The sequence below is a fragment of the Sorex araneus genome, chromosome 1, assembly GCF_027595985.1.
Source record: "Sorex araneus isolate mSorAra2 chromosome 1, mSorAra2.pri, whole genome shotgun sequence".
NCBI classification, from domain to species: Eukaryota; Metazoa; Chordata; class Mammalia; order Eulipotyphla; family Soricidae; genus Sorex; species Sorex araneus.
In genome coordinates, this window is record NC_073302.1 from 137,736,223 (window position 1) to 137,880,401 (window position 144,179).

The 144,179-nt window shown below is 41.8% G+C and overlaps 2 protein-coding genes across 4 annotated transcripts; one reads left to right on the forward strand and one right to left on the reverse strand.

The window, feature by feature from the left end:
• Positions 1-11,765: 11,765 nt before the first annotated feature.
• SETD9 (SET domain containing 9) lies at positions 11,766-22,211 on the forward strand. Of its 2 annotated transcripts, XM_004608442.2 has the most exons (6): positions 11,766-11,931; positions 13,508-13,875; positions 15,382-15,505; positions 15,729-15,844; positions 19,936-20,041; positions 21,885-22,211. In XM_004608442.2, exons 1-6 carry the CDS (start codon positions 11,834-11,836, stop codon positions 21,970-21,972), a joined length of 900 nt encoding a protein of 299 aa, XP_004608499.1. In that variant the 5' UTR covers positions 11,766-11,833; the 3' UTR covers positions 21,973-22,211. The 2 variants fall into 2 exon arrangements, with proteins under 2 accessions (XP_004608499.1, XP_054993647.1); XM_055137672.1 differs by lacking the exon at positions 19,936-20,041.
• Positions 22,212-27,073: 4,862 nt separating this feature from the next.
• On the reverse strand, positions 27,074-61,213 carry MIER3 (MIER family member 3). 2 transcript variants are annotated; one of them, XM_055120780.1, is made up of 13 exons: positions 61,166-61,213; positions 59,552-59,576; positions 55,839-55,984; positions 45,516-45,650; positions 44,111-44,231; positions 42,685-42,770; positions 42,438-42,510; positions 40,934-41,082; positions 37,036-37,117; positions 35,475-35,566; positions 31,404-31,531; positions 31,178-31,320; positions 27,074-31,071 (listed from the first exon to the last, which is right to left on the reverse strand). In XM_055120780.1, the coding sequence occupies exons 1-13, from the start codon at positions 61,172-61,174 to the stop codon at positions 30,614-30,616; spliced, it is 1,647 nt and encodes a 548-aa protein (XP_054976755.1). In that variant the 5' UTR covers positions 61,175-61,213; the 3' UTR covers positions 27,074-30,613. The 2 variants fall into 2 exon arrangements, with proteins under 2 accessions (XP_054976755.1, XP_054976747.1); XM_055120772.1 differs by having other exon boundaries at positions 35,475-35,569.
• Positions 61,214-144,179: the final 82,966 nt, after the last annotated feature.

The window sequence follows — 144,179 nt, forward strand, 5'->3', positions numbered from 1 at the left end:
AGAGATAAAAGTCAAACTCTTAAGTATGAGTGAAATAATGGTCACCAATGGATGGCAGTAGGAGAGGGCGAATATAAGTCCTGTTTGGGGCCAGTGTGACATACTAGGTAGGCCACTTGCCTTGCACTTAGCCAACCAAGGTTTGATCCTCAGCACTCCTGATGGTCCTCTGAGCCCCACCAGGAGTAATTTTTGAGTACTGAGCCAGGAGTAACCCCTGAGCATCACCAGGTGTGTCTACCCCCCAAAAAAGAAAGATTAGTACTGTTAAGAGTACAGGCCTTCAACAAGTAATAGATAAGCTATTGAAATCTAATGCATTTACGGCTCAGCTTATGATTTCTTAACTTCAGAATGGTGATTAAAAGCCTCTACGTATTCAAAGAAGCCATACTTGAAAATGTTGATGTTTTCACAGACTAGTGATAACGCTCTTTGGGGAGGATGGCTAAGTCCCATCCCAGGAGCATGAATGTAAATACTCAGTACTTGAGCATTTTGTGACCTTTTTCACCCCTGCAGACTGGGCTATAAACCAGTTTTCCTCAGGGATCAAACAGGATTGGTCATGCATAAGGCAAGTGCCTTAACCCGGCACTGTTTCCAGCCCTGCTGGGAGCACTTTCTGTTTTTCTGATGATGCTCAGACTCTGCACTCAGGCAGTGCTCAGGTCGGCCCTGCACACAAAACAACACCCTACCTGCTGTTACTATTATTGCTTTGGCCCCTGCTTTAAGCACTTCAAAGGAAGGCTTGGCCATGCTTTTATATTCAATAAGTTAGTTGTATTCAATATTTTATTTTGCTTCGTGCTAGGGATGGAACCTAGAACTTCCATATGAGAAGTGTGTATGGGGAACGGGGGCCTCCCAGACGGAGCTCAGGGGACCTGCCATACTCTGCCAGCCCAGTCATGCAGGCATGTTTTGGTGCTGGGGCCTGAGGCTGTAGTGCTGTTCCCGTCCTGCGTGACCAGGGACCACCAGGCACAGGAGAGACTAGGGGAGTTCAGAGCCCTGTATGCTGTAGGCTATAAAGTGGGCTGTGAGCACAGGGGTGCACTTCCGCTCTCAAAATTTCTTGCTGCTTCAGGTACAAGGAAACGCTGAGTACTGTGGAAACCCGGGATGGGAGGAGGGAGGGGATGGATGTGCTGCACTTGTGAGCACCATGGGTCTCTCGTCCCACCCCTGCTGCACTCTCAAATCCTTTCCCTACTGGCTTTTACTTTGTTTGACAATGAATCTGGCCAGACCCTCTCCCCACTACAAAGTAACCAGGTGTGTGTGTGTGTGTGTGTGTGTGTGTGTGTGTGTGTGCAAGTCACACCCCTGACCCTTGAACTATTTCCCCAGCCCTACATTTGTTTTGGGGGGAGAGGCACATGTTGTGTCACTATCAGAAGTTACTCTCAGCATAGTGCTCTGGGGACTATGTGGTACTCAGGATTAAACCCGTACTTCCTACTTCCGGAGCACTAGCTCTCTCCCCAACCTCTTAAATGTAATTTTGACTTAGGATATTTTTATATTCACTCTAGCTTTATTGGACTGGAGTGATATCTAGATAGCGATAGCAGGTTGGGCGTTTGCCTTGCACACAGCCGACCCAGGTTTGATTCCTCCGTCCCTTTCGGAGAGCCCGGAAACCTGCCAAGAGTATCCCACCCACACAGCAGAGCCGGGCAAGCTACCCGTGGCGTATTTGATATGCCAAAAACAGTTACAAGTCTCACAATGGAGACGTTACTGGTGCCCACTCGAGCAAATCAATGAACAGCGGGAGGACAGTGCTACAGTGCTAGCTTTATCAGGACTGATGTAATCCCCTAATTACAAGGAAGAGCTGTATTCTAATGCAATGTGGAAAATAGGCTACAATAATGATCATATTACAGTATATGCATGTATTAAAGTAATACTATATAATACTATATTTTAAATTACACAGTGTTATGTCAATTTTTTAATAAGTAAAAGCCCCATCAATTAAAATTGTCTATACAAGAAAAGGGCTACTTCTATATTCATTGCAGCACTATTTACAATAACAATATCTGGAAACAGAGAGAGAGAGAGAGAGAGAGAGAGAGAGGTGCCTGCCATAGAGACAGTCTGGGAGGCGAGAGTGGGAGGGAAACTGGGGACATTGGTGGTGGGAAACGACCTTGGGACAGTGTATGGCTGAAACAATCATAAACAGCTTTGCAACTGTGTATCTTATGATGATTCATTTTTAAAAATAAAATAAATGTTAGAATATTTTTTTAAAGAACAGGTGCTAAAAACACCCATAGTTAGCAGGTGCAATAAAAAAGAACTGGAATTGGATTCTTTCCTGGACACACTAAAGTGCTGAGCCGCAGAGCCTTTCCTCACTCTAGTGCCAGGGAAGAGGGGGGTGGGAGTGGGCACGGGGGGTCGACCCCTGTCTGGCTGTGGGTTCCCACTCTGTCCACCCGGGAAGAGGGAATGGATCTGAGTATTGATGCCCCAAGATGCTTTTTCGGAGTGGAGGGGGGTGAAGGGGGGGAGCCACACCCGGCGGTGCTCAGGACTTCCTCCTGGCCCTGTGCTTAGGGGTCACTCCTGGAGATGGAACCCAGGCCTGCTGTGTGCAAGGCAAGTTCCCTTCCCACTTGACTGTCTCACAGCCCTGGAAGGCCCCAGAGTCATTTTCTTTTTTAATTTGTTTTATTGAATCACCGTGAGATACTTAACAAAGCTTTCATGTTTGAGTTTCAGTCATACAATGGTCCAACACCCATCCCTCTACCAGTGCACATTTTCCACCACCAATGTCCCCAGTATCCCCCCCACCCCTTCCCAACCCTCCCCTCACCTCTATGGCAGACAGTTTCCCCCATACTCTCTCTCTACTTTCAGACCCCTTAAAGGGGTCTGGATGGCTGCCAAGCTGGTTCCAAAAGGTTTCCTTCCAAAGAGTCTGTCTGCAGGAAGCAGGGAGCTTGTGGTAACTTTGTAAAACTTAAAACACACAGAACAAACTGTCCCTGAGGGGTACTGAGCAGCTGGGCAGGGAACAAACTGTCCCTGGGGGCGAGGGGGGAGTGGAACAGGGCAACCTACTGCAAGACCAGCTCCGCAGCCTGAGGCAGAAAAAGGTTAGATAGAGGGCGCAGGGCTCCAGTGAACCTTTCAGACCCGCAGAAATCAGCCTGAGCTCCTGGGTCCCCTCTGCGGCAGCTCTCCATGAACCACAGACAGACGCCTTACGCGTGGGCAGCACTATCACTGTCCTGCTTCCCCGGAGCCGTCTAAGAGCCTGCTCACCAGGAAAGGCACAGAGAAAAGGAGGGGAGGGGCGGATGGAGAGAGCACAGCAAGGGAGGGCGCTTGTCTTGCACATGGCCGGCCCCAGGGCCATCCTCAGCACCCTGTATGGTCCCCCAGCGCTGCCAGGAGTGATTCCTGAGTGCAGAGCCAGGAGTAATGCCACAGCATCAACAGGTGTGCGCCCCCCCCCCCTTTCCCCCTCTCCCCCCACCTCCCAAAATGAATCTTGGAATTCAATACTCAGATCTCTCCCCTCTCCCTGGGAGGACAGAGGTGGAAGCCACAGCAGGGATCCCTCCTCTCTGCCCCCTTCCGGCAGCAGATCCCCCTCTTGGGAGACACTAGGGTGACTAACCAAAACCCAAGTAAACAGAAGATTACCCTGTTGATAATGATAATGAGGTAACAATTCACACCAGTCATGCAGCTCTCAAAAGGTCAAAAGGATAACTAGCAAGTGTCATTGGGGTGGGGTGGTGGGCACGGGGTGAGATGAGCATCATATTCACCTGGGCGCTACCAGGTGCGGCCCCCAAACAAAACCAGGATGTGGAGGAAAGGACTTGGCACTGTAGGTGGGAAGGTAAACTGACAGAGCCACTGTGGAAAATAGCATCAAATTTCTTCCAAAAGATCAAACGTAGAGAAGCTGGAGCCGTAGCACATCGGGTAGGGCGGTTGCCTTGCACGCAGCCGTACAGATTCGATTCCCAGCATCCCATACAGTCCCCCAAGCACTGCCAGGAGTGATTCCTGAGTGCAGAGCCAGGAGTAACCCCTGAGTATCACCAGGTGTGACCCAAAATGAAAAAAAAAAAAAATCAAACAGAATTACCATAGCATCTAGCCATGGACTTCAAGAGTTTTCTTTTTGTTTTGTTTTTTCAATCAAGGTAAAGCTGATTTAGGAATGCAGTTTCACACCTCTTCAAATGTAATTTTCCACATGATCATCAAAATTCAAGGTGCTATAGAGTTAGCAGAGTGGGTAAAGCACTTACCTTGCACACAGCTGACCCGGGTTCAATCCCCAGAGCCCCACATGGTCTCTGGAGCCCTACCAGGCGTGATCCCTGCACACAGACCAAGGAGAAGCCCTAGCACAGAAGAGTGTGGCGCAAAAACAAAGCAAAACTCCACAAAACTCTGAGGACGCCGTATAGGAATTAAGGTACTCCCCTTGGATGCAGCTGACATGCCCCCACACACACACCCTTCGTACATTTCCCAAGCCTCTCCAGGAGTGATTCCTGAGCACAAAGCCAGGAGTAAGTCCTGAGTTCAGTTTGGTGTGGGCACCCCCCCCAAAAAAAAAATAAGTCCCTTTCTCACAGTCCACTGAACCGCCTCTCCCTCTGCTAACCTCAGTTCTGCAGTCAGATTCCAAGGGCTTGTTTGGTTCGCCTTTGTTGCCATGCTTTTTGCTGTTCTATCCCAAAGATGAGTAAAGTCACCTGGTATTTCTTTCTCCTTAGGACTTACCTCACTTTAACAGAACCCCCTCTGGTTGCAGAACCCCCCTCACACCATCCCAAATGTCAGTCTTTCCTCTTACAGCTAAGTATAGTGCCCTGTGCAAGTATACCACATCTTTCTGTCCTCATCCACTTGCAAGAGGCTGGCTTCTTTCCTTATCCTGACTGCTGTAAATGAAGCTACGAACCATGAGTGCCTGTATCTTTTCTAATTTGTGGGGTTTTTCCCTTTTGTTTTCTTGCCCTCTTTTGGGAGATGAGGTAGAGCCGGGCCACACTGGGCAGTGCTCAGTGGCTCTTTCTGGCTTTGTGTTCAGGAGTGACCCTGAGTGATGTCGGGGATAAACGTGAGATAGGCTGCACACATGTCAGGCCAGCCTGGCTCCTGCACTATCTCTCCAGCCCCATCAATTCAGGTTTTTCTTTTACTTTTTTTCCCTTTTTTTAATTTTGGGGCCATACCCAGAGGTGCTCAGGGCTTATTCTTGGCTTTGCATTCAGGGATCATTCCTAGCATTGGTTGGGGGGGCCTCATGGGGGGCCGGGCATCCAAACAGGTTGGCTGCATGCAAGGCAAGCCCCTTCCCTACCACACTATCTCTCCGGCCTCACGTTTGGACTTTGTTTAGATACCTAGGAGGCAAGTGACTTGACTGTATGATAGCTCAAAGAATGTGAATACTCTGAGAAACCTCCATGCTGCTGGGACAAGAAAAGACTCTTGGGACAAAACACAAAACAATTTCTGAGTGTTCTAGTTTGCTCATCACAGAGTTTACCAAAAGGAAAGCAGAGACACTCCAGGGGGACAGGGGGAAGGGATTGCCTCATGAACTTAGGGGTGTTGGCTCTCATTCCTGGCTGCTGTGTAGGTGTGGGGCATTTGATTCAAAGGGGTGGTGGTAGGGGGTCTTTCTCTAGACAGCTCAACCTTCCGCAGAAAGTGAGCTCCCAGGATGTTCCCACTGTTATGGTCACCTCAGACTGTGGGGGTGGCCGGTCGGGAGCAGGGTAAGGCACAGCGCCATCTGATGATAAGGGGTGCTGGGGCTCCCGGCTCTGTGTGGATAAGGGACTTGGGGCTATCAGCTGTGAGAGGATGGAGAACCTGGGGCCTGGCGCGGGCGGTGTCTGTGTAAGTGGGTGTTTGCGGCAGATATAAGAAGGGACCCTGGGTGCTGACTGCTTACACTCTTTTAGCAGGGCAAGACCTCCCTCCCCCAAGGGACTTTCTGTCCCTGTCAAATCTATACTGTTACAAATGGTAGGATTAAAAATAAAGTTTATGAGGGGCTGGGGCAATAGCACAGCGGGTAGGGTGTTTGCCTTGCACGCGGCCAACCCGGGTTCGAATCCCAGCATCCCATATGGTCCCCTGAGTACCGCCAGGGGTAATTCCTGAGTGCAAAGCCAGGAGTAACCTCTGTGCATCGCCAGACATGACCCAAAAAGCAAAATAAATAAATAAATAAATAAAAAATAAAGTTTATGAGACTTAAGTGACAGGACAGTTGGTTAGGGCACCTGCCTTGCATGCAGGGTTTGATCCCTGGCATTCCATATGTCTGGAGTACCACTAGGAGTGAGTGGTCTCTGAGCACAGAACCAGAAGTATGTTCTGGGCAATGCTGGGTGCGGCTCAAAAACAAAAAATTATAAATATACAAATAAAATTATGACTGAATAATACTCCATTGTGTATATATATATATCACATGTTTTGATTATTTATTTTGCAGTGCTGGGGATTAAACCTAGGGCCTTGCACATACAGACAAGTGCTCTGCCATTAAGACACACCCTCGACCCCAACATAATAGTTCAAGAATCTATTAATTCTTGAACTTAAGTTCATTTCAGTAACATTTAGAAATAATGCAAAAAAAAAAGAAATAATGCTTCCCTAAAAATAAGGGTTCCATGTATTTTTTTTCCAGACAGTGCTTAATTTTCTTTATGTAAATACTGAGACATGTTTATTAAAAACAGCACCATTGAGACAATATGTGCTTTAAAAATTCTGAAAGGTTATGTACCACCCTGCACTGCAGCAATAGCACAGTGGGTAGGGAGTTTGCCTTGCACGTGGCCGACCTGGGTTCGATTCCTCCATCTCCAGCAGAGAGCCTGGCAAGCTACTGAGAGTATCCCACCACATGGCAAAGCCTGGCAAGCTACCCATGGCATATTCAATATGCCAAAAACAGTAACAACAAGTCTCACAATGGAGATGTTACTGGTGCCCGATCCAGCAAATTAATGAATGGGAGGACAGTGCTACAGTGCTATATACCACCCTATAATGTTGCAGTTGTTCAGAAGATGTTGGATCAGGGAGCTGTTTTAATGGGGGGGGGGAATTAGATAAATTAGATAAATTTGCTATGAGGTAAGTAAGATTAAAGTTTTCTTTTCCTAGTGAAAAAAAGAAAAACAGCACCTAAGAACTCAAAAAATGGGCAGATGAGCCGCTTCCTCAAAGAAGACATACACATAACTAATGGAACAAACGTTATTTATTATTCTTCTAAGGGAAATGCAAATTAAGACAGCAATGAGAGAGAATATAAAAAGAAAAATAATGATGATGAGATGTTATCTCCTATTTGTTAGACTGATCTATACCTAAAAGACCAGGAACCAAACGTGCTGGTGTGGAGGAAAATAACCTTGGTGCACTGGGCGGGAATGTGAGCTGCCTGAGCTGCTATAGAGAACCATAGTGACCAGGGGAAGAAAGTCGCACCCTGAGCACTCACTGTGCTCTGGAAGCCCAAGTTTAAAAATAAATAAATAAATATAAAGGGATGTAGTCAACAACAAAGAAGTATTTCATTTTGGTGGTACAGTTTTGAAAGTATTTTGAAAGTATTGTTGCATGGGATAAACAAAAAAAGAGATACTTAATGTTCAATCACCCTCCGCCCCCCCATTGCTGTTCTCTCTCCACACACACACACACACACACCACACACACACTGTGCTGTTGCTCATTTACTTGTGGTGCTCCCCAGAGCTCACACATGAGGCTGTGCTAGTCACACTCTCAGCTGTGGTGTTTGTGGTACTCATCAGAGGTTACTTGGAGGGGGATGTGTTACAGGGTTTGGACCATACCTGGTGGTACTTGGGCTAGTTCTGGCTCTGAGTTTAGGGGTTTACCATTTACACCATGATGTCCTTGAGACCCCTGCTTTTTTCCAGTTTTTGAAACGGGCTTCCCATATGTCAGTGGCAATTCAGTCTAACTAATCACCTACCGGTGCAGTTACCCAACATCCAGAAGAGGGCAGCACAGTAAAACTTATTATTGTTGCTATTGTGTGTGTGTGTGTGTGTGTGTGTGTGTGTGTGTTTAAGGATAATCTTAACACAGTGGTAATTTTGCCAAGTATTGGAAAACCAAACTTTACTTCACCTCTTTTCTCAGGAATGAATAACGGGCTTATATCAGTATTTCTCTTAGAAAAAAGAAAGATTCAATCAATGAAAATTTTATTTTATGCAATTTAAAAACCTCAACTGGATGTTTATTTCAACAGGACACTCTGTGCTCCCATTCCCTTCTAACTGGCAGTCAGGACCAAGCAGAGGCTGTTTGAACGTGACACCTCCTTTCCTAGTCTCCTGTTTTCAAGACCACTCTGACCTTAACTAGTTACCCACCCACCCAGCCAACCATTCACCCATCCATCATCTACCCAACCATCTATCCACCATACATACATCCACTATCCATCCACCCACCCGCCTCTTCACTCATCCACTCAGCCACCCACCCACTCATCCATCTATTACCATCAGCTAGCCAGCCTGCCAAACACTGAATTTTCTGAGTTTCCCAAGTTATTTCTACTTAATATTCTGCTAAGATCCTCCAATGGCTACCTTCTGCCTACTGTCTCAAATTTTGAAATTTCCTCAGGGTCGAAGTACTCTGTCTAAATCTTGGCTTCCCATTAAGGAATAAAAGGAATTTCTGCCCTAAACTCATTACATTCTTGCTCTCTGAACTCAATGTGTTTAATCCCACCTCTGTATCTTTCTCATGCCAGTGGTTCTTACAGCCATTCCTATACAGAATCTTCCAGTGAATACTTAAAGCTGCCAGTTTTTTAGTTGCTACATGGCTCTGGGGATTCATTAGCACTAGTTCTATTTGAGTTGTATATTCATTACAACGAATCCCCATTAGATGGCAGTAAAGAGCTCTGAGGAAGCCGTAACTTACAGACTTGTTTCCCAACCCCCCCCAAACACACACACACACACACACACACACACACACACACACACACACACACACACACACACACACACACTTATCCCCTTAACAACTGCCCCAAACATCACCTTCTTTTTGGCATTTATTTTGGGTCCTGTGGCACAAAAACTTTGAAATGCCTTGTCTAATAAAATCAATATACAATATGCGGGCTGGAGCCATAGAACAGTGCGGAGGGAGAGTTCCTTACATGCTGTAGAACGGGGTTCAATCCCCAGTCACATATGGTCCCCTGAGCCTTGCCAAGAGAGATTCCTGACCACAGAGCCAGGAGTAAGCTCTAAGCATCACTGGGTGTGGCAAAAATATGTCAGTAATAGTACCAATATGCAGAATGCTGCTGTAATTCACAGTAGCACTGTAGCACTGTCTTAGCACTGTCCTGTTGTTCATCGATTTGCTTGAGTGGGCACCAGGAACATCTCTTTGTTGTTACTGTTTTTGGCATATTGAATATGCCACAGGTAGTTTGCCAGGCTCTGCCATAAGGGCGAGATACTCTCAGTAGCTTGCCGGGCTCTCTGAGAGGGATGAAGGAATTGAACCCGGGTCGGCTGTGTGCAAGGCAAACGCCTTACCCACAGTGCTATATCGCTCCAGTCCTGGAATTAACTTTAATATCAAAAAAAAAAAAAAAAACCCTGGCACAAACTTCTCAAAATGTTGCATATGTGGTTCTAAAACTTGATTTTCACTTTCATCTTTAGATCCCATTATACTTTTTCAAATTACTGGGGCTGGAGAAATAACTCATGTGGGATTGGAGTGATAGCACAGCAGATAGAGCGTTTGCCTTGCACGTGGCCAACTCGGGTTGGCCGGGATCCCCAGCATCGGATATGGTCCCCTGACCACCGCCAGGAGTAATTCCTGAGTGCAGAGCCAGGAGTAACCCCTGTGCATCGCTGGGTGTGACAAAAAAAAAAAAAAGACTGAGTGCATACTTTGGCTGCAAGGGAGTCCAAATTAGATCCTGGCACTATACTGCAGAGAGCAAAATCCAGGCTGGGACTAGCCTCCAGGCACCACTGGGTATCACCCCAAAACAAAATAAAATTAAAAGCACTGGTGAGTTCTGAGTAAACAAAAGCTCAAGAAATTATATTAAAAACAAAAAAATAGGGGCTGAGCAATAATAAAGTGGGTAAGGGCGTTTGCCTTACATGCAGCAGACCCGGTTCAATCCCTGGCTTCCCACATGGTTTCCTGACCACCACCAGAAGTAATTCCTGAGTGCAGAGCCAGGGGTAAGCCTGAGCACTGTCAGATGGGACCCCAAACCAAAACATAATAATTGAGGGAGGCTGTGGAGCTAGTTCAAAGGCAGAGTTTGATTCTAGCTTTGATTCTGGCAATGTGTATTCCCAGAACGACCCCCTAAGCACAGCACTGAGCCAGAAATATTCCCTTGAGCAACATTGGGTGTGGCCCCAGAACAAAAAAAAAATTTTAATTATTGAGAATTTTCAAAACTTTAATTTCAGTGGATTAACCCTTGAGGACCACCAGGTGTGTCCCCCAAACTAAAAATCTCCCAAAAGAAGAAATTAAATTTTTATTAAAAAACAACAGCAACACCTGTAAGTACATACAATTTCACTGGGGATTTCTATCAAAATTCAAGAATATGGAATAACACTAATCTCATCTTTATATCTACACACATTTTGGGTACAGAATAGAACGGAAGCTTTCTCAATTTGCCACGTGAAGCCGATATAGTCTGAAATCTTAAAGCCAAACCCTGAAATACTATAACCCAGTCACAGGCCCCCAGATTTAAAAAACGCTTCAGGGGCTGGAGAGATAGCACAGCGGGTAGGGCGTTTGCCTTGCACGCGGCCAACCCGGGTTCAAATCCCAGCATCCCATATGGTCCCCTGAGCACGGCCAGGGGTAATTCCTGAGTGCAGAGCCAGGAGTAACCCCTGTGCATCGCCAGGTGTGACCCAAAAAGCAAAAATAAATAAATAAATAAATAAATAAATAAAAAATAAAATAAAAAACGCTTCAAAAATAAATAGGTCCTGCCAACAAAAGCATATAAAACCTAGTGAGCATGGCCAAAGTGAGAATCACAACTGAGTAGGGTTATCAGAAACCGCAGGGGTGTTGTAACACCGTTGAAAATCCAAAGAATGGGGTGCCGAGAGAAAGGACACTTTCCTTCTCCTCAGGGAGACGGGGCATCATCTCTCACATGCTTAATGCTAACTTGCCGCTGGCTATGAGGATGGGGACTAAAAGCGACTTGTTCTCAAAAAAGAAGACTCTGCAGTCTCAGCAAGTAGAATCCATATGTTTCTTTCGGGGGTGATGAGAGGTGACACACCTGGAGATGCCAGGCCGAGGGCAGCAGGGGCGGCTATACGGTGTGAGGGACGGAACCATCTCCCAGGTCCCACACGGACTGAGACAGACTTGGAGACTGGGAGGTGGTTCGTGGACTGTTGGCAGTTTGCCCCCACTGGAACCTGGCGTGGTCTCAGCAAGTCCGGGAAGTGTGTGCTAAAGGGGGGGAGGGACTCAGGGGCCTCCTCGACTCCACGCGCCCACTGACTCTGCTAGCCCTGGTCAAGTGGGGGAGAAAGCCTCCGCTCACCTAGCGGCCACGGAAGCCACAGAGTGCGGGGGGCGCCCGGAGGAGGGCGGAGCCGTAGGAGGGGCGGACCGGCGCGGTCTGCGCTCCTCCCCGGGCAGGGGCGGGCTCCACGCCGGGCCCCACGCCGGGCCCCGCCGCTCGTCCGCGTACCCCTGCGGACCGCGCTGGTCAGCTATGCCGGGTCGCCTGCTGCGGGACCTGCGGCAGCGGTGGCGCCGTTACAAGTACCGCTTCGTACCGTGGATTGCGCTGAACCTCAGCCACAATCCGAGGTGAGAACGCCAGTCGGCTGGTCAAGGGGCGCCTTTCCGCGGCCCAGCCGCACCGACAGCGGAACTTGGGGCCAGCAGGCCCCGGGCTGGGCGGAGCTGCAGGCGGATGACGCCTAAAAGGCCCGAGAGACCGTCTCTGGAGGGCGGGAGAGCGGTGGGAGGAGCCTGGGCGGACTAGGACCAATGGAAGCTGTACCTGGGTGGGCGGCACCCTTGGCGGGCGGAGCCAGAGACAAGCCTCCGGTGGGCGTGGCCGAGGCAAGTGGCGTTTAACACTGTGGACTGGGGGCGCCTCCATTGGGCGCGGGGGCCTGTGATGGGCGGGGCCAGAAGCCTGTTTCCCATAGTTCTCCACGCTGCGAGGTCAGCGGGGCCCCGGGGTCTTCTGGCCCGGGCGGTGCGACTTGGCGGCGTGTTTCGCTGCGTTCGTTTCCAAAACGAAAAGTCTCCCTGCGTGGCATTGCGTGGCCTTGATAGCAGGGGCCGACGTTGAAATACCCGCGACCCCCCCCATAAAAAAAAAGCCAAATGGACTTTTAAAGCAAGTCCATTTAACTATTTTTCCCCCACAGTTACTTGCTTTAATTTTTAGAAAGCAGCCCTCCTTGGCGAGGGTCGTTTTGGAGTTTGCGGACACATAAAAACAAGTGAAAAGCCACCAAAAGAACAGTGTTGGCGTTTGTGTTAATGCCTGCAGAGAGGGAGATAGTTGAGTGGTGCATGGGGATGAAGGTTCTAGCGGGCTTCGGTATGGGGTGCTAACAGGGTTTTGGAAGAAGTGAACAAGTCGTAAGCTGACTGTCGAGCTCCGTGGAAGCCCGTGAAGGAGCTTTCCCGAAATTTTGTAAGGCAGAAACAAAAGTTCAGGTGCATCGGTATTTTAGAATTGTGAGATGTGGATTTCTCATTCCCAAATAAAAACAGAATTGGAAGTTAAAATGTGCTCATCAGAGAAGTACTCTGGGGAGAGAAGACGACAAAAATATGTCATTTAATGGCACGAAACTACAGGGAGCCATTGTGATCTAGGAGTATTTGTGAGAGAACTCTCAGAATGGCTGTGAACATGGAGGGAGAAGAGCAGCATCTCTGTGTCTTTTGTTTCTTCCATTTAGCAGCTTTAGGACTTTGGGCAAATTTCCTAATTTTAAAATCCTCAGTTGTCTGCAAATAGGACCTGAGGAGTGCAACAGCAATTTATATAGGACGGGCCTTCCCTTTTGTTTAGGCTCTTGTTAACTTTTTCTTGCCAGAAACTACCCACCTAGCAGCTCTGCTAAACTTAATTTTTTTTTCTTTTTTTTTGCATTTTGGGTCACACCCGACGATGCACAGGGGTTACTCCTGGCTCTGCACTCAGGAATTACTCCTGGCAGTGCTGGGAGACCATGTGGGATGCTGGGAATCGAACCCGGGTTGGCCGCGTGCGAGGCAAACGCCCTACCCGCTGTGCTATCGCTCCAGCCCCTAAACTTAATTTTTATGTCCTTCTTAAGACCAGTAACCCAAAGGGATTAAAAAAAAAACAACTTGTGTAAGATGAAGCATAGTGAATAGAAACTTTTCCTGTTTTCAGGACCCTCCGATACGTTCCAGAGGATTCCAAAGACAAAGTTATCTCAGATGAAGATGTCCTAGGAACATTACTGACAGTTTTCCAGGCTCTGTTTATTAATGATTTCAATAAGCAATCAGATATTTTGAGTCTTCTTCCAGAATCAGTTAAATCAAAATACCAAGACTTACTGTCAGTTCAGCAGCCAAAGGTGAAACTGCTTGAATACAGACATCAACAGCCAAACACCTTTAAACCAGAAGAAATTCTTTATAAGACATTGGGTTTCAGTGTTGCACTAGCAACTAGCTCGTTGATTTCTGCTGGAAAAGGTGTCTTCGTTACTAAAGGATTGATACCAAAAGGAGCAGTTGTTTCTATGTACCCTGGTAATGGCACAGTTAGTACCTTTCCAAGAGTTTCTTTTATGCTACAATATGTAAATGCAATAAAATGTCTAGTTCTGCAATCTTTTTGTGTGTGTTTTTGTTTTTGTTTTATGGGTCACACCTAGCAATGCAGAGGGGTTACTCCTGGCTCTGAACTCAGGAATCACCTCTGGCGGTGCTCAGAGGACCATGTGGGATGCTGGGAATCGAACCCAAGTCAGCCGCGTGTAAGGCAAATGCCCTACCTGCTGTACTATTGCTTCAGCCCCTAGTTTTACAATCTTTAGAGTAAGAGGCTAAATTAGAAACTCAGATTTCTAGATTTTTTTTTTTACAAAAACTGATATGGAAATTAACTAAATTATTTTACATGTCAGTATTCTTTCATATTTAGGGAATTGGATAAATTTTGAGGAAAAAATTTCTAGTCAATCTGTAGATTTCAGAGAATATAGTATGGTCTACTTTAATAAAGATTACAAGTAAATTCTCATTTAACATAGATTCTTAGAAACTGACTTTAAACCAAGGAGTATAATGAAACCACGTCCTTGAATGAGTTATTTTATTCCATGTGGCAAGAATTTTAAAATATTAATCTTGGGGGCTGGAGTTATAGTACAATGGGTAGGGCATTTGCCTCTCATGCAGTTGACCAGGTTTCAATAACCCCAGCATCCCCTGTAGTCTCCTGAGCCTGCCAGGAGTGATTCCTGAGCACAGAGCCAGGAGTAAGCTCTGAACACTTCCAAGGTGTGACTTAAACAACCGACTCCCCCTACCAAAAGTTTTGGAGCTGTATGTGCCTTTGCCCAGGGCTTTCTCCTTGCTCTACTCTCACGAATCACTGGCAGTGCAAGGGGACCCTCTCCTGGAGTCAAACCAGGTGGTCGGACACATGCCAGGCAAACACCCTACCCTCTGTACTGTCTTCTGGTCCTAAGGATGTTTGTTTTTAATGAGTCAAAAACAAAAGAAATTTAAACAAAATGTCTATGTTTGAGGACCTTTGTACTTGAAAGCTAACTAAAGAATAAGTTAGTTTGACTTAGATCATTGATAACTGAAGGTAAATGGTATGAGTTAAAACACGAAAGATAGAATTTGAGACACCACCAGTGGTCAGGTACTATTCCTGATTCTGTGCTCTGGTGACCATGTGTTGTGTCAGGGATTGACCTGAGGTCAGCTGCTTGCCAGGCAGGTACCCTAACACACTGAACTGTATCTGTGATTATACACTCTTTAAAAATGGAAAGTAGGGGCTTGAGCGATAGCAGAGCAGGAAGGACGTTTGCCTTGCACTCGGCCGACCCGGGTTTGATTCCCAACATCTCATATGGTCCCCTGAGCAGTGCCAGGGGTAATTCCTGAGTGTATGAGCCAGGAGTAACCCCTGTGCATCGCCGGGTGTGACCCAAAAAGGAAAAAAAAAAAGTCTAGATTGGTGGTGAGATCTTAAGAAAGATTTTCCATGTTATTGTATGTTTTTGTCTTATATAATAGGTACAGTGTATCAGAAGTATGAGCCAATATTTTTCCAGTCCATTGGAAATCCATTTATTTTCAGATGCTTAGATGGTGTACTCATTGATGGAAATGACAAAGGAATATCAAAAGTTGTGTACAGGTAAGTTAGTGCCCATACTAAAACTTATAGGAGACTTAAAACAGTGACAAAGCCAAAGGCATTTGTGCTTTAAATAAAATTCTATTTAGGCAGCTGCTACATAGCAACTTGATTAGACAAAAGGTTTTTAGGAGAAATTATTCAATTTTATGGTTAATTTTGTATTTTTGAATTTTAAGCCACAGAAGAATAGTCCCTAAACACATGCTTTCAACTGTTTCAGATCTTGCAATGGGAGAGATCAACTTGGCCCTTTTAAAATGAGTGATAGTACATGGCTAACATCAGAAATTCATAATCCCTTGGCTTTAGGACAGTATGTCAACAATTGTTCAAATGGTAAGTTGACATCATGTGGCTGATACAAATAGATAGTAATGACACATGATCAAATGTCAATGACATCTCAGCTATTCAAAATTCTTAAGTAAACTACATATTCATATAAGTAAACTGTGTAAACTGCAAGTGCAAGGTAAGTGCTTTATCACTGAATCACTTTTCGAGTAATGGGTCACATGCCTGGCATCTAAGCTATTACTTTTTTTTTTTTTTTTTTTTTGCTTTTTGGGTCACACCTGGCAATGCACACGGGTTACTCCTGGCTCTGCACTCAGGAACTACCCCTGGCCGTGCTCAGGGACCATATGGGATGCTGGGATTTGAACCCGGGTCGGCCGCGTGCAAGGCAAACGCCCTACCCGCTGTGCTATCTCTCCAGCCCCTACTTTTAATTTTTTTATTATTGTTATTTTTTAATTAGTGAGTCACAGTGAGGGTACAGTTACAGATTCAAACATTTTGTGCTTGTTTTTCCCTCATGCAGTGTTCGGGAGCCCATCCCTCCACCAGTGTCCATTCTCCACCACCAATGAACCCAGTATCCCTCCCACCCCCCGGTCCTATTCCCCCAACCCCACCCCACTTCTATGGCAGGGCATTCCAATTTGTTCTCTCTCTCTCTCCTTTTGGATGTTGTGGTCTGCAATAGGGGTATTGAGTGGCCATCATGTTCGGTCACTAGTCCACTTTCAGCACGCATTTCTCTTACCACGAGGGTGTTTGTTTGTTTTTTTGGGTCACACCCTGTGATGCACAGGGGTTACTACTGGCTCATGCACTCAGGAATTAACTCCTGGCGGTGCTCAGGGGACCATATGGGATGCTGGGAATCGAACCTGGGTTGGCTGCGTGCAAGACAAATGCCCTACCCACTGTGCTATTGCTCCAGCCCCTAAACTATTACTTTTTTTTTTTAAAGTCTTTCATATTTTATTTTATTTTATTTTATTTTTTATTAGTTTATTTTTTTTTTTTTTTTTTTGCTTTTTGGGTCACACCTGGCGATGCACAGGGGTTACTCCTGGCTCTGCACTCAGGAATTACCCCTGGCCGTGCTCAGGGGACCATATGGGATGCTGGGATTTGAACCCGGGTCGGCCGCGTGTAAGGCAAACGCCCTACCCGCTGTGCTATCTCTCCAGGCCCTTATTAGTTTATTTTTAATTAGAGAGTCATCGTGAGGGTACAGTTACAGATCCATACATCTTTGTGCTTATGCTTCCCCCATACAAAGTTCAATAACCCATCCCTTCACCAGTGCCCATTCTCCACCACCCGTAAACCCAACATCCCTCCCCCCCTCCCCAGTCCCGTCTCCCCCCACCCCACCCTGCCACTATGGCAGGGAATTCCCTTTTGTTCTCTCTCTCTGATTAGGTGTTGTGGTTTGCAATAAAGGTGTTGAGTGGCCATTGTGTTCAGTCTCTAGTCTGTATTCTGCCCGCCTCACCCTTCCCCCACATGACCTCTAACCACATTTTACTTGGTGGTCCCTGAGTTACCCAGAATGAGAGACCAGCCTCCAAGCTATGGAAACAATCTCCTGGTACTTATTTCTACTATTCTTGGGCGTTAGTCTTATAGTCTATTATTCTATATTCCACAGATGAGTGCAATCTTTCTATGTCTGTCTCTCTCTTTCTGACTCATTTCACTTAGCATGATACTTTCCATGTTGATCCACTTATATGCAAACATCATGACCTCATTTTTTCTAACAGCTGCATAGTATTCCATTGTATAGATGTACCAGAGTTTCTTTAACCAGTCATCTGTTCTAGGGCATTCGGGTTTTTTCCAGATTCTGTCTATTGTAAACAGTGCTGCGGTGAACATATAAGTGCATATGTCACTTCAACTATACTTTTTGGCTTTTCTGGGATATATTCCCAGCAGTGGTATTGCTGGGTCAAATGGGAGCTCAACCTCTAGTTTTTTGAGAATCGTCCATACTGTTTTCCAAAAGGGCTGAACTAGCCGGCATTCCCACCAGCAGTGTAGAAGGGTCCCTTTCTCCCCACATCCTCTCCAACAGCGGTTGCTTTTGTTCTTTTGGATGTGTGCTAGTCTCTGTGGTGTGAGGTGGTATCTCATGGTTGTTTTGATCTGCATCTCTCTGACAACTAGTGATGTAGAGCACTTTTTCATGTGCCTTTTGGCCATTCGTATCTCTTCCTTGGTAAAGTTTCTGTTCATTTCTTCGCCCCATTTTTTGATGGGGTTGGATGTTTTCTTCTTGTAGAGTTCAACCAGTGCTTTATATACCCTTGATATCAACCCCTTATCTGATGGGTATTGTGTAAATATCCTTTCCCATTCTGTAGATAGTCTTTGTATTCTGGTCACTGTATCTTTTGCGGTGCAGAAGCTTTTTAGTTTAATGTAGTCCCATTTGTTGATCTCTGTTTTTACTAGATTGCTTAGTTCCGTGTCATCTTTGAAGATACCTTTATCTTCAATATCCTGGAGGGTTTTGCCGACCTTGTCTTCAATGTACCTTATGGTTTGTGGTCTGATGTTGAGGTCTTTAATCCATTTTGATCTGACTTTTGTGCATGGTGTCAGGTCGAGTTCTAAGCCCATTTTTTTCCTAAGCTATTACTTTTTGAGGACAGGTATCAATGTGAAATTAAAGAAACAATGCTAATAAAATAATAATAATAATGCCATTAATTGCAATTCTTTTATTTACTTTCCTAATTTTGTAATGTAGGTGATAACAGTACCCTTTTGAGCATTGTTATTTTAGTTTTTTGTAGTTATTTTGTCAGTGCCTCAATATGTCCTAAAAGATGACCAAATTGGTAACCCCTTCTTTTCTTGTTTACCTTTCCTCAAAGTACAAGTATGGTCGAGATCAGGGAATATAGGCTTTGGTGTCAGGAAGACCAGACTCTTCTGTGAATATGAATCCTTTCTCAGCCTGATCTATAAAAAGAGACTTGTAAGGGGTGGAGAGATGGTATAGCCGGTGGGGGCACTTGACTTGCGTGCAGCCAATCTGGCTTCGATCCTTGGCATCCCGAATGGTTGCCCTAATATGCCAGGAGTTATTCCAGAGTGCAGAGCCAGGAGAAACCCCTTTGCTGGGTGTGGCCAAAAAAATGGGGGAAAAAGTGAATAACAAACATCCAGCATGTCCTCCAATAAAGGCATTTTATTTATTATGACATTATTTAATTATAAATTTAATAACATTCCTTAACATTGATAAGAAAAAACAAAAGTCCGGAAGTTGAGCAAAACTATATTATTTAAGGACCTAATTTTGTTTATAGGTTATTTCACTTAAAGTTGCAGCTTTCAGGAATCAACTATATTAAGTGAAGGCCTTCACTTAACTGGGGATGAGAGAGAGAGTCCAGTGGCTAAGGCGCTTGCCTTTCATGCGGCCAATCCTTGGCACCCTCTATGGTCTCGGGGGCACCAAATATGGTCCTAACCACCAGGAGTGAACCCTGAGCAGAGGGTCAGGAGTAGCCCCTGAGCAGTGCCAGTGTGACCACCACCCCCCCACCCCCCGCAAAAAAAAAAGAAAAGAATATATATATATTTTTAAGATTTAGCATACATATAAAGGTACATTTATAAACAGTTATAAATGTACCTATGTAATTTATAACTTGGTCACTGTCATCCCGTTGCTCATCAATTTGTTCGAACGGGCACCAGTAACATCTCTCATTGAGAGAGTTATTGTTACTGTTTTTGGCATATCCAATATGCCACGGGTAGCTTGCCAGGCTCTGCCGTGTGGGCGAGATACTCTCGGTAGCTTGCTGGGCTCTCCGAGTGGGGCAGAGGAATCGAACACAGGTCGGCGGCATGAAAGGTGAACGCCTTACTGCTGTGCTATCACTCCAGCCCTATAACTTGGTATATTTGTAAATATACCAAAATATACCTATGTATATTTGTAAATATACCAAATATACCTATGTAAGTTAGAAATGCCTGGAACATAATAGTGATTTGTAATTTGAGTGTATTTCGATGTTCAAAAATGATATATTAAGAAATACAACTCAGGGATAATTTCCATGATCTTATAAAATGGCAGTTTCTGAAAATTATGTATCTGTTCCTAGACAGAGCAGCTAATGTCTGTTATCAGGAATTTGACGTGCCTGCAGTTTTTCCTCTAGAACTAAAGCAGTATCTTCCAAACATTGCCTACAGCTCTGACAAACAAAGGTTGGTCTGCTGGAACAGTTTTTCTGTTCTTCTCTTATACTAATATAACTTTAAAAGTACATTTTCTACAAAGAAGCTTTTTAAAATTTGGTAAATTTTTAAAACTTTAATAAAAAAATACAGCTTAGTTTTTTTTTATTAATCATACTTGTTTAAGTGTTAGATGGGCTTATTTGAAATTTTAAAATATTCATTAGCTTATTCTGCTTATTATTATCCCTTTTTATTTTTTGCAGTATTTTGTATCAGCCTTCAGGCTGGCTTGTTTGTTTGTTTTTTTTGTGTGTGTTTTTGCGCCATACCCAGCAGTACGCAAGAGCTACTTCTGGCTCTTTTCAGGGGACCATATGTGGTGGTGCTGGGGATCAAACCAGGATTGGCAGCCGCATGCAAGGCTCCTCAGTTCTTTTTTTCTCACATTATCCGTTTTTTTTTTTTCCCAACCTACAGAATCTTGAGCTAGATTTTCACTTTAATCATTTTAAGGGTCATGTTCTCGGTCTCACATGAAAGCATCCAGTTAAAGACTACATTGTCTTTTCTTTTTTTTTTTTCAACTTTTAAAAACATTGAGAAAAAGGAAAATATCCAGAAGATAACATGTTTAATGGAACATTTGCTCTTCACTCTATGGCAAGCCATTGATATTGTTCAATTCAAAATCTAGTTTTTATATGGGGATAGAAAGGGGGGTTGGGACAGACCGTTTATTTCGGGCTCTTTGCGCAGGGATCACTCTTGGTAATGCTTAGGTGGACCATTTGTGGTACTGGGGACTGACCAAGTGCTTTACCTGCTATCCTATTTCTGTAGCTCCAGCTCAAAATTCTGAATAGAAGTAATTCTGTAGAACTTGGTGTTTGTATTAATAATTTTGTAGAAATATATAATTTCTCTCAACTGCTTCTTGCTAACCAAACTTCATATGGGCCCAACTAAATGTCCCTTTTAATATGAATGGTATTTAAAACTTAGACTATTTTCTTTCTTTTTTTTTTTTTTTTTTTTTTTTTTGCTTTTTGGGTCACACCTGGCAATGCTCAGGGATTACTCCTGGCTTTGCACTCAGGAATCACTCCTGGCGGTACTCAGGGTACCATATGGGATGCTGGGAGTCGAACCTGGGTCGACTGTGTACAAGGCAAAAGTCCTACCCGCTGTGCTATTGCTCCAGCCCCCTTCGACTATTTTCTTTACTTAAAACTTAGTGACTTTTGGCTACATATGTGTATGTAACAATTAGGTTTTTGGCCATAACATTGAGGCTATATATCATTACTGTTCAGTAACTACTGGAAAAGTCTAGTAACACTGATTTGTGCATGCCTTAGAATTCGGGTTTATTTACTACTTCTAACTTTATAGAATAGAGAAATACAGATTGATTTTAGAGGGGAAACTATCATGAATGTAATTTAAAAAATACTTCTTGTGATACAAAGTTTGGGAGCCTAAACATATAAACAGTATTTTTAGAAGGCACATAAACTTAATAATTCATCATCTTTTTATGAAGACCTTGGGGAAATCAAGTACATAAACTAAGATTGGAGTAAGGAATCTGAATAAAATTGTGCCTATAAAACCAGAATTTGTATATTAAAAGTATGAGCCTGCTGGGGCCGGAGCGATAGCACAGCGGATAGGGCGTTTGCTTGCACGCGGCCGACCCGGGTTCGATCCCCGGCATCCCATATGGTCCCCCAAGCACTGCCAGGAGTAATTCCTGAGTGCAAAGCCAGGAGTAACCCCTGAGCATTGCTGGGTATGACCCAAAAAAGCAAAAAAGAAAAAAAAAAGTATGAGCCTGCTAATAATTCTAAACTTGTCTTTTTGTTTTCAGCCTACTTCGATGTGTTGTTCTTGTTGCACTCAGGGATATCAAACAAGGAGAAGAGCTTTTTTCAAATTACTATACAATTGTCACCTAATTTTGAATTGGAAAGTTAGTACTCAGTTCCGAAATTAATTCTGAATATTTTTTTGTTAATCATTTCTCCAATTTCCACCATAGACCAATATTTGGGAACGTAATTGAAGTGGAAATTATTTTGTTTTTATTGACATTATATTTATTTTAATTTCAGGATAAAATTTGCTTCGTTGGTTTTTACCTAAATGCACTGTACCTTGTTAAATTAAAATCTGTCAGAATATTTGTAATTTCAAATTTTCTTCCTTTTGTATATGTTAGTTTATAAAACTTAAGCTAAATAATCATTAATTCCTACAATGTTGATGTGCACACACTTAGGCAAAAACGTTTAAATAGTACAGGTGTTAAGGCACTTGCCTTGCTTCCAGCAAGGGGTTTGGCCCCGAACACTGAGCCAAGGAATCATCCTACCAGTGTGGCCCAATCCCGTAACCCTATCACAGAAAAGCAAAACTCTTTATTTTCCCCACATAAATTAAAGCTACAATTTATATTGTACTGGTACGCATGGTAGTGTATTTCTGTGTGTATGATTTTAAATACTGTCCATTGACTTAGTGTTTATGAAGTGTGAGATTGTTTATAAAGTGCTATAGTTTGAGATTGTTGTTTAAAAATTGATGGTAAAAGGAACACTATTCTGATCTCTCTCCATTACACAGATCTCAGTCCATTAGACACTGTCCATTAGAGGGACAATGATTTTTTCTGGTATTCATTTATTTATTTTTGGCCTGGGGACCATACCTGGCAATGCTCAGAGGTTGCTTCTAGCTCTGTACTCAGGAATTACTCCTGACTCTGCTTGGACCCTATGGGATGCCAGAATTGAACCTAGGTTGGCTGCATGCAAGGCAACCACACTACCCATGTACAATCTCTCCAGCCCCAATTTTCTGATAATTAAAAAAAATTAAATGGGATTCTGGGTTCCAATACTATTAACAGTAGTTTCTCATAATTTCAACACCAAACCCATCAGCAGTGTAGATGCGTCTACCCCAAGGATCCCAATGTTCCTCCCTGTTAGTACTTCCCCCAATTAAATTATGTGGATCAATTCTCCCTTTGTTGATCGGTGAAATAGTCTAGTCATCAGAGACCCCAAAGAAATCATATGGGACGGGGCATTTGCCTTGCATGTAGCTGACCTGGGTTCTATCCCTAGCACTGAATATGGTCCCTTGACCACACCACAGCTAGGGGTGCAACACCCCCCCCCCAAACTAGACATTCATGTCCCAGAAACCTTCTTTGTGCTCTAACAATGAACTTCTGTCCCTGTTTTGTTAGCAGTGGATCCCAGAACCCTGATCACTTCTTGGGAGCCCCCCTCAAAACAAAAAAGTACATATCTTCATACACAAAACTTTATGTAGACTATGGAAACTCTTACAGATGAGTTGGACTAAATTATTTAAATCAAAAAAATGCATGTTATATAGTATCCTTTTAACATTTTTACACGTGTGGACCAGGGAAAATAGGAATATTTTGAGGACTGGCTGATGGCCAATGTAGATAGTATTTTATGTAGATAGTATTTTATTCAACACACACAGTGTTATAAAATTACAGTTTTTAGCTAGTGCGATATCTGATGCTGAACATGGAGTTGTAGGATAACATAGCCTCAGGTAGTTTAGGTTTATTGGGTTACTCCCATTACAGTGCTCCTATTCCTCTTTGTTTATTTGTAGCTTCTTTCTTAGTGTTCTGTTGACTTGTAAATAATGTTTTTCTCTTCTCCTTGAGTCCTTTGCATAGTTTATTCAGAGCAAGTCCTTTTTGTATGGACACAGGAAGACTTAACAAATGTTATGCTTTTGTAATCTGGGAGTCATTTGACTCTACATGATATTTTCCTCCAGGGCATCTGTTCTGTTGACCTAAGCCTCAGCTGCCCTTACTTCCTAGCATCCCCAAAGCAGGGTCCCAACGTGGGACGAGAAGGACCCAGGGCAAGCGGTAGTTGTGTGCTACCCTGGCATCGAGATGGGCCTGGCCAAAGTGCCTAATGCTTAACTATAAGTTAAGAGCTTGATCATGGACAAATGTTGTCATGATCCAAACAGTGATAACTAGATTTGGACCCTGCTAGGGTGAGGAATGATTAATCTGGCCTGAGTGCTGTGGTCTGAGCTTGTGGCAAGATGTTGCCAGGAGAGCTGCCTTGCAAACCTCAATGTATCTCTTGCTATGTCCATGCAAAAATAACTAGTATTAAGATGTTAATGAGTGTTTGGAATTGGGAGAGGAGAAAAAATCCTTAAGAGGATTTTGCCTACTGGCAGTCAGGAAGGGCTTTGAACACCCCTAGGTTGTGTTCCCTTTAAATCTGACAGCCCTCAGGAAGGGCTTTATTATGTTGATTTTGCTACCTGGCTGGGTGTAACCAAGGGGCAAGGGTGAGAGAGGAAAAAGGGAGGAGAGAGATGGAAAGGCGCAGCAGTTGATCCAGAGAGGATGGAGCTGGGAGTGTGGGAGATGAGAAAGATGGAGAAAGATGGAAGATTGAATAAACGGTAACTAATCAGCAACCAGCTTGGTCCTCGTTCTTCCTCTGCCTATCCCTGGCCAATGGCTGTCCCGATCCAGCCCATACACAGCGGTTCCAGAGCACCAAACGTGGGCGGTGAGACACAGCCGCCCGGAGAGCCCACGAGTGCATGCGCCCCTCGGCGAGCCTTAGTTTTTTACATGGAGTAAAGTTTTGGTGAAATTTCCATGGACTGTCATGGACCTGTGGGCCACTGGTTGTAAAACAGAGTTATGTTCTGTTCTTTTTACTTCTAATAGTTTGATTTTTTTTTTCTAAAAATGAAGTTAGGAATGTCACCAGTAGCTCAAAATCATCTGTCTTAACTACATGAAGGCTTCAAAGAATCACAATTTCTGCTCCTAAACTGCTCACAAATGGAGTTCACATAGTACCAAGACTTGTTTTTAAAAAATAGTAAAATACTGAGGCTGGAGAGATGGTAAAGGGGTTAAGGCCTTGCATGCAGTTGACCTGGGTTCAATCCTTGGCACTTGTGGTCCCCTGAGCACTCTGGGTATGCCTGTACATCCTCCCACTCCCCCACCACCCCGCCCCATCCCAGTCTCCACACACCTAACTGTTGAGGACTGGAGAATTACTACAAGTGTTAAAGTATTTGGCTTACGTCAGTCTACAAAGTTTGATCCCCTGTACTACATCGTTCCCCAAGCAAAGAGCTAGGAGTAGCCAGGAGCATCACCATGTGTGCTCAAAACCTGGCCCATTCCAACACCTAACCCTCAATTCAAAATACAAGAGCTAGTTAAGAACCATCCCTTATGAGACTGTAGAGCAAAACAAGCATCAGGGAGAGCCAGGATTAGCCCTAACCCTCTCCCTGAACAAAACAAAACCCAAATACTGAACTGATCATTGAAAGTAAAATCCACCATATTAATTTGGGGGGCTGGGGGGGTCACACTCGGAAGTGCTCAGGGATAAATTACTCCTGGTGGACTTGAGGGAGCATATAGGATGCCGAGGATTGAACCTAGGTCACCCATGTGTACTGTCTCTCCAGTCCACACCATATTTTCTTCCTTTTAGATTGTTTTTGAGGGTGAGCTGGCTGTACACCCGGCTGTCCTGGTTCTGTGCTTGAGATCTTGGTGGTACGGTGCTGGGCACTGAAACAGGGTGCTTACCCAGTGCCGTCTCTTCACACACACACCCTTTTTTAATGTCCAATTTCATTTCTAACATGTTTGTGCTTTGTAAGATGACTTTGTGGCAGCATTGGATTTACCTCTGTAAAGCATAAAGGATCAGAATGAAGGTGCACACAGCCTGTGGCTCAAGTGAGTCTAGCTAAGCCTAGAAAACGGTGATACTTTTGGCCTAAGATCACAAACCCCTACAGATCCGGGACAGACAGTGGAAGGGATTAAAGCACTTTTTTTGCGGGGGGGGGGGGGGGGGGAGGGCGGTGGTGTGGCTTTTTGGATCACACCCAGCGATGCACAGGGTTACTCCTGACTATGCACTCAGGAATTACTCCTGGCAGTGCTTGGCAAGAACCTTATGGGATTCTGGGAATCGAACCCAGGTTGGCCGAGTGCAAGGCAAACACCCTACCCACTACTGCTCCAGCCCCTAAGGTACTCTTAAGTGGCTGAGAAATGGACAACAGTGCAGCCACAGGGACAAGTTTAAATTAGCATCCACATCTGCATGATGAAATGCCCAGGTTTACAGATACTATAAGGCCTTTGAGAAATCAGAGAAGCAGCATGTTCAAAAAGTATACCATTAATGGAAATTATGACCAAACCATATCCTGTCTGTTATTAGAAATTCTTCTTCTTATGGCTTTTCTCCCTGCCGCTTCCCGTAAGTATGCCATAGCTCTCATATAGTGGTACTTGCAGCTGCATTCAAAAAACATGTACTTGTCCTCTCTGAAAACGCTTGTGTGTGCTCATGTGTCCACCAGGGAGCCTGAACATTAAGGCACTCTGACAACTGAATGAACATGGTTTTACATAAAAATCCAAAGCAGCAGAGCCAAGGTATTTGCTTATATTATCTTCTTCCTTATTTAAAAATTTTGACAGGTACCTGCAATCTGACAACTACATATTATGAATGGAACTAGAAGGGCTTTGGTCACTGCAGATGAACTATGGGGAGACAGCTGCTCCGGGAAACAAAGTGGAAATAAGGTTTTTAGCTGCAACAGACACAGGCTTGGGAGATGTATCTAGAGCCTGTGAAAATCGCAAATATTAAGGCTAGTTTACCGTAAAATACAGGCAACAGTAATATTAGATCAATTTTCAAATACTGTATCTTACTTGAATAGTGTTTAACATGTACTGGACATTAAATAAATATTCCCTAATATTAATTAAACTATGATTCTTTGGGAGAGCTAGAATTTCATTATTGATGGAAATTTATTAGAAGTCATTACCTCCACGACTTACCTATCAAAAATTATTTACTACATCTAAAACCAATTCAAGAATGGTCAACTACCCATTTGTTCATGCCATATGATTCATTAAATAAAAATCTACTTTGTAGTAAATACTCACACGAACCAAGAAAAAAAAAAGATTTCCAGATTTTTATTTCTGGAACTGTACACCAGGTATTAAAGTACAACAAATACAAAATAATGCTCAAAAAAATCAGTGTTTATGTACAAATATTAAAATCAATGCAACAATAGCAACTTCCTCTTGAACATCTGATACTAAAACTTGTTCTGATTGTCACTAATTAATCTCATACTCACAGGGTACTTATTTCAAACTGGGACAACTGGAATCACTGCTCGTCTAAGAGGAATTTAAATATCTACCATATTAACAATAAAACTAATAGTTTCCTCCTTTTAGTGAAAAAATTAAAAACTTCTTACAAAACATAGTAATGTCAATATTTTTTATAAATTATTTCAATTTCCATTTGTAGACAATGTGCTTTGAAACTCTGGGCAAACAATCTCCTTGGTGGTCAGGTTTATTCATTAGTTTACATTCAAAGTTGAAATATTCACTAGACTTTGGTTAAATTAAATAGTATCACTATGCTCTATTAGCTCTAACGTTCTCAAATATTTATGACCCTCAATTTCAAAAATTAAAAAGGAAATAATTGCACAATTCTTTGACCTAATTGTATACACTTTAGTATTGTTTAAACAGTATTCTACATCCTTCAAGTAAATTCAGCAGTTGACCATGACAAGAGGAAAACTAAACATTTATAAGCTAGCATGAAAGAGATGGAAGAACAACTAACAAAATAAAGTATTGCTATAATCACAGCACCAGTTACACTTCTAAATGAATCCGCTGTCCTCTTCAAATTCCCTGTACATAAAAGATAAATCAGCCAACACTGCAACTGCTCACCATGGATTTTTGGTTTGTTCATACAAAAATAATTCAGCAAAGGAAAAAAAAAAAACACAAAGAATTTATCACAGTTTGTTATAAGAATTGTGCTTAACACTTGATAATAAAGGCATTATTTTCTCATATTCTTGCAAACCAGTTATTTTCATGCTCTCAAACGCAATTCTTCTAATAAACAGTAACAAATTCTGTTTAAGATGCCTAAATAGAAGGGAAAAAACAGTAAATCCAGCTTTAAAACAAAATTCAATAAATAGCTATCTTACATGGATAAAGTCATGGTGGTACAATTATGAATGTCACATCAAGCATGCACAAAAATGGTATTATACATGGCAAAAGCAGTCAGAAAATATTGAATTAGATCTAAAAAGGTGTGAAGAATTTACATATATATACAAAAATCTTGCAAATTATTGCCTCATTTTAACAAGGAATTAAAAGTAAACGTTACCAGCTAGTTAGCGCTCTGAGAGGCTAAAACCAGATTAGTATTAAAAAATCTATTAAACTAGCTGGAAGTAATTTTTCTCTCATATCATTTTCTGGATTTTGGTCAAATCTTTATTTAAATAACTAAAGTGTCCATTCAACTTGCTGATAATCAAAACTTCAGATAAGAAACACTGTTTCCATCTTATATCAAGATCCCAGCAATGCATAGATAAACTGAATATATTACTGCATCAGCTACTAGAGAATGGGCATGTTCATTTAAGTGCAACTGGTATTAGCATTCAGTCATCTTTGTGTATATTACTCTTACAGACCAGCCACTGTAAACCCAGAGTGAAAATTAAAAAGTTACAACAATGGAAGATTATGGCCAGTATCTTTCTAAATTATAGGTGTACTGATTTATAACAAAAGAAGTAACGTTCCAAGTTTAGCACAACACCACAGCAATCAGAAGCTGACAACTTGGATAAGAACTATTGTAAGCAACAGAATCCAGGCTACCCATTATTTACTGTGCGCATACAGGAATGCTAGACTTTTGATGTATAAATTAGAGACTGGTTTTAAGTTATTAATTTAACTACTTTTGTCCACTATGCTAAACTAAGTTTTATAGTGAATGTGCTATTGCGTAAACACTTTGAAAGCAATCTTCATTAAAATGCTGCAAAGAAAAACAAGAATACATATCATCCAAAATTAAGGATGACATTGCAGTTCACAGTTTGTATAATAAATACCCTCCCTTTCCATCACTACTAAGGTCACTACATCTTACCTACGCATCAGCACAACCTTGAAGCAACTTATACCTACAAATATCAGCAATGCAGTCAAACATCTACGCTTTCTGCAAAGCAAGACAACTAGTAGAAATTGAAAATTTTAATTAAGACGGTGCAAAAGATAAAAAAGTAAAATTCTATGTTTTAACTGAACTCTAAAAGTAAAGCTTATTATATCCTAATACTGTATTACATCTTGTTTGAATTCACCTTATAACTTAAAGATGCATGTCGATAGAGCAAAAATGGCCAAAGTTTATGACAATGGCCTCTCATTCACAATATTCTGAATAAAGACAAAACTAAGTTGAGATGTATTTGAATGTCTATCACTTTTTAAACTTAAAAGTGGTAACGTACCATTCTACTTCAGATAGGAACTCACATTTTTTCCTCGCCAACTCTTCAAGCTAAATAAAAAGTTTAAATATACTTCAAGGTTCTACTGCATTATGTGTAAAATCTAGAAGGCCCTCTGAAATATCAACACTTTGAACTGCAGTGCTACAAATAACTTAAGAGGTGTCCCAAAATGTCATCACTGAGTGGCAACCTCCTAGGCCTGGTAGATTGTGGCCTGCAAGTAAGTCAACCATCTCAGGTTTAACAAAATTATCAACAACTAGTTTGTTTTTCACAATTACAATCTTGACATGGTGGACAAAACCCCAACTGAATATTACATCTTCAGATGTCAAATTTTTTAACCAATGAATGAAGTTACACAGAAATCTTCTTTCTAGTAAAACAACCAATTCTGTGTAAGGTAGCCTTGGTCTAAAATTTTGAAGCAGGATCCAAGAAAACTCTGTTTTTGTAGTTCACACGCAGTTCCTCGTGCTGGCTTCCATCAAGATGGACTTGCTGTTTTGTAAACTGAAGTGCTCTAGTTGAATAACATGAGAGAAGATTCCATTTGAAAAAAAAACCAAAAAAATCCTTGCATGTTTGTGCAGTTTAAAGAAACCTACCCCTGCTTTTAATTAAGAAAATAAAACCCAAAAATGCTACATAGAGCAGGGATTGGGATCGGTACCTGTAAACATTGTTATTCCACTGCATCCATTACGGCAAAAGGAACTTACATGAAAAGAAGCCACTCCATTCAGTTCAGAACATCTGTGCTGGTTTTGAGCCGGTGGCCTCTGTCTACAGGTTTTAAAATGGGGAGCGGGGAACACAAAATAGAAAAAGAAGGGACCTGGGGAAGAGGTACTGGGGGGTGAGGAAGAGATAAGCAGAGCTTAAAGCTGCACCACAGAGTTCAATCCTAGTTCCCAACTCTGCTGATCATAGTTCATTTCCACATTTATGGATTGAAAAATGAAAATACTCTTGATAAATCAAGATATAGTTCTATACATACTGACATCACTGATGTCATAGTGAAAGAGGTTCAAACTTCCAGTGAAAGACTAAGCAAACCTGATACTCTCCTCAAGTTTACTGGGACCACACGCCCACTGCTGGGGCCTCTCAGGCACATCACTCGGAGTGAAGGGCAGCATGCTGATGCAGAGCGTGGGCACTGATGAAGCCGTTAGTCTCGCTGGTGGACAGGCTGCCAAAGTCGGCCACAGAGACTGCCATTTTGGCACTGGTGATGTGATGTGTGTGATTTTCAAAGTCCACACCCAAGTTATTTACAGAAACCTCATTCATAAAAGATTCAGGGACGGCAATGCCCATTTTCAATCTCTTTGCTGGTCGCTCTGATTCTTCACTGCACATGTTCATGGAGTTTAGCTCCGAGTGGTAGAATCCAGTCTCGAATAAATTAAAACAATCACTTTCCCCATTGCTAGGCAGGGTAAGTAACTCCTCCGTTACGACAGGCACATGATTGACTTGTCCACGGGGCGTGTTACCCAGTGGAGGAAAGCTATCATCCAAGCAATTCACATCAGTGGGGTTGCAGGCCGTTGCCACGCTGTTGGTCAAAGCTGAGGGAAAAGGGAAAAGGTTAGTTGAAGGAAGTGACTTACACCATAAAACGAAGAAGACACTATGTGCCTCGTGGTACATCATGCAGAACGAGACTTAATTTACCTGTCAAATCACTGGCAGTGAAAGAGTTGAGAATGTTCAGCTGTTGATCAGGAATGGGCTCAGGGCGGTTAGAAGTTAAGGCTGAAGAATTTACTGTCCCACCCAGAGCTTCTGTTTCATCGACCAAACGATCCATATAGTCCCTGAAAAACACACCGTGCTCATATGAGGACTACGTTTCACAATATAAGATCCAAGTCCCTGAAGTGAGGCCCGCACAACTTACGTCACTCCAGGATGATGGTTATATCGTTTCTTTCCAAATCTTGTCTGTTGAGCAAAGTAATCATAACGTTCAGATTTCTTCCACATATAGTAGAATGCTACACATTCAGCAACTGTCCTAGATCTCACCTAACGACAAAAACAAAACCCCCAAATTTTAAAAAACAAACCAACAATCACAACTCATTTTACAAAATTATTTTTATGATCAGGGATATCTCATACCAGGGCTCAGGAATGCAGGGGATCAAACCCAGCCATGTGCAAGGCAAATAACCCCAACCACTGTACGACTGCTCTCGCTCCTACAAAATCATTTTAAAACAACATCCTAACTTCAAGTCGCAGTCTTATTTTCTAATCTTTCCAATACAAAATCCTGAACATTTTACTAGTGAAATCTCTTTACATTTATGCTATTTAATTAAAAAAACTACCTAAAAAGCCTTACTTGGTAAGGAATTGTCAGTATCTCTAGCTTGAGGAATGGCCATGTTGTGATATAGGACTACAATATTAAATTTTTAAAATAAACCAAGCTTTCCTCTCAACAGTTTAACCTCCTAAAACCTTGCTATTTAAGCTGCTGGTTCTACCCCATACCCTGACTGCAAAACTGGGGTCAGGATTTCAGAAACTTTGACAACAGCAAAACATTTTTGAATATACAACAATCAAAATTTAATTCAAAGTCAAGTGCTTAATGAACCCACAGTGTTTCTAGGGATCCACACTCCCTTTTGCATTTCTCAGCAGAGAAGATGTTGGAAAAAGTTGAAAGCAGTCCTGTTCCAGTGAGGATGGGCTTTCTTGTCCAAATTATATCTCTTGTGCGTAAAAAAATTTCTGGTGATAGCACTTAATTAGTTATGGAATGAACGTATAAATTTGTCATTAAATAAATTTAAGTCATTCTAAATGTAATGTTTTATTTTAACTTTAAAGAGGCAGACTCTGGGGCTGGAGCGATAGTACAGCAGGTAGGGCGTTTGCCTTGCACACAGCCAACCCAGGTTCAATTCCCAGCATCCGATATGGTCCCCTGAGCACCGCCAGAAGTAATTCCTGAGTGCATGAGCCAGGAGTAACCCCTTTGCAATGCTGGATGTGGCCCAAAATAGATAAATAAATAAAGAGGCAGCCCAAATTTTAAAAAAAAACTATCTCCTAAATAGTTCATCTCATCTTTGAGATAATACTAGGCTTTCATACATACAACAAAAACATGAGGGATTGGAGAGACAGACATCTCAGTGCGCTGGGAGCTAGAGCACACGCGCTGCATGAAGAGACCCAAGTCCAACCCTGAGCCCCATATGGTCCCTAATCATCACATGGGTACAGCCCCAGAGCCACAAGCACAAGCCCACAACCAGTAGTGCATCCTCAGGCCCTTGCAGTAAACCACTGGCCCAACTGGCTGAGAATCCAGAGCTCCCAAGCAAAACGTGGGAGGGCCCAACCACCCTCCCAAATACTAACCTGTGAAATATTTGGGCATAAATCAAACAAAATACATGCAAGAGCCATGAGAAAAATTACAAAATTCTGATTAAATATATCAAATAAAAATATTTTATATTCATCAAGAGGTCCTTTTTGTTAAGATGTCAGTTCTTCCCAATATAATCTATATATCTAAATCCCATCAAAACAACAGCTATTTTGTAAATTATTAAAAATAAAGTTCATATGGAAAGGCAAAAGAATCAGAAAAGCAGCACTTGTATTCGTGGAGTGGAAAAGGGTCGTACTTGAAGATGTCCAGAATCACACCTGGCTGTTCTCGGGGGACCGTATGGGATGCCAAGTATCAAATCAGGGTTCACCACATGCAAACTAACTGTCTTACACTGTATAGTATTTTTGTTTTTGCTTTTGGACCACAACTGACATGTTTGGGATTACTCCTGTCTTTGCACTCAGGAATTACTCCTGGCAGGACTCGGGGGACCATATGGAACGCTGGGGATGGAAGCCAGGTTGACCACATACAAGGCAAAGGCCCTACTTGCTTTACTATCTATTGCTCTGGCCCCTCTTGTATACAATATTTAAGAACAAAGCTAGAGGACTTACAAAACTGCAGAATTCAAAACTTACTATATAAAGCTACAGCGATTCCAAGAGAAAAGAACAGATAAATGAAACAGAATAGAGAGCCTGGAAATAGATCCACACATAGTCTACTAATGTTTGACAAGAGAACAAAGGCAATTTAGTGAAGGAAGGATAATTTCAACAAACAGCGCTAGAATAACTGAACAGATTTGCAAAAATAAAAACCCAGAAAATCTAAACAGATTTTATCTTTCATAAAATTAACACTGTAGGATTATAAACTCAGATACAGAATGCAAAAATTTGTAATTTCACATTGATTTAATGTGCACTGAAGCTTCTTTCATGTCACTCTGAAAAGCTGTTTCTTTGGGGGACTGGGGTGTTGGAGGGTGGGTCCTGGGCCACATGTAGTGATGTTCAGGGCTTACTCCTGATTCTGTGCTCAGAGGACCATATGGAATGTGGGGATGAAGCTAACAGTATTCCACATTGCATGATGTATCGGTTGGCTTATCCATTCCAGGACTACTGGAAGGACCCTAGGCTACTTTCAAATTTTGTCTTTATGAATAAACACTGCTATATATAGACTTCCACATGCAGGTCTTTCTGTAGATGCAAGTTCTCAGCTCCTTTAGGTGATGTTGATGAGTATAATCTCTGGGTTGTATGGCAAAAGTACATTCACTTTATTTTTGGTTTAGGGTGACACCTGGTGATGCTCAGGGGTTACTGGCTCTGCACTCAGGAATTACTCCTGGTGGTGCTTGACGGCCTGTATGGGATCAGGGATAGAATGCAGGTCAGCTGCAGGTCAGGCAAGCGTCCTCCCCACTGTACTATTTCTCTAGCCCCAGTGTATTCACTTTTATAAGGATACGCAACGTCATTCAAAGTGGCTGTATTATTTTGCACTGCCACCAGCAATGATTCCCTGCTGCCATCAGAGTCCCTACTGCTTTACATCTTCAATATTTGATGGTGTTAGAATATTTTTAGTAAATTTACTTATCTTTCTTTAGTGACTGCAGTGCTTGTAGTGAGCAGTGATTTTTGAGGCCACAAACCTCTAAATAGCTCTAAATAGAATGAAATGAGTCAGGGAAAAAGTGAAAATAGAAATACTTTCTAAAAAAAATAGATTAAACTAGGGTTGAAGAGATAGTCAATAAAAGGCTGAGCGAAGCTCTGCATGCAGGAGGTTCAGCTCAATATCCTGTGCTGCGTGGTCCTCTGTAACTGCTAGGAGTGGAGGAGTGACCCACAAGCACCCAGCTGGGAGAAGCCACTGAGCAACACCTCAGAGTGTAACCACCGCCCTCCCAAATACATAATGCATTTTCTGCATAAAAATTGTATGTCAAAGGATGTGAATATAACATCAGTTAATCCATGAACAAGCTCTGCTTAATGAGCACATCCGAGTTATGTTTAGAGCAATGCTAGAAATCCTAAAGGTAGACAAGAATAAGATGTTCTTTTTAAAACCCCAAACTGACTTAAACATTAGATGCTTTTGAGCCGGAGAGGGCTCAGCGGCAGGTCCCATCCACAGCACGTTTTCCCCACACACTGCACTGCTACAGCAACTCCCAAGCATGGAGCTGGGAGTACTTCCAAGAGCAGACCCCAAACAAATGAACAGTTGCTTCCACTCACTTTATTTATTTTTTGAGGCGGACCAACCCAACGGTACTCAGGAATCACTCCTGGAGGTGATGGGGGACCATATTGGATGCCGGGGACCCAGGTCAGCCACGTGCAAGGATAGCACCCTACCCACTGTACCATTGCTCTGGCCCCATGTAATCATTTTAAATTTTTTGTTTTTGTGCCACATCTAGCAAAGTTCAGGAACTACTTGGTGTTGCTCAAGAGACCATGTGAGATGCTGGAGATTGAATCCAGGTCATGTGCAGGCAAATGTGCATCCTGCTGTACCTACCTGCTCTGGCCTCTAGTCATTTTAATTATTAAACAACTTTTCTGTACAATTTGCCTAATTTACCTTATTCTTCTGTATAAGATGAAAATCTTTTCCAAAAAGCATAAGTGCATGTTCAAAACTCCGGCATTCTTCTTCTGTCCACGCAGTCATTCCTTCTAAGGAAATTTTAAGAAAAAATTCAATGGCTTTCAAATGTAAATGAATTACAACTATGTTCAGTCTGTTTTCCCTATAAAAAGTGACACACAGTCTCTCTTTCTCACACATACACAAATTGTGTATGAAGGAAACTTTGGTAAGGATCACCAAACATATGCATATCCTGTCTTAAAAAATCTAGAATACTAAAATATAAACATTTAAAATTTTTTTCTTTGTATGGTGGATTAATAATTGAATGTTTCTCTATAATTTAGACACTGCTTTTCTGAATTTTCAAACACTGAACATATGTATTTTTTTTTCCATATGAAAATAAAGGCTATTCCCTGATGAGGAAAACAAACTAACAAAACCCAACAAAAACCCTTACGTTAAAATCCTAAGTCCTCTAACTAGAAACCATAACAACCTGTATTACTTTAGTTGGTTTGTAGACTATACGCTGGTATACTTTGGGAAAAGAAAGGGAATGAGAAAGAGTCCAGGCTGTGAGAGACTAAATCCCATACAGCTTTCTGGCAAACGTGCCTGGTTCAAAGAAGTGTAGTGTCTCATACTGATGGCCAGATGCCCAGAGCCATTCAGAGTCCACCATAAAGGTGAAAAATAGCTTGAGTAAGAAAGACACCAGGCACTTAGAATTCTGCAACCTGAAGATATTTTTTTTCAATGGGGCTGGGGATAAGGGGATCAAGCTCAGGTGCAGAACATCATGCCTAGTATTTGTGAGGCCTGAGGTCCGATTGCTGGCACCACACACAAAAAATTTTTTTCCCAAAGGAAACATTTCAATAAACTATTTCAATCTTTAAGTTTAGATGTACTGCTTTCAATATTTTATATTTCTCCCACCTACTGACAGACTATCCACCTATTGACAAGACTATAATTTCTCTCTACATAGACTCAATGAAAGCTATGCTATGGAGCATGCAATCTAGTTATATGACAAAAAACACTGAAATTAAAGTTAACCATTTTCCTAGATATGAAAAAAAAAAAACATGACTACTAAAACTATTTCCTGCAATGAATTCAATGGAATAATTATACATGTTTCCTTTTAAATAATAATAAAAAAAAACACTTTAATCTCCTTTTCACTTTCCTGGTCTTTTTTTAAAAAAAGGAAAAAAGAAAAAAAAACCAACTTTTTTTTCAATTAAATCATAAAATCATTCTTTTTAATTACTTTGGATATATTGTCATCTCTGGGGCTGCTTTGTTCTGTAACTATTTCTTCAAGAAAGTGGAGGTGACTGGGGGGTAACTAATTTGTATTTGAACAATCTCTGGTACGTCTAAAATAGAGGGTAAGAAAAGGAAAAAAAATTATTTGCTATGAAGACGAACATACATCTTACAAAAAAAAATGCTATAGGATGCTCCATTCCTTATGATATTTTGTTTATTCTAAGCCCCCAAAGACAATATCCCTCTCCGATCACGTCTTTCTTACCTTGAGATGCCTTTCCATTGCAGCAGTACCTTTCGATCGCTTCCTTTGTATTATGGTTACACTTGAGAAGTTCATACAATGCCTACAGCAAAGGGAAAAAGAAACTACTGAATAAAAATCACTGAACATTCAATTTAACAATATGTATTTATATTATATTTTAAACAATATATATATTTTTAAGATTTTAAGATCCTGAGAAATACCAGTTGAAATGCTAATCTCAGGACATCTGGAAGATATTTTTGCAAGACACTTCATCTCTATGAAGATCTGCAGATTGACTCAACTCCAACTAGCCTCTCAGTTTCTCTTTTTTTTTTTTTTGCTTTTTGGGTCACACCCAATGATACTTAGGGGTTATTCCTGGCTCTGCACTCAGGAATTACTTCTGGCAGTGCTTGGGGGGGCCATATGTAATGCCAAGGATTGAACCTGGGTCGGTCACAGACAAGGCAAACACCCTACCCGCTGTACTACCACTCCAGCCCACATCTCAGTTTCTTTATTCCCATTCTACCTCTTAGAAGTCATGTACCAAGGGGCCAGGGAGATAGTACAGCAGGTAGGGCACTTGACTCACATGTGGCTAACCTAGGTTCGATCCCTGGCATCCCATATGGTCCCCTGAGCACCACCAGAAGTAATTCCTTTGTGCAGAGCCAGGATCAGTCTCTGAACACCATCAGGTGTCCCGTCTGCAGCCCCACCCCTCAACCCCACCCCAAATTCCACAAAACAAATAATAGTAATAGTTCTAAGCAGCTAAATACTTCCTTACTAATAATTTTAGTCCCTGCTTTGATACAGCCTTCTCAAAGATAACCTATATCAAACCAGGGCCTGAAATTATTCTTTTGGAGGGTGGTAAGGTATTTGGGCCATGCCCTGAAGTGCTCAGGGGCTTTGTGGTGCCTGCAATAAAACCTGAGTTTGGCTGCACACAAGCACCTTAGAACCTTGTACTCTCTCTCCAGCCCTGAAATTATTCTTTTCCCTTTTTCATCTTCTTCTGTTTTTTTGTTTGGTTTTGGTTTTTTTCTGGCTCTGGGAATTGAACTCAGGGATACAACATGCTCTCTATCACTGAGCTATATTCTGGGTCTCGTTACTCTTCATGTAAAAACCTTGGAGATGCATCATCAAAAGCAGGTCTCAAACTGATACTCCCAGTGCCTCTGAGAATTACGGCTAGTGCAGTAAGACGTACAGCAGGAACATAACTCAGCAACAACTTTAACTAGGAAACCTATTCGGAGGAAAGGTAGTCCAAAGGGCTGGAGCATACAACCTGTTTGCTCAACTCCAGAGTTTTAATCCCATGGAGTACATGCCCTCATACACCCCACTCTGGCCCCCCACCAGCCCTGCCACAGAACGTAGCCCTGGTGGCCCCCAGCACCGCTGAGGCTGGTCAGCACTTCACTGCTGAGCCCCAAACCTTTGGGCAAAAGGGACTGCTGTGTGGCCCCCAGGCCCCAGCACTGCTGGGAAGGACCCACCACCACAAAAACAATTAACTAGAAAACCTAAGAGAAAAAAATGAAAAATGATAAGCTTTAATAACATATTTTTACTGATATTTCTCTATAGTACATAACTATACACAACTATAACAGCTCCCACGTATACTACTATTACATATGCATGCACATATATAAAATATATCATTTAGGGGCTGGAGCTATAGCACAGCGGGTAGGGCATTTGCCTTGCATGCAGCTGACCCAGGTTTGATTCCCAGCATCCCATATGGTCCCCTGAGCACTGCCAGGAGTAATTTCTAGTGTACAGAGCCAGGAGTAACCCCAAAAAGCAAAAAAAACCCAAACAAACAAACAAAATATATATGTGTATATATATATATAATTTAATGAGATGTATGTAGCTCAAAGATTTTTGTGAGGGAAAAAAAAAATCTCAAAAAACTGAAGTAAATGGACAGTCATACCATGTTTTTGATGTAAAAAAGTACCGTTTTAGAAAATTTGGAAACTTTTTCCCAGCTAATTTATAGCTTAAGTGTAATATGAGTATAAAAGCCCAGTGGAATTTCTAATTGACAAAATTACTCTGAAGTCCAGCTGGTATGGTTTCTCTCAGTTACTCAGGAATTCCAGTGAGTCTACCTGTCTCTGGCTCCCATGAGTGAGGATCACCTGTGCTGAAGCTATCAAGTGTAAGAGCAGAATCACAGCAGAGGCCAAGCAGAGGTTCATTTAAAAACCCTTCCCAACATCTCACACCTCCCGCCCCACACCCTGTCAGGAGCACTATGGAGCTGCAGTGTATAGCACTAGCCAAATGCTCCCAATAAGGGCCTTATTACACATTACCTTTCATTACTTCCCAAATACAATTCAAGAATCCACAGATCTTTATCATAAAATCTAAAAATCCAACCATCAAAAAAACGAAGAAGTAATTAAGTATTCCAACTATAGGACAAAATATACAATCATCAAGAATAAGGAGCTGGGTGTGGAATATAGAATAATAGACTATAAGACGAACACCCAAGAATAGTAGAAATAAGTACCAGGAGGTTGTCACCATGGCTTGGAGGCTGTTCTCTCATTCTGGGCAACTCAGAGAAGGGAACAGCAAGTAAAATGTGGTTGTTGGTCATGTGGGGGAAAGATGATGCGGGTCAAATATAGACTAGAGACTGAACACAATGGCCACTCAACACCTTTATTGCAAACCACAACACCTATTCAGAGAGAGAGAACAAAAGGGAATACCCTGCCATAGTGGCAGTGTGGGGTGGGGGGAGACGGGACTGGGAAGGGGGGGTGGGATATTGGGTTTACTGGTGGTGGAGAATGGGCACTGGTGAAGGGATGGGTTATCAAACTTTGTAAGGGAGAAACATGAGGACAAAAATGTATAAATCTGTAACTGTACCCTCATGTTGACTCACTAATTAAAAATAAACTATAAAAAAAAAAGTATAAATATCTGTAAATTAAAAAAAAAAAAAAGAATAAGGAGCTGGGGCTGGAGCGATAGCACAGCTGATAGGGCATTTGCCTTGCACGCAGCCAACCCGGGTTCGATTCCCAGCATCCCATATGGTCTCCCAGCACTGCCAGGAGTGATTCCTGAGTGCAGAGCCAGGAGCAACCCCTGTGCATCACCAGATGTCAACCAAAAAAAAAAAAAAAAAAGAATGAGGAGCTAAAGGATTCTAGTGGCAAATAAAAATATGAGGAATGGGAGAGACAGAATAGCATGCAAGGCACTTGCTCTGCAGGCTCACCCGGGTTATATTCCTAGCCTGGAGTCCCTAAATACCACCAGGAGTGATCCCTGAGCACTGCAGGTTGTGACCCACTACGCACTCTCTTGGAGAAAGAAGACTAGAAGAGAACCAGAGAGCGGCTGTGTGTAAAGTGTATGCCCTGCGGATGTGAGATCCTGGGTTCAATCACTAGCACTGCAAAAACCAAAAAGACAAACACAAAGCAATCTAAAAGGACCATAAGAAAAGAAACAAAGCAGTATAGAATTGGCTCTGGGTCTTGTGATTTTTTTTTTTAAACCAAATTTGCCAAATTTAAAACTAACCAAAAAAGCCATCTGTTTCTGTTGCTGCTGTTTAGGTCACTGTCACTGTCATCCCATTGTTCATCGATTTGTTCTAGCGGGCACCAGTAACATCTCTCATTGTGAGACTTCTTATTGTTACTGTTTTTGGCATATCGGATAGCCACGGGTAGCTTGCCAGTCTATTCCATGCGGGTGTGATACTCTCGGTAGCTTGCCGGGCTCTCTGAGAGGGGTGAAGGATTCGAACACGGGTCGACCACATGAAAGGCGAACGCCCTACCGCTGTGCTATCGCTCCAGCCCCACTGTTTAGGTAATGTGGGGATAATGAATAAGCTGAAATGTACCTGTTCGTTGTCCCTTGTAATTGATCCTGCAGAATTCCGGTCAGGCTTTTCATTTCCAGTTCTTAGTGAGGCTTCAACAAGGTATTCTTTAACTTTGCTCTCCACAACCACACCAGGACGCCAAAGTAACTGGTCCTCATTTTCATACACTGAAAATTCCATTATCATATTGAAATTAACAAGCAAATCAAAGATATACACTGTCCTTTCTCTTCTTTAATAAAACTAGACACTAGGCAAGCAACTAACCTTAAGGACACTGGTAATCTGGTTATCTGGCAAGTTGAGATGGTCATAGTAAAAGCTTAAAGACTTGCTGTTTCGGGCCATAAGCAGCGGTGCTTAGGGATCACTCTTGGCAAGGCACAGGGGCCCGTATGTGATGCCAGGGACCAAACCCAGATTGGGTGTGTATAAGGCAAATGCCCTACCCACTGTACTATTGCTCGGGTGCCCTCAAAAGACTGATTCTTAAGGGAAGTTTCTAGAACCAGTTTCTTTACTCTTTTGGTCAAAACTGAGATAAGTAAAACAGTTTGGATTAACTTCTCCAAAAGATAGATTTATTTCTTCAAAAGGTTATTTCTTTCTTCCTGAATGTACAGAACTCAAGAGTTTGTCTTAGGGCCAGAGCGACAGTAATGTAGGTCTACCTTTGCAGCTTGTATTTGGCTGATCCAGGCTCAGTCCCTAGCAGCCCATTTGGTCCCCTAAGCCTGCAGAGATAATCCCTGAGAACACTGCTAAGTGTGGCCCCCAAAACAAAAAAGAGTCTATATCAAAGTTCAATCTAAGCACAAATACAGCTGTTCGTATGTACATGATTAAGGTCACGTGTGGTACTGGGATGGGGGTGCAAAGTTGGAGGCATCTGAATACGACCACTTTGTATTTGCTTGCCTGGGACAACTGTCTTCCAAAACTCTGAAAGCAATTTAGGAAAACAGTGTGGCTAGGAACTGCCAAGGCTAATGATGGCAAGAAAGTCTGTCTTCCCTTCCTTTCCTTTCTTTAAAAGGTTGACTAGCCTGACATAGAGAAAAAGAACTCAAGAAATACTGTGCTACTGTGCTGCTTCTGTCCCCTATTTCACAGGGATGAATCAACTCTTTAATCCATTTCTTTTAGTCGCTCCTCCTCAGAATGTCTCTTCTAAGAGTATCATATCCCACACACTATCACTCGCTAAGGTGATAAGGTTCTATCTGCTTCTGTCCCCTGGAGGATAGGGCCCAGCAGTCACGCCTTCAGAAAGAGGCTCTCCATTATTCTAACAGCCAATAAGCACATTTGCTTCTTAAGAAGCATTGTGTGGGAAACAGGTAGCTCCCAGGGTAAATTTTGATACATTTTTTTCTAAGTCAGGCCTAAATATTCTGACACTGGAACTTTCACTCCAAGCTGAACTGCCAAGACTGGTATAGAATCAGATACCAATTTAAAAGAAGATATTAAGAGGCAACTTAGCCTACCTAATATTATCAAAATCAAAACTCTTCCTTACCTTTCTCATTACTATCACACTCTCCGAGATACGCGGGAATCTCTGCCTGGTACTGTAAACCGATCATTATTTCCTACAGGAAAATTTAGAAGTTACGACTTACAAAAAATCAGTTTAAGAAGAGGTCTAATTCTATCAGAAATGTTACTCACAACAATAAAATTATCAAGTTATTTCTGAAACATTTTTAAAAGCTGCTAAAATCTAAATTATGATGCTGCTAAGTTATGATAATAATGCAGTTTACCTTCCTCAAGTCTTCAGGTGAGTTACCACTGTCTGTTTCAACATCTTCAACCTCTGATTCCTTATCCCCGTCACAGATAGTATTTGCTTTAAAAAAAAAAAATTTAAGAAATGTGTTCATTGCCTATTTTTGCAGCACCTGGAAGAATGCCTAGTATATGGTATTTTAAAACTTTTGTTGAATAAATTAGATCAGCACAAATACATTGAACCTCTTATACTACTGGGAGAACATTTATGTGAGAACTGTATGAGAATGTTTTGACAATAGTTAAAAGAAGACACTGAAACACTAATAAATAGTATTCTCATAATTATTTGATGTACATGTAGCTAATTTGGAAAGGCAAGAGGAAAATACTAGGATCACATTTAAAAGGAAAAAAAAAAGCAAAGCACTGGTGTTTGGATTACACTAGTCCAGAATGAGACACACAAGAATGAGACATTCAGTCCACCAAAATGATACTTTTGCACAGGATCCTCTATGTGTATTTAAACTTGTTCTTTTTTTTTTTCTTGGGGGGGAGGTGACACCCAACAATGTTCAGGGGTTACTCCTGGCTCTACTACACTCAGGAATCACTCCTGGCAGTACTCAGGTGACCATAAGGGATGCTGGGGATCAAACCTGGGTTGGCCATGTGTAAGACAAACGCCCTCTCTGCTGTCCTATCACTCCAGCCCCTATATTTGAACTTGTTAACTAAATAGTTCCACCATAAGAATACCTGAGAAATAAACATGACTGCATATAAGAAATTATTTCTATTCAAAGACCCTTTAAATATTATTGATATATATTATGAAATATTGTAAGTTCTAAAGAAAAAGGACTGTACAACTAAGAATTAAAAAGAGAATACTTTTGAGCAACTGACAGTTTTAATAAGCAGGGAAACAGGGACTTTTTAAAGAAAGCATCCAAGTCTATAAAACTTCACAGATGAATTAAGATAGGCTCCCAAAGCAATGAATGAGTCTTAGTAAAGGAAATAGTTTTGAAAAACTAATAAATTTTTCATTTCAAACAGCATTATTAACCTCTATTTCAAATTTTAAAGAAGGCTAAAATCTTGTTCAGATTAAAACAATATCTTATTTCAAGTGCCTAAGTAAAAGCACTCAGAATATCTTGATAGGGGGCTGGAGCAATAGCACAGCGGGTAGGGCGTTTGCCTTGCACTCAGCCGACCCGGGTTCGATTCCCAGCACCCCATATGTCCCCTGAGCACTGCCAGGGGTAATTCCTGAGTGCAGAGCCAGGAGTAAACCCTGTGCATCGCTGGGTGTGACCCAAAAAGCAAAAAAGCAAAAAAAAAAAAAAAAAAAAAGAATAGCTTGATACTAAACTACTGGATGCATTGAAAGGTTCTCAAGCTACAGCAGAGATTCTGCTTGTTGGTACTATGGAGTTGGTTTCTTACATCGTAAAGGCCGAGGGAAGAAATCGGAGGTTTCATGGGAAGTCACAGAGGGTGTCAGATCATCTGCGGAAGACTGAGTTTCCTCATCATCACCTGACAACAGGTCTTTTGCTATTTCCTCCTGTAAGAACAGGAATACAGTGTGACTATTAGAAACAACCACCTATCAGATTTTTAACATATCCTTTCATAAATTAATTGACAGTATTATGCCATCACTAGTTGAAGTGCCTTTAGTTTTAAGAGAAGTAAATTTAAAATTCTCCTAGAATTGATTTCATGTATATATTTAGTAGAATTATCTAAAGAACTATTATCAAATACTTATAATTCTACTTTATCAAGAAGCTGAGATTATCTGATGTTGCAGACTCGTTTCCACAGTGAACTTATAATAATAATCATCTAAGTGGCAGCAATGAAACTTACTTTCTACCAACATAACTGAAACAAGAAAAAGTTTACAAACACCATTCTTTTGATAACTGAAAGTCGCTGATTAATAGTTCTAACTAGTGATATGATTTTAAAACAAACTGGCTTTAAATTTCATACTAATGTATAGTCATCCTTAGGTCTCTATAAGAGGTACTCAATATTCACTCAATGACTAGAACTGTTAAGATTTACGATACTATTACCATCACATTTGACTGAAAAGTATGAACACTGTAATTTGTTTCTCTCCCTAGCTGAGATCTGCAAGGTGAGGATAGCTTCCTGCAGATGTGTTGGCAGAGCAATTTCTTTCTTTTGCAGCCACCAGGTGCTTTCACAGCCAGTGCATGTGGAGACAGATTACTAGAGACATGGCTGCTAGGGCCACTGACTCTCCCAGAGCTCAAGAAAATACAATTTCTCTTTAACTGTACTATACCTAAGCAAACTTGGAAGGATTCTGAGAGACTGATCAATCAACACATTCGAATCTTCAGTTTACAAGTAATTTGAAAATGTGTGGGAAGGGCTGGAGCGATAGCACAGCGGGTAGGGCGTTTCCCTTGCACGTGGCTGACCCGGGTTCGATTCCCAGCATCCCATATGGTACCCTGAGCACCGCCAGGGGTAATTCCTGAGTGCAGAGCCAGGATTAACCCCTGTGCATTGCCAGGTGTGACCCAAAAAGCAAAAAAAAAAAAAAAAAAAAGTGTGGGAAATACTCAAGCCAAGTCTTGAGGAGCACTAGTACCTTTTAAGTAATATGGTAATCTTAAGTAAATTTTAAGATTTACTTAAAATCTAAAAAAGTAAATCTTTTTAATCATTATATATTTAATGAGATTAAATATATAATCTCACCAAAATGATAAGCACCAAAGATGTTCACATTTCAGAACTGTGAACAACTTTAAATTGAAGACACCAACAGAAACAGTCAACAGAATCTGGAAATGTTTGTACTTACTTTGTCTAGTGTCATGTCTGGTAGTTCATCAGCAAGTTCACTTGGGGAGCTATTTGCACTAGAATTTGCAACGGCTGGAATTGTGGGTTCATAGCCATAGAATGCCAGTAAATCTTCTAAAGGCATGTTTCCTTCCTATGTAAGCCAGGGCACAAACACAGACTCAGTATATGTTGCAATACTAAAGTGCAGCTTAACTCAGATACCCATAATGCCATCAAATGACCAAAACAACCGTATCGAATCAAAACCAGATTTTAGTTTTGATTTTTTTGTACTATTATCAGAAAACAGGATCAAACATCTAGACCTACTTTTAACACGTTAATAAAAAAAATCTAACAATTGATACCTTAGTTTTAATTTTCCCGCATCATTTACTTTTTAAAAAATTGCACACTGAAAAAAAAAATTACACACTTTTCCAGGAGGGAAAAAAAAAGCTTTCATAAAAAAAGACATGCCTTTAAAACATTTTCAGTGAATCAATGACCTCATGTAATTTCCATCTTGCTCCCTTGCAGTTAACAGTTGACCACTTTGACTATCCCATTTCTGGGGCCGAGGGAGCTCCTTCCACTCCAGCTCCCTGGGATGGAGAGGTCAAAGGATGCAGAACTGCTCAGGCTGTACAATGCCAAGGACTCCAGGACCACTTCTGTGGTGCTCAGGGATTTCAGGGCCATCCCCAGCTCTTGGGGGTCATCAGTTGCTGGAGATCATGCATGTGTTGCCCGTTCCTGTGCTACTCCAGTCTCTCGGTTTATTAGGAGACATCTGACGGAAACCCTTGCTGAATACACAGTACCATAACATTGATACATTCACCTTCAAACACAACTAATCTTTCATTTCCCCAATATTTTATCTATGCCTATTGATCCCCCCATATACGTATGAGTAAATCTCCATCACTCCCCACTGTCTTAAAGGTGAGAAAGCTAAAGATTAGTTCCGGGTTTTGTGGAGTCCCACAAAAGTAAATAATTTCAATGTAATATGACCAGAGACTAGCAGGGAGGAGATACAATACAGCAGGAAGGGCATTTTTCTTGCATACTGCTGACCTGGATTCAATCCTTATCATCATTTATGGTACCACTTATGGTGCTCCCAAGTCCCATCAGGAGTGACTCCTAAGCATACAGATGCAGCCCCCAAACAAACAAACAAAAAAAAGCAAAATGCTAGCTTATTTGTGAAACTTTTTTTTTTTTTTGGCTTTTTTGGGCCACACCCAGCAATGCTCAGGGGCTACTTCTGGCTCTGCACTCAGGAATTACTTCTGGCAGTGTTCAGGGAACCATATGGAATGTCAGGGATTGAACTCTGGTCAGCCACATGCAAGGCAAACACCCTACAAGATGTACTCCAGCCCCTTATGAAACATTTTAAGGATGTATATTGTATACATCCAGTAAGTGATGCTTTTTGACTTATTTGTTTGGTTTTCCCTTTAAGAACTAGATCATGAAACAAACAGCATGAAAACGCTAAAAGAGAAAGTGTAAAACATGCCCACAAATGATCACTAACTGGGTTTAAAGGATTCAGAATTCAGCAATGAGTCTAAGAAAGCCAGCAGGCCACCGGTCAGTGCCACATGGGATCCAAGTGCTATTATGTGAGCATGAATGGGGTGTCCCCAAGACTGTTTATCACCTCTGGAGGCATGAAAATTACAATTTTCACTGTTTTCGAGAGATTCCAGCTGAATGAAACTAGAAGAGGGTTGTCAGAATGCTACTGTGTCAGTCTTCAGGAGGGGACAGAAACTTTCCTAATGACCTTCCCATCAGACCACTCATGAAAATTCTTCCAGATTGGGACTGAAATTGCTCAAAAGCTGCTTTGGAGAGTATGGAGTCAGCACAAACAGTTGGGTGGTTAGGAGGACTCGATTTTACCCACACTATGAGGAAACCTCACAAATTCTTCTTGTAAATCCAAGAACCCCTTATGGTACTCAGTAGCAGATTTAGACTCTGGTCCTGTTCTATGCAGAGTCCCTGTTGCCTGCTCCCTTTGCTTCAAGGTGGTATAGGAGAATGACCTCAGATTCAAATTCCCTCTATGAGCAGGGGAGACAGCCCATCAATACAGCACTGATCATTAAGTGCTAGGCAGTGTGCAGAGAAAGACCAGTGTTGGAAATAGAAACAAATTTACTGAAAAATCCCTACTTTCAACAAGTTCAGTCTTGGTGGAAGAAAGAGATCAATCAACAGTGTACCACCCACATGAGGCCTGTGATAGTAACTTTTGGAACTGGCACTATAAACTGTGGATTGGAGGGATGGGAAGCCTGGCACTGCAGAACTACTGGTATGGGATAGAAGGTGCCACTGGCAGGTCTGAGGATGAGCTAAAAATAGAAAGATGAAGGTGTTTGACAGATGAGGATCCATCAGCCATCCCAAGTGACTGTGTGTCAGGGTGACACTGCCGGGGATGAAGTAAGGTCTTAACCTTTCTACACTTCACAAACCAGAGGGGAAAATACTGACAACACACAAATACAGAACCACCAACGACGATGACTACAAAGGCAAACAAACAGGGTTCGAAGAGACAAAAGAAGATGGAGGGCCTTGTTTCACCGTGCATTTGAGAAGGCAGTCAGCTGTCTTCAGCAGAACCCTGGAGTTTGAGAAAAGACCAATTCTGCGAGGAGCGGAGGCAAAGACCACAATGTACGTGAGGCCTGGAGGTGATTCCCCACTAAGCCCCTGGCTAGAGTCTGGGGAATACAATCAAGAGTGGAACAAGAGGAGACTAGAAAGACATGGAGGCTGGTCACAGAAAACCTCATGGGAAAGGACCATGGACAGACACAGCAAAAGAAAGGCCCCAGGAGAATTCCAGTAAGAGAGTGATGCATTAATTTCTTCTTAAAGGCTGGACAGCTGCCGGAAGGAAAGTGGGGGAGAAATGGAGAGATGAAAGCAGGGAGCATACTTAGGGTTCTCAAGTGGGTTCTAGTAGTAAAGCAGTCATGGAGAGAAGAAGTTAAATGAGATATATTCTGAGGTAGAATCTAATGGCTCACTAGGTGTGGGAAAGAGAGGACTCATCATATTTCTAATTGAGCAACTGCCTCTATGCTATGAACATTACAGATAGAAAAGACAAAAATGAAAGGTTTTTGCAGGGAAAAAAAATGAGTTCTGCAGAGGACACATATTAAGTTTGAAGACTATAAAAGATCCAAGTGGAAAAGTAAGGTTGGCCAGGAGCCTGGATCTCAGAGGATCAGACAGGGCTAAAGATATAAATCTGGCATTCATTAGCATCTAGAATCTAAATGATATTTAAAGCCACAGGAGTTGGTTGAATGAGCTCACTCAGGGAGAGGATAGACAGAACGGGGGGAATCTATGCTTCATTAGGGGAACTTTCAGATATAATAATCCACAGGCAATGGGATACGTCCAGAGAATTTTAAACATGATTTGTATTTTGGAAATAGCTTTCCAGAGGGAATAGAATAAGAGCCAGAACTAAGGAGGAATTATCTAAGCAAAATAAGGAAAAGAATTTCCCCGCTCCCCTGTTCTCAGAGGATCCCAGACTGGGGGCTGTACTGCTCACCTCAGCCACCTAGAAGTTAAGACTCACAGCCTCATGTTAGTGTCTGGCAAACCCTTTAAGCCATCAAGCCATATTCTGGGACCCAAGAATCAGTTTCTTGACTTACTTAAGAGTATATGAAAGTAACACAGAAAACTAAATGGGTTGCCCATTTCTGGCTTGAGAAGTTTAAACAGCTATAGCACCTTTATGAGACAGAAACAAAGACAAATAAGGGCAAAAGGTAAATGGTAGATGATCAAGACTTACAAAGTTAAAACAAGAAGCTTTGAATATGATTATTGAGGGGAAAAAACAGAGAACACAAAAGCTACAACGCTGGGGAATACCATCAATTAAAATGTGGAGAGAGATAAGCTCATAAATAGAACTCAGGGAGATATCAGAGAACTGGGAGAAGCAGAGTGTGTAAGTTATGGAAGAAGAAAGTATGCAGAACTCAGGGATGGTCACCTGGATCAAACAGCAAAGATTTGGATCAAGTGAGATAAAGACAGATGGAGTCTTTGCCATCTGCCAATAGAGAATTATTGGTGACCTTACAGTCTATCAGAAGTTGAATGGGAGTGGACCCAATAAACACAAAAGGAGAATGATTAAGTGCACCACAGGGCCAGAGAGAATCTGTTGCAAATGTGGGAAATGTTAAGAGGAGGATTCCATGCCAAAATTTAAAAATTAAGTAAAGAATGAAACGAGAGCTGGGGGGGTAGGGGGAAGGCGTGTGGAATCTAGGGGTAAGCCAGGGATATGGCAGATAAGACAGACTTTTGGGACAGAAGACAGAGAAGGAATAATGAGAATAAAAGCCAATCTGCATGTGTGGGAACCTCAAAATAAGAGGTTCTGGGTGGTCATTCAAGAAAACCCTACTTACCCTCAAAAGACAAAAGCATGATCACTGGCTGAGGGGGATGATCATCTTAGTGGAAACTTTACAAGTCTATTGAGGAAATGATCCAAAAAGGGTCTGGATGCTAAAATGGAGCAATTATCTGACCCAAAACTTTATTTCTGTGTGATGCTAGGGATCAAATCCAAGATGTCACACATGCAAGGAAAGTATTCTATTGATGAGTTACATTCCTAGCCCCTGTACTAGAACACCTAAAGAAAAAACAGAAAATACTAAAGCATTTCACAAGTGGGTTTTATATCCGCGCCAATTAATTAATAAGGCACTTAGCCCTCCCCTCTGAAGCATACATTTTTCCAAAATTGTATTAGCAAATCTCAGTCTCCAAGATCTGTGGTAATTAGATATTTAGATAACACCTTATTTCAAATATAAGAGTTCTTCTCTCCTTTTTTCAAGTATTTTGTTGAAAAAGGGACACATTTGAGTCAGATTGTTCCTTTAAGTGAAAAGTTTTATAAGCTGAAAGATTTGTAGCAGAAAAACTATTAGGGGGCTAGCTGTTTATTACTACCATGAGCAAATCACCTCCACTCACTCACCTAACAAACAGAGGTAAGAGTGTGTATATATAGTACAGGTGCCAAGGCACTTGCCTTACATGCACCAGACTTTGGTTCAATCACCAGGACTACTGGCTGTGACTAACCCCACTAACACCCCATGCAATATTCATCTACAAACAGAAAAATAGCATTAATTCTCTTAACCCCACGATACATTATCTTCACATATCAGAAAACCAGGATGCAACCCATCTTCACAGAGTAATGTTCTTCGCTGTCCTCATCATCTTATTTCTAAATCTATGGGACATCTTATGACCAATCAATAAGGCTTGAGAGCACCAATGCAGGTAATTGTACTAGTAATCAAGAGAAAAAGCTGATAAAAGTAAAAAGAAGAAGAAAAAAACTAGCACAGCACTGTGGAGTGCTGTGGAGTGTTCCTGTGAAAATAAACAGTAAAATGCCTTTTGAGACAAGGAAACAACCCCAAGACTCTTCTAACACAACGAATAAGGTAGGGTGTGTTGAACAAAATGGTCTAATTGAGGGCTGGAGAGAGCAACACGCTGCAGCCTGTGCCTTCTGCGTCAGGCGGCCCGCAGTCCCCAGCTCATGGCCCTTCAAGCGCATTTGAGGAGCCTCCTACACAGCAAGCCAGGAATCATACACCGAGGTGTAGTCAGAAGAACAAGGGGGAAAAAAAGAAAGAAAAGAATTGTCCAAGTGAGTCTGATTATCTTAAAATTCAGGTAGCAGAGCTGGACAGATAGCTCAGTAGGCTGAGCACATTCTTGCATCGGGGAGGCCCGGATTCAATCCTCAGCAACATGGGGTCCTCCAAGCACCACTGGGAGGGACCCCAGAGCTAGGAGTAGCCCTTGAGCACTGCCAGGTGTACCAAAAAAAATTTCATGTAGCAATAAGGTACAGATATAACTTTTATAATGCATAGAAGGGGGGGAGAAGAAAGGAAGCAGCTACTACAACTACTACTAGGTGGCAGAAAGATAATTTCTATTTCTCATTTCACCATAAACATCAGGTAGAAATTTTATTTTAAAAAAGCAGAAATAGGGCCAGGAAAATAGGCCCAGCGGGTCAGAACAAATGTTTTACATGAAGGAGCTCCAGGGTCTATCCCTGGCATGGCACTGTCCAAAACGCTGAGTAGACCTGAGCACTGTTGGGTATGGCCCAAAAGCCAACTAAAAAAAAAAAAAAGCAGAAGCATAAAGACCTCTTAAAAAGGTATAATTCAAAAAGACTATTAAACTGAAATCTCACAGGCAACAATAACATGAGTAAGTTAAAATAAAAACATTGGGGCTGGAGTGATAGCACAGCGGGTAGCGCGTTTGCCTTGCATGCAGCCGACCCGGGTTCAAATCCCAGCATCCCATATGGTCCCCTGAGCACCGCCAGGGGTGATTCCTGAGTGCATGAGCCAGGAGTGACCCCTGTGCATTGCTAGGTGTGACCCAGAAAGCAAAAATAAATAAATAAATAAAAATAAAAAATAAAGTTTGTTTAAAAAAAATAAAATAAAATAAAATAAAATAAAAACATTACATAAAACCTACTTTAATGTTTAATAATGAAAAATAAGTGACATAATCTAGTCTCTATATTTACCCAAGTGCTGCTATAAGAAACCGATTTGTTCCCCTCTTATTCTCCACAACATATGTGCTAAAATTTGAAGTACCAAAATAGAGGGCACATTTATAAGCTATCAAGTTCATTTTAAGTATAAAAATTTATTCAAAGTCTTTCGGGGGTCAGACTTGCAGTATTTAGGGGCTATTCCCAGCGCTGTGCTGGCCCAGGCACGGAAACCAGGGAATCCTGCATGCAAAGCACATGTATAACCCTTTGAGTCATCTCCCACGCCCAACACTTCCGTGATTTCTGAAAAGAAACTTGGACATCAAGCCCCTAAGACAACTAACACGCACCAATAATAAACAATCAGTAGAATGTATTATTATTTTTTTTTTGGGTCACACCTGGCAATGCACAGGGGTTACTCCTGGCTCTGCACTCAGGAATCACCCCTGGCGGTGCTCAGGGGACCATATGGGACGCTGGGAATCGAACCCGGGTTGGCCGTGTGCAAGGCAAACGCCCTACCCGCTGTGCTATCACTCCAGCCCCGAATGTATTATTTTAAACTGTATAGAAATATTTAAATTTTTCTTCTGAAAGTTAAAGAAGTCCTTTAAGCTAGGAATCTGGCTCAAGTGGTAAAGACCCTGACAAGCACCCACAGTACCAAACAACCCTCCATCCTCAGCACTTCTGGGAGTGATCCTGGGCACCTCGGCACTGATCGAAATGCTTATACTTTAAAAAATAATCCCTATTCTGTCGGTTTCTCTATTTTATATTTCACTAAATGTCACCAGAGACTAGAGATCACATCTGCACAGTTATGCTTTGCTATAGATAAGATTCAGAATTATAAGGAACTGGACAGTCAGTACTAGAAACTCGATCTCTGCTCAATGAAGGAACGATTAGCCGTCAGTGAGGGGACTGAAGCTGCCCAGGAGAGAGAAGCTGTCCAATACAGAGAACTTTAAAGGCCAAACATCTCAGGGCCCAGTACTGAGCCCTCAGCTCCCTTAGGATAACTGGTAGCACCCTAACCCTTCTTTGTCCACTTCCCACCAGCAAAGAACTATTTAATGGTCTGGGGCTGGAACAATAGCACAACAGGTAGGGCATTTGCCTTGCACACAGCCAACCCCGGTTCGATTCCCAGCATCCCATATGGTCCCCCGAGCAACGCCAGGAGTAATTCCTGAGTGCAGAGCCAGGAGTAAACCCTGTGCGTCGCCAGGTGTGACCCAAAAAGAAAAAAAAAAAAAAACTATTTAATGGTCTACAGTTTCTCTGAATCTACAAATTTATTGACAGACATCACTACAAAACTTTTAAATACAGCATATACTAAGCAAAATGAAAACCACAGAAATGGGATCTAATAATTTCTACAAAAAGCTAATTGAGTAACGTTTAATCAATGCCGTAAGTCCTGCATTAACTGCAATGCCTAGTGTAAGTCAAAGGAGGCCAAGGAGGTCCACTGCAACTGCAGCCTCTTGATTTAACAAACAGAAGTCTATTCTTAGAAGCCTTCTACGAACTCCACAGAAGGTTAAACATCTTTGAGAACTGTATTAACCCTTTTTCTCACAACTCTCACTGCTTATCATTTTCACAGTCCATAGCATGTCATTAAAAATCTTTACTATTTGTCTAACCCTCTAACCCCACATTAAAAGTTCCTGGAGTTCGGGAACATTGCAAAATTTTTTGCAATCACAGGGCCTACCCCAGTTCATGGCTAAGTGGTAATGTTAGCTAGATTGTAGATGTTACTCTATGCAACCTACTTATAAAAGTAGAAAGAAATAGTTTGAATAAAGCCAAGAAAGAATGTAAGACATTTAGATATTTTCTCTCATTAACGGGTAACATTTTATCATCACCCTTTAAAAAGAGAATATGCTATACCTTGTTTCTTGAATACTTTCTAATTTCAATTTTATCTCTAAACCCAAATCTGCTCATTTTTTTTAGAATGTACTTTTAAAAAATGACTAACTGCAATTGTGTGTTTGATTAATTTGCAAAAGAAATGTGTTCATAAAAGTTCAGATTTACAGGAGCAAGTCAGGAACCCAGAGTGTCTTTTGTTTTCTGTATAGTAATATGAGGGAAGATTACCTTCCAAAGATGAAAAATTGCAATCTTAAAAATGAAATACTACTGAGAATTATTTTGGAAAATTCCTGTTATTCTAGGCTAACTGGAGATTTAGAATAAGGCTAATTTACAGTTAAGTATAGTCCTCTATATTGTTAAGATGACACCTATGGAGACCTTTCTGTAGTGGTGATATAAATATGTTTAAAATTCACTTCATTTGAATTTATATTGGTTTGGGGTTTATAAAGTTATGAACTATTTATTCCTGACAGATAACTGGGGGACGCAGGGGATAGGGAATGGGATATTACAAATTTACATTTTAAAAGAGTAAAATGTTTTCTCTTTCAACTTTCTTATAGCATTTACCAGGATATGTTATTTGAAGGAAGAGATTGGGCTCTGTAACTACCTCAGCGCTCAGGTAAAGTCCAATGTGACTTTCAGCAGAATAGCATAACATGATGTGAAGAGGGCTGGTACTGAATTCAGAGCTCAGTCAGGTTTTCTCTGTCTCAATATTGTGTGTGTGTGTGTGTGTGTGTGTATCTCAATGTGTGTGTGTATCTCAATATTCTTGTCTCTAAGGTGAAAAGTAAAGATACACCTCCTTCACTGTGGTGATATAAATGTAAAAATTAGGTTAATAGGAATAAAATAATTTTGGAAAAACAAATGAAAATAAGTTGGGCTAAACTGAGAGAGTTATACAGGTTATGATGTTTGCAGGAGGACCAATGTTCAGTCCTTGGCACTTCATCCCCTGAGCACCTGAGGGACTGCCCCTCAACAAGCACTGCCTGTATGGTCCACCTTTCCCCACGCAAACCTGTATATATTTTGCATATTTATTTAGCAACCCTTCAAAATAATGGGAGTAAAAATCAGTGCCATTCCATAGAAGCTTAGTTAAAATAAGGGGCAAGGAAATGGTTCAAGGGGCTGCAGTTAAATGTTCTGCATGTGGGAGCTCTGGGTTTCCCTGTCATCACATCATCCTTAAGCAGTACTGGGAGTGGCCCTGGAGCACTGCCTGTTATCACTGTATCACTGTCACTGTCATCCCATTGCTCATTGATTTGCTCGAGCGGGCACCAGTAACGTCTCCACTGTTAGACTTGTTACTGTTTTTGCCATATTGAATACGCCAAGGGTAGCTTGCCAGGCTCTGCTGTGCGGGTGGGATACTCTCGGTAGCTTGCCGGGCTCTCTGAGAGGGACGGAAGACTTGAACCCGGGTCGGCCGCGTGCAAGGCAAACGCCCTATCCGCTGTGCTATCACTCCCCAAAACTAGGGGTTAAAGGTAAAGTCAAAAATAAAGATGCTGGAGGCCAGAGAGATAGTACAATGGGTAAGGCATTGGCCTTGCATGCAGCTGACCCAGGTTCAAATTCCAGCACCACCTATGGGCTCCTAAGCCCACCAGGAGTGACCCTGAGCACAGAGCCAAAAGTAAGACCCGAGCAAGGCCAGGTATGTGCCAAAACTCAAAAAAATAAAGATGCTAATCCTAATTTCAGGTAAATTGCAAAATAAGTTACAAAAGAATGTCTTTACTGTTTGCATTAAAATATTAAAATAAAATTTTCTACCTTTTCTAAGTCTTCAATTTCCGAACTGAAGTTTTTTCCCTCATCCATCATTTCCTCTTCTTCAAGAGTTCTTTCATCATCATAGTCATGGACCAACATCTCAGCAGTGGGGTCAAAATCATGATCCTCGGAAGATAAAGACCCAACTGGAATGAAACAAATGGAATAACTTTGCATATTCACAACTGCATTAAAAAAAAAAACTGCTTGGCATGCCTATACAAACTTTATTAAATGCATTTACTATATATACTTTACAGATAATAAAGACCACAGTTCTAAAAAGATATCTAATTAGCAGGAAAAAAAATGAGAAAGTAGTTTACAAACTTTCATAAGGATACAGTACATGAGAACACAATTTCTAATAGCAGAAGGAGTGTGATTTATCTGGAGTGGCCCTAAAATATTTCTAGAGGCCAGAGAGAGTCCAGCAGTTATGCCACCTGCCCGGCATGGCTGACCCAAGTAGAAGGTCCACAACTCAAGCACTGCCCAGAGTGAGGCCCAACCACAGAGCCAGGAGCAAGTCCAGAGCACTGCCAGGTGTAGCTCCCAAAACACCCAATCCCACCAAAAGAAAAAAGTTCCAACATAATGTCATATTTACTTATCAGCTTAATACATTTGTCTAAAAATTGAGGCTGGAAGATGGCTCAAAGGGTTGAAGTACAGGCTTTGCAAGCGGGAGCCTCAGGTCCCACTACCACCTCAGAACCACCAGATTTAACCCAAAAACATAAAAAAAAAAAAAAAAACCACCACATCTGTTTAGAAACAGAAAAAATCTGAAGAATCGCAAATGGAGGCTTTTCACAAGACTGTTTCACACAAAACTAAACACTTCAGAAGAAGCAAATAGATTTTATAAATTTCTAATCATTATGTAATGCTCTAAAATAGATTTTATAAATTTCTAATCATTAATTATAGGTGTAAAACATAAGAAAAATCCGGTATAAAACAAACAAATTTCTGTGAGGCAACTACATAATAATTCCATCTTTAAAAGCACCATCTTAGTGGCTGGAGAGATAGTACAGTAGGTGGGTGGGAGGGTGCTTGCCTTGCACATGGCTGACCTGAGATTGTTATCTGGCATCCCATATGGTCCCCGGAGCACTGCCACGAATAATTCCTGAGTGCAGAGACAGGACTAACCCCTGAGCATCACTGGGTGTGCCCCCCAAATAAATAAGTAAATAAAAATAAAAGCAGTATATTACTTTCACATGTATGACTACACTAACAGTACTTCTCTGTAAGAAGGAAGCATCAAACCATAGAGCATAACAGCTTTTGGATTACTAATAAAGTTCTTAAGATTATAATGAATGGATTTACAAAATCATCTGGAAAGGCTTTGGAAGATAAAGCCCCATTTGCAGCCTGAATTAACCAAATTTTATTGCTAGTTTTTTAAATAGCAAATATGACAGCAATAGGATATTTTAAAAAAACAAGTGGGGAAATTGAATCCATAATTTCAAACAAATAAAATCAATATTTTGAAAAATAGGATTTCCCCATCTTAAAATTTAAGGCATCAATTTTTATTAGATTAGTGATTCTCTAAGTAAAGAAGGAAAGATCAGGATTTTGGGAGCAGAGAAATGGAAAAGTAGAAAGAAGCATCTGCAACATAGTTTGATTCAAATTTTTGGTCAAACTATTTGATATTTAAAATTCCAAATAGTTAAGAATAATGTAAGATTACTAACTAGGTCAAAGATTTTTCACCATGGAAAATACCTCAAACACAATTCAATTTTTCAGACTATGACTTTTAGGAAATTTAACCATTAGTTCTAAAACAAAAAAATTGTATGGAACTTAATTTCTTTAATGTTAAAAGACATTATCTATTCATCCATCCGAAAACCTGTTGAAATATTATGGTTTCAATTTAATTTTTAAAGAGAAAAATGCATGTTTATCAAATAGCTGAAAAACATACATCCACATCACAGTTTTTTGGGGGGCAGGGAAGAAATTTCTGGAAGTCTCTATAGCATGCTAAAATGCGAGGGAGGAAACAGATGCAACTTTTCTCCCTCTTTTGAGGGCAAAACTCTTGCATTCTGTCACCCTCTTACCACCTCACAGAGCAGACAGGAATCATCCCTAGCACAGAAGTTATTCAATAAGCAACAAAAATTGCGGCCCAAACCAGCTAATCCTGGCTCTATCCCAGGTATCTGAAACCTGACAGAAGTAACTTTCTGGCCTGAAGTTCAATTTTTCATTTGTAAATTATGTAGGGTTGGCTTAGATGGCCTCTAAAATTTCTCCTAGCTCTAAAATGCTCTAATAGAGCAGCTAAGTAACTAAAAACCGGTTATGAATCTGTTTAAACACCAAAACCTAGCTATCTTTCAGCTTCTCCTCCCCCCCACTTCCATGGATGACTACTTCTTAAAGGCAGACTGATGAAACATGGAAAATTTCCATTATCATCCAGATGTTTGGCATCACATACATAAATATTCTTTTCCTGGAACCAGCTAATAACAACAAAAATTGTCTCAAAAATAAGAGTTTTTAAAAACAAAATTTCAATGTAAAGAAGTTGCTTTTTTTTTGTTTTATTTTTATTTTTTGGCTTTTGGGGGTCAGACCCTGCGATGCTCAGGGGTTACTCAAGGCTCTGTGCTCAGGAATTACTCCTGGCGGTGCTCGGAGGACCATATGAGATGCCGCAGATCAAACCTGGGACGGCCACGAAAGGCAAACGTCCTACCTGATCCCACCCCATAGCTATTTTTAATACAATGAACTGTTCACCATTGGGCACCAAGTTCTAAGACCTGGGAGTCCATCCAGGCTCTGCCTGGACAGACTTCAGATGGGTGGCTCTCAATAAAGTCTCTTCAGATATAAAATAAATTGGGCTCATTCTGCGGCACCTTTTCTGGAGTCTTGGGCGGGCGAAAAGGCAGCCAAAGGAGACATGCTTCAAAAATTCTATATTGGGGATGGGAAAGATAGTACAGCGGAGAGGGGCCTTACCTTGCACCCATCCACCCAGGTTCTGTTCCCAGCATTTCATATGGTCTCTGAAGCCCCGCCAAGACTGATTTGTGCAGGGCCAGGAGTAAGCACTGAGCACAGCCGTACGTGGCCCAAAACCAAAAACAAATTTTTTTTTTTTTTTTTTGCTTTGCTGTTCTCCTGTGCCAAACTTGAAGACTGTACTTTTCTAAGATACCTTTACCTAACTTTCCATTTAAAAGTAATCTATTCGACGGCTCTAGGTTATAAAAAACTTATATGACAATCCTGAAACGGGGAATCATGATCAACAATTAGTATAAGCAATGTCAAAGTTCTGACAAAAAATCAACTTCTCAGGAAAGCAAAATTGAAACTCTCTAAATTGCTAGCGAGGGAAAAGCTGATCAGGGATTGGCTGGTTCAGGCTTGGAGGAAAAAAAAAGATATGTCCGAATTAAAGGCATTAAACAAGTCTATCATCAGCTTTTTAAAAAAATACATACATACATACATATTTTTTCAACGTGTATACAAGGGGGGGGTGTAGTAGACTACTTCTTCCTCGGAAAACTTAATTACCAAACGTACATTAAAACTCTAACACCAAGTGATGAAAAAACTCGCAGGGCTAATTTTTGTGAGAAAAACCTTTAGCAACAGATTTTTGGAAAGCCCGTTACCCTCCGGGGGCCCACTGGAGGTGAGAAAACAGGACAAACCTGGGCTCGAACTTCCAAAAGAAGCCTAAGGGGGGGGAGAGGGAGAGAGAGAGAGAAAATAACGTGGGTTAGATCGCTAGGCGGGTAGGAGGCTGCGCCGGCGGCGGGGCGCAGAAGAGGCGGAGTCCCGCGCTCCACCGCAGCTGCCAAAAGTGCAAAGACGCAGCTCGGCTCCGAACGCTCCCGGCCCCTCTCGGGCCCCTCTCGGGCCCCTCTTGGCTGTCTCGCCTTCCTCCCCGGGTCCCCAGCGTGCGAACTCGCAGAGCCCGGGACGGAGCCCCGGAGTCTATCTAACGCGCAACTCCAAACCGCCCCCTTTGGAGCGCTGCAAGTTGCACCGCGGAGCAGCCGAACCCAGACGGCGGCTCGCAGCATCGGCCGCCCGATCCCCGCCAACACGGGGGACCTCCCTCCCACCACCCCCCCCTCCAAATTCCACCCGGCTTTTCACGGTCCCCAAGCACACCTCGTCACGCAACACTCCCAGAAGGGGGCTCGGCAGTCGAGCCCTTTCTGGACCCATCGAGTCTCCGGGAGCCCCCCTTCTCCGCCGCTATCCTGAGCTCCCCCCAACCCCACCCCCCGAGCGCGGGCGGGCTCGCAGTTCGACACGGCCCGAAGCCAGAGCGCGCGTCGTCCCCCCCCACCCCACCTCCGGCCTTTCCCGCCCCCTCTCCTGGGTCCGACGACGCGGGCCATCAGTAACCCCCCCCCCCCCCAGAAGCTAGTTCTTTCCGAGGTGTTCAGTCCTTCCCCGGGGTCCTCCAGATCCCCCGGCCGGCGAGCCTGGGGGCTTCTATGGCACCCCCACCTTCCACCACCTCCCCCCGACACACACACCGCCACCTCGACCACCAGTCCCAGGGCTGGGGGGGGGGGGGGGCTCGGCCCGCGTAGCTTCGCCAGCCCGACCTCCTACCTCCACCCCAGAGGAAAGTGGGGCTACGGGGGACCCCCGCAAAGAGCGTCGACGGCCCGGGTCGGCTCTCGGACGCCTCCGGCGCTCCCGCACCTCCCGAGCTGCGGGACGGGGTGTCCCGCTCGCCTCCCGCGAAGCCCGGCGGCCGTGCATCTCGCTCGCCGCTGCGCCCGCCGCAAAGTGGAGCGCCGGGCTCGGCGGCACCGCAGCCGGGGTCCGCGGGGCCGGGCTGACGGAGTTCTCCTCCCGCAGGGCAGTGGCGCAGCCCGCTCCCCGCTTTGCAATTCGGCCGCGGAGGGAGGGGGTGGGGGGGAGCTCGGCCGGTTTCCACCCACCCCGGCCCCGGGGAGGCGGCGCAGAGAGGCTCCGGCGGCCCGCGGCGGCGGCCCGGGGCCGCGACACCGCGCCGTCCCCCGGAGCCGGGCTCCGCGGCTCCGGGCCACCGGCTCCCGGCCGGCTCGGGGCCGGAGCCGCCGCGGCCTAGTCCCGGAGGGAGACCGCTCCCGCGCCCGCTCCCGCCCCCCGGCCGGCCCCGCCGCCGCCCGTCGCCGCCCCGCGGCCCCCCGCGCCGCCACGCCGCCCGCCGCGGGGCCGCGAGAAGCGCCCCGGGTGCCCCCCAAGTCGGCTTCGGAACTGCGGGGGGCCGCTGGACGCCCGCCCCAGCCCGGCCGCTCCTGCCCGGTTTCTCCGCTCACCTCCGCCATATTGGTACCTTTAGGGCGAACGAGCAGCGCCGAGCCCAGTCCCCGGATGGGGCGCCTGAGCCAATCGCAGCCGCCGCCGCCGTCTGCCCGGCACCCGCCCGGCGGCGGAGGCGGCTCGGCCCCTTATAGGGCAGGGCGGCCCGCGACGCCCCCGGCCCCGCTCGCACGCCCACCCCGCCGGAGCCCCCGGAGCGGTGCCCCTGCGCTCGGCGCCCGCTGCCGGCGCCGCGACCCGCCGGTCGCGTTCAGGGGACGCCTCTGCCCCGGTAGACTCCCGAAGTTCCAGCGGGATCCGAGACTAGCGGAGTAGACGGATGGGAGCACGGGCGCGGGACACAGCCACGGCCCGACGGCCGAGGCCCGGGGAGGCTGAGGACCGGGCGGCCGACCCCGGGGGTCCGGAAGGGCGTGGAGGAGGCAGGCTGGAGACTCCCTGGGGACTAGTCAACAGATTGTCCTACCCCCCCTACTCCCGGCTAAAGGAAGGGGCATCGACGGAGCGGGGCGAAGACCCACGAGAAGGGACAAGTGGCCGCTGGACGGCACAGCCCCACTGAAAGCTTCCCGGCACTTTGCTGTGGAGACCAATAGAAATGAGGGCTGTAGACCACCTACGCTGGCTCTGAGAGTGGACGCTGCAGGTGTCCCGACAGGCTCTGGAAAGTTGTGACGGTACCCAAGAGAAGGCAAGCCCTAAGCAGCAAGGAAGGGATGATGATTAGCCCATTACAAAGATGCGCCTTGTAAAATGTAAAGTACACCCCCCCCAAAAAAAATTTTTTTTTCAGGTAACATAGGTTATCACTAAGCAGTCCAGCAGATGACCCAGAAGGACCTTTGGAAGGACGGAAATACAAATCAAAGACCCTGAACCGAATCTCAAAAATGCCCTACTGTCTACCCTTCCCCAAACAGTTAACGTTTGCTTAGGGTTAGTAAAAGGAAACTAGCTCCGGGGACAAGGGGGGTGGAGGCGGGGTGAGTTGGGAGCAGGAGGACAAGGTTAACTGGTTTATATATGCTCCTGTCCATGCCTTACGGCTGCTTAATCGCCACTGGAGAAAGGCAGCTAACTCTAGATAGGTCACTTAGAACAACTCAGCAAAGCACTCCAAAAAACATTCTCCAATATTCGCCAGTGACTGTTAGCCTCCACAGAGGTAAATCCTATAAGAAGTCGGCTTGCCTGGAACAGGATTGTGTTGAGACCAGAAATAATGTGTATGAAAGAGAAAACTTTTGGAAAAGTCAAGTCTGCCCCCACGGTCCATTGATAAGGTTCAAACCAAATCAAAATAGTGTGGTGGGGTCCTCTGGAGACTTGGAGAGCAACCTCAGACGACAGGCCTCTTCTCCAACTGTTAAACTGTAGATGGTAAGTGATGGAGTTGAGTATTTAATATCACAAATGAAGAGATTTTTAAGAAGCTGAAAATGTTCATATTTTTATTCCAAACATGGTTGATCTGACTTTAAACCCAGGGTGGCCTTCATCCTCCCTCTAAGGGCACAAATGTAGGATGAGGCAAGAGTCTGGATCTTGGACAGGAGGGGAGAGGGCTTGGTTGCACATTTTTGCCAAGGCATTTCAAAATGAAATTCACTCCACTGGTAAAAGTTATTTATGTATGGAAATTTTAGGGGAAGATCACTTCAACCATTTCAAAACATCATAAAGCCATGGAAAATTACACTTTCCCTGCTGTGAAAGATATCTTTCGACCTTTTGTCCAGTCAAATAACTCAAAAACAGCTGAACTTTGAAACTAGAGGCTTGTTGGCACACATCATATGCACAGTCCTCACTCAGGCGTAGGAGTTTTCATAGTAAAAAGTGAGTTTGAAAATTGAGTTCAAACGATTAACTTTGGAAACAGGGTCATGAGCATGCCCTGTGGACGGAGCCCTTAGATAGTACTGTGAGCTGTTTGACCATAGACTGGCCGTGAATCCATGACAAAAGCATCTCCATGACAATAGTCAGCCCCAGGTACCGAAGATCAGGAGCAACTGTCACTTCCTAGCAAATGCAGCTATAATTGTAGCCCTCGGTTCCATTTTGCCATTCCAGAAATGTACAGACGCCTCCACTTGCATGAAATTAACTTCAGCAGAATCTCTTTATTAAATTGTAAAGGTTTTGTATGCGTGTTTGCTTATCTGCACTCCATCACAGTAAAATGTTTATGTCATCCTTGTGTAAAGAAAGATTCATACAAATGTGATGCTTAATTAATTCACTCAGCTTAGGACACAACAGTTTTCTCTTATTATGATATACTATCCAGTCTTGCGTCCCATATTCCTTTTATGATAAAATGTGTATGTACATGAATCTTTATTCTTATTGTTGGAAAAACTTCCAGAAGTTGGTACAAATAAAAAGTTCCCTTGTTCCAGGAAGTTGAAATTAAAGATCACATTTTATTGCTATTATCCTGTTACCTACACAACAGGTGTCATTATATAAAAAGCGAGTCCCATGCTGGATGCTGGGGATGAAAGGTATCACCAGGAATGTCTCTATGCCTTAAATTTTTAGTATGGAGGGTGGGGAGATAGTGAGGGTAAGGCCTCACATGAGGCTCGCCCAGGTTTCATTTTCAGCACTGCAGGTGATCTCTTGAGCCCTTCCAGGAGTAAACCCTGAGCACTGCCAGGTATGTCCAAAAGTGAACAAAAAAAATTTTTTTAAGTAAGTTATTATTACACGGGGTGTATGGGAACTAGATCAATAAGAATGCAAAACAAATCAATCTCCTATGGGGAAGCAAAATAAAATGGGTCCTCCAACCGTTTTTTGGCGGGGGAGCACCCACCCAGTAAGGATTATGAATGTGTGATTCCCGATGGCTTGCAGTAAAATATACAAAAAAGGAAATATAAAAAAATAGGATGAAGGAAACTAATTAGACTAGGGGGTTATCACCTGAAAGGAAAAAATAGACTAACAGTATGGCAGGTAATGAGATGTAGCACACTGAGAGTTCAACTTATAGATTTGACTACAGCTTTAGAGAGCCAAAGCAAAGCATGAAATAGCAGAACAAAAGAAAATACAACTCCTTGTTATTCTCATTGCCTTTGGGGAGAAATAAGAAATTCTCCGTAGAAACATGATTTTTGGAACATCTTTTTTTTTTTTAACTTTCTTAATTTTATTTTTATAAAGTTGTTCACAATAATTTATTACATTCAATATTCTGACACCCCGGCTGGAGCGATAGCACAGCAGGTAAGGCGTTTGCCTTGCACGCAGCCAACGGAGGTTCAATTCCTCCGTCCCTCTCAGAGAGCCTGGCAAGCTACCAAGAATAGCTACCCGTGACATATTCGATATTCCAAAAACAGTAACAACAAGTCTCACAATGGAGACATTACTGGTGCCCGTTCGAACAAATCGATGATCAATGGGATTACAGTGATAGAATAATACAGTGATTCCGACTCCAATCCCACTACAATTAAAGCTTCCCACCACCGTTATTTTGAATTTTGCCACCATCACTCTTGTGGACATCTTGAAGCAATTTACCTGCAGTGGTAGTGAAATAAAAATGGAGTAGTTTCACACCTAACAGATTTCCATCACTGTCTGTTTTGGTGACCATCCATGACAGCCGATAACTCTCTAAATTTAATATTTCAAACCCAAGTATCTAATGGTAGGCAGTGCAATGAAGGGGAGAAGACAAAAGCAGAGACAAGAGTAAACCACTAGATAGTAAGTAATTCTCCAATTGGAACAGATGCTGCTTACTTGCAGCAAACTCACTTTTTGGGGTTGTATTTTGATTTTGTTTTGGAGCCACAACTGGCGATGCTCAGGGCTTATTCCTGATTCTGCACTCAAGGATCATTCCTGACAGGCTCTGAGGACCATATGGAGTGCCAGGGATCAAACATAGGGCAGGCTTGTGAAAGGAAAGTGCCTTACCCAATATATTATCACTAAAACTCACTTTTTTTTGTTTGTTTGTTTTTTGTTTTTTGCTTTTTGGGTCACACCCAGCGATGCTCAGGGGTCATTCCTGGCTCTGCACTCAGGAATGACCCCTGGCCGTGCTCAGGGGACGATATGGGATGCTGGGAATCGAACCCGGGTCGGCTGCATGCAACGCAAACGCCCTACCTGCTGTGCTATCACTCCAGCCCCAAAAACTCACTTTTGCATCAAAATGTGAACCCACAAGACTCCTAGATAGTCTGGTTTTCCAAGAACCACATGAAAGTTTTTTTTTTTTTAATTTTTATTAGTGAATCACCGTGAGGTACAGTTACAAACTTATGAACTTTCATGTTTGGATTTGGTTTACATCCCTCCACCGGTGCCCATTTTCCTCCACCAATGTTCCAAGCATCCCTCCCACCACCCCCACCCCAAACACATGAAAGTTTTTATATGGAAAAATTTTATGTAAAATCTGGTTTTCAAGCATGTTGATTAATTTTTAAAATAGTAAATACAAAAATAAAATAAAATAGTAAATACAGTGTATGGGAAATAAACCATACTGTGTACTTCCAGTTTGCAGAAATCTAGAACTGTCTTTTGATATTATTTCTAAACATGACTTTGAACTAAGATGATATTAAGTCCTCTCTCTATGAGATCAAATTATTTACAGTTTTGCAAATACTTTTCCTGTGTGACACTCTAGTATTTTTGTTGTTGTCATGAATGACTACTCTTTGAGAAGACTAATTCATTATAATAAGTTTTACCTAAATAAAAATTGTTTATTGAAGGGAAACAGTCTGCACAGTGATTGAAAAAAACAGAACATTCAGAGTTGAAGAAAGTGAATCCTCACTTTGTTATTTTTAAAATGAAGGGAACCTGGTTCTTAGACACGAGAATCTACCTAACCCTTAAATCAAGGATGCGTTTTATAAAATAGGCACAATCGGCTAGCATATCTTTGTAAAGCAACCCAAATTGATTTTCTAAGTCAGTTGCTTACATTTAAGAGATATTCTCCAAAAAATGTTGAATAACTGAATACTTTCCACATACCCATGTTGATACCTATTTTTTAAATTTTAAGCTTAATTTAATATATAATTATATATATACATATACACACATATATATATCCAAGCATATTGCAGTGGTAGGTTTTTTTTTTTTTTTGAGGGTTTTTGGTTTGGTTTGGCTTTGAGGCCACAACCAGCATTGCTAAGGGCTTACTCCTGGCTCTGCACTCAGGGATCACTCCTGGCAGACTTAAGGGACCTATGGAGTGCTGGGGATCAAACCCTGCTTAGCTGTGTGCAAAGCAAATGCCCCCTACCTCATATCATGCATGTAGTTATTTTTTTTAAAATATTGAGGTGCTGGGGCCAGAGCGATAGCACAGCGGGTAGGGTGTTTGCCTTGCACGGGGCCGACCCGAGTTCGATCCTCAGCATCCCATATGGTCCCCCAAGCACTGCCAGGAGTAATTCCTGAATGCAAATCCAGGAGTAACCCCTGAGCATTGCTGGGTGTGAGCCAAAAAAAAATTAAAAAAAAAAAAAACAGGGCTGGAGAGATAGCACAGCGGGTAGGGCGTTTGCCTTGCACGCGGCCGACCCGGGTTCAAATCCCAGCATCCCATATGGTCCCCTGAGCACAACCAGAGGTAATTCCTGAGTGCAGAGCCAGGAGTAACCCCTGTGCATCACCAGGTGTGACCCAAAAAAGCAAAAAAAAAAAATAGATATATTGAGGTGCTGAAGTAATAATACAGCAGGTAGGGCACCTGTGTTGCACACAGCCAATATGGGTTCAATTCCTGCCACCACATATGGTCCCCTGAGCATCACCAAAAGTGATCCCTGAGTGCAGAGTGGGAATAAGTACTGAGCACCACTGGTGTGACTACCAAACCAAAAACAAGCAACAAAAAGACTCTTGGGCCAAAGAGAGACAACAGTAAGGGCTAACATGCATGATCTGAATGCAGAATGCCTAGGTTCAGTTTGGTTTTCACATGTCCCCAGAGCACCAATAAGAGTGACTCCTGAGCACAGAACTGGGAGTAATTCCTTCCTGAACACTACCACACATGGCGTCCAAAGTAAAATAAAGGGATGTAGCTCAGTGTATGAGATGCTTAAGCTCTGTGTTTGATCTCAGCACTACAAACTCACTACACACTGTTGGATATCATTGGTTTGTGAAAATCTTGTGATAACAAAATCTTGTGATAACACTTTAAAATGTATAAGATGAAACCTATACACCACAGCAACTTGACTTATCCATCATTCTTAGACAAAGAAAAAGAAACATTGTAAAAAAAGTATTTATTTATTTTGGTTTTGGGGCCACACTTGGCTGTGCTCAAGACCTACTCTTGTTTATGCGCTCAGGAATTACTCCTGGCAGTGCTCAGGATGCCGGGAATTAAACCCAGGTCAGCTGTGTGCAATGCAAACACCCTAACCACTGTACTATCACTTTGGCCCCAAACACATTTTTTATTTAACAATATGAATTTTAGATTTCCTTTTCTCCTTTAAGTCATATTTTCATTCTATTTTCTCCTAAGGATTTTATTTTAGTGTGTGCTTTATGCCCAGAGTCTTTTGTCGATACCCTTTTATCTTCCTCTGCAACAAAAGTAATCTATAAATTGACACTCAAAATTAATAAATTTTATTTCCATTATCCGTCTACTTGTTATTAATTCACAATTCAAAATAACATACCTGAATTAAAATTTTTGATTGAGATTTATAGAATAAAAATGAAAATACATTGAAATTGCTTTATTTTTTTTGTTTTTGGGCCACACTCGCTTTGCTGGGGAAGGGAGGAGTATACTGGGATCAAACCTAAAGTTTCCATGTCCAAAGCATGTGCTCCAGCCCTTTGTTACATCTTCTGGGCACCTGGAATTTCAGAATTAGATGAATGGGAACTATAATATTCTCAGATTAAGATGAATGGAACCTTTAAACAAATTAGTTCCTTATATCTGTGGATGAATTTTATTTTATATTTGAGAATGAATTTAACATCTTTTCTATTTTTATTCATATAATAGATAGGACCTAGAGATAGACCTTCTAGTACATGCCTATCTAATCTTTGACAAAGAAGCTTCTCGAGTATAAAGTCGGGGGGCGGAAAGCCTCTTCAGAAAATGGTAGTAGGTCAGTCACATGTGAAAACTGATCAGTCACATGCAAAAAAAAAAATGGACTCAGACCCTTTTCTCACAACATGCACAAAAGTCAATTCAAAATGGACTAAAGGGGGGCTGGAGCAATAGTACAGTGGGTAGGGCGTTAGCCTTGCACACAGCTGACCCAGGCTCAATTCCCAGCATCCCATATGGTCCCCCAAGCACCACCAGGAGTAATTCCTGAGTGCAGAGTCAGGAGTAACCCCTGAGCAATGCCGGGTGTGACCCAAAAAGAAAAAAAAAATCATGGATTAAAGATCTCGATATCAGACCTGACTCCAAAGAGCATACTGAGGAAAATATAGGAAGAATCCTTAATGACATTGAATCTAGAGGTATCTTTAATGATTCCATGCCATTAGCCAAGCAAATAAAATCAAACTTAAGCAAAAGAGACTACATCAAATTAAGAAGCTCCTGAATCACTAAAGAAATGATGACAAGGATAAAAAGATACCACACAGACTAAGAGAAAACATTTTCCCACCATTTTCCTACCAGTTAGCTGAGAAAGGGTTTATATCTAGGATCTATAAAGTAATTGTTAATATTTTAACAAGAAAATAATCAATTCCACCAAAAGACAGGAAGAAGAAATTAATAGGCACTTTGCAAAGAAGACAGATAGCCAAAAGGTATGTGAGAAATACTCTACATGAGAGAAATGAGAATTAATACAATAATGATATATCACATCATACCAGTGAGACTGGCATACATCATAAAGATAAAAAGCAACCAGGCTTGAGGAAACTTTGGTACATCTATACAATGGAATACTATGCAGCTGTTAGAAAAAAGGAAGTCAAGAATTTTGTAGTTAAGTGGATGGGCATGAAAAGTTTCATGCTGAGTGAAATGAGTCAGAAAGAGAGAGACAGACATAGAAAGACTGCACTCATCTATGGTATATAGAATATCAGAGTGGGAGACTAATACCCAAGAACTGTAGAAATAAGTACCAGGAGGTTGACCCCATGGCTTCGCGGCTGGCCTCACGTTCCGGGGAAAGGGCAACTCAGAGAAGCGATCACCAACTACATTGTAGTCGAAGGCCATGTGGGGGAAGGGAGTTGCGGGCTGAATGAGGGCTAGAGACTGAGCACAGCGGCCACTCAACACCTTTATTGCAAACCACAACAGCTAATTTGAGAGAGAGAACAGAAGGGAATGCCCTGCCACAGTGGCAGGGTGGGGTGGGGGGGAGATGGGATTGGGGAGGGTGGGAGGGACACCGGGTTTACGGGTGGTGGAGAATAGGCACTGGTGAAGGGATGGGTTCCCGAACTTTGTATGAGGGAAGTATAAGCACAAAAGTGTATAAATCTGTAACTGTACCCTCACGGTGATTCTCTAATTAAAAATAAATAAATTATATAAATAAAAAAAATAAAAATAAAAAAAAAAGCAACCAGGCAACCAGTGTTGGCATGGATGGGGTGGGAAAGGAATCCTCATTCACTGCTGGTAGGAATATCAATTGGTCTAATCTTTATTTATTTAGTTATTTATTTTACTTTTTTTGGATCACACCCGGCGATGCACAGGGATTACTCCTGGTTCATGCACTCAGGAATTATTCCTGAAGGTGCTCAGGGGACCATATGGGATGCTGGGAATCAAACCCAGGTTGGCCGCGTGCAAGGCAAACGCCCTACCCACTGTGCTATTGCTCCAGCCCCAGGTCTAATCTTTTTTGGGAAAATAATTTAGACACCTCTCAGAAAACTCAGAATTGAGTTTTTATATGACCCAGCAATGTCACTTCTGGGCATCTTCCCCAAATTTTTAAGCAGAAAAGACATTTTTGATCTCTATGTTTATAACAGCAATATTTAAGATAGTCAAAATCTGGAAATGAACCCAAGTTCCAAGAACAGATCACTGCATAAAGAAACTATGATGCATATACACAGTGGAATATCACTCGACTATAAGACAAAAATCATGAAATTTGTCACTCTGTTGATGGGAAATGAAAGTGAAGTCATCCAGAAAGAGAGGGACAGTCATATAATGATCTTTCTCATGTATGGGATATAAAGAAGCATAATAGAACAATTCCAAAAGGCCAAGAACAAAAATCTAAGAACTGATCTATAGAACTGAGCTTACCGTGGTCGTGAGATATGTGGGCAGAAGAGGGTGTTGAGGAGGTGTGGTGGGAGTGAGGGGCAACACAGTGAGTGGGTACACTAGGACAATCAATGATGGGAGGAAGCAGACACTCTGGCTAAGGGTATGGTGTTGGAATGTTGTGTTCATGAAATCCTAGCATTTATAATTGCATTATCATTTACAATATAGTAAAGTTGTAAATGATCGTGGTTAAAATTTTTTTGAATGATAGAAATTAAAAAGCTATATTATTAAACTGCCATTCAGTTATTTGACTCTATATAATAGCTCACATTGTATCTTCTAATAAACATGATTATGCTGAGAGGTCAGGTTGAGTCATACATGGAGGTGATAGGGGCTACTCTTGGCTCTATGCTTGGGGATTGCTCCTGTTGGTGCCTGGGGACCACGTGGTGTAGGGGATCAAACTGGGGTCAGCTGCATGCAGGACAAATGCCTTAATCCTGGCCCCTAATAAACATTATTTTTATGATCTTATACTAATATTTTGATTAACTTCTTTCAGTCTTGTTTTTTAAAAAAAGAATTAAAAGCTGCCTGACCTGCAAAAGATTTGCAAGTGCTGGCCTTTATAGCCCTGAATTATAATCCATTTCAAACTTGCTGAAGGTTAAACACTTCACTAAAACTTACCAATGACTATTCATTGTATTAGGTTGTTTCTTTTCTCACTTAGAGGTACATGTTTAACCCAACCCAATATAGTCAACCCAAAAGGGAGGAAAAGTGGAAATATTCTCAATTTGAATACTTTCTTGCCAACAAAGTATTTTAAAGTAAAATAATTTATCTTATTACCCATATTAAATATACTTTTGAAAAAAACCTTAAAGCTGTGGATTTAGCCTTTACAGTTTAATTTATAGGAAATGTCTAAGACAGCCCAAACTAACAATGCTTGTCCTCTTCTTCAAACTGAATTGTCAAGTGACTCTTTCAGGAAAAGTTTGACTTCGTTTTTTATTCTAATGAACACGTGTAATCTTATAAAACACATTAAGGGCCGAAAAGATAATACAGGAGGTAATTTTGCTGCTATGCATGCAGCTGAACCTGGGTTAGTACTGCACATGGTCTTCCAGCACCACTAGGAGTAAGCACTAAGCCAGGAGTCAGTCCTGAGCACTGTTGGTGTAGCCCAGCACCCCCAAGCCCAATCTTTGAAGATAAATTACAAACCATGTACTCTAAGATAAAATACTGAAAAAGCATAATTCAAGTTTTAAAAAATTTTATTGTGCTTTTGGGTCATACTTTGCACTTTTCAGGCTCTGTAACAAACATGACTCCTGGCGGGACTTGGGGAACCATATGATTGAACTCACATAGGGTGCATGCAAGGTAAGCACACTACTTGCTGTTCTATCACTCCATCTCCACCAAAATATTTAAGACCTAATAGAATTATTAATTCATTTTCAAATAAATTATAAAAACAGGAGTAATCAAAATGTAGTTCCTTAATATTTTTATTATTCCATATAATGTGGAACTAAAGTTGATTAGCTATTTATATCACAAAGAATATGAAAAAGTCACATTATTATTTTGTTAATATGTACATGTAATATATTAAATGTGATATTTGCTATGGAATAAAAATAACTAAGTTTTATATGTACATAAAGTCAAATACTTCATTAATTTCATTCACTATTAAAAACTTTTAATAGTATTTGATGATAGAAAACTGCTCAAATAATCAGGAGTTAGCCTATCATTTTTTTCCATTTTGATTTTTTATTTAGTGGGCAAGGGAGGTAGCTCGAAGTTCCAAGTGCATGCTTTGCATGTAGGAACCCTAAATTTAATCCCTGGCATTGCTAGTTTCCACCAAGCACTATTAGAAGCATTCCCCAAGCTGGAGATTACTTCTAAATTTCTGGGTTATGACCCCAAAACAAACAAAATGATTTTTTTGCCTTGTCTCATTTTATTTTAATTGGAAGTAGAAAATATTATAAAATAAACTCAAAAAAGGATATTTATGAGGCTAGATAAATAGTGCTCATAGAAATGTTGATGCTTCTCAAAACATTTGCTTTCTCCCAAGGACTTAATGTATAGGTGTAATTATCAAGACTAAGATCACTGTCATCATCATCACTGTAATCTGTTGCTCATCGATTGCTCGAGCAGGCACCAGTATCATCTCCATTGGAGACTTGTTACTGTTTTTGGCATATCGAATATGACCCAGGTAGCTTGCCAGGCTCTACCCTGCAGGAGAGATACTCTCGGTAGCTTGCCCAGCTCTCCGAGAGAGATGGAGGAATCGAAGCCGGGTGGGCCACGTGCAAGGCAAACGCCCTACTGCACTTGATTAAATTTAAATAGTTTTTAATATTTCCTACCAGTGCTGACTTTTGACTTTGTCTTTTCTAAAACTCCCCTTGAAGAGCAATGCATTTTTAGACATTTTCAAGAGGGAAAGAAGAAAGCTATTAAATGAAAATTGCTCTCCTGTTCATATCCTACACTCCACAATATTCCATATTTGATCTCAGAAAAATTCCAATAATGACCAAAATACTTCACTCCTCACACTACATTTATTAAACTTTAATAAAATATACATGACAGGAAGATTTAATATTTATTTAATATGACACAATTTTAATTTTAGTGTGACTTTTTTTCTCTGTGAATGAGGTATTTGATGCCCCCAATCAATGTTTTATTTGACGTTCTTTTATATAGAAATTGGCTTCATAACTGAGACTCAAAGTATCTGTAGGATTGTGAGACTATGATAAACAAAAATTCATTTTCTTGCCCAGTAATGTACATCCAATAGGGGAGAAAGGGCATTAATATCAGCTGTTTCCTTTAAGAACATATTTAGGTTATAAATGAACCCGAGAAATAGAGAAATAAGTGAATGCTTTGCATGCTGGAGGGAGGTTCTGATTGAATTCTTAGGATGGTTCCCTGAGCACTGGAGAGAGTGAACCCCAAGCACCGATCCAAGAGTAGACTTCAAGCATGGGCAGGTGTGGTCCAAACCGCTAACCCCAAAAGAATGAATCCTGAGGTTAACAACTAGGATATGTTGATGAAAGTTGTCACAACTTAGTTGGCACTTCTTTAGGAGTGGGGCTAAACTCAGTAGAGGGACCAGGGATGAAATACAAAGTGGCAGAGCACAAGGCTACTGTGTGCAAGATCCTGTGCCTGATCCCTGAGAACTTCTGGATGTGACCCAAGCAACTCCTGTACACCTCGGCGAAACCATTCCCCAAAGTGTTTTCAAATGTGTAGGATCTGTGCTGTCAAGTCACAAATGTAAGTTTTCCAAGGAGGTTTGCTAAATGCAATCTAAAAGCCTATTCTATTTCATTTATTTGAATGTGGAGTTCTAAGAATATACCATGAAGCTTTCTTATATTAATTCTAATTATGTATCTAAAAGAAAAGACACATTCTCTTAAGACTGACCAAAACAGGAGGAAAATGACTGTTTAAAATGCTGACAATTGCTTCCTAACTCTATGTTGTACTGCATTCTCATGGAAGTTAGAGAGAACTTTGATAAAACTTGAGCTGAAATGGAAGAATTTTAGCAGGTCTGGCCCAGTCAGTTTGAAGAACTGGATTAGAGATGAAATGCACAGAGAAGGGCAAGCAGGCTCTTTTCTTAATGGACGATCATACCAGTATTAGCCAAGCCAGTAAAAGCAGCAGCAGACTCACTTATTGGCTGTAAAAATTATCTTGAAGAGAAAAAGCACACTTAAGGAATCCCAGAGGCCTGCTGCCCGCTGTCCTCAACGAATATACCCAGTTTAGCTTGACATGTAGACCTGGATCCTCTATCTCTGGTGAGGCACTGAGTTTATTTTGGTGTTTAAAGATGCACTTTTATTTCTTTTGGTACATCATGGTCTATAAATATAAGCCAGCTCCTTCATCTGGTACTCAGTTAAAAAGGACGCATTACTAAAGGAAACTTGGCTTATTGGACTTTTGAGAGGCTACAAGTCAACTTTCAATATGTCATTTTACAAAGTTTTTTTTTTAAGTTTTAAGCTTAAATTTTTTTCTTTTAGAATTATTATTATGAAATGTTTAGGGATTATGTAGCACTGTAGCACTGTCGTCCCATTGCTCATCGATTTGCCCAGGTGGGCACCAGTAACATCTCCATTGTGAGACTTGTTACTGTTTTTGTCATATCCAATACACCACAGGTAGCTTGCCAGGCTCTGCCGTGTGGGCAGGATACTCTCGGTAGCTTGCAGGGCTCTTCGAGAGGGACGGAGGAGTCAAACCTGGTCGGCCGTGGGCAAGGGAAACGCCCTACCCACTGTGCTATCACTACAGTCCTAGGGATTATGTATACATATTAAATACTTTAGGAGTGTTTATTATTTTATACAATTCTTTCAGAACCGTGGAGGTGGGTGTTATTATCTCTATGTTACATATGTGGGAAACTAGGGCTTAGAAATATTAGACTTAACAGGTTAGAAACAACAGAGTTAGAACTTGGTCCTATCCTAAGTTCTTTTTCCTTTCTCTTCTACTTTCCAGTAAACTTTTCTACTTAAAAAAAAAAAAAAAATTACAGAGTTGAATTTTGGCCCAAGTCTGCTGGAATTTAAAACCAGAGTAAACCAAAAACCAATAAAAAACAAAAAGAAAGCACTGAAATAAAACCTTGTGTCATTGTGTCTGAGATGGAGCAATCTCTTCTGCGGAAAAATAGGCTAAACTAATAAGGGGCCAACCTGTGAAACAGGATAAAAGTAACATAGACTGGAGAGATAGTACCACATGTGGTCCCCCAAGCACAGAGACAGAAGTAAGCTCTGAGCACTGCAGTGTGTGGCCGCAACCACCCTCGTCCCCATATCCCTCTTCCCCACCAAAGGAAAAAAAGGATATCAAATCAACTCACCATAATAGTAGCACACTTAGGAAACATAATCTGAGATAGCAACTGAGAGGGTCGAGACCATGTCCATCGCAGATCCTCCTTGACCTCACTCTGCTGGTCTAGCAGCCTGATCCGCACATTTATTTATTGCATGCTCATTCAATAAAATATTTTTGGATGAACCAGTTCCACTGAGTCATTTCCATAAAAAGATAACTCAAGACAGATGAACGGATGAATGGACAGCAAAAAACAAAAAAGGATATAACCCATAATGTTCAATGATTCTAATAGGCATTGTGCCCTTCCAAATTACTAGGGAGGATACAATAGAAACAACATTTAGTCACTAACACATTGATGCTGGCACTACAATTAATGTTAAATCACATTTGTGAGCCATGGGTAATACACATTGGTATCAACGTTAATACCTGTGCAGTGTTTCCATCCCAGGCCTTTGGTTGGATCAGTCCTATCCACGTAATACATGTTCCATAGCCCAGCTATGGAATCCAGTGTTCAGATTTTACTATGTAGACAGGCAGTCCTACTATTCCCTTATTTGTAAACACTGGAGTTCTCCCTCCATCCTCTTCTTCAGGTGCCTAACTCCCCTTCATGTCACAGCAAAAACAAATGCCCTTCAGGCTTTCTTATCTGTATGAGTCATGGGCACATACTTTCTTGATATTTACCCTCAACATTCTCTCTGGGACCCCACCTCACCTCTAGCTGCAACACAGGCCTTGGAACAAGCCGCATCAGTTCTCAGCTCTCTGGTCTGGCTTCTCCCTCTTCCTCCCTCTGCTTTCCTGCCTCACCTCCCTTTGCTAAACTCTCTCACGGCTGGAGGAAGCCAGCTGACCCAGGAACTTGGGGGATATGCAGCCTGCAGTAGTTGCTGCCCCATTAAACGAAGCAATTCAAGGAAAAGATAAGGATTGAGATTAATGGCCCAGACTAACAACTGGCCCAGAAAACAAGGTTTGTAGCTCTCTGAAACTGTTAGGAGGTGAATAACTTTACCAGTGAGAATAGTAAAGCTTGGGGGAGAAATATAGTACTTTTAACATGTGGGCATTGGAATAAAATAAACCAGAGTTCAAAGGTTATCACAAGTGTTTGGATAAATCATTTCTTTTACCTAAGTTCAGTTACCTCTTTTCAGTCAGTGTTGGAAGACTATATGAGATCCTTTATGGAAGTGCTTAGTGAAATGCATAATACTCAATAACAATCAATAAAAGACATTAAAAAATAAATAAAAGGCATTTCATCTAATAACAAGATGGAAAACAAAGAGATGACATGCTGTTTATTATGCAAAGTTCTTAGTGTATTATCTGATGTTTAATAAACAATCAAATAAAAACATCTCCCTTAATACCAAGATAGAAAACAAATAGCTAGTTAGAAGTTGTCTTAGTCTGGGTTCTTCCAAAAGCAGTAATCTACGCATAGTGTATTATATTAGAAAGATGATTCCCCCGCCAGGGAGAGGGAAACTGATTCAGAAAAGGGAGGAAGTCAATCAACACTGCAGAGAAATATTATAACTATGGGCCAGAGAGGTCCCTCTTAAGAACAGAATGCGGTGCTGAGAATTGTCCTACTGGGGAGGGAAGGAAATGGAATTTTATCTATCAGTTTCCGTCACCTGTGATGGTCACTCCTGACATTTAATTCCTGGGCACTCTGGGCCTGTATTTCAGAAGGACAGAGTCTACAGTCTCAGTCAGAGAACACCTCTAGGCAGCGAGATGCAGGAATCAGGTGATCAGAGTCTGCAGGACTCCAAGGTGTGAAGATACTGCACTGGCAGTATCTGCCACTGAGGCAGAACTAAGAGATCTGGGAATAGTAGTTGGTGGCACTCCAGCACATTGGCATGGTTAAAGGGCACAGTTGTGTTTGCATGTTTCCTTCAATTGGTACTTTTCAAACTTTTCCAACCCATATCCCTATTTAGAGAAATAAATTTTTACATTGTGACCCATTTGATTTTTATGTTTCATGAAACAATACTTATCTTTAAATAGCTTGCAGTCTGTTATTTTCTACTCCATTCGACTTTTATCTTTTTGAAAATACCAAGGTTGCCAGTTCCCAAAATTAATTAACATCACTCCCTAGACCCTTCCCTGGTTTGTTATCCCAGCTACTCCAGTATGGAGTGTTGTGATGGGAGCTGGAGGCAGGACTCAGTAAGTGAGGCCACTATGCAATGCAGCTAGAAAGCACAAAAATAAGCTGCATTTTTCTTTCCTTTCTATTCTTCTTTTTAAATTTTTTTGGGCCACACCACCTGGAGGTGCTCAGGGGTTATTCTTGGCTCTGCATTAAGGAATCACTCCTGGCAGTTAAGCTGCAATTTTTCATAGCAAGAAATTCTCAATGAAGGAAGCAGTATTGATTGGTTTTTTGGCACTGGCTCTTTCTCAAGGCAGAGGCTAGTGACAAAAAAATTCACATGGATCCACATTTGGAACAGAACTGAGCAGCAGGTGAGTTGAAGAGATGGCTTGTTTTTATTTTTTAATTTTTTAAAAAAAATTTTATTAGTGAATCACCGCGAGGTACAGTTACAGACTTACAAACTTTCATGTTTGCGTTTCAGTCGCACAATGGTTGAGTGAGTGCCCATCTCTCCACCATTTTCCACCACCAATGGTCCCAGCATCTCTCCCACCACCCTCACCCCGTCCCCCCACCCCACCCTGCCTCCTTGGCAGGGCATTCCCTTTCGCTCTCTCTCTCTCTCTCTCTCTCTCTCCTTTGGGGTATTGTGGTTTGAAGTAGAGGTATTAAGTGGCCAAGATATGGATTGATTTAAGGATAAAAAGAAATGTACCATACATGGCCATGCGCAGGGTTTTCTCCTGGCTCTGTACTCAGGGACCACTCCTGAACATGATCAGGTGACCCTGTGGGATGCAGGGAAATGAACCTGGGTTGGCAGCATGTAAGGCAAACCCCCTACCAACTGTACTATCGCTCCAACAACAATAGATATTTTATTTAACACTTCCCATTCTTGTTGTTCAAAGACCTCTAGCCTCCAATGTCTTACTCAGTTACATCTTGGAGTCTCTAAGGGGGCATATCTGAAGATATCATGAAGCCACACTACAGAGGTTCTCTCCCTGTCCTTAGTACTGAGGCTACAAGAAGGGAGAAACCACTGTGCATTGTGTCTGCTCCACTTTCTATGGAGGAGCACAGGCTCCTTGTTCCTGCTGCCACTCAGTCAATTGGGAAGTGAGATCCCAGTTTTGCTTCTGTGGACCAGGAAGAGAAGGTCAAGTGGCATAGCACTGTGGCCATGTGCTCTCCTGCCAGGTAGCAGACAGGTCTGTGGCTGAGCTACTGCTCCCTTCCAGGACAGCGGGTCACAAGCAGGGCCACCCTGGGATGATGCTTCATGTCGGGGATGCTTTGTCCTGACCAGAAACATTTGATAGGTTCTGTGCAGACATTTTAATTGTCACAACTCAGGTGGGGATAAGGTTTTGCTACTGTTATCTAGTAAGTGGAGTTTAAGGATGTTGCTGAATATGCTGTCATGTAAAGGAGAGCTAGCACAGGGCTCATGCTTGCCTTTCCTTGCAACCAAACCTGGTTCAATCCTTGGGAGCCTCCAACCACCATTGAGAGTGACCCCTGTGCACTGCTAGAGGTGACCCCCTAAAACTAACAAAACCAAATATTCTACAAATCACAATGTTTAAGGCAGTCCCCAACAACAAAGAATTAAATGGCTCCCAAAACCAGCACTGTCAACATTGACAAATGCTGTCATAGGGTTGTACACAGAAGTGAACAGGCATAGATTATTTCTTACAATATTTACTTTGGCTGGTTTAAATGAATGTTTTCACGGTGCTGGGGATCAGACCGAGGCCCTGACACATGCAAGGCAAGCCAATACTCAACCACTTACTTAGTCACATCCTTTGATCATTTGAGAATGACATAGATATCTTCACTTTCTAGCTAATATAAACTAACTAGGTTGAGAAAGTAGTTCCTAATCGTGCTTATCAAAATAAAAATATGAAAACAGTTCTTGTTTGTCTATAAACATGCTTATCAGTTTTATAACTAAAAGTAGTGATGTGGTTAATGACGACAGGAAAGAAGAAAACTGGCCTAGTTAATGGATTTAATTTATTCAGAAGTCTAAATGGTTGTTAAGTAAAGATTTCTGCCATCTATAGAATCATTTACAGCAGGGGAATATACTCACTGAGCCTGCTCTCCTATGGTCAGATTTTTAAAATGTTTGAGAACTCCAAACACAAGTCAATTTTCCAACACAGAAATTCTACATTCTAGGCTCTACAGAATAGAGAGTTAAACAGTAACACAATGAGTAACTTTTCTGATGAAAGTTTTTCACTCTGTACTGATGGCATTTCTCCCTTAACTGTGATAATCTTGAAATCTGTTTCACCCTGAACTAGGACTCTTCAGCCTAGAACACATAGAAATGGAACAAATGACAACAGTTGTTTCCAAATAAATCATAAATGAGAAGTTGTTGGTAAGAGGAACAATTAACATAGAAAGTTTAAATGATTGTTAGTATAAACAGTGATTTATTAATTATTATCTAATCTAATATGCACACTCCTCACCCTTATCTTTGCATTTGGCAGAAAATGAAAAGGTTGAAGAAAAAGAAAGGCCACCTTTAAATGGCAACTCTTCTGGCCTTGGTGGCATCCTTATCACACTCTAAGAATGAGGTTCCAGGATGGCTGCTGTTTCCAGCCCAGTTACCCCTGAATCCCCCACTTTGTCATTTCAGCAATAGGAGCAGCAGAGAAATTAAAGGGTTAGGATAGCTTGTCAGCCACATGCAACTTTCTTCTTTCTCTACTTTTATTTTGAGGATGGGATGTGGAACTCCACTATCTTTTTTCTTAGTGGGAGAAATCAAGAACTAATTCTGCCTAGGGACAGTGAATGCCTTTCATAGAAATCTTTAAGCCCAGAAATCAAGGAAGTGTAAGATAGACACCCAGTTGATGCCTTTGCGAAGCCAGGAGTCGACAGCCAGAACTAACAGACTATTATTTAAAATATAACAACAACAAAAAAAAGACTGATGACAGGTGTTAACCAAGATGGGGAAAAGCAGAACTCTCATGCCCTACTGCTGGGAAATGCAAAATGGTGTATCCGCTTTGGAAAACAAACTGGAAGTTCCTCAAACATTTAAAATTGGAGTTACCATATAATCTGGCAGTTCCAATCAGAAGGAGAAGAAGAAGGAAGTGAAAGGGAGTTTAGGGGTATAAAGGAAGCCCACAGAAATGGAAAACTTCAATTAGACACAGGAGGTATGGAAGAGAAAAACAAGCAGGTAAGTGACTTGAGGCATCTGGGGGCCAAGCGCTGGGTATTTGCTGCAAGAGTTAAGTTCTGAGAGTGGGAGCTGACTTTTAAGGGCCAATGAAGGGTAGACATCTCTACAGTGAGCTGATATTTTTATAACAGAAGCAGGCTTTTTAGTTGCTATTAAACAATTCCAAAGAGGCTGCTTCTATGTTGAGGTTTCTTTAGTGGTTACGTGGCAGGCACTGTCAAGATAGTGTTTGTCTCAATCAAGAAGATGAGTTACTTATGCTCAGTCCAGAGCACTGAATCCTCACTGAGTCTATATAAGGGCCTTGGGAGGGGGGCTATATATCATTGTATTTCTTTATTTTTATTTCATATCCTACCCAAATAATCATAATGGGTATCATGAGTACCATTTGGTCTGTGTCCACTAAGTATTACCTATCCCCTCTCCTGATGATAGACGTGCATGCTGTCTTCCTCTTCCTGCTGCCCACAATAATGTGTGGCTTCCACGAGAACTCACTGATGTTGAGTCACAGGGAATATTATCTGAGCTAAAGAAACTGATCAACTAGATAGGAAGAATCCTAAAATGGCAGATGTGTGAAGCATATTTTTAAGACAGGGAGATTGGAGAGATAGTATAATGGGTATGGTACTTGCCTTGCACATGACAGACCTATGTTTGATCTCTGGCACCCCATATGGTCCCCTGAGCCAGCCAGGAGTAATCCTAAAGCACAGAGCCAGAAGAAAGCCTCAAGCACATCCAGGTGTGGCCCAAATCTGGATATGTGTGTATGTGAGTGTGTATGTGTGTGTGTGTATACACATCTTCATGTACAACATTTACCTACTTTCTTTTCAGCTCACTATACTTTACTTTTTTTTTTTTAACTGAATCCAGATCCCGATACATTGGCAACAATTTCCAGTTTGGAGATCTTTAGGGTTTAGTCAGAATTTATATCTTCTAGGTTTTTATATTTTCTTATCTTATTATATATTATTTTATGTATGACATATTACATAAATATTACATATTACTTATTACATATTATCTTATATATTCTCATCTTATAAAACTAAGCTTCTGGAAATGGGAGCATTGCGGCTGTGCAACATCTAATAGCCTAGTTCTTCCTCTTGGAGAACCTGACAAGCTACCGAGAGTCTATTGCCCACATGGGAGAGCCTGGCAAGCTCCCCATGGCGTATTCATATCCCAAATATAGTAACAGATATATACATACCTCTTGGAGAGCCTGGCAAGCTACCTGTGGCGTATTCGATATGCCAAAAACAGTAACAATAGGTCTCATTCCCCTGATCCTGAAAGAGCCTCCAATCATTGGGAAAGACGAGTAAGGAGAGGCTGCTAAAATCTCAGGGCTGAGTGTAATTGAGACACTGGTGCCCGCTCGAGTAAATCGATGAACAATGGGATGACAATGATACAGTGATCTCATTACAATTACTATATTCACATTAAATTGAATAGAACTTTTTATCATTTCTTTACAAAATATCCCAATTCATTTTCTTAGAAGCAATTTTCCACACTATTTAATAAGTTTATATATAGTTTAGTCAAATCGCACGAGTATAACTTGCATGATAGGCACAAACAAGTTTGAGAACAAAGACCATTTCTTTTCATAAGCATCTGATTCAACACAGCAGGAGGATTCAGGCAATCCATGGTCCTTGAGTTGCCTCAGTAAATGTTTCATCTGCCCTTGAAATTGGTCCTTGTGGGTCCTGTAGGGAGTGGAGAGCCTTGGAGAATCTGGTGGGGTGTTTTAGTGGGATCTTCTTAAGCATTTCCATTGTTTGTTACGTTTTGGCTTGAAGAACTGAATACAAAGCCTGATGCTTAGTAAATGTTTAGCAAGTGTTCATCATTATTAATACTAGAGCAGTGGTCCACAGACTCCCATCACCCATTCCTTCAACATCAGGACCCTTCCTCCCAACCCCTGAAACATTTGTGCATGTTTGGAGACACTTGTGTTCGTCTAGATGAGAGTAGTACTAGCACCTAGTGGGTAGAGGCCAGCTCCCACAACAAAATGCCAACGGTGTCCGAGTAGAGACCCCACACAAAATTGTGCTTCATAAACACAATCAAGGTATTTATTCATAACTATAATCCAATATCAAATAAATCTTATGGTTCATGGCAAAAATTCAGTGAATGTGGTGAAACTATATGGAGCCTTGTATTTGCTCTGAAACATTTCCCTTGGGAAGGCTTTGCATGTGATGCCAAAATTTCCCTTTTCCTTCACATCTTGGTTTTTCTTTCTGTGACGTGGATCAACAGAAGAGCTGATGACATGACCTTAGAGTCTTACATGCCTATAACCTGCGTCACTCTGTGGGAGTCAGTCAGAGCTGGCAAGACTCACAGATGGTTGGCAAAGGAGGAGGCAGCAGGGCATGGGCACGTCTGTTCAGAGGAATTGAGCCCAAACCAGGAGGGAAAAAGAACCAGCAGCTGTGGCAGCAGTGCATTTCTATCTTGTGCATTGTGCAGGCCTTGTGCAACTGCGGACTTCTGCACACGCACTTGAGGAGGGAAACACAGCCCACCAGCTGTGGGATATTCAAGGCAGACCGTGCTCAGAAGTCCAGGACATCCAGGCCAGAGAGATAACATGTAGAGCACGTGCTTTGCATGAGGAAGGCCTGGGTTTGTTTCCTGGCACCACATGGTGTCCCGAGAACCACCAGAAGCAACCTCCAAGCATCATCTGGTTTTTGTCTCCAAAAACCAAACACACTAGGCCACCAAGCCAGAAATCTATCAAGGCTATCATCAGTGGGGTTGTTTGTGTATCTGGTCCCTGGAAGCCAGCTCAAACTTTTTTAACTCAAGGGCAATCTCTACATAGCTTGTCAGAGAAGCCTAATGAGAGAGAACATGGGAAGGGAACAGATCTAAATGAGCTCTAAATTGGAAAAATAATATAAAGAATGAAGATGACACGCTTTAACACTTCGTGCTGAAACTGAGTCACCATGTTGTATAAATCTTTTCAGTGCTGATTTATAGACCAATTTTTAAAAATGAATGAGGGGCTGGAGAGATAGCACAGCGGGTAGGGCGTTTGCCTTGCACGCGGCAGACCCGGGTTCGATTCCCAGCATCCCATATGGTCCCCTGAGCACTGCCAGGAGTAATTCCTGAGTGTAGAACCAGGAGTAACCCCTGTGCATCGCCGGATGTGACCCAAAAAGCAAAAAAAAAAAAATTAAAAATAAAGAAATAATTTAAAAAATGAATGAATGGTTGAATAAGCAAAGCAAGGGGACAAATGAAAAAGCAGGTAAATGAATGAAGAAAGGAAAATAGCAATGTACAATCATCACCAATCAGGTGTGTGTATGTGTGTATTTGTGTTAGCATATCTGAAGGTAAAAGAGATCAGATAGTTGATGTGTGTAACAGGTATGCAGAGGGCAACACTGGTTCTTTGAGAAGGATTTGTGACAAAGTCAAGAAGTGTCACAAGTCCCAAAGTATGAACTGGAGTGATAGAACAATGGGTGGGGAGCTTGCCTTGCATGTGGGCTAATTTGTGTTTGATCCCCAGCATTCCACATGGTACCCCAAGTTCCCCAGAAGTGAATCCTGAGCAGAGTCAGCAGTAAGACCTGAGCAAAAAAACAAAAACCAACATGTCTCAGATCAATGCCACAGGTGTGGCAGCTGCATCCTCACTGTTGAAAGCTGTCAGTCATCCACCCGCTTTCTCCACGCAGCCATGCAATGTTGGACAAAGAGGGGTCTAAGCTGAAGGAAATGCCATTTAATCGGTCCTTTCTCTGACAAGTCCCTCAAGTTTACTTCCTGACACTGTAAAAGAAACAATCACTTGCAGAGTATGCAACTAGCGTCTAAATGCAGATGAAGTCCTGTGTTTGTGAAAGACAAGGGACCCAGCTCCAGTTAAAACATGACCTCATGGGTGCACTGTCCAGTGATATGATGTAGATAGCTGAAAATAAGTCCAATGGAGTGACTCTGCAGAGAGGGGTGACAGGCAACTAGGTTTTGTGTCCTACTGGCCTCTTGCTATGTTTACAGATTGAGCATCAAGATCTCAGTTGATACTCAGATAGTGTGAGAATCACCTGTGAAGCTTTGTCAACCATTAACAACCCCCAAGTGTCCCAGCCTCATGCTCATATTCTCTACCTGAGACTTAAGCTAGTAGAGGGCAGGGAACTAGACCAAAAGTTGTTTGCAGCATCACTGATACCTAACAATGCCAACGGTGCAGTCTGGGCTCAATAAGTATTTTTTTTTAATAAAGAAATGAAGAAATGAATTCAAACGTGTTTTAATCCTAGCCTAGAATTTAGAGAGTGACAGTACTGTAGAGCTCAACTAATCAGATAAAATGGCAGAAATTTGATGCAGAGTGGTAAAATAACTAGTCTGATATCACATATCATACTCTATCCAAAGGGCTTAAACCAAGACCAAGTTTTGATCAAATGCCAAATGAAATACTTGGATAATATTTGTGTGTGATCCTGATAAAAACAGTAAGACACTATGTTCTTGGCCTTATATTTGCAAAAATGTGTCTGCATTTGACACATAATTGAGCACATAACCTATGTTATCAGTATCTTCAACTGTCCATTTTTTTCCAAAAGTCAGCTGTTTAAGGGCATTAATTGGGAGGTGACTCATCTCAAGTGACTGATAGTTTCACAATGATATACAAAGTTATCATCTAAAGATGAAAGATAAGAGTTTTTGCAACTGTGTGCGGCCTTCATGGTTGCCTAATGTCAGAGAGATTAAGTGTTACAGGAGAACAGGGACTCATTTCTAAAATTAAAAAATGTACACCATTGCATCTTTCATTCTGGGATAACTGATTTGTGAAATCCATCAGCTAAGATTTGGAAACCCTCAGATGCAAGCCTTAACAGTATCTGAAACATTCTATGAGTTTTTCCTAAGTAAAATCATACCTGTTTCCTCATATTTTCATCCAGTGTTAACTAATTCAAATAATTCAGCTTTAAAGAAGTTTTTCTTTTCTTCTTTTTGGCCACAACTGCAGTGCTCAGAGAGGCTATTTCTGTTTCTGTGCTTGGGGATTGTTCCTGGTAGTGCTCAAGGGACCTTGTGGTCCTGGGAAAACTCATGCCAGCTGCATGCTGTTCTTTGAGCTATTCCTCTTCGGCCCCTAAAAATTTTAAAAATAAATTGTATTTTTTAAACCAAGTGCTCACACAAAATTGAAAAGCAAAAGCCTTTTTTTTTCCAGAATAGTTTCTGCAGAAAGTTAACTGCAGCAGTAATACTAATATGTATCTCAATATTTAACTCAATATTTAGCATTCTTCTGGGTCAACATTAGCCAAAGCAAAGTGTGGCAGAATGACAAGGCCTATTAAGCTCGGAATAGACTTACATTTCATTTCTCAAGGAATTCTATTTATAATAAACTTTCTCTCAGGACAGGAGCGGGTGGTGATGTGATCCACCCAGGTTTGCTCCCCGATACCACATATAGGACCTCAAGCACCACCAGGAGTGATAACTGAGCAAAGAGCCAGAAACCCTGAGCAGAAGCCCAGAAACCAAAAAAAAAGAGACCTTTCTTAAAAATTATTTTATGATCATTGTCATTCCGTTGCTCATTGATCTGCTTTAGCACACACCAGTTGTGTGTGAGACTTTGTGAGACTTGTTGTTACTATTTTTGGCATATGGAATATGCCACAGGTAGCTTGCCAGGCTCTGCAGTGCAGGTGAGGTACTCCTGGTAGCTTGCCGGGCTCTCCGAGAGGGGCGAAGGAATCAAACTTGGGTTGGCCGTGTGCAAGGCAAACACCCTGCCCACTGTGCTATCACTCCAGCCCAAATCCCCCAACTGCAGCACTTAAATCATTAATTGGCAACTCCAGATGTATTTACGAAGATAAATGTCTCCCACACTATCTAAAAATAGAAATTTACAATCTGAAATAATTTTGATATGATTTGGGAGGTTGATTTTGTAGGTTTAAATGATTATAATTCATACAAAATTTCTTTTTTAGCATTCCAAGACCCCAAATAGGAATGGTCTGCTTTTCAAAAGCAGTCTAGAAGCCCACATTCCAAGCATGAATGTGCAGTGGTAGTGGTAGATTAAAAGAAGTCCCAAAGTGTCTAGTGTTTTTCTGACTAGTGAAATTTCTGCCTGGTGAAAGTCAGAATCAGAAACAAGAAACACTGGGTCCATAGAGATAGCACAGTAGGTGAGGCACTTGCCATACATGCAGCCGACCAGGATTGATCCCTAATATTCCGTATGGTCCCCACAGCTCAGGAGTAATTCCTGAGTGCAGAGCCAGGAGTAAGCCCCGAGCATCTCTGAGTATGGCCTAAAAACCCAAACCCACCCACCTACCCACCCATCCCCTATAAAGGTAAAAAAGCATTCAAATAAAATGTAATGAAAAAAATTTTAATGTCATAAAAAATGTTTGTTCAATCTTCCAAATAGGTCACACAAATAAGTTCAAAGATCCCTGTTTTCTATACTATCTTTCATCCATCAGGCAGTCAAATTTTTAAGTCTTCTTCATTTTTTTTTTTTTTTTTTTTTTGCTTTTTGGGTCACACCCAGCAATGCACAGGGGTTATTCCTGGCTCTGCATTCAGAAATTACCTGGCGGTGCTCGGGGGGGGCCCATGTGGAATGCTGGGAACCAAACCCAGGTCGGCCGTATGCAATGCAAAAGCCCTACCCTCAGTGCTATCGCTACAGCCCCAGTCAAATTTCTTAACCCAGAAACATGGAGCTAACTTCCTCTTAGTGTCCTAACCCACATCTCCCTAATTGGAAAAATAATCTCTTCTGGTTGGTATAGAATCATGGGATAGTCCAATTCAAATTTTACAAATGATTCAATCATCCAGAGAAACTATAAATGTAAAATCTTCCTTTAAATGGGAAGAGGGAATCAACTTTTAGAAGTTTGCTCCAAGCATTTCAAGACCAATTAAAATCAAAATACCTACATCAGGTACTGTTTTTTGTTTTTTTACAAAAGAATTTTTAATTGAAAGAAATTTAGAGAGAGATGTGAGGGGAGAAAGATACGAATACATGCTTAAGAGAGAACATGAGCATCCAGAGTGAAAAAAGTGACCAAATGAGATTTTAAAGTATCACTGTATCACTGTCATCCCGTTGTTCATCGATTTGCTCGAGTGGGCACCAGTAATGTCTCCATTGTGATACTTGTTACTGTTTTTGGCATATGGAATATGCCACAGATAACTTGCCAGGCTTTGCCATGCGGGCAGGATACTCTCCATAGCTTGCAGGGTTCTCCAAGAGGGACAGAGGAATCTAACCCGGGTCAGCTGCATCCAAGGCAAACGCCCTACCCACTGTGCTATACATTGAAAGTATAGGTAACATATTTTAAAAGCTATCTTCAGTGTATTTATGTTTTGAGTTATTCTTCAGATAAGCTTATATAATTGTTTTATATACTAAATAAATGATCAAATCTAAGAAAAAAAAAACTCAATGGGTTTATTTTTCTTTGGAGTCCAGGGGGAGCCTCCCAACTAGTGCTCAGGGACCTGGGGCCCTGACCTGACAATATCAAGTCCAGTGGCATAACCCTGAGAGTTCAACATTGCTGTTTGAGCCTGGGGCACTGAAGAGAAACATTTATTTTATGATAAGAGATTGTAATTTTAACTAGTGAAAGTCAACATTTCCTTCCAATGTCATGGCATAATGGTTAAGATTAATACATTCTTTCATGATCCCACTTGCAATATATGAAATTAAATACTACTGATTTTGGCTTAAGTCAATGAAATTAGCCTGTACTACTTATAAGAATAAGATATTAGGGCCCAGGCATGTGGCTCAGGTGACAGAGCACATCTTCACATGTGAAGCCCGGAGTTTAATCCCTGGGACCAGATGACCATAGCACCGTCAGGTGTGCTCTACCTCTAAAAGAAAAAAGAATAAAATAATTAATTCCTTTTTAGTTCACTTATATTAACAAAATTAAGTTGTGGTCACAGATTAATGTAAAGGATATTCATAGTAGGATTTGTTTTATAGGGGAAAAAATGAAAACTAACCTAATATTCATAAATAGATGATGGTACAGACATGAAAATTATTAAGTAGCAGGGCTGGAGCTACACTAGAAGTGGTCCCTGAGCACAGAGCCAGAAATAAGCCCTGGTGTGACCCAAAACAACCAAATATACAAATAAAATCTTAAGTATCTGTGACTTTCCACTTGCAATTCAAAATCTGTTTATCTTATGCCTTCATTACAGACTTTCTATGTTGGCATCTGGGAAGGAATCATAAGCTGTGGTTCACTCATATCCATGTTCTTTGGGAAACATAAAGATTCTGAATCATCAAATACAATATTGGGTGCCTTAACAGAAAAGGACAGAGAACAATTAAAGTATAATAAAAATCATCACACTTAAGGTATCAAATAAGGAACTAAATTGATCACCCTTGACCTCAGAATGTAGGTAGGGGAAGGAAAGAAGGGTGGGGATAGCAAGAAGTGTACAGAAAGTAAGAGGGGGAGTGAGGGGCAGGGGTCTAGGATCGTTGGGGTAGAGGAGTGGTATAGTCATATATCCAAACTTCAGGGTCAACAACACTGACAGCAAAAGATCCAAACCACAACAACCAAACTTCACAAGGCTTTGGGGGTTTGGGGCTAAGGTCTGGGAGGGAACCAGGGACACTGGTGGAGGGAAATTGACATTGGTGATGGAACTGGAGCTGGAACATAGTTTGCCTAAAACTCAACTATCAATAACTTTGTAAATCATGATGTCTTAATTAAAAAATTAAAAATTTAATTTAAAAATTTTTAAAGAAATCATCATGCTTATTTTACTCAAGATTCTTTTTCTAAATAGACTATTGAGATGATAGGAAAAATTTTCTACTTAACAACTGTGAAACAGAACTGTCCAGGATAGAAAAGACTTCTATGGGCAGAGTGACAAATGGTTATCACTGTCACTGTCACTGTCACTGTCATCCCGTTGCTCATCGATTTGCTCGAGCGGGCACCAGTAACATCTCCATTGTGAGGCTTGTTACTGGTTTTTTGGTTTGTTTGTTTGTTTGTTTTTCTTTTTGGGTCACACCTGGCGATGCACAGGGGTTACTCTCCTGGCTTTGCACTCAGGAATTACTCCTGTTGGTGCGTGGGGCACCACATGGGATGCTGGGAATCGAATCTGGATCGGCCACGTGCATGGCAAATGCCCTCCCGGCTCTGCTATCACTCCAGCCCCAAGACTTGTTACTGTTTTGGCATACAGAATATGCCACGGGTAGCTTGCCAGGATCTTCTGTGAGGGCGAGAAACTCTCCATAGCTTGCCAGGATCTCCGAGAGGGTCAGCAGAATCGAACCTGGGTTGGCCAAGTGCAAGGCAAACGCCCTACCCACTGTGCTACAAATGTTTATAGACAAGGTATTTGGTAGTTATAATACACAGGGAATGGTGGTCTCTCTCTCCACTAAAAGTAATTAGTTGTTGTCAATCAATCATTTATTTTGTAAAAAAAAAATCTTATTTTGAAAATTAAAAATTTTTGAAAAGGGAGTTTAATCAAAAGAACCAGAATAGTATGTGCTTATGTATGACTCATATTTTACTGCTGTCATTACATTTCGTTACTGTTTTATTCAGAATGTACTTTCAATCTTAGAATGTACTTTAGGTCTTGGGGGCCAGAGGGATAGTGTTTGCCTTGCATGCGGCCGGCCAGGGTTCGATTTCGGGCATCCCATATGGTCCCCCAAGCACCGCCAGGAATAATTCCTGAGTGCAGAGGCAGGAGTAACCCCTGAGCATTGCTGAGTGTGACCCAAAAAGAAAGAATAAAAAAAAATGTATTCTAGGTCTTAATAAAATAAAATATAAACCTCTAAAATATAATATGAGGATTGAAGGGCTGGAGCAATAGCACAGTGGGTAGGGCGTTTGCCTTGCACGTGGTGGACCTGGGTTCGATTCTTCCTCCTCTTTCGGAGAGCCCAGCAAGCTACCAAGAGTATCTCGCCCACACGGCAGAGTCTGGCAGGTTATCCGTGGCATATTCGATATGCCAAAAACAGTAACAAGTCTCACAATTGAAGAGGTTACTGGTGCCCGCTCGAGCAAATCCATGAGCAACAGGATAACAGTGACAGTGACAATGAAGATTGAAATGTAACATTTACATTAAGTATTAAATAATAGGGAATTTAAAATACAAAAGATGGCTGAGCTAATTTCATAAAAAATACATTTATATACACAGAGAAAATAATTCAGAAGAATATATATGTGTGTAAATTAAATTTTATTTCTTCTTGACAGTTTTTCTAGTAACTGGACTTTCACATAAAGAGTTGCGTAAATTTATTAGTTAAAAAATACCTTAGGGGCTGTGGTGATAGTACAGCAGATAAGGCACTTGTCTTGCACACAGCCGACCTGGATGGATCCCCCACATTCCATATGGCCTCCCGCGCACTCTCAGGTGTGACCATGAAACCAAAGAGCCTAGCAGTGCTCAACAGGCCACTCCTGGGACTGTGCTCAGGAGCTCCGACTGCTGTTGCTTGAGGACCACACGTGGTCCAGGATTTGAACGAGGGTTTCAGCCACAGCCACATGCTAAGCAAATGCCTAAACCTTTGTACTATTTCTCTGGCCCTACAACCATGTTTCTTTTTAATATAATAAAAATTTCAGAGGTCAAAAATGCAGTTTTTCAGATGTTTGTCATAAAGGTCCTCCTCCTTCCTACGTGAAAAACCAGGATAAGCCAATCTTGAATAAAATAAGAGAGATGATTTCTTTTAAAATTTTTAAATTAAATTTTTAATTTTTTAATTAAGACATAGAATTAAAGACATGAGACATAGAAACAGGTAAATTCTATGTCTCTGTGATTAAACCTCAATGAGATAAGTTTTCTCAAATGTGACGATACAAGATGAGTGAATAAAATCTAATCTAACTAGAACCAATCCAAATACATGACATAATGTCCACCTCTCACCTATTTGACCAAAGGACAGCTAAACATTAAATGGACATTTTAAGAGAACAAATTCCCAAGTATGTTCTATAGTGTGGGACTAATTTTTCTCAACCACCTGACTCATGGACACGTTGCCAGAATGGAATAGCTTCATTCTAACCATGACCTTAACCCAGAGATTAACTAGATGCAGATGACTGGAGATCTTATAATTTCCAGGCTGAACAGGATTGACGTGGGTCCAATCTTCAGAGATAGGATTGTAACAAAAAATCTGAAATTTCAGCACAACTGAACATAGATGTAATCAAATATTTTTGTAACAAAAAACCTAAAATTGTGCACAACTAAATATCGATGTAGCCAATTATTTTATTTAGGCTGATATCTAGCAACGATGAATTCTTGGAAGAAAGAGAGCATTCATAAAAAAGATAATCTTCAGAGAATGGTGGGTTTGTTTCTTCTTCTTTTTTTTTAAGAGCTAAGAGTGAGAATTCGGCAGTTGATTCATCACCATTATGGGAGAAAGATTGCCATAATTTTGAAGAGTATTCATTGAACTTGGTGGCTCTCAAGCTTCTAAATATTTCTTAGATGTTGTATCACCTAATTCCTTAACAACACCCCAAAGAAGTTTCTGTGATTATACCCTTTCAACAGATGAGGAAACAAATAGTGAGGAAATGGCCTTGACCTGCTTTAGATTTTCAGGGCATGTCAGAGACTGGGGTGAACCGAGGACTTCTGATTCCAGAAGCTGAGTATCAATGTCCTCAATCCTTAATACATTTCGTGGGATGTGAAACTTGGACTTGGGCTCATCCAAGAGGTTTACCCCAAGAAAAATAGGAATAATTTATCATGTGCTTTTTTGGCCCGCAGAAAATGTGTCCTAAACATTGATTGGTATCATCTGAGGAACTATGCTTCATCTCAGCTCCTACTAAATAAAAATCTCTAGAAATGGGCTCAAGGGTACCTATTCTTACAAAACTGTTATGGTGATTCTAATATTCAATGATATTTAAAAATCAGTACTCCAGGTTTTCTGTCCCTTGGCTCTGATGCTTGAAAATTTCTATATAAAAATGTAGCTACGTTGAAGGGCCAGAGCGATAGTACAGTGGATAGGGCATTTGCCTTGCACAATTGATTCCTGGCATCCCATATGGTTCCCCCAGCACTTCCAGGAGTAATTTCTGAGTGCAGAGCCAGGAGTAACCCCTGAGTATTAGACCAATCCCTCTCCCCCAGGAACTTTAGCTATGTTGAGCTGGAGAGATAGTAGAGGGGTTAAGGTACTTGCCTTGAGTGTGGCTGACCCTGATTCAATGCCTGGCACCCATCCCCAACATTATATTACATCGTCCCCTGAGCACCAGCAGGAGTGACCCCTGAGCACAGAGCTGGGTGTAGCCCCAGAGCAACATACACAGACACATACATACATATGCATACACACACACATACACACACACTTTATGTTGCCAGTAGGATAAGGTACACTCCTAGATAGATGCTGTGTTTAAAATTTCACTCATAGGAAAAATTAAACTCATTTGTGAATCAGTAGATTCACTCTCCATGTTATTTATTTATTATTTTGGTTTGGGGGCCACAACCAGGGATGCTCAGGGGTTACTCCTGGTTCTGCACTCAGGAATTATTACTGATAGTACTTGGAGGACCATATGGGATGCTAGAGATTGAATCCAGGTTGATTGCATGCAAGGAAAACACCCTGCTCACTGTATTATTGCTCCAGCCCCTCACTCGAATTTATATTAATTCTCTAGAAACTTGATCAGTGTGTGCATATCCTCTAGAACTGCTCATACTCTGCTCTGTTTGCCTCTGATAAACATTCCTGGTTTGCCCAAGCTATTCTGCTATTAACACTGAAAGTTCCTTACCTCAGAAGACACCTTTGGTCAAAGGACAGTTGATAAGTTAACCAACTCTTCCAGTTTGCTTGAGAAAGGGAAGATCCCAGGAATCCTGTTCTAGGAATTGAGTCTCACATAAACTGGTCCTCCAATTAATCAAAGTCAAGTCACTTACTACTTATGAGGCTCTCTGCACAGTTGCTGGCCTCGGACAAACTCTTGATTTTATCTTCTACTAAAATAAATCACTCCAAGATACAATGAAAACCAGCATTTTTAAAGAAACAGGGATTCAGTTTCTAATTTGCCTCATAAATATTAAAATAGCTGAGGATCAGAGTGATAGTTCAATTGACTGAGCATGGGCTTTCCATGCAGGAGGTCAGTATCGGTTTATCCACACCATAATCTCCCAAACACTGAGCCAGGGGCAGCCCTTAAGAATTGCTGGTGTGATTCTAGTGATCCTAAAAGATCTGTGTGTGTGTGTGTGTGTGTGTGTGTGTGCGTGTGTGTTCTGTTTATAGGCCACTATGGAGACTTATCTCAAGAAAAGCAAAACCTCATTTTGAAGTGGATTGCTTGTAATTTCCTTTTCTTCTTTCATAAGTAGAACAAAAAGCAAGCAAACCAAAGGTGCTTTCCTCCTCAAATCCTGATAGGAAGAAACCCAAGTGTCACACTAGAAATGTGATCATAGACACTCTGTGGTCCCTTGAACCTGCAGAAAAACTCTGATATCACTCAACTTTCCCAGCTATTGAAGGTTCCCAACAACCCCTCTTTAATAGAATGTCTGATTTCAAATTCAGGCTTTATTCCCCATCTTTCACACGGTTGTTTCAAGTGAGTGAGTTTGCCTAATAAATTTCCACTTTGTTTCTGGGACCTTTTCTTCATACAGAAGTTGGTGAGTGTAGGTCAGTCATTTATTACATTAACACATCTGAATATTCATAAATGGGGTCTGCTTTAGTATTCCTTAACTCTGTTCATGAATAATTCACATGTTTGACAGCAATCTATGTTATTCAATTTATTTAAAGACTACAATCAATATAACACGCTGCTCCAAAACATAGCAACCACTTCTTTAACTATAGTGTGCTTTAAAAATTTACTTCCAGTTATTTCTCCATCACATTGAACCACCAATATGGGGTAATTACTAATAATTCTATCTCCATTTTACATGTCACCACAATCAACATATTGATTGCTTTTTGATTATAATAAATGGTTGGTTAAATTGAGGGTTTGAGATTAAGAATGTTAAGCTCTGATATTTATTTAATTCAGCTACACCAATTTAGGTTCTACATGGTAATTTCATAAAAAGCTATTGAGAATCAGAGTAGTTATTTGAATCAAGTTATAAAGAGCCCAGTTTCCTCAGGAGAATCTGGCATTTGAGTAAATTACACCAAGTAGGGGTTTGGTTTTGCCTCTTGGAGCATACAAATCACTGTAGTATTACGATCATTTTGATATGCAAATAGAATGAAGGACACTTAGGAAATTTTTTAGATTAACTTCTTTTTTTTTTTTTTTGCTTTTTGGGTCACACCTGGCAATGCACAGGGGTTACTCCTGGCTCTGCACTCAGGAATCACCCCTGGCGGTGCTCAGGGGACCATATGAGATTCTGGGAATCGAACCTGGGTCGGCCACTTACAAGGCAAATACCTTACCGGCTGTGCTACCACTCCAGCCCCTAGATTAACTTCTTATTTTAAGATTTAAATAGACAAGTTTAAAGAAAATGTACTAAAAACCTATGACAAAAATTATATATAAACATGGGCTGAAAATGACAAAATGACAGGGTAAAGCAATAAGGAAGGAAGGAAGGAAGGAAGGAAGGAAGGAAGGAAGGAAGGAAGGAAGGAAGGAAGGAAGGAAGGAAGGAAGGAAGGAAGGAAGGAAGAGAAAGAAAGAAGGAAGGAAGGAAGGAAGAGAAAGAAAGAAGGAAGGAAGGAAGGAAGGAAGAAAGAAAGAAAGAAAGAAAGAAAGAAAGAAAGAAAGAAAGAAAGAAAGAAAGAAAGAAAGAAAGAAAGAAAGAAAGAAAGAAAGAAAGAAAGAAAGAAAGAAAGAAAGAAAGAAAGAAAGAAAGAAAGAAAGAAAGAAAGAAAGGAAAAGGAACAAAGAAAGAAAGGAAGGAAGAAGGAAAGAACTGGATCTGGAGCGATACTGCAGTTGGAAGGAATTTGTTTTGCATGTGACTAACCCCAGTTTGATCGTGGTTACCCCATTTGGTTTTCTGAGCCTTCAGGAGTGATCCCTGACTCCTGAGCCAGGAATAAGTTTGAGTACTTCTGGGTATGGCCCAAAAACAAACAAAAGAGATAAATAGAAAAAAGGGAGTAAGGAAGATAGCAGAAGAGTTGTTTTGATAAAAATTTGAGAGATTTTGGTTTTTAACTAGAGAACCCATTTCAAATAAATGAAAACCTACTATGTTTCAGAGTCCCTTAGATGGAGACACCAAACTAAAATGATTAGTGTTAAGAAATCTTACTAATCTCATTCAGATTGCACTTTTATCTATTTCCCCCTAATTCTTTACTAACCTTCTCTTAACACCTTCCTTGTTTATTTAGGAAAAACAAATGAAGGCTGTGTCTTCCACTTTCAACTAAGGACATGACGAAGTTATACAGCATGAACTTTCATACTTTCTTGACTCTGGGACATAAGTGTTTCATACCAATATTTCTGAAAACTGATTAATAAACTCAGATTAATGTAATCGTTCCTCCACCTACCCTCGCTGCTACTATTAATCAGTGGTCTCATAATTCTATTATAATAAAATTGTGGTGTTGTCATTGTATATGAATTCACCTAGACTAGATTTGCCATGGAAATATAATCAACCTGGGCCATGCCTGACTTTTTACATGCCTGACTGTCCCATTTACAAAGTCACTGTGAAGAATTTCAGAAATCCTATTGGTGCCTCATGGTTTGCTTCCATTTCAACATTGGACATCACCCAAGTGAAACTTCCTTATTCTTGCTCTCCTAGACTTTCTTCCTGAAATTATTTTGACCTTTTTTTTGTTCTATTTTTGCCTATTTCCAAGCATTACTGGTGCTTCAACGTCCACATGAAGTACCCTCCCAGCACTTCGGGACCTTGATTTTTCACATACTCAATTCTAAAGGACCCCCACTTTCACTTACTTAATTTGATACACCTTGAACCTTACTCTCACCTAAAATCCCATTTCTAAAATTCTTTTAACATCCTACTAACTGAATCATACTCTTCAAATTCTCACAGTTGGCTCTGGATTTTTTTGTTTCCTCACCCTCTCTGCCATTTTTTTTTTCTATTTAACTTAGACACTTTCGGGGATCAGGACAGATGTCCCAAAGTGTGCCACAGTGTCCTATGTGTTGTTTTTTAATTACAGTTGCCTGAAAAACAACCAAAGCAAGAACTTTCCTCTGATTCCCTGGTCTCAGTAACAGCCAGAAATAAATTTCACTGAGATCAACACTTTCCCTTTGTTGGGAGGGATGGAGTCGGGCTCCCACTCTATGGTGCCCCTGGCTCTGTGCTTGAGAGATTCTTGAGGGACCATATGAGGTTCTGGGAATCAAATCCGGGCCTCCTGCATGCAAAGCAGCACTCATCCCATTGACTATCACTCTGGCCCACATTCCCCCCAATAAGAGAAAAGAAGACCTCCTATCACCAGAGAGTAAACTCTACTCAGTTCACTAAATTAATCTTCAACAACTCCCCCCAATTTTGTCCGGTCAGCTCTTCACAGATTTATTGCTTCTTTGTCAAGAGACATAAAACTGACTCTCTTTGGTCCATTCTTTAAACTTTGTGATGTTGCCATGCATAAATGAATTACATTATTTTTCTCTCCTATTGATCTACTTTTAGTTATAGGACTGCTTTATCTAAGAACCTAGGAAGATAGAGAAGAAGGTTTTTCTCCCTAACTGAGATCCTAAAGGATCTGTTTGGTGTTTCTCTTCTCCACTAGAGCACTTCTGTGCTGTGAATTATCATCCAGATTGAGTCAGTTCAGGTTTTTTAAGAAATGTCCAACAGGATGCAACCAGACTATAAGAGATGTACTAAGACCAGCATCTTCAGACAACAGGGACTTGAGCGGGATGGGAAGATATTCAGATCACGGTGTCATTCTTTGGAAGAGGAGACATCTTAGGAAGAGGAGAGGGTAGAAAGAAGGACTGGGTCAAATAATCTTAAACTGCCATGTGGTTCTGTTCACAACTTGGGAAATGCTGTTGAAGTTGCCTGTTCGAAGTTCAGTAACTAGCTTAGAAATGTCACCTTGGTGTGAACTTGGCGCAGAGATCCAAAGGGGGACCAGCTGGCTCTGTCAGTCACTTAGTCTTCTCCTAACAGGTTCTCTACCCCCACCCCACCCCACTCCACCCTCATCTCCTCTCCCCAACTCCATACTGCCAATGCTTGGTTGTGGTGCTTGTCACTTGGTGGTGGTGCCCCCAAGACCCAAATCTCTGCCTCTTGCATGCAGAGCAGATGTTTTACCACTGCTCACAAGAGTGATCTGACTGCTTTTTTACAGCCATAAAAATCTAACCCTTTGCGCTCATCCTTAGGGTTTTTAAAAACCAAATGTGGGGCTGGAGCGATAGCACAGCGGGTAGGGCGTTTGCCTTGCACGCAACCGAGCTGGGTTTGAATCCCAGCATCCCATATGGTCCCCTGAGCACCGCCAGGGGTAATTCCTGAGTGCAGAGCCAGGAGTAACCCCTGTGCATCGCCGGGTGTGACCCAAAAAGCAAAATAAATAAATAAATAAATAAATAAATAAAAACCAAATGTTTCTAGACCCTGCTCCCTGCCCCCCCACCCCAAACCTTTTAGATTTAGTTGGTCTTAGACTAAGTCAAAAGCTCTTATTTGCAAAAAGCTCCCCAGGCAGTAACCATTTCTAGCCAAATTTAGGAGCAGTGCTCTTTGCCCTGTTGATTCCAATTGTTCTATTCAGTCTAGCTCTTCCTCCGGAGGTCCAGACCTATGCAATCAACTGCCTGCTGGGCTTTCCATTTGGATACTCCAAATTAACATAATCTGCCTCAGGCCCATTCTTCCTTTGCATTTCCTTTTTCTTTAAATGTCTGTTCTATACTTTTTACCTTCCGTAGTCCAAACCAGAAACTGCAGGTACTAAGAATCTGTTTACCGTTCTTCTCCTTATTCCTTTAAGCCATTAAGTCACACGGTCTTGTTGATTCTGCCTTTTCTTTTTGTGCTTTCTGAATTGTTTTCTTCCCTCTTCGTTTACATTCTCATTCTTGCCTTGCCTACATTCTTGTCTTTCCTAATTTAATATTCAGACATAGTCAAGCAATCCTCTGTGACATATGCCTGTTAATGTCCCTTCAAGACTTTGAAAGCCCTAGAATCTTTTATATTTTATACAAGATTCTGCCTAATTCTGTCTTTACTATTCTATCTCCAGATGAGCTACTCTGGGAGATCTCTAAGTCTCCATATCAGTTATAACCTCTTCCTGGAATACACTACCCCACTTCCTTTCCTTGCCAATTCCTTCTCTGTCAAGGCTCCATTTGAATTCACTTCCTTCGCAAGTGTTCCTAAGGTCAATCAATATCTCTTCTCTATTCTAGTAAGTCTAGATTAGTTGCCCTTACACACCCATAACATCCTATAACTGCATACTCCACGATGATTAATGTAATTAGTTTATTTTGTCATCATATTGGTGCTGGAGGCTACTAAGTTACACCCAGGGGGCATGTAATGAAGGCTATGTAGGGAGAAAATCAAGCCAGGCATGAATTTCAATCTTTTGAGCTATCTCCCCAGCCTGATAAATGTGATTCTTGAACCAATGGTTGTGCCTTCTTCCTGGTAGCAGATCACATAGCCTAGAGTGAAGTACAATGTAGGAACTCAATAAATATTAATATACAAACTAATAAATGAGTGAGTGATGTTTTGGCCACTGCATCAGACATTGAAGCTCTAGGCTTTGTACCATGAGGGCTATGAGCAGTGGAAGAAGCACAGTGTGCACCCAGCATGGGTCTGAACATAGTGTTAGATGAATATTAGAACTCCTCAACCCTCAGCTTTCTCATCTGTAACTGAAAAAGATCTCCAGAGTGCAATAATAACGAAATGAATCATCACTTTAAATGTGGCCCATGTCGCATGGAAGCAGCACCCTAAAATGTTAGTTCTTACCTCTCTTCACTTTTGTAATGTCTTAGTTTAACTCTTCATCTCATCAAATCCAATATGACTTCTTCATTCTTTGTCTCTGAAAGATGTTTCTTTCCTGTATGTTAGACCACTTCCCCACAACTCATCTACATAGCCACCTTACTCTTTCATTTTTTCCAAGAGCCAATTCCTGTACCTCATTTCTAAGGCAGACACCACTAATGGTTTTTGCAGAAACCGTGGCGTCAGACTCTGCAACAGATCCATAAGTTACTGCACATCCATGTGAGCAAAGGCTAAGGCTTGAATTCCCAGGTGAGAAATGATAAATATAATTGCTGAAGTGGATACCATTAATGGTTTTTGCAGAAATTGTGTTGTCAAATACTTCATCATATGGACACTTGAACTCCCAGGATAATAAATTCTGGGGTATTGGAAATTCTTAGCCAGATCTGAGGCATTAAAACACAATGTCACTGTAAGCATTTTATGGGGACAAAACCTAGATAAATCTTTCTCATGCAGATAGTCTAAAAAAAAAATTAACTTAGGATCTCTGTCCTACACTGATTAGTGAATTAACCAGTTAATTATATCTACTAGTATGTATTGAGTACTTTCTCTATTTCAGGCACTATGAGTAGTTTAGAATAAGTATAATAAGGAACGAGAAGCTTTTTGTTTGCTTGGTTGGTTTTTGGTCACACCAGGCGATGCTCAAGGTTTAGTCCTGGTTCCAGGGTTCACTTCTGGTAAAACTCTGTAGCCTATATGTGGTGCTGAGGTTTGAACCAGGGTGAACCAAATACAAGGCAAGTTCTTAGAACTTTGTATTTTCTCTGGTCCCTGAAACTAGAAGCCTTTTAACAGCCTTTAGCGCATAAGCTGTTACAGTCTGGTCTTCTGTATATCACAACTAAAATCTAGACCTTCACTAACTACTCAAGTAATCATGATTACTTAACTATCCTATGTTTTGGTATTCTTGTCTATAAATTTATGATAATGATAGTATCATGCAGATAAGGTTGTGAATAAATGTGTTACTTAACATTCGTCAGCAGTTACTTAGAATATTGTCTGCGACCATATGTACTTAAATATGTGAGCCACATTCTTGCGGAAAACAGAAAAGGGGAACTTAGTGGAGATTTGGGAACCAAGAAGAGATCGTTAGGGGAAATGATGCCTGAACTGAGACTTGGAGGACAAAAGCCGGTGAAGGAAAGGATGTTTTAAATACTAGGGGCCAAAGCCCCACAACACAGTGACTATGAGTTAAGGTGGAAACAGAATTACAATTACTGGGTTTTTAGGGCTAGGGATATGGTTCAATGGTAAGGTAGAGGTCTTGTTTGCATGAGACCTGGGTTTGACTCCTGGTACCTCCAGAAAAGAAAGAGATAGAAAAACAATTTCCGAAAGTGCGTGCGTGCGTGTGTGTGTGTGTGTGTGTGTGTGTGTGTGTGTGTGCGCGCGCTTGCGCGTTGGAAATACAAGGGCTAGATAGAGGTAATAAAATTAAGTAGATGTGTCATATGTTTTTCATTTATCACATCTAGTTATCTTCCAGTTATATTTACTTCGGTCCCCTTCGTTCTCAGGCTGACTTCTATGAACTATTTTCACATGTCCCTTGATCACTTGCTTCCAATTGTTTTTGACCAGTGAGGAGCCTAATAGGATCAGAGGGAGAGAGGAGAATGAAGAGAGGTGGGACCAGGGGAGATTGCTGATTCCATTTCCTCGAGGTCCTCAGGAATCACAATTTCTTTCAGGCAGCCCTATGTATCCAACAATCTTTACTCAAACATGAGAAAAGGGCCCCAGTCCTGGAAAACACCCAGAAGGAAGCCACCAAGTCTAATACACTTTAGATCTCAGAATATTTCTTGTACCTTGTGGATATTTGTCCCCAAACTCACAAAGGCCACCTTATGGAGCAAAGAGATGAAAGCTCTTTGTCTTTCTCTTTGTATATGCCTTGCTTCTTTTCTTTAAAATATCTTAGAACTTGCCTCAAGTGGTGGGCAGAGGGAGTTAAAATAGAGAAGGGACCACTAAGACAATAATAGTAGGAAACGACACGCTAAACGAAAATTGAGTGTTGAAAATAGCGAAAGGGATATATATGATAACCTTTCAGAACCTGTATTACAAACCATAATGCCCAAAAGGAAGGAGAGAGAGAGCTAGAGGAAAGAGAAAGAGAGAGAGAGAAAGAGAGAGAGAGAAGAAAGGCGCCTGTCACAGGGGCAGAAGGGGGGTGTGAGGAAGTAGAAGGAAAGAAACTAGGGACAGTTGGTGGTGGGAAATGCACACTGGTGAAGGGATGGGTGTTGGAACATGGTATGATTGAAACCTAATCATAAAAACTTTTTAACTGTATCTCATGGTGATTCAATTAAAAAAAATTTTTTTTAAGTCTTAGCACCAAAAGGCGTATAGATCAAGTTTTCATGGACTGTGTGCTATCTCCCCCTTGTTTATTGGGCGAAGCTAATAATTTCACCATTTGATGGAAGTGGTATAACTGTATGCGGTGACATAAACTTTTATGTTCTGAATGCCTCAGAAGTGGCTCTAGAAATGGGGTCCATCTGATGACTTGGCCCCAAGGACTTCCTAGGACAAAATCACGTTGGTTTAATATGCTCAATATCTACCTGTTACACTAATAAGATTGACAATAATGAAAAAATAATGCACTACACAGTTCCTAGCATGCAGTAAGCTGTCATCCTGCTGTTATTCTATAAGATAGAGATGATTAATGATGTGTTATTAACTCCTAGATTATTAACTCCTAGATTATTAACTCCTAGTATTAACTCTGAAGGACTCTTTCTACCACATGCCAATAAGTAAATATTAACTTGGATATTGTTTCTTCTTTCAGTCATTTTGGTCACTATTTATTTATTTATTTATTTAACGCTACATCTAGGTTTTTCTGTGGAGCTGTGACAAAAAGTGATATAAATTTTGCTTTTTTTTGGGGGGGTCACACCCAGCAATGCACAGGGGTCACTCCTGGCTCATGCACTCAGGAATCACCCCTGGCGGTGCTCAGGGGACCATATGGGATGCTGGGATTTGAACCCGGGTTGGCCGCGTGCAAGGCAAACACCCTACCCGCTGTGCTATCACTCCAGCCCCAAAAGTGATATAAATTTTTTTTTTTTGCTTTTTGGGTCACACCCGGCAATGCACAGGGGTCATTCCTGGCTCATGCACTCAGGAATTACTCCTGGCGGTGCTCAGGGGACCATATGGGATGCTGGGATTCGAACCCGGGTCGGCCGCGTGCAAGGCAAACGCCCTACCCGCTGTGCTATCACTCCAGCCCCAAAGTGATATAAATTTTGATATCACTTGCCACATTGTTGGTTGTTCTGGTTACTAACACTCCTCTGTCTGCCTTGGGAAACACACCTTCAAGACCAGCACAGCTGTCTCTGGCAATCAGCCCTTCACAGTTCTCTGTTTTTGGTTTGGGGGGCCACACCTGGTAGGCTTAGGGCCTACTTTTAGCTCCATACTTGAGGAGTTATGACTGGGGCTGCTCAGAGGAGCAGGCGGTGCAGAGAATTGAACCCTCTTTCACCTCTTGCAAGTAGCACATACGCTCAGCCATTCACCTATCTCCCCCAACCCAAAGCTCTCTACAGTATACAACTTCCTCAGGGAACCCAGCAACCACAAACTTGGCCAAGTTAAAGTACGACTGCTGACACTACCAGTTCTGGCCTCTAGGGGCACTCTGGTCTCTCTAGTCACCAGAGCTGATGTGGTGAGGTAGAATTCATAGGAACAAGAGTTTTTTACACAAAATAAGTTGAATGGGAATGAAAGACACAGCTGATGATATTCACGGGTTATTTCTGGCTCTGTGCAGGGGTGCGCAGAGGACCGCATTCCGTGCTCAGAATTCAACCAGGGCCAGCAGAAGTGGCCATGAGCAAGGTGGAATGTCTTAGACCTATACTCTTGCTCCAGCCCCCAAACAAGTTTTTGACCCCACTGTAACTGTAAAAACCATAAACTTGTATTATGTATATATAATACAAGTTTATGGTCGTATTTTATACTAATACTAGCCTTATATGAGTGTGGTTCTGGGTTCACTCTCTTAAACAACACTATAAACACACCAAATAACTCTGATGTTTGTCATTCCCAGTCCACAGTTTAAAAGATAGGGAATTGACTCATCACAATAACTGTATATATATATATATGTATATATATATGTATATATGCATATATATATTTCTCCCTCAGGGTTCTCCTTCCTCTTGGCGCTATCTCAGCTGAATAGTGTACCAAGAACTTCTGAATTTAGGACATTTTGGGGATGTGATGGTAAGATAAGGTGTTTCTCTCATTTTCCAAACCCTCCAATCCTCTAGTTAGCCTGACCCATCTGGCCCTGAGATGCCCGTACACCTGCTGTAGAGCAATGGTGTTCTCTGGGAGAGAAATATATTCTACATGATTGCCTGATTTTCCTATTCTGTCTCCTAGACAGTATAAGGGGCTTCTAAACCTGGAAATCCTAACATAGATCCTGATTTTTTTTATTCTGTTTGTTTTTAATAACCTTAAAATTAGGGTATTGTGGGGCTGGAACAATAGCACAGTGGGTAGGGCGTTTGCCTTGCATGCATCTGACCCGGGTTCGATTCCCAGCATCCCATATGGTACCCTGAGCACTGCCAGGAGTAATTCCTGAGTGCAGAGCTAGGAGTAAGCCCTGTGCACAGCCAGGTGTGACCCAAAAAGCCAAAAAAAAAAAAAAAATAGGGTATTGTTAGAACTGATTCTATCTCTAATTCAATTCTCTCTCTTTCAAATTTTGGACTGGGCATGACAAGTACAAGAGCTATTTGGTATGTTTACTGTGTGGTTTAAGAGACTGAACCCAGAGCCACACACATGCAAGGCTAATGCTCTACTGCTAAGCAGCATCCCCGGCACCTGAGAATTTATTTTAAATCACCAGATATGTTTCTTTGTCTCTATCTCTGATTCTCTGTTTCTTTCTGCCTCCACATCCAAAGCTAGATATTGCAAGTTGGAGGCCAGAGAGATGATATAGTGGGCAAAGCTTTCCAAGCACATGGCTGACCAGGGCTTGATCCTTGGCATCCCTATGATCTCCTGGGTTCTCCTGAATCCACCAGGAGTGATCCTTGAGTACAGAGCCAGGAGTATGCTCTGAATACTGTTGGATGTGGTCCAACTCCCTCCACCCAAACAGCAAAATTTTAGCAAATGATAACAACAATGTATTAAGAAAAATACACCAAGACCAAGTGGAATTTATTATAAGTATGCAAGGCAAATTCCATATTCAAGTAAATCAATATAATTCATGATATTAATATAGCACTGTAGCACTATAGCACTGTTGCACTGTTGTCCCGTTGTTCATCGATTTGCTTGAGCGGGTACCAGTAACATTTCCATTGTGAGACTTCTTGTTACTGTTTTTGGCATATCAATTATGCCACGGGTAGCTTGCCAGGCTTTGCTGTGCAGGCGGGATACTCTTGGTAGCTTGCCGGGCTCTCAAAGAGGGACAGAGGAATTGAACCTGGGTTGGCCGAGTGCAAGGCAAACGCCCTATTCGCTGTGCTATCGATCCAGCCTACTAATATGCAAAAAAAATTAAACATGTTCATATCAATTGGTACAGAAAATAAAATTAGATGAATTTCAACTCTCATTATAATAAAAACTTTCAGTATCTTAGGAATGAAGGAGAACTTTCTCACATCATATGAAGTATCTAATAAAAGCAATCCTTTATATGGGGCTGAGAAACAATACAGCAGATACTTGTCTTGCACGCAACAGACCCTGATGCCACATTTGGTCCCCCAAGTCCTGCCAAAAGTAATCCCTGAACAAAGAGTCAGAAGTAAGCCTTGAGCATTGCCGGGTGTGACTCTAAATCTAAAACAAACAAACAAATAAATAAACAAATAAATAAATAAATAAAATTAAAGAATAAAAACAACTCTTACAGCCAAATTTACTTTTGACCTCACCTGGCTATGCTCAGAGCTTACTCCTAGCTCTGTGTTCAGGGATCACTCCTAATGAGGCTTCAGGATCAAACCTGGGTCAGCTGCATACAAGGCAAGTGACTATCTCTGCTGACTATCTTTTCAGCTCTTAGTTAAAATTATTCTTGGGGCTGAAGAGATAGCACAGTGTGTAGGGCGTTTGCCTTGCACGTGGCCGACCCGGGTTCGATCCCCGGCATCCCATATGGTCCCCCAAGCACTGACAGGTGTAATTCTTGAGTGCAAAGCCAGAAGTAACCCCTGAGCATCACTGGTGTGACCCAAAAACAACAAAAAAAATTATTCTTAATGGTGAGATACTGAAAACATTCCACTAAGAATGGAAGCAAAGGAAAGATGTCTACTCTTGCCCCTGTATTTAATTATATAGAAGGTCTGACCAGTAAAGACAAAGGAATAAAAGCTATCCAAATCAGAAATAAATAAATAAAACTGCCTTTACTTGTCTATATAGAAAATCCCAAGGAGGTTTAAAAAAAGAGAATCTCAAGGAATTAAGAAAGAACTTAGAGAATTAATAATGAGCTCATCAAGGTCACAGGATTCAAGAAAAACATAAAAATCAATAGTCTTATAATAGGAATAAATGTACAGACACTGATATAAAAATACAATGCCATCTATATTGTTTAAAAAAACAATAATTGCGTATCTAAAAATCTAAAATATATAGGACTTGTATGCTTCCCAAAAAAACAAATAAAAAGGAAAATAGGCGGGGTCTGGAGGGATAACAGAAAGAGTAGAATAATTTGCTTTGCACACAGTTGACCCACTTGGCAGACCCAGGTTCTGTCCCAGTCTCCCCATATGGTCCTCCTGAACATTGCCAGGAGTGATTCCGGAGTGCAGAGCCAGGAGTAATCCCTGAGTATCTTTGGGTATGCCACATCTCCTCCAAAAAAGAAAATGGGCAAAAGATATGAAGAGCCATCTCAAAGAGGAAGATACACAGATGGCAAATAAGCACATGAAAGGATGTTTGGCATCAAAAACCATTAAAGACATGCAAATTAAAAACACAAAGAGATATCACTATGTACATATAGTATGATTAAAATCCCAAACACTGACAACACCAAATGCTATCAAGGATGCTGAGAAACATAATCACTCATATAATATTGATAGGAATGTAAATTGTAATCCACTCTGATAAACAGTTTGGCAGTTCCTTCAAAACTAAACATGTAACTCCCATAACACCCAGCAGTTGTAATCCCGGGTATTTGTCCTAGGAAAATAAAAAATTATGTTCACACAGGGTCTGGATCGATAGCACAGCGGGTAGGGTGTTTTGCCTTGCACGTGTCCAACCCAGGTTCAATTTCTCTGTCTCTCTCCGAGAGACTGGCAAGTTACCGAGAGTATCTTGCCTGCAGGGCAGAGCCTGGCAAGCTACCCGTGGCGTATTGGATATGCCAAAAACAGTAACAAGAAGTCTCACAATGGAGATGTTACTGGTGCCTGCTTGAGCAAATCAACGAGCAATGGGATGACAGTGACAGCGATACAGTGATGTTCACACAAAATGTGGACACAAATATGTATACTCATTTTAGTCATACAGTTTCAAACTAAAAATAATTCCAAACATTCAAAAATGAATAGTTAATCTGAGGTACATCCATATAATATAAATTACTCAGTAACAAAATGAAATGAACTACTGATACACACGGTCACTGTCATCCTGTTGCTCATTGATTTGTTCGAGTGAGCACCAGTAACGTCTCTCATCATGAGACTTATTGTTACTGTTTTTGGCATATCCAATACGCCACGGGTAGCTTGCCAGGCTTTGCCTGGCAGGCGCGATACTCTCGGTAGCTTGCCGGGCTCTCCTAGAGGGGCGGAGGAATCGAACACGGGTCAACTTCGTGAAAGGCGAATGCCCTACCGCTGTGCTATCGCTCCAGCCCACTGATACACACTACCTGAGTAATTTATTTGATAATTATACTGGGGGTGGAGGGGGGTGTTGATAGTTTCCAAGAGTTATAGAACATGGTTGCATTTACATAACAATTTTAAAACGACAAATTAGAGAAATAAAAAGCAGTAGCTAGGAATTAATCTGAACAGGGGTGTAAAAATTCAGTGTGTCTACAAAAAAAGAGACTTTGATTTGGTAGAAATGGGCTGTGGTGATAGTACAGCAGGTAGGGCTCTTGCCTTGTGCACAGCCAACCTGGGTTCTGTCCTGTATGGTCCCTTGAGCCCTCCAGGAGTGATCCCTGAGCTCAGAGCCAAGAGTAGTCCTGAGCACCATTGGGTATTGTTGTGACCCCAAGACAAAACAAAAAAGAAATGCTATATACTGTAACTTTATTATATCAATATCATTATCTCGGCTGTGATGTTATACTATAGTCTTGTAAGGTATTTTCATTTGGGGTAAGGGGCTAAAAAAAAAGGATTCTTTCTAAATTGTATTTTATACCTGCATATACATCTTTTATCACATCACTGTAAAAGGCTCGATTTAATAATGAAAAATACTGAATTTTAAACAGTTGTTTAACATTAATATCCTTTACAATATTCATTATTTGTTATTTGGGGATTTTATATAGTGCCCTTATTATTTTTTCATTTGTTTTTTGGGTCACAATGGTAGCACTCAGAGGCTTTTCCCAACTCTGCCTGAGGGCTACTCTAAGTGGTGTTCAAGGTTCCATATGGTGCTGATGATGGAATCTCCTGCATGAAAAGCTCAGCCTTATTTTTGTCTTATTAAGGTCATTTAGGGCTGGAGCGATAGCACAGTGGGTAGGGCGTTTGCCCTACACACGGCTGACCTGGGTTCAATTCCTCCGTCCCTCTCAGAGAGCCCGGCAAGCTACCGAGACTATCCAGCCCGCACGGCAGAGCCTGGCAAGCTACCTGTGGTGTATTCGATATGCCAAAAACTGTAACAACAAATCTCACAATGGAGATGTTACTGGTGCCTGCTTGAGCAAATCGATGAACAACGGGAAGACAGTGTTACAGTGCTATGGTCATTTTGCTAATTTAAACAATATGACAAGATCTTCTACCGCCAACATAGACACACACACACAGACACAGACACACACACACATCCCTCTAGATTTTAGATACTCCTAGTTTTCAGTCTAGTGTGGTACCTAAAAATTTGTCTTTCTATTAGGCATATTACCCTGTCACTGTCATCCCATTGCTCATCGATTTGTTTGAGTGGGCACCAGTAATGTCTCTCATTGAGAGACTTATTGTTACTGTTTTTGGCATATCCAATACGCATGGGTAGCTTGCCAGGCTCTGCCGTGTGGGTTCCATACTCTCAGTAGCTTCCCGGGCTCTCTGAAAGGGGCGGAGGAATCGAACACCGGTCAGCCTCGTGAAAGGCGAAAGCCCAACCGCTGTGCTATCGCTCCAGCCCATGTGAAATCACTGCTATAAGTAACATTTAGTATAATTCCCTGTAAGTCTAAATTAAAGCTCTAAGGGCATCTGTAAGTGACTGTGTGGTGTTAGTGACAGACTAGAGATGTGTGCGAGCTTTGCCAAAAACTTCTTCCAAGGAAGCCTGGCTCCTACCATTTCACAGAACATGCTTCCTGTTAGAGCTGAGCATGACTTCCTACTTCCGGAGTGTGTAACACCTTGTCATTGTTCGTGTCTGCAGATTGTGCTTGGTGACCCACTTAATTTCACCTGACGGACAAAGCACAGCACTCAGAGTCTTAGGGTTAAAGTGGATATCTTTTGAAAAGTACTAACGAGCTGCTTTTAAAATGAAACTCAGTCCTTACAGTTCTCCTTTGAGTTTTGTTTGTTGTTGTTACTGGGACACACCCACCAGTGCTCAGGGATTACTCCTGTCTCTATGCTCAGGAATCACTCTTGACAAGTTCTGGAGGCCATATGGGGTGCCAGGGATCAAACCCGAGTTGGCTTCATGCAAGACAAGCGTCTTACCCACCGTACTATCTCTCAGGACCTTCTTTAGAGTTCTTGATCATATAAATGGTAAAGAAAGAGAACTAGATTCCCTATCAAAACGGAAACACTGGGGTTGCGAAAGTGGCCTAATGGTGGAGTGCAAGCCTCAAAAGTGTGAGGCCCTAAATTCCATCCCCAACAGCACAGGGGATACGCACTACAATAAAGCACTGGACTCGATGCATTCTTGTTCTGAGGTAAAGGCCCACAGCTGAGGGATACCATTTCTTCCTGAAATCTATTTAAAGAAAATGGGGACTTTAAAAAGACACACAAGTTACCTCTGATACCAGAGAGAAAGAATTAAAATCTGCAATAGACAGCTGCTTACTCCCCAAATGTCTTTATAGGCTTGCAGCTGTAACTTTTCTGAAATCTGAGGAATTAAATTCAACAAGAAGGTCAGGGCTAATGAATCAAGAACTTAAAAGACCAGGACATGAGGAGATTGAGAGGAATTTCAGCTGACAATGCAAGTAATCCATGTCACATAGGTCTATGACGAGGTAGGGAAGACATGCAAGGAGAAGGGAAAATAAACGCCTTTCTTGGGAAATATGCCTAGGTAGATGTCATGTGTAGGTGTGAGCTTCTGAAAACCTTTTACAAACCTTTTCCTACTCATTGCCAACACTGGACTTTTCTACTAAACATTTAGACTTTCTCCCAGCAGACAAATGGAGAGTCTATGAATTTTATTTCCTCTGTTAGAGGCAGACAGAGAAGAACAAGAAAGGACTGAACCTTCCTGAAAATTCCATTTGGTTTTGTACCAGCCAGAGGACTTTCCTGCAAACAACAGGCAAATATTTGGTGTAATTAAGCTGAATAGGAAATTATTATCAGTGACTCTGTGGAACATAGCTCAGAAAAGGAATATGGACCAAATCTGGCCAAGCAGCTGGGCCCCCGGTCAAGGTTATACCAGTTTGACTGAAGGTTGTCCCTGCCACTGTGTTGTCCGCTGTGAAGTGAAAGCTGCCAATGGCTCTGCTTTCCCTCTACCCTGGGGCTTACCATCATTGTTATCATCATTAGGGGGTCTGCCTTCGCTAGAAACGGAATGAATCAGAATTGAAAAATCAAGGACTCTGGAAGAGGCTAATGAATCATGACCCCTTGGTGTGTAGCTTATAAACTTGTAAAATAAACTCCCTAAGGTGACTTTAAAGCTTCACCTGAACTGGGAAGCAATAACTTAAATATGGAGCAACAATCATAATACTGCCCAACCAAAACCTTACTGTTTGTTCCCTGTTCAAAGATATGCAATAGCTTATAATGATATACAAAAATTTAAGCTATAATTCTTTGGATTGGGATTCAGTACCCTATATTCCTTGATCCTATACCCTTTTTCTTAATGTATGCCCTCTGTCTTTGTGAATTCAAATACTAATCCCTCAGAACTACTTTGATTTCTTTTTGGAAATATGTTTGTGTCTATTAACTTCATGCCTATTCTCTTATGCTGAAGTACTCTGCATCTTTCTGATAACCTCCACTAAAGGATTTTCTTACTTCTAAGCTGTCTCTGGAATCTCACTAGCACTGTACTTATTTGAAATATCATATTATGACTTATAATATATCACAATCACAATATCCCGTTAATCACCGATTTCTCGGGCAGGCTCAGTAACATCTCATTTCGTCCTTTCCCTGAGATCTTAGAAGTCTATCTCGACTTGGCCTTCCTAAGGATGTTGCATTGGGGGCTCTCCAGGGTCAGGGGAATGAGGTCCACCTTGTTACTGGATTTTGCATATCAATACACCCTGGGAAGTTTGCAAGGCTGTCCCATGTGGGCAGGAAACTCTCAGAAGATTGTCAGTTTCTCCTAGAGGGAGAAGTAAGCTAAAGATATCGCACGGCTGAGCGCTTCTGAGAGCTTGCTTTTAAGTCTCTCTGGATATTGGCCGTTGATGGGATTACACACACCTGGGTTCCTCTGCAGGTACCTTCATGCATGAGGCCTGTCTGAACTTGTAGAGAGGAGCCTCCAGCATGGCTGTAGCTAGGTTCTGGTGGTCTTCGGCTGCCGGGAGCTCTGCTCGGGGTGGGGAGGGAAGCTGGAGCCCATCCCCTCCAAGGGGCCCCGGGGAAGACAGCTAGGCGTGCGGGCAAGAGACTCTCTGGTGAACTATGATATATATTTTATGCATATATGTTAATATGTTATTTATGGGCTGGAGCGATAGCACAGCGGGTATTTGCCTTGCATGCAGCAGACCTGGGTTCGATTCCTCAGCCCTATACTTATAATACTGGAAAAGGAAGCAAGAAATAGAAGATGGGGCCTTGAGCAGTAATACAGAGCGAAGGGCATTTGCCTTGCATATGGTTGATCTAGATTCAATCCCCAGCAACCCATATGGTCACCAGAGCACCACTAGGAGTAATTCCTGAGTGCAAAGTCAGACTTAACCCCTGAGCATTGCCAGATGTGACCCAAAAATAGCAGCAAAAACAACAACAAAATAATTATAGCGGATAGCCATGGGCCAGGGTTACCGATAGGAGCCAGGGTTACTGATAGGAGTCAAAGATACAATTTGACAACCCTGCTGGCGGACACCATATTGAGTCTCATTCTCCAAAAGTAACACCTGAGACCAAATCCCTGTGGACAGCTCCACCTGTCTTGAGCAAATTACTGAGCTAGCTAGGGGCCAAGAGACAATTATCTCAGCAGACAAAAGACCTGGTCTCTGCCAGCCATATTTGATAGCAAGCAAATAAGCACACCTTACAGATAGAAAGACCCCTCCCTCCCTCTCACCCTCAAATCACAGCTAATGACAATGGGTCTTCAGTCCCTGCTGTGCTCCCTTACCAGGTGGGACTAGTGTCTTAACCACTGTGGGATCCTCAGTCATTTTGTCTGTGCTAATGAGGAGGCTTAACAATGACAGGGAAATAATAGCCTTGGAGCCCTGATCACCACCTAGGCCTGGTTAAACTGGATCTGTGAGTGTCCTCAGACAGAGTCAACTTGGATCCCTTGATTGCTACCTAGAACCTTGTGAACTTGTTGCTCAGCTTCCTCAAGACACTCCTAACTGTGCATCCATGGTAGCCACTCAAGTGTGCTTAAACTTAGCACCCAGGTAACCCTATTACTCCCAATCTTGAAGTCCAGGCCTGTTTGATTTGGGTGCTACAGCCAGTGTCAGGTACCTGTGACAGTGAATCCCAAATCAATGCCCAGGCCAGCTGAAACACTGACCCTTGGTTCCCACTCAGACACTCTGGACATAATAGGGAAATGAAGATATTCACCTACTCTGGTGGACCAAGACAACAGTCTTGAAAGGACTCCTAACATCCAAGTGCTATGCAAATTACTTAGAGAAGACTTCAAAGTCACAGACCTGTTGAGGCTGGCTGAAACAAAAATATCAGTGGAAAATAATTTGAACAGAGAGGAAGCACAGAGATTGAGAAAAATCCAAACAGAGACTCTAGAGCTAAAGAATACAATAGAGGGCTGAAATAATAGTACAGTGGATAGGGAGTTTGCCTTGCAGGCGGCTGACCCAAGTTCAATCCCCAGTCTCCCATATAGCCACCCCAGAACCACCAGAGTATTTAATTCCTGAGTGCAGAGCCAGGAGTAAATCCTGAGCATCACAGGGTATGACCCAAAAGGCAAAAAGCCAACAAAAAAAGAAAAAAAAATACAGTAGCCAGGGTCTGGGGATAGCATAGCAGTTAGGACATTTGCTTTGTATGCTGCGGACATGGGTTAAATCTCCAGCACCACATATTTTCCCCCTGAACCCTGACAGGAGTAATCCCTGAGTACAGAGCCAGGAGCAAACCCAGAGCACCACTGGGAGTGGCCAAAGAACAAAGGAAAAGGTGAAGGGGAAGGGGAAGGGAAAGGGAAAGGGAAAGGGAAAAGAAAAGAAAAATACTTAAGGACTCCTTTCAGAGGGATATTACAGCGGGTGTGGCATTTGCTTACAGGCAACCTACCGAGGTTTGATCCCAGACACCCCATATTGACCCCTAAACCCACCAGAAGTGGTGCCTAAGAGCAGAGTCAAGGGTAAGCTCTGAGTATTGCTGGGTGTGGCCCCCAAACAAACAAACCAAAACAAAAACCAAGAAATGCTCAAGAACTTCTATAAAATGAAAACAAATCCCAGATGGAAATAGTAAGATATTGAAAAACCATGAGTGAGAAGGCTGAAACAGGAACTTTGTGTTTTAGTATTTATTTTCAGGTTTATGGATTCTTTCCTTTTTATCACCTTTCTTTCATGATTTTTTTGTTTTGTTTTTGTGCCATCCCTGGTGTGCTCAAGGCTTTTCACTCAGGGATCACGCCTGGTGGGCTCAGGGAGGGGGAGACCATCTGGGGTGCCTATAATGAAACCTGGGTCAGCCATATGCAAGAAAGCACCCTATTTTCAGGGGGAAAATACTCTCTCTCTCTGGCCACCTCATTTGTCAATTTACTTATTTTGGGCCACACCCAGGTACTCAGGGTTCACTCCTGGTTCTGCACTCAAAAAATTGCTCCTAGTCCACTCTGGGGACTATATCCTGGTGCCGAGGATCAAACTTAGGTCCACCTTGTGCAAGATAAATGACCTACCCACTGGACTATTTCTCTGGCCTATCAACTTTCTTTGAAATTCCTTTTTTCTCCTCTTTAGGGAATTATTTTATTTTATATATTGTATTTTCCAGGATGAAAATTTATATTGGATTCTTTTAAGCTAATAGAATCTATTTTATTCTTTTGAAATAAAATAGATTTTATTTCACTGTTGGTATTTCATATATATTCATTTATTATTAGCACATGTTTCCGTTCCCTCACTGAGTACAGCTATAAAAGAAATTTCACATTATTTTGTCCATTTCAACAGCTCAAATTAGGGTTAGTTTACATTGATTTTCATTTCTTTTCATAATGGTTTGAGTTTTTTTAATTCTTCTTTTGTTGAATAATTTTGTATTGTTTCCAGATAGTTTGTTTATTCTATTCTCAGCCTCTGTGTTCTATTTTATTCCTCTGAAAAATTCCTTATTTTCATGTTTTCAACTCAGTTGACTCACATTGCAGCCTGTCTCTTGGGTAGCAGATCAAATTTCAGGTTGGTCTTTTATCCTTCAAGGAAATGATTTACTCTGACCTGTCCTTGTGTGATTTAGAAAAAAAGGTATTTATTTAGGCATAGTTTAAGTACAAATTTGTTGCACTCCTTCTTCCACCCTTGTTTCTTACACCTCACTAATTACTCCATTAGGACCTTAAATATTCAGTTACTCTATTTGTCTCAAATGCTATTCTGATATTTTAAAAAATAGAATCATACCTAGGAGTGCTTGGGGACCACCAGGGCCACCCCTGAGGTGCTCAGGGGCCCACCACAGCCATCCCCAGCAGTGTAGAAAAGGTGGTGTATAGCATTAGGGATTGAACTCAGCCTTGCACTGCTAGGCACATAACAAATGGTAGAGTTAGTTGCCCTATGATTTTCAACAGATAGGAAGATGTCAAGTTTTCAGTTGACCTTTAAGTCAGTTGATGTGTCCTTTTTTCACGTCAGGTACTGTGAAATAGAAAATCCACTTGTTTTATTTTCTCTTTAAGTCTTACCATCCTTCTAAAATCTGCCTGGATTTCTTTACATTCCAATGACTTTGATATTTGTAATTTTTCCTCACATTTTATAGCTGTTCTCAGAAACACTCTCAAATTATAATATAACTGCATAAGAAGGGAGAGATAGTATAGCAGGCAAAATGCTTGTCTTGCATGCAGTTCACATTTGGTCCCTTTAGCACTTCCAGGAGTGATTCCTGAGGATAGAGCCAGGAGTAAACCCTGAGCACACCAAGTGTCACCCAGTAAACAAACCATAAACAAAAAAAGGTATAACAATTGTAAGAATCTTATTCCTATATACCTCCTATACCACTTCATTCCGTTCTCTGATTTATTTAAAACTTGCCAACTATGGAGCTGGAGCAATAGCACAGCGGGGAGGGTGTTTGCCTTGCACACGGCCGACCAGGGTTCAATTCCCAGCATCCCATATGGTCCCCCAAGCACTGCCAAAGATAATTCCTGAGTGCAGAGCCAGGAGTAACCCCTGTGCATTGCTGGGTGTGACCCAATAAAAAGCAGAAAAAAAACCCAAAAAACCAAAAATTTACCAACTACACCATTATATGAATTTTTTTTTTTTGCTTTTTTTTTGGGTCACACCTAGCACTGCTCAGGGGTTACTCCTGGCTCTGCACTCAGGAATTACCTCTGGCTGTGCTCAGAGGACCATATGGGATGCTGGGAATTGAACCCGGGTCAGCCGAGTGCAAGGCGAATGCCTTACCCGCTGTGCTATCTCTCCAGCCCCATGAATATTTTAAATGACTTCTGAATCTGTTCACTTGCTTTTTTTCTGCCTGATAGTTCTGATCCTAACTCTTCACTTATGAGGGTTTTGATTTTTATTAAATTATCATTTTATGTAAACATTATATAGATACAAATAAATAACTGTAAAAATAAATGTTACTTTCTTAAAAAAAGAACAACAGGGCTGGAGCAACAGGAAGTACTTGGGTGCTTGCCTTATACCTGGCTGACAAGGGTTCAATCCCCACATGGTCCCCCAAGCCCTGCCAGGAGTGATCCCTGAACACAGAGCCAGGAGTAACCCCTGACCCCCCAAAAAAGATCTTAAAATAATAATAATTTTAAAATAATAAAAAAGTTTAAATTAGGAAAGTCTACTAACTTAAAGCAACTATTACTTACACTAAGATGATTTATTTTTATAATGGCCAGTCAGAAGATATATACTTCATTGCAAATATGAAACAGTAAATTTTAAATTAAAAAAAAGTCATCCAAACTAGAAGTCTAGTTGTTTATTTTTAAGAGATTAGCTGCAATCAAAAGGTTATCTACTTCCCACTCCACAAATAAAAATTCGAAAATTCAGTGTCATAGTTTGGCATAATGGCATTTGGTTAGGAAGGGAATGAAAGCAAGTTTTGTGTTTCTTTCTGTAGTTCCTTTTTGTTAAAGAGTTTCTACTGTACAGTCTATACAGTATTTGTTTTTGTATTTCTCTGTATCTTGGCTATTTACTCCACCTTTGTTTGGGGGTTACCAAACCAAAGCAATCCAAAATGAAAACAGAAAAACAAAACAAAGAACGTAATTCATTTGCTTTGACTTGGCAGCTGATCCATGTTGCATCAACTGAGATGTAAAACAATCGTGTGGGTGGGGTTTATTAATGAAACTGTAGGGTGGACACTGGGTTTGGAAGTTCAGTGCAGAATTCAATCCAGTTTTAGGAAAGGATTGTTGGAGAAATGGCCTGACATAGGATGATTTCATGACTATTCTTTTATTCAACAAATATTCACTATGCATCTGTCACAGTAGATTTGGCCTGAATAAGATAGACATGATCTAATTTCCTTGTGGAGTTTATTGTTACGTGAAAAAAATAAACAGTTAACAGACAATTGTACAAATTCTACTGTGGTACAACAATTACTGCAAAGGAAATGTATATTCTGTATAGTGTAGTCTCTAACTGGGGTCCTGACCCCAATTAATTTCTTAATCTCCAGACTTTTAGTATCTCTATCCTTTGTCCCCAATTTGTTTGGCTCTTGCTTTTATTCTATCAGTCTTGTCTTTGTTTTATCCTACTCTCTTCTAGACAATAGGTTAGGTTGAAATGATATGCAAGGCTCACTCTCCAAAAACTCATACGGTTTAACAAAAAAGTCAAAAAGCAAGTAAAGAAAGTAATAAGCCAGAAAACAAGTAAAGAAAATCCCTAGGTGTCAGAGACCCAAAACCACAGATGGAGTCACGCCTCTCAAGAGAATATTGAAAAACCAATACAGGCTTCAGAAGCCTGTGTGGTATTTGTAGTCTCATGAGGATAAGAGGTGAGAATTTGAGCTACTCACAAAAGCCTGGTTTTCCAAGGATGCTCTACCCATGATAATGAAACAGAAAGGTACTGTCTGGGGAAGGATCAGTGAAGGAAGTTATTAATGTATTCAGGGAAAAAGACATCTACCAGAAATCAAAACCCTAAATACCTGCAATAAAAGTATAAGAAGCTACAAACTCGTACCACGCTATAGAAGAAGGAACATCAGACCAAGAGAGTCACCTATAAAACAGGGTTCTAGAAAAGGCATAACTTTCTCTTTTTCATTTTTGTTTGTTTGTTTGTTTGGGGGCCATGCCTAGCAGTGCTTGGGGCTTACTCCTACACTCAGGGATTGCTCCTGGCATGCCTCAGGGACCATTTAGGGTGCTGAGGATTGAACCTGGGTTGGTTGCATGAAAGATAAAGTCATAACCATTGTACAATCCTGGCGTGCACAAAAATTTTTGAAGAAATGTCACCTATGTCAATGGAGAATCCACCCCAAGACTATGTGGAGATTTGATGATTTGCTAGAAGGACCCAGTATACATTTTGATTATGGCTAGGATTTATTATACCTTAGCATATAAGGAATTCCTTACAAGGATAAAATGTGCATGGACAAAGTTCTGAGGAAGCCAGTTAAAATGTTCCAAGAATCCTGTCCAGGTGGACTCACACAGAACACTCTCAATTCCCCCAGCAAGGATCTGTTACATATGTGAAACACCGTCTATCAGGGAAGCTCATTAGAGACTCTCTAGGATTTTCACTGGGGAGTTACTCAGTAGATCTCCTCCTCTCAGCTCATACCCGAATCCCACACTCTCGGTAAATAAATATGTGTTCATCATAAACCACGTTGGTTTGTATGATATAAGCAAATAGAACCACTCTGATCATTTTGGACAATAGAAGGTCCATCCTTAAAACCTAAGTGAGTGTTATAGAAACCACAAGAAGACCTTGAGCAATTTCACTACGCACGCAAAAGGATGACTACATAAGGCAATGGATATGTTAATTAACTTGATTGTGAAAATCATTTCACAATGAATGTGTATCCAAAACATCACGTACACATTACAAATTACAATTTTATCATTGATACTTCAATAAAACTAGGGAGAAAAACAAGCAAACAAAATTTAAATCCATTTCTAGTAGTTACAAGTAAGAAACTTGGCATATATACATAAGAAAAATATTAAAAAGACTTTTAAATAATACATGGAAATTTGAAGGTTTTGCCACCTGATAGAAGAAACAAGTAAGTAGAAATCTATCTATCTGTAATGTGAAATGTGCTGTAACAGACATACCTACAAAGAATAAATGGAAGGAAACTTTTCTCAAGGTGGAAGAGAGGGTAAAAGGAGGCTAGTTCAAGCTTCACGAGTAAATTTCAGAAATTGAGTCTTTTAAGTGTCCATAATATTTTTACCCCACAAAGAAATTAAGGGAAAGACTTGTATTTAAAGGAAAAAACATGAATGCATGTTTTATTTTATGGAAGGAGGTTAGCTGAGTCCAAAGATAAAAGAGTGATCCCTAAGCACTGAGCTAGAGGTAAGCCCTGAGCACCACAGAGTATGGCCCTTGCAGAAAATCTCAAAATAAAAGTAATGTTTTTTAAAAGAAAAGAAGAAATTTCTAAACTGTTATCAGCTCAGACAAGACAAAAAATTTACTGTAAGGCCAATCAGAGAAATATGATAAATTAAAGTTTGTCAAAGTATAAAAACTTCTGCGCTTTTAAAGACATGGTTAAGAGTATAAGAATGGCCACAGACTTGGCAAAATGTTTGTGATCAATAATTTTAACAAAAGTATTGAACTCTCAATGTATAAGGAACTCTGAGATCTCAGCAAAAAAGAATTAAAAGGAGAGGGACTTCAGAGTCACAGGATATCAAAAGTTGGGGCTGAAGTGATAGCACAGCCTACGGTAGGGCGTTTGCTATGCACGCGGCCGACCCGGGTTTGATTCCCAGCATCCCATATGGTCCCCCGAGCATCGCCAGGGGTAATTCCTGAGTGCAGAGCCAGGAGTGACCCCTGAGCATCGCCAGGTGTGACCCAAAAAGCAAAAAAAAAGAAAGATATCAAAAGTCGGAAGGGTCACAAAAAGCTAAGACACAGCCAGCTTCTTTCTTTTTTCTTTTTTCTTTTTTTTTTTTTTTTTTTTTGTTTTTGGGCGACATCCCATGATGTTCAGGGCTTACTCTTGGCTCTGCACTTAGAAATTACTTCTGGTGGTACTCAGAGAACCATATGGGACTTGAGGGATCAAACCTTGGTTGGAGGGGCTGGAGCGATAGCACAGCAGGTAGGGCATTTGCCTTGCACGCAGTCGACCCGGGTTTGATTCCCAGCATCCCATATGGTCTCCTGAGCACCCCCAGGGGTAATTCCTGAGTGCAGAGCCAGGAGTGACCCCTGTGCATCATCGGGTGTGACCCAAAAAGAAAACAAAAACAAAAAGAAAAGCAAAAAACCTTGGTTGGCTGTGTGCAAGGCAAGCACCCTATCCACTGTACTATCTCTCCATCCTCACAGCCCGATTTCTTCATTTAACAAGATGAAAAAAAAAAATGAAAAAGATAAAAGTAAGGAACTAACCTCAGATCATACTTATTGCAACTTGAACTAGAAAGGGACTCCTGTGATGCTTTCTTTAATGTTGAGGTGTTATTTTTTTGTTTTTATTTTGTCTTGTTTTTGTTTATATCTATCCTAAATGGTTGGAATATTGTTGACCTAGGTTAGGCTATGGAAAATGTAAAATAAGAAAACGCCTTGGGAATGCTGAGTTCCCCTGGGTACTCAAAAGATAGAAGGAAATACCCCTACTTTGCCTTCATATTTTCATTCCCCAATCCCTCTCAGACAAGTCACGTTGCAAGTCACACCTTCCTAGTCACTCTCAGAGTTTAGGAACTTACACATATGATCCAATCAGCCTATAGATAGTCCGTTTACTATAATGTTTATCTTGAAAATGTGTTCCAATGTGACTGGTATATTAGAAAATATGAACATAAAGAAAATTTGTCTTTGAGATCTTGCTGGTGAGAAACTAAGTGAAAGCAAAATATAGCACCCAGCTAGACCAAGTTCTCTCTATCTCTGTCTCTCTGTCTCTCTGTCTCTCTGTCTCTCTCTCTCTCTCTCTCTCTCTCTCTCTCTCTCACACACACACACACACACACATCTATCAGCTGCCTCAATACACTGTGTAGGCGGAGTTATGGCCAGCAAATCTGCTGTTACCACTTTTCCTCTCATTTTCGATAGCAAGCTACATTAAAATGAATTTTAAGCTGTTTTCTCACAACTATTTTGTCAAACACACCTCAGTTACTTTTGAGGAAAAATGCCATACTTATTATCATATTTTTATTATTATTGAATCAATGTGAGCTAGAGTTACAAACTTTCATCTTTGAATTTCAGTCATACAATGATCGGTGGGATGGGAGGGGACATTGGTGATGGAAAATGTACACTGGCAGAGGGATGGGTGTTCAATCATTATATAATTTTTAGTTGCTTTTTCTCCCAACATGAGAGCTGTGACCATTCATTAAATGATCATATTATAAAAATAATCTGGGGGTGGGGCACTGGAGCAACTGTACAAGTGGGTAGGGCACTTGGGCACTTGCCTTACCTTCGACCAAGCTGGATTTGAGCCCTGGTACCCCATATGGTCCCCTGAGCCCACGACAAGGCGTAATTCCAAAGTGCAGAGCCATGAGTAACCAATGAGCACTGCTGAGTGTAGCCCCAAAACAAAAACAACAACAAAATCTTGGAGATTGGTGTTCTGAGCTTGGTGCCTTGAACTGTAAGACACATAAGTACCACCAGGCCCAAACACCAAACAATCTTTCCTGGACCTCTGGAAGTGGCCCCCAGGCTCCCAAGCTGGGGTACCCCTATATAAATCAATAGTTAATTGTGGGAGATGCTTTAGTTTGTCCTTCTAGTAAGTCTGTTGATCAGAGCTTCCCTGTTGCCAGCATTTCCACCTTTCCATTAAATTTCCAAAATATTTCACTACAAAATGTAGCCTTTTTTTCCATATACATCAAGGAGTAGATACAGTATAAGTTGTTTGTGTCTCTGCAGCATTTCCAACAGAGATCTCATGAATCAGATCCTCCATGTAAATGATACCCTATTTACCAAGATCTAGCAATCCACATTAAGTGTCAAGAAAATTTACTTCTTGTTGATTTAGTCAAAACAGTACCTGCTGGTCAGTTTATTTACTGATTTCAGGTTTGGTTACTCCCCCCATGCAATATCTGGCTCCAACTCACCAACATGTTAACTAAAGTCCGACTGAGCTTAGGTAAAGTATCATTGAAGAGCTGGCAAAAGTGAAAAGCTGGCTTAGCACCTTGTAGGGTCCCATGTTTGGGCCCTAACACCATTGATATCTCTGATCCTGAAGATGAATGTCAGGTTGGGGCCCACAGTTGTACAGAAATTGTCTACTTTACTTGCCATCCCTACCATTTGAATCTCACTTTTGTACATCAGTCTGTTCCTTATGATGGTTCTCAGCTTTTTCATGGGTCAGCTTCCTCCCTGCCTTTTGAAGCATTTTTCCAGTAAATTTCTCAGGAGTTTGAGCTCCAGTTCTGTGGGATTTCTTTGCTTTTTTCCTAATAGTTTCTGATACATCAGGAAACTTTGTCTTCAACATCCTCCATATTTCTTGTCCCCCTCCTCCACCAAGAAACCATCCCAGACTATTTGCAAATTTGCTGGTTTAACATGCATGAAACTGCTATCATTTTTATTAGGTTCCTGTATCCCTGTATCTTTTTCCAAATGTGTCACTGATGAAGTTTTGGAGCATTGACTCCCTAAACTCCTGCTTTTTTTACTGCAGTACTGTACACAGCATGGTGATTTTTATGAAGTCATATGCCATATTCTATCAGAATTATGAATGTGGGGCAGAATCTTAAAAGACTAATCTTGGGTCTAGTAGTTATGTGTGTGCACACTCTCTCTTCTTCTCATACACATACACAGCTGTATGTGCTGTGTATGTAAGTGCAAACTTGTGCAATAGTATACCTATAATATGATAGTACTGGGCAGCTGTACTATCACATAGGCTTGTTTCAGGGTTGATAGGCATATTCTTTTCCTGGACAATCTACACAACAGTTTTAAGTTGCGGAATAGAGGTACCTTGCTCCTTATGACCGGTGACTGATTCTTGATGGAATAGAGACCATTAGTTCTGTTCAACCAACAAAGATTAGCATTAAATCAGCTCACACATAATAGCTAAGACTTAGGAATGACCCACCTTTTGGCTCTTAGGAGCTGGAAACAAAATATGTCAAAGCCTGTGACATCCTGGCCTCTATCAGAATCACTTGGAACACAAATTAAATGAAGATTCCTTGTCCTAGTCTTGTTCTACCAAATAAAAAAGTTCTAGGATTAAGACAAAAGAATTAGCTATTTGAAAAGTACTCAGTCATCCCTAGGCAACCTAAGTCAAAGAATCCCTGGATAAGAAAGTAAACCTAAATGCAGCAAGACACGATGCAAAGCCGTTTCTGGGTGCTTCGTATAGAGAAAACGACGTTTTGTGTCTTGTTGTCCAACTGTTAGAGTGAAAGTGGATTTTCCTGCGCTGGTGGGTTCTTGAGAACTGTACAAAAGATTTGTATACAAAACTCAGTAGATGAAAAGTTAGAACTTATTACACAGATAAGGTAGACAGGTTTGAGTCCTTCCCCAGATGTCCAGGCCTCTTTTTTACCTGTGGCCGATGACCAGGTTCTGTCCCTGATGCTGCTCAGTCCCGTGAGTGACTTCCCTGTCCTGTCCGGTGCAGACTACCACACCTCCTGTGATGAAATCGCTGTTCCTGTCCCATGCTGCCCGACCCGTGAACGACTTCCCTGTCTTGTACCATGCAGTCTACTTGCCTCCCGTGTACTATGGCCAAGTCCTGTTCCTGCTCCTCTTTACTTATCCCGTATAAGCCTTCCCCGGTCTCTGGCCATGGCCACATGCGCATGGGTGAGACTCCTGTGCCCTGTATTCTGATCCTGCCTGTACCATGTTCCCGGGGTGCACACCCCTACCTGAAAGGGGAGTGAGTCCAGAGAGTGCTGCTCAGCGAGAGAGAGGGAGGGGCTGGGGGTTCCCTCTCATCTGCTACCAAACTCATGGCCTTCTCTAGCCATCCCATTTCTATTCTGATTGGCTACTTACCGCATGGACGGAGATTTAGAGTGACCTGGTGCTCCACCACACCTGAGCTCCTGCTTTATCACAGCTACAGTGGCTTTGTCCAATTTTAGAATGTTAATAGTTCAGGGTTTGTCATGGATGTCACATGTTAACTTGTTGTAAGAAAGAAGAGGATAGAAAAAGAAAGGAGGGGCTGGAGCTATAATACTGGGGCTGGAGCTATATAGTACAGTGGGTAGGGCGTTTGCCTTGCATGCAGCCGACCCCGAGCGATCCCCAGTATCCTATATGGTCCCCCGAGCACCCGCCAGGAGTACACCCGCCAGGAGTAATTCCTGAGTACAGACCCAGGAGTAACCCCTGAGCACCGCTGGGTGTGACCCAAAAAGTTAAAAAAAAAAAAAAAAGAAAGAAAGAGAAAGGAGGTCGACTTATTAGAGTGTAGTTCTGTAGCTGGCTCATTAAGTTAATATACTATCTATCAAAAATTTTTTAGAACTTTGAATTAAATTCTCTTGTGTGTTCTGAAACAAAGATAGGACATCTGTAGCTTCCTAATGAATAATTTCTCTCTTCTATAATCTAGCCACTGATTAGCTGGCACTAGATTCTATATTTTTGTGCTGGATGGGTTGGGAACAAAACAGCAGTTAAAAATTGCAGAGATATTATGAATGCATTAAAGGAATATAATTATTTTTCTGGAGTAGGGATCCATTATAATGCACCATAGAATAATGCCTCATAATCATCAGCAAGTGTTAATGTGATGTTTAACATCTTTCACCTTGGAAGTGAGTAATTCTATTACAATTCAAGTCACAGGTAAAATAATGAAAGACTTTAACTCTCTCCTTAATAGTCACAGACATCTACTACAAAATCACTCTATATATTTCTGAAAGAGGGGGGAAAAGCGTTCTGTCATCTAATATATGTGTAAGTAAAGATACTTTTCTGATATATGCAGTGGAGAAAAAGGACATAAAAGTGCAGAATTAAAATGAATTTGCTTTGTCCTTTTGCAATTATTGAAACAAGAACTATCAAGATGAAATTTATTATGCATGCCTCATAAAATGGTACATGCATCAGAGAATCAATGTGAGAATTGGCTAAGTGCTAGAAACCTTCATTCCCAGAAGTAAAGCTGACAATTCATCTTACCCACGCTTTTATAAACAAGATTTGACATTACTTGTTAAGAATTCTCACTTTGTCTCAGATTCTCTTTTCCTCTCTCTGCCACCAATTTCTTTCCAACCCCCACGACTTAGATCTCAGTGTCTCAGGCCTGTAGTGATGCCATCTCATCTGCATAATGAGAAGAGCTTCTGGATCCCCACCAGTTTAGCTGTCGTCATTTTCTTCTTCTTTCTTCTCCTTCTCCTTCTCCTTCTCCTTCTTCTTCTTCTTCTTTCTTCTTCTTCTTCTTCTTCTTCTTCTTCTTCTTCTTCTTCTTCTTCTTCTTCTTCTTCTTCTTCTTCTTCTTCTTCTTCTTCTTCTTCTTCTTCTTCCTCTTCCTCCTCATCCTCTTCCTCTTCTTCTTCCTCCTCATCTTCTTCTTCTTCCTCTTCCTCCTCCTCCTCTTCCTCCTCCTCTTCTTCTTCTTCTCCTTCTTCTTCTTCCTCTTCCTCTTCTCCTTCCTCCTCATCTTCTTCTTCCTCTTCCTCCTCCTCCTCTTCCTCCTCCTCCTCTTCTTCTTCTTCTTCTTCTTCTTCTTCTTCTCCTTCTTCTTCTTCTTCCTCTTCCTCTTCTTCCTCCTCATCTTCTTCTTCTTCCTCTTCCTCCTCCTCCTCTTCCTCCTCCTCCTCTTCTTCTTCTTCTCCTTCTTCTTCTTCTTCCTCTTCTTCTTCTTCTTCTTCTTCTTCTTTTTCTTCTTCTTCCTTCTCTTCTTCCTCCTCCTCCTCCTCCTCCTCTTCTTCTTCTTCTTCTTCTTCTTCTTCTTCTTCTTCTTCTTCTTCTTCTTCCTCCTCCTCCTCCTCTTCCTCTTCCTCTTCCTCTTCTTCTTCCCCTCCTCCTTCCCCTCCTCCTTCTCCTTTTCCTTATCCTTCTCATTCTCCTCCCTCTCCCTCTCCCTCTCCCTCTCCCTCTCCTCCTCCTCCTCTTTCTCTTCTTCCTCTTCTTTTCTTTTTTGCCAATTAACTGTCTCATTTACTTTCCTTGCCCTCTGGGAACCCACCAGTCTTCATGATTTCTCCAATCAATAATTTAAATCCCTCCTTCTCTGTAACAGGAACAAATCCTATTATCCATTCCCAGCCTCCTCTTCCAATGTTCACTTCTTTAAGTCTAGCAAATGATTGTTTTTTGTGTTTCTAATATTAGCCCTTGGGTCAATATCAAGTCTCTTACAGCTGGCTATCCACTGCACCTGTTGAACCCGTCAAAGTTCTACATTCCATGAAAACCAAAGATTCTTAAAATATGCATAGTAAATGCTGGTTTTCATTCCCTAGAAATGAAAATTCATGGTAGGCAATGTGTCTAATGTATTTATGGGAGTGTCTAATGTATTTATGGGACCCAGTGATATTCCCTACTTGGTTGGTGTAGCCCCATGACTCCCTTGATATTAAGCAGTTCCATTTACCTTACTGTGAGGGTCTGACTCCATATGCACAGTTGTTGTGAGCAGAGATGCAGAAACACTCATTCACAGTTTCCAAATGCACCTTCAGAGTGACAGATACTGTGTATACTCCTCTGCTGCTGCTATTATTAGAGGACCTTCATACCAACTAAGCTTGTTGTTGAGTATGAAGAGGATTTAGATTCATGGAGTGGGAGAGAGAATCATAAGACACAGGTCTTTGAAGCAAGATTGACTAACATGCAACTTTTACTCAACACCATATCTTCAGAGCTCAGCAAGTCAACCTGGGTTAAGAGTAGATTATATTATATTTTAAATTTTATTTTATCTTTATAAAGTTATTCACAATAATTTATTACATTTTGGGGCTGGAGTGATAGCACAGTGGGTAGGGCGTTTGCCTTGCACAGGGCCGACCCAGGTTCAATTCCCAGCATCCCATATGGACCCCTAAGCACCCCCAGGGGTAATTCCTGAGTGCAGAGCCAGGAGTGATCCCTGTGCATCGCCAGGTGTGACCCAAAAAGCAAAATAATAATAGTAATTTATTACATTTAATATTTCAATCTGGGGCTGGAGTGATAGCACAGCAGGTAGGGCGTTTGCCTTGCACACGGACGACCTGGGTTTGATTCCCAGCATCCCATATGGTCCCCTGAGCACTTCCAGGGGTAATTCCTGAGCACAGAGCCAGGAGTGTATCGCTGTGTGTGACCTGTGCATCACTGGGTGTGACCTAAAAAGAAAAAAAAAAATTCAATCTCCTGGAGCCTCTGTCCCTGTCAGAGAGCCCGGCAAGCTACCGAGAGTATCCCAACCGTACAGCAGAGCCGAAAACAGTAACAATAATGGGCCTCATTCCCCTGACCCTAAAAGAGCCCCCAATACGGCAGCTTTGGAAAGGAACGAGTAAGGAGAAACTGCTAAAATGGTTTAATGCTCTTCGTGTTCCTGGAGCGAGCAGACACCATTGGGCTATACTGGCATGCAACAGGGACTAATGGAGATGTTACTAGCACCCTCTCCAGCAAATCAATGAGCAACGAGATGATAGGTGATACAGGTGAATATTTCAACACCAATCTCACCACCATTACACCTTCTCACCACCATATTTCAAATGTTTCCACCCTGACCCCCAAACCCTTCTCCCAAAGCAGGATCTAAATAATTTATTTTGTGTTGCTTGCTACAAATAATCCACTTAAAATAATCCAAAAGAGTTTCTTTAGAGGAAAGTGTGTGAATTGTTATATTTTACCCTGGAACCATTAAACCCTAGTATAAGAGATTACTAACATATTGTTAAAGGTTGAGCCTTGTGTGCTTTTATATGTATTTTTTTTCTCCCCAAGGCTGGTTGCCTTCTACTTTACACCCAATCAAACGTGGTGTGCTACTCTTGTACATCAGTGGTGCAGCATTCATGGGCGTGCACTAGAGGAATTCTAAAATTTTAAATATGATGATGCAACTGAGGTTAATTTAGATTTTTTTTTTTAACTGGATGTTGACTTTGGAGTCTGGAGGCATCTCTGCAGTGTGTTGCTCTCATATGACTCTCTTCGAGAGATTTATTTGTGAGTCTCTGGGTCATGGCCGTAAAATGAGCTTGTATGGTGCCAGAGGCAGCTCATGGGTGTGACTGCCAGGCACAGGAAGATGGGGGGAGGTCGCTCATTCCCAAGTCCATGTGAACCTGGAGATTTAAGTCACAAGTAAGTCCTGCATACCTGGGTTTTTCCAGCAGATTCACTCATGGATGAGGCTCATCCAATGCGCGTTCCCCTGGAGATCTCTCCGGCCCGCGGAGAGACAACAGTGGAAAGCACTCCTAATTAGGTGGATTCTGTGAGGGTCCCGATCTGAAATAAGACTAGTGAGGTTAGTAAACAGGGGGCCCAAGACGACACATGCCGATCAAGGGCAACTTTATTAACTGCCACGCTGGTTTTATACTTTTCTTAGCAGGGGGTTGGTACATAAGTTGTCAATCATCAGGGAAGTGTCTTCTCAGACCAAATAAGGAAAGGTTCGGGGTGTATTAGGTGGGCTTACAACATTCTTCAAGAGTAGATTGAGAAATAGTGGGGAGAGGAAGGCAAGGGTTTATCTGGCAGGAGCATCTGGCAGGAGGAAGGCAGAAGGTAGAGGAAGGAATTCTACTTAGGGGCTTAATGGCGTCTCTTAGTTAACTGCCCTGGGCTACTTTTACCTCTTGAGTTTGGCTATTTCCTTTGTCACAAGGGCACCTGTGCCTCAGGTCAAGCAAAGCTGGTAATGGAATTTTCCGGTTTGTCCAGGGTAAAGGTTTCGGGGTCCTCTTTCATTCAGGGTCTTAAGCAGTCCCCAACAATCCAAGCTTGTGGAGATCAACTGTGAGCATGGCAGTGATAGAGTTCTGGAGGTTTTTGGCTGCCAGGGGTCTGTTGGGGCAGCAAGGAAACTCACCCACCCCTTTCCGGGTTGCCGGAAAGATATGGGATGAGATATGGGATCTGGAGGCATCTCTGTGGCTTGTTGCTCTGTGTTGCTCTCTTCCGAAAGATTTGTTTGCAAGTCCAAGGAAACTTTTCAAGCAGCAAAGCAACTCAAATGTTTGAATGACTCATCCAAATCAACCTTCTCCCAGAGCCCAACTCTCCTCCCCAGGAGATGTGAAGACAAACAGCATAGTGCCAGGGTTAAAAGCTCTGGAGGGGCAGAAAAGGAACCACAGGTTCCTTTTCCATGGACTAGACACATGGATCTCCTCACTCTTGAGTGCTTCTGTTTTCCCTATGAAGTTCAAAGAGAAGAACACCTGCCTACTTTCCTGGTGAGTTTGTTTTGAGAACTCGGGGTAATTACCGAAATTTCAATATCAATATATTGTAGTATTAAATGAACATGGCATTAATAATATTAAAAAGCTACTAAGCATAACAATATCAATATTTAGTACAAAAATATTAAGAAACCCTATCTGCCACTGGGACCCTACCATAGCACTAGTATAGCAAAATATCTAATCCTCAATATCACTCTGTTCAGGACTCAGGTATACTTCTTCACGTGATTTGCCCCATAGCCTGAGAACAATAAGCAATTGTGTCAAAGCACGGGGAAGTTTTGTGGGTTATTCCACTGCCAACATTTAAGGCTACCTTAAAAAGAAAAAAAGCAAAAAAACCCTTAATGGTAGTTTAGGTAACATGATCACAACAGAGTTGATATAATGCTTTGATGTGCAAAGTTACGACAACTTCACCACCACCAAAGCTCCTCCAGCCCTGTCCTTGGTCACTTCTAGCCCATGGAGGCTACCATTTTGAAATTTAGGACAGGTCTCAGCAGCGAAAGTGCTCAGGTTAGGGGGGGGAAAAAGACAAATTTGTGGACTTGGCTAATCCTCAGAGGGCTTGAGAGCAATGTTCTCCCATAGTGAAGCATTTCTCAATGGTGCCAAGCACTCTTGTTTTTCTAATGTAGTCACAACAGCTACCCATAGTAGCCGAGGAATATTTTGTAACACTAAATAACTCTAGTCATGAGATTGTATTGTTCCTCAGATTCCAAACCAACTCTTGTAGTTGGTTTCTGAGGCAGTTGTTGATTCTCTGCCCTCTTGCCCATACAAAATGCAACAATGAGGCTGGGAGGCCAGAGAAGGGAGAGATTAGAGACCTCCGTCCTGTTTGCTGGGGCCCTCAGCATCACGCCGACAAAAGCCCCACAGAAACAGCTGCTTCATATCTAGATTTTCAAGGAGGTGCCAGAATTGGCATCATGGCATCCATTTATCAAGCAATTTCCCTGTTTGAAAGTCTCTGCCCTGTTTGCAATGGTCTCTTCCAAACATATACTTCCTTCTTTATTTTCCCAGCCCTTAAGAGAGGTAGCTTCTGTAGACACTAGCTTCATGTTACACTAATGAATTTTTTTTCAGTGTTAAAGGTATATTTAGCACTATTACATAAACTATAACTGTAAAAATTAACACAATTACAAGAATAATTTAATCCTCCCAAACAAGTCAATTATCCATGCCCTCCCAATAATAAAACTTGCAAGACAACAGTTCTATGAATACAGCATGTTTGAACACCTACTTACTGCTGGTCTAAGAAACAGTGAGGAACTAGAGTGATAGTACAGCAGATAGGGCATTTGCTTTGCACATGGCTTACCTGAGTTTGATCCCCAGCACCCCATCTGGTCCCCTGAACATTGGTAGAAATGATCCCTGAGCACGGAGCCAGGAATAACCCCTGAGCACTGCTGGGTGTGGTATCAAAACTGAAAAAAAAAAAAAAAAGGTCCAAAACTAAGAATACTGAAAAGTAGGATCAGAGAAGTAGCTGAGTAAGGCCCAGATTTGATCTTTAGCTCTGTCTTATCTCCTGAGACTAGCAAGAGCAACCCCAAGTTCCAAGCAGGGACTAGCTCCTGAGCATTGCCAGATCTGGCCTAAAAAATAGAAAACAGAAAAATTAAAAGAAAAGAAAAAATAAATAATGTGAATAACCAGATATTTGACCAAAATGTATTATTTTGTATCACACATTAAAAATAAAAGAATAAAATATTTGATAAGCACTTATAAAAATGAACGGAAAATTAAAATACTTGGTTATTGACTACATAGCAGTTAGTTCTAAGAGAAAATCCCCCACAAAGTGACAAAGATATTTATAAGTGCTACATCAAACATGGATACATCCTAAAATAAGAAATAGGCTATCTGTGCACTCTCTCAGTTATGTAACAGGGAAGGAAGCTTTTGTGACCACTGTGTAAAATCTGTTGGTAAAGTCACAAAATAGATCTATTAGAAGAACAAGATGCTTATTACAAAAATCATGTAATAGGAGAGGCATGTACACAAAGGGAGTGAGAGAGTAGTAGATCACCAGCTGCAATATCTTAAAGTGGCCTGATGGATACCTAAGAACCAGAGGAAAATAATTCCACTGTGAATTCTCATAGGTGTTTCCAGACTTATAAACACCTCAAGACTTTCTCACCCGGCTAGCATTCAAGGTGTTTTACCCACTGTGCATTCCCACATATTCTCAAAGGGCCCAAAGACCACTCTAAATTTTCTAGTAACAACTTACATTCTTATGGTTTTACTATACTATGCATTTGCATACAACTTTGAAAGTAATGAGTTGATCTAAAAGGCTTTCCACATTTACAGAATTTCTCTTCACTACGTATTCCCATGGTTTCTTTGAACATTATAAATTTTATTGAGGTTGTGATTTACAATACGGTTAATGATGGTTTCCCATGAATACAATTCCAACACCACACCTATCACCAGTTTACCCATCTTCCTCTTCCAAAGACCCCAACACCCCTTCCCTTCAGTCTCCTCAATTCAATCGTGCGTGTGGGTATGTTCTTCCATTGTGTTGTCTTTTGCCTTTTGTTGCTGCCTTGCTATGTATCTTTAAGTCCTACATATGAAAGATATCATACTAAATCTACCCCTTTATTTTTGACTTACTTCACTCACTATGATATCCTCTAGTTTCATCCAGTTGCCACAAATTATGTGATTTTGTTCTTTCTTAAAGCTGCATAGTATTCCACTGTGTTTATACTCCACACTTCTTGATCCATTCTTCCACAGTTGGGCATTTGGGTTGTTTCCGTATCTTGGCTATTGTACTAAGTGTGGTGATGAGCATAGATGTGCATATATCCTTACAAATTAATGTTATTGTGCTTTGGGGACTGATGCCAAGAAGTGGCATTGCTAAGGCATATTCTGTGTTTCCTTGAAGATAGAGTGAAAAATAAAGACTTTTCCACATTGCTTGCCATATAAGATTTCTCCCCAGTATGAAGTCTTACATGAATTCTGTTTGCTGTGGTCAGGAGACTAGCAAGCATTTCTCCAGCGAGTGTGGGGAGGGAATTTCACCCAGTGATACTTGAGGCAGCTGTGGGGCCAGATGGTTCAATGCTCCAAATTGGCAACATGGTACAGTTTTGTCCAGAAGTGCCAGGGGCTATCAAGGCATCCCAAAGGTGCTCAGAGGCCACAAAAACTACACCTGGCCATGCTTGGAGGGCCTTGCAGTCCTGGGGGGTAGAAACAAACTGTAGCTTTTAAAGCTGTTTCCTCAGCCCCCCAGAAAGCATTTTAAAATGACCTCAAAGGGATGAAAGCAAACTGTTTTTCCACACTCCTCCACACTCCTTGTGGTCATAGTGTTTCACTATATGTTCAAATGTCTTTAAAAACATCATGGAAGATAGCAAAAAGTCTTCCCACACTGCTGACATTCAAACGGTCCCTGCTTATTACACATTCTCATATGAACTCCAAGGTGTGCCAAGCATCACTAGCTTTGGCTCACCGTCAGAACACATGGGGCTTCTTTCCACTATAGGTTGTGTGTAACTGAAGGGAGAAGCAACAACCGAAAGTTTTTCCACCCTGCTTACATTCATAGCATTTCTTTCCAGTGAGTTATTAAATGTCTGGTAAAGGAGGAAGGAGGCATAAAAGTTTTGGAGTTTCAATGCATGGGGACCTCTCACATATGTATGGAAGGATGAGGTGCAAGTGAAAACATTCTCGTATTTCTCACACTCAGATGGTTTTTTACTATTGAGACTCATCACAAGCTTCTTAGATTTTTCTCCCAGAAGTTTGGCTTTTAAAAGTTTTCTCCACAATGAGTGCTTAGGTATAACTCACAGCCGTGGACTTTCACACATTACTCACATAAATAGTTTATGTCCGATGTGAGAACTTTGCTGATACTTAAGGAAAAGTCATCCACAAAGGTTTTTTTTTTTTTTTTCCTCCACACTTAGTGCATTCATTCATAAGGTTTCACTACAGTCGGGTAACTTCTGAATGGAAGATTTGCAACCCACTCCAAGGAGTCTCTTGATTGATTATCTTCATAACTTCACATGGCCACTCCGTCAACTGACTTCTCTAATGCCTTTCTTGGGGTTCAATATTTTGATCTTCTAAAATGAATGTGGAGCAGAGCTGGAGAGATAGTACAGCAAGTAGGGCATTTGCCTTGCTTGAAGCTGACCCTGGTTTGATCCCGAACCCTGCCTGGGGCGATCCTTGAGCACAGAGTCAGGAATAAGCCCTGAGAACCACCAGGTGTGGCTCCAAAACCAAAACAGGGTGGAGGGTGAGTGGGGTGGGTGGGGGTGGGTGGCAGGGTCTGGGGAGGGGGTGAGTGTGGGGGAAAACAGGAATATTTTGCTGTAAATCTATGTTCTCTTCCCTGTATATTTTATTCCCCAAAATATCCTTCTGAGAGGGTAACCGCCTGTTTTTCAAAATTAGAGTTTAATAATCTGCAACAAATGCTGAGGCAGGTTCCTGCAGCCTGTCTCTGCAGAGATTCTCTGCACAGGATCCAACAGAGGCCATTCCTCTGGCCTGAGCAATGCAGCCACATCCACAGAGATCATTGAGCCCGTTCCAGGCGCAGGTCAGCACTTTGGGGCGTTTCAGACAGACCTCCGTAGTCTGGAGGCTATCGGTGCCAGTGAAAAGGCAGGATATCATGTCAGCTCTGGGGGAGAGAGGAAACAGCTGGCATTATAGTCCTGTCTGCAGCCGGAGAGTAAGCACTTCAGTTCTAAGGGTTGGGCGGCATAGTGAGTGACTCCACTATAGCTCAACTGTTATGATACCAATTGGGGACACCGCAACTCAACTCAATTCAACTCCTGAAACTAACTGCAGAGTTAATACAGATCCCATTAGTTAAAGGAAACGCTTGGGCTGGAAAAGTGCTTTGCGTGCAGAACACCCTGGATTTGATACCTCGCAACCCAATTATAGACCCCTGTGCACCACCATGAATACCACCCCCCCAGCAAAGAACATGATTTAGCCCCTAAGCACTTCAGAGGGTGTTCCCCTAAAAAAAAAAAATCCCAAAACCAAAAATATAATCTTTCTGGAGATAGAGGGCAGAAAAGCAAAGTCCTTCCCAAAACAGCCATCAATTCAGACACCAACTTCAGGCCTTAGGCCTGCTGCTCTTCTGGCTGAACGGTTTCTAATTCAAAGGTTTCCCATAATTTCCTCACTTTCAGTTGTTCACTAGGACAACTCCAGAACTCACTAAAAGCATGACATCAGTGAAGTATTTTGTTTGTTTTGGGGCTCTACCTGACTGTGCTCAGGGCTTTCTCCTGTTTTAAGTTCAGGGATCTCTCTTAGTGGTGCATCAGGGACAAAGGCAGTGCTGGGAGTTGAATCAGCACCGGCCACATGCAAGTCAAGTGCTTTAACCTCTGTACTATCTCCACAGTCCCATCATTTACATTTTTTCCTAGGTCACATCTTTATTTTATTTTTTGTAATTTTTATTTTTTAAATTGAGTCACCATGGGGCTGGAGCAATGGCACAGCGGGTTAGGCATCTGCCTTGCTCACGGCCAACCCGGGTTCAATTCCCAGCATCCAATATGGTCCCCTGAGCCAGAAGTAATTCCTGAGTGAAGAGCCAGGAGTAACCCCTGTGCATCGCTGGGTATGATCCAAAAAGCAAATACTACTAATAATGATAATAATAATAATAGAATAAAATTGAATCACCATAAGCTACACAGTTATAAAGCTGTTCATGATCAGGTTTGAGTCAAACAATGATTCAACCAGTGTCCATTTCTCACCACCAATGACCCAAGTGTTCCCTCCTGCTGCTAACCTCCTCCCCAACCTGCCTCTATGGCTTTATGGCAGACACTTTTCTTCTCCACCCCCCCTTTTTCTCTCCCCGCTCCCCCTTTCTGGGCACTACAGTCTGTAACACAGATACTGAGAGGTCATTCGCATTTTTCAATAGGGACAGAGCTGGTGCAGCTGGGGACGCCCAGGAGTTCAGTGCTTGGCCCCACTATGTTGGGTTGTGAAAAGCCCCTTGAAGTGAGACATCAAAGAATGTATGAATGTCCTAGCTGTTTCTAAACACTGAGTTGAGTTTACTGAAAGGAAAGGAGGAGGAATCTCCAGGAGAAGAGGGGGCAACAGGAGGCGCCTCGTGAACTTTGGGTGCTAGCTCTCATTCCCGGCTGCCGTGCAGAGGTGGGGCATTTGATTCAAGAGGGCAGTGGTCCATGTTACTGTCACTGTCATCCCGTTGTTCGTCGACTTACTTGAGCGGGCACCAGTAACATCTCCATTCGTCTCAGCCCTGAGATTTTAGCAGCTTCTCCTTACTCATCTTTCCCAATGTTTGGAAGCTCTTTCAGGGTCAGAGGAATGAGACCTATCGGTACTGTTTTTGGCATATCGAATACACCATGGGTAGCTTGTCAGGCTCTGCCCGTGCTGGCAGGATACTCTCAGTAGCTTGCCGGGCTCTCCGAGATATATATATATACACACATATATATGATTTGTTGCCTACTGTCTGAACTCCATCAAATATGGTGTGGTGATTATGGAAAATGGGTAGGAAGTGTTTTATAATGTGTTGTGCGGCCGCAAAAGAGGCCTGGAGTGTGGCTGCAGTTGGGTAGTGGAGGTCGGCTGCTGGGCTGGGTCCCTTGGGGCAGGGAAAGTTCTTACCTGCTCCCCTCTGGGGTACCCCAAGTAAAAACAGCCTGGGGCAGTGGTAGGGGAGGGGGCTTTCTCTGAAGAGCTCAACCCTTGGCAGGAACTGGGCTCCCACTGTGTATGGTCACCTCAGACTGTGGGGGTGGCCGGTCCGGGAGCAGGGTAAGGCAGAGCCCCATCTGAAGATAAGGGGTGCTGGACTCCCGGCTCTATGGGGATAAGGGATTTGTGGCTATCAGCTGCAAGAGGCCAGAGAACCTGGGGCCTGACACAGGGTGTGTCTATGTACGTGGGTGTTTGCTGCTGATACAAGAAGGGCCCCTCAGTACCCATTGCTTCCTGCCTTTTAGCAGGGCAAGACTTCTCTGCCCTCGGGCAATTTCTGTTCCTGAAAATACCATCTGATGGTACCTGAGTGTGTGGGTGGGTTGGAGAAACACTTGTGTCCAGGGGGTTAAACTCAGGAGCCCCCCCCACACACACACAGACTAGGCATATCCTGTCTCACCGTGAGTCATAAACCCTGCCGATGGTCACAGTTTCATTAAAAAGACATAAAGGAGAAACAGACAAATGGGAGAAGCACAAGAGGCAAGTGTGGAGTGGGAGTGGAGGGGAGGGCGCTGTCCCCCCCATGACCTCTCCTCATGGCACCTGGGCAGATTACCCTCCAGCTAAGAGGCTGTACTGAGCCTCTGAGCCCAGCATTATTTGATTAGGGTTTTATTACATAAGCACAATGGAGTACCTCATTAGCTGGAGGCCCAGCTTGACAGGCTGAGTGCTGGAAAAGCATCCCTGCACACCTGAGCACTGGCAGGAGCAACCCCTGAAAACAGAGTTGCAAGTAGCCCTGAGCACCACCTGGTGTGGCCCCAAACACAAAAACAAAAGCGTCTGTCGGCCTTGTTATTGAACACAGTCTGCATCCCTTCCCTGCCTTGGAGGTCAGGAGGTTGAAATTGAAAAACCCTTAAATAAGATGTGTGGTCTTCCTAATGGACAACCCTTTTCCTGGGGCTATCTAGGCACCCCCCAGCCTCACATCTTCTCATTAGCATAACAAAGATACTCAGGTCACTCTTCAAGCCTCAAGGGTCTGTGAGGTTCTATGTCAGGAACCAGGGACAAAGACCAGATCATCTTTATTATGTCATAGCTTATAAGTAGATTCATAACCTTGGGATATTCTACCTCGTAATGATCATTTAACTTGGCTTGACCTGCTATTTCCCCAATGTGCTCTACCATGAAGCCCCCTTTTCTGAGCTCTGCACCCTTGGAAAACACACTTTGGGGAACACTTCGCTCAAAGCCCATTTCTCTGAGCCTCAATGCTGCCCACCAGATGCTCGATGGCAGGGCTGACCCCATACCGCGTGCGGTCTCAGGCAGAACCGGTGTAGAGATCCTGTTCAAAAGCAGAGAACTACAGCTGCAGCAGAGCATTAAGCCAGAAAATTACAGAGCCTTCTGAGCACCGCACAGTGCGCATTTCGTGAGGCCAACCTCCCTGATGGATGCCTTGTTGTTCTAGCGCAGTAAATAGTACCATCATGTACCTGGTTAGAATTATTCTTTTAAATTGTGATATGATTGGGGACATAACTCAGTGCTTATGTACGTACACACATCATATTAAGACCCTAGGTTTGAGCCAAGGCAGTCTGCCCTCATGCGTGTGTGCACGCGCACACACACACCACAACAAACATACACAATGATAAAATTAAGGTAGAGTTGACAGATGACACTACTTTTTTTGGGGGGGTCACACCTGGTGATGCACAGGGGTTAGTCCTGGCTCTGCACTCAGGAATTATTCCTGGTGGTGCTCAGGGGACCATATGGGATGCTGGGAATCAAACCTGGGTTGGCCGCATGCAAGGCAAACGCCCTGCCCACTGTGCTCCAGCCCCAGATGACACTTCTTTTAAGTGATCCCTTCTGACCATTCCTGACTCATCTTCTCCTATACCCTCAAAGCCAATAAATCACCACTCCCTGAGTTCTCCGAGTTCAGATGTCTCTCAGACTTGTCTGCACTCTATTCCCACTGCTAACTTGCTTCGTTTGGGCAAGTATCACCTGTCCTAGAGGATTGCTGGTCTTCCCACACTCAATGGACCACAAAGGTTGTTAGGGTCCTTGCTGCAAAAGTGCAAATCTTGTCCCTATCTTCCCCTCCCAGGGAACTGCCTCTGCAAGTGAGGCCTTCTTTCTGGTGAGCTTTGCAGTGTCTAAAGTGTCTAAAAGCAGGGCCCCTGGCATCAGACTGCTGAGCTCCTCAATGCTACTCTCCTCCATCTGTAAAAGTGAGCATAATAAAAATGTCTGCTTTGAGTTAAGGATGCAACCAGTTAGTGTATTTTTGTAAAACACTTTGAGGTATTCCCTAGCAAGTGGTTAAGCACAGCAGCAGAAGCATCGTGTATCGCTTAAGTTTGTTTCTGGGAGCTGGGGAGACAACCACAGTGACAGAAGACAAGCAGACCATGGACAAGGGCTTACTCGATCCCACATCACATGCAACCCTGCCCGGCACAGAAGGGGTGGCTCAGCATCACGGGTCTGAGCGAGACTGGTCAGCTGAAATAGCTAACATTCCGCTTTACTGCTAACTACAGCTTTATTTCCCCCCCTCCTGCACTTGCTGTGTTCTAAAAAAACTATTTTATTTGAGAATTCAGTTAACTGATAATGATCTTATTTGGCACCTAGTAGTTATTAAAAAGTCAGATAATACCACGTATTTATATAATCTCACTGAAAATATCATGCAGGCATTGGATCTCTCAGAGATGCAGCTGCAGTAACAAGATGCACATATGCTTCTATGTCATTTATGCCATGTGATAAAATAAAATTTATGATTTATCAAAATACATATAATACACTTTAAAATACCCTGATATGCTACATAAAACAGAAATAATTTTACGTACCAGAATGTGTGTCTTTATCAACTCAAAAATTCATTCTAGGTCTAAATACCCAGAGACAACTAAAAAAGGAATATTTAGTACTCTGTTATGTTTGGTCTCTCCTAAATTTTTCTGCCCAAAACTTATAAAATATTTAAAAATATAAAAAAGTTTAAAGTAAAGGACTGTCCATAGATGATTCATATGCCTGTGGCTTAGATTACCATGCTTTTGTGGATAAACATTTGGGCCATTTCTAGTTTGGACTCTTATGGGTAAAACTGCCATAAATATTCTAGTACAAGTCTCTTTGTTTAGTTCAGTGTTATTTGTACTATGATGCTTGTACAAACAATGGTATTTCACTCTTAATGGTACTTTTGATGAACAGAAAGATTTAATTCTGACAAAGTCTGTTTCATCAGATTTTTCCTTTTCATTATGCTTAATTCATTGGTGTCCTAGATATAAAATTTTTGCCTATTCCACGGCAATTCCAGGAATACATTATGTGTTTTCTGAGAAGCATTAATGTTTACCTTTATATTTAGACCATAATTAATAAAAATTAGATTATGAGGATTGGATAAGGTAAACTATATTATTATGGTCTCTATTCCATTTAAATATTAAATTGCTCAACACCATTCATTAAGGAAAGATTATTGCTCCTTTTCCACTGAACGGCATTGATATTTTTCTGTAGGAATAGAAATTTTGGAAACCACTAATCTAGTTCTGGGGTTGTAACTGCCAGTCTGTGGAACAGTGTGGAGGAGAGGTTCTGGTCTGCAAGTGTAAAGAGATTGAAGAATGCTGCTCTGTTCTCTTCCAGTGATCTACCCGCCTATTCTCATAGCAATAACCCAATGTCTTAGTTACTCATTTAAGTTTCCTTCTCCTTCTCCTTCTCCTTCTCCTCCTCCTCCACTTCTCCTCCTCCTCTTTCTCCTCCTCTTCTTCTCCTTCTCCTTTTTCCCGCCTATTCTCATAGCAATAACCCAATGTCTTAGTTACTCATTTAAGTTTCCTTCTCCTTCTCCTTCTCCTCCTCCTCCACTTCTCCTCCTCCTTCTTCTTCTCCTCCTCCTCCTCCTCTGCTTCTTTTCATGCCTCCCCAGTGATTCACATCTGCTACTATGTCCCACATATAGATTAATCCTAAATTAATTTTTTCCCTCTCCTTTCATTGTTGCGATGACCTTGGGTTATACACATACCTGGCTGTGGTGTGTTCACAGTTTCTTTAGCCATGGTGCTGGCCAGGGGATACACGTCAGGTTGGGATGCTCACGTACTAGGCAGCAGTGCTCACCAAGGTCTGCACCCCTTTAGATACAGTGCTCTTGCACACCTGCTCTCCGGGGTTGCACTAATTTTCATTTTGGTTTTGTGGATACACCAGCAGTGCTCAGGGCGTACTCCTGGGTCTTCACTCACAGATCACTTCTGGTGGGACTCAGAGGACTATCCGAAGTGTTGGGGTTAAACTGGCCCCTGGCTTGCTCTCTTCAGTGGAGGTAACTGTAGCAGTGCTCACTATAGTTCACTGTGTGAGAACATGAGCTCACCACAGATCACATTTCCTGTCTGTGATGCTAACACACCTTCTCAGTGGAGGTGGTGTGGCTCATCAGGGGTCTCAGCCTGTGTTGTGCTTACACACACTGGTTGTGGCATTACTTAGATCACTTGTGACTCTGGGACTCTTAGAGTAGTGCTGGGAGTGCTGCCAAGATCATGCTCAGATCATGTGGGACACCAGGGATTTGAACTTTTGACCATGTGCTTGGAAGAAGACTGATACACTAAATGCAGCAATACATTATTCCTCTGATCCCCACCATTTCCATTTTTAACCTTTTGTTTCCCACTAAGTACTCATGTTGGATTAAAGTCTGACAGTTAATTTGTTGTGGAGATAGTGAGATTTTTTTGCCTGGTTCTTGACTAGCAGGAATGTATACAGCATTTCACCAGTAAGTAAGATACTATGTTGACAGTGATTGTATATACCCTTCAAAACTATTTTTCTCTTTATATTTCTATAATTACAACTTTAAAATTGATCCTCAAGGGCTGAGGAGAAAACACAACACTCCAGAGTGCATACTTTGTATTTAAAGGGACCAGATTCCATCCCTAGCAGTGAATGGATGCCCCCATCATCACCTCCCACAAACACACAGCCCTGCTAAGAGAGACCCCCAAGCACAGATCTGGGAGAAGCCCTTGTGCACTGCTGGGTATGACCTCAAAACCTAAATATGAAAAACCAAATACAATTGCTCAATTGCTCTTCATTACCTCTTTTAATTGTTTAGATTGCTCCTGATTTTGCCACTTCTGTGTCTATTCTGTATGATGCAAACGCCTGCTTGTCACGTGAGACCCTCTGAATGAGGTATAGTTGTAAGAAGTATCAACAAGTCATAAATAAACAGGGATTGGGTGTAAGAGAAGAGAGGTAGGATGCAAAAACACATAAGAAAATCAGAGTCAGATGTGTGCTGAAAGTAGACTAAGGACCAGATATGATGTCCTCTCAGTATCTGTATTGCAAACCATAATGCCCCGAAGTAGAGAGAAAGAAGGAAGGTGCCTGTCACAGAGACAGGGGTGGGACGGGGTGGGAGTGGTGAGAAGGATACTAGGGACATTGGTAGTGGAAAATGTACACTGGTGGAGGGATGGGTGCTCAATCATTGTATGACTGAAACTCAATCATGAAAGCTTTATAACTTTATCTTATGGTGATTCAATTAAAAAATTTTAAAAAACACTCAAAACTTCTTTAACTCAGATAGTAGCACTTCGAAGAACGCTACTACACTGTTCAGTGATTTAAGCTGAATAGAATTAGTTCACTCAATATCATGTTAAAGTAAAACATGCATGAGAAAAAAATCAGAGTCCTGTGTGGTGCTATTAAAGTAAAGCTATCAAATTCCCAGTGTCATAAGAGTTAAGAATGTGATGGTCAGTGCTGGAGAGACTATATAGGTGTAAGGCCTCGCATGCCATTAATCACAGTTCATCCCCATTCCACCCCATAAAAAACAACTGTGATAGTTATAGAACATGAAAAATAGGGAAATTTAACTCCCTATTTGATGGAACTAGAACTTTGTAGACATGAAGTTCCTTCTCACAGATAAAGCACAATCATCTGATTCCAACTTGCCTTTCTAATTTTTCTACTATTATCTCTAAAAAACTCAGCCAAACCATACCATTTCTGCATATAGAATTTCCAATTAGGTGTGTTTTGCCTCTGGCACCTAAGTTGGATTGATGTAGCTATGTGCCAAGTATCTGCTGGTCACCCACACAAACGAGAGTGACTACAGTCCCTACCCCTGCTCTTCCTTCTTCTCATGCATTTCTTGATCTTTTTCCCTTATTTTTAATTTTTATAAAGTTTATCATCATCATCATCATCATCATCATCATCATCATCATCCCATTGATCGTCAAATTTCTTGAGCGGTCTCAGTAACATCTCCATTCATTCTAGCCCTGAGATTTTAGAAGCCTCTTTTTATTCGTCCTTCTCAATGATGCCACATTGGAGGCTCTTTCAGGGTCAGGGGACTGAGACCCAGCATTGTTACTGGTTTTGGCATATGAATACACCATGGAAAGTTTGCGAGGGTCTCCCAAATTTTTATAAAGTTGTTCACAATAATTTGTTTCACTTAATATTCGAACACTGTACCACCACCATGCATCTTCCCAGAACCATAAGAGGAAAGTGTGTGAAGATTGTTGTATTTTATCCTGGAGCCATTTAAGCCCTCATATAAGAGATTACAGGCATGTATGTCAAACCCAAAGAAATGCATTCTACTTTTGGTATGTATAATACATACCTAGAGTGTAAGAGGTTGCATAACTGCGAATCTGGCCACGAGCTCCAGGATAATCTAATGGCGCTCTCTTCAAGGACTTTTCATTTTTTTCTTTAATTTTTTTTTAAATTTTATAAAGTATTTCACAATATTTCATTACGTTTAATATTCAAACACCAATCCCACCACCATATTTAGGGTGTTTCCACCCCAAGCCCCAATCCCTGCCCCAAAGCAGAACCAAAATAATATATTTTGTATTATTTGTTATGATAAACCACTGAAAATGCTACATAAAAGTGTCCTTCGAGGAAAGAGGGTGAAGATTGTTGTATTTCATCCAGGGGCCATTAGGGTCTTCCATAAGAGATCACTAACATGTTGTTAGAGGTTGAGACTTGTGTGCTTTTATATATATATCACTGTATCACTGTCATTCCATTGTTCATTGATTTGCTTGAGTGGGCACCAGTAACGTCTCCATTCATCCTAGCCCTGAAATTTTGGCAGTCTCTCTTTACTTGTCTTTCCCAATGGTGCCACATTGGAGGCTCTTTTAGGGTCAGGAGAATGAGACCCATCATTGTTACTGTTTTAGGCATATTGAATATGCCATGGAGAGCTTGCCAGGCTCTTCCATGCAGGCAGGATACTCTTGGTAGCTTGCGGGTTCTCCAAGAGGGAGAACTAGATAATAAGAGGTCACTGGATCTTGGCCACTGATGGGATTACATGGTGAGGGGGGCGGGGGCAGTGGTTTGTGGGTGTGGCTGCCAAGCTACTGGAAAATGTGAGATCTGGGTGGAGGAGTCCCAGTCCTGATCTGAGCAGGCTTGGATATCTCAGCCCCGGGTCCTGCATACCTGAATTCCTCTGCTGGGTCCTTCATGCATGAGGCTTGTCCAAGAATGTGGAGAGAGACCTTGAGCATGGTTGTGGCTGGGTTCCAGAGCTCTTTGACTGCCAGGGGTCTGCTCAGGGCGGGGAAGAAACTCAACCTGCCCCCCCTTCCAAGGGGCCCTGGTGAAGACAGCCAGGCACGGGGGCAGGAGACTCATATATATACATATATATTTATGTATATATATGTATATATATCTGTAAATATATATATCTTTTACATATATCTGTAAAAAAATATTTTCTTC

Bases quoted from the DNA above. Each gene is read 5' to 3' on its own strand.
- SETD9 (XM_004608442.2), top strand. From the start codon at position 11,834: ATGCCGGGTCGCCTGCTGCGGGACCTGCGGCAGCGGTGGCGCCGTTAC. The intron at 13,876-15,381 runs GTAATGGCACAG...CTTATATAATAG, and splicing joins AGTTGTTTCTATGTACCCTG to GTACAGTGTATCAGAAGTAT. The intron at 20,042-21,884 runs GTTGGTCTGCTG...TTTTGTTTTCAG, and splicing joins TACAGCTCTGACAAACAAAG to CCTACTTCGATGTGTTGTTC.
- MIER3 (XM_055120772.1), bottom strand. The intron at 42,511-42,684 runs GTAAACTGCATT...ATTTTCCTGTAG, and splicing joins CACCTGAAGACTTGAGGAAG to GAAATAATGATCGGTTTACA. The intron at 31,532-35,474 runs GTAAATTAGGCA...TTTTGTCGTTAG, and splicing joins ATCTTATACAGAAGAATAAG to GTGAGATCTAGGACAGTTGC.